The following is a 141290-nucleotide window of genomic DNA, read 5'->3' as shown; positions in this document are numbered from 1 at the left end:
ACGGTAGCTTCGTTGCAATAAGGGCTAGTTGATAAAAATTAGATGGAATGGTTTTCTGTTGGAAAAAGCAGTCAAAAAGTTTTATGGGAACATGTTGATTTTGATGAAATGTTCAATGGAAAAGCGTTAAAATGAATTGTTTTGACTTTTGTTTCATGCTGATAACATTGAAATGTTTCATTTGGACTTTACTGTTTTGTTTCATTTTGTATTAACTTTAATGGTAGAATGATTTGAACTATATATTACAGTTCAGATTTTACAGACACATATTTAAGATAAAAATATCATATTTTAACATTATCTGCACAAAACAATCGGATATTACCGGAAGATAACAGTTCAATGTTTCACATTTAAAATTTTTCAGAATTTCTACACTGAGAAAAATGTCAAAATTCCAACTTTCTGTTCTGATTCAGAGTGACGACAAATTTTGAAATGTCTGAATTTCCCCCAGAGGGGAAATTCCATTCTCCGACCAGTTCAAGTTGTGTTACATTTTTTTCATGTTTACAGCAGGCATGACCAACACACATGGCCGAAATCTTAAGCCTGCACATGTGAGTTTGTTAGGGACAAAAACCCAGGAGACGGAGCTTGTTTGCTCAGGAGATGTATGGAACACCATGTGAGTCTAGTGGCTGGCGTATGTAGAATGTTTATGAGTTTTCTACTGCTCCAAACAAATGTATTAATTCCATTAGTTTAATCAGCACAGGCTCATGTTTTAATATCTGGTGTTCAATCCTTACACATGACATTCCAGCAGCATCACTACTGTTGCAGGGGAAATTAAAACATCCCGCAAACTTATAGAGAACAGTTTTACAGCAGCTTTGCAGAGTGGATGGGGAAAGAGAGAGGAGGTGAGATCACCAGGGTCAACGCCAGTGGGCCATGAACATGCACAGAGATGGAGCTGCATCCAGATGTGAATCTGAATTCTGTAGCAGACTGGACCTTAATAGCCCCCTTCTCCCCCCACCAAAACTTTAGAGAGGTTGAAAATATGGATCATGTTGCAAAGCTAAACTTTGAAGCGAAAGCCTGTCGCTAGCCTGGACTGCAGCTAATGAAGATAGTGTCTAGAAAGATTTCCTTTTTTCTAAACATCCATATTCGCATTTTGAAACCAAAAATTCAAAGAATCAGCATGACCAAAGGAAGTGCAATTTGTAAAAAGCATTACCCTAAATTTCAGTAGAAAAGACAATCATGCTACAAGAAAGGTAGCCAGGTTAATCTTAGAATCGGGCATTTGCAAATGGGAGCTCAGGCAAGAAATTCTTGCATTCCTGTCTCTGCTATTCCATGAGTGAGGTCTAGCTCTGCCTCCCCTCCGTCCCTACAGGTACGAAGATGAAATCAACAGGCGCACAGCTGCGGAGAATGAGTTTGTGATGCTCAAGAAGGTGAGCTGTGCCGAGATCGATTACAATTTTCATAGTGTTTGCATTATCGAAGGCTGAGATTTTCAAAGGCGCCTGAGAGATCTTGGTGTCTATATCCATTGAAATGCCTCCTTGCCCCTACATGGTACAGTTGTCCCACTAGGTCTTCCAAGAGGGCTGGAGGTAGCATCTTGCCCCCTACTCCCACCCCCCGACACTGCACTACAGCTGGCCTGGACCTGGCAGAATGCCAGCATTTCGGAAGGGTAAGGGAGGGATTGTGAACAGACCCCAAAATATTACCTCCATGTGAGCTCAGCTGGGTAAAAATGCCCCAGGGCTTTACGCTCTCCCTATCTTTGGCCCAGAATGCTTCAGAGTCCTTCCCCTATAAGCTTTCTGCACCCCCTAGCTGAGCTTTGTCCTTTAAAAGTCAGCAGTGCAATGAAGTGTCAACTTCCCCAGCCCACATAGAGCCGGAAAGGCCGCTTGATCTTCACCCCTAGGTAACCCTTGGCTTCTTTTCTGTCCCAGCCAAGGCCACTAGGCGGCAATTGTGATTGTGCTTGCTGTTTTTCAGGACGTGGATGCTGCCTATATGAATAAGATAGACCTAGAGGCCAAGGTGGATGCGTTGATGGATGAGATCAACTTCCTCAGAACCCTCTATGATGCGGTATTGCTTCGTCTTGGGGCGTCTTCGCTAGGAAATCAATCATGGCCTATGTTCATGAGCAGGCTTAACATGGGAGGGAATCAAGACCACCACAGAAGGTGGTTTTGTCCATCGGATAGGGCATTGGACTGGCAGTTGGTAGACGTGGGTTCTGTTCCGAGCTTTGTGACTTAGCTGCTCTGTGATCTTAGAGTCACATCATTTCATTGCTGTTTTGTCTACTTTTATAATAAGGTCTTCGGAGCCAGGTCTATCTCATTCTGTGTTGATACGGTGCCTGACTCAATGGGGTCCTAACCTGGGCTGAACCCTTTACATGCGACTGCAATATTAATAAAAACACAAATGGACTTTCTCCTGATTTGCACCTGTGTACATGGAAGGAGAATCAGGTCCAGTATTTTTAAAGGCAGATGGTGGCAATCAGGACATTTCCACACTAGAGGTGACTCAGACGTCCATGTCCTTCTGCAGGAACTGGCCCAGCTGAATGCCCATGTGTCCGACACCTCCGTCATCCTGTCAATGGACAACAACCGAGACCTGGACCTTAGCAGCATCGTGAACGAAGTCAAAGCTCAGTACGAGGACATTGCTAACAGGAGCCGAGCTGAGGCTGAATCATGGTATCAGAACAAGGTGAGTGGATCTATAAACGGAGGAACCCAGATTCCTCTCTGGGTGTTCAATTCTTTTAAAACAGTGCACAGAGCTATGCAGTTATTGCCGCCCCAATGAGTGGCTGCTTAGCTAAAGTGCATGGCTGGGCATTTTTTGCTCTTGTTTCTGAATATTAGTTTGAGGAGCTGCGAGCCACTGCTGGGAAACATGGTGATGACCTGCGGAACACAAAGGGAGAAATCTCAGAGCTCAACCGGCTGATCCAGAGGTTACGGGCCGAGATTGAGAATGCAAGGAACCAGGTAGGAACAGATCTCACTAGAGATGGGAGAAGACAAAATTGCCGACTCCTGTCACCCAGTTTCCTGCCCCACTCTGTGAGGATGTATACCCACGCTGGCTGCAGTCAGTAAAGGGCGACATATCACATGTAAGTAGTTTCATTCCACCCAGCAGAGGGCAGTGGTGTGCACGCGTGCTCACACACATACATATTAGCCTTCTCTCCATGGCAGTAAATCATTCTTACTGAGGCCCCGTCTAGACTACGCGCCGTATTGGCGCGTTAAAATCGATTGCTCGGGGATCGATATATCCCCTCTGATCTGGATGGGATATATCGATCCCAGAGTGCGCTTAGATCGATTCCGGAACTCCACTAAAACAAACGGAGTTCTGGAATCGACATGGCGAGCCGCGCACATCGATCCCGCGCGGTGAAGACGGGTGAGTAAATCGATTTTAGATATTCGATTTCAGCTATGCTATTCTCGTAGCTGAAATTACGTATCTAAAATCGATTTTTGCGCGTAGTGTAGACGTGGCATAAGCCAGAGACTCAGCCCTCACAATAGTTTGTATGCTGCAGAGATGGCCATAGCTCAAAACGCTCCAGCACAAGACTTAGCAGCAGTAAATATACATCAGTCACCACCCTCTGACTGGATATTGTGCCTCAGTAGCATAGACCAGATTAGTGGTGATGATGATGCAGAAAAAAGCTACCAAGACTAAATCCCTACAGAAATGTAGAGGCCAGCCACCCCCTGGGTGCTAATAACAGCAAGGACAGATAGGAGCCAGCTCTCTGCCTGTGAATTCTGCACTGTTAAAGGAAAGACGGAAAACACAATGGGAAATGGCTGGTAATTAAAAGGAAGCCAACTCCCTTCCCCTGCAGTGCGCCAGTCTGCAGACAGCGATCGCGGACTCCGAGGAGCGTGGCGAGCTGGCTCTCAAAGATGCCAGGATGAAGGTGGCTGATCTGGAGGATGCTCTCCAGAAGGCCAAGCAGGATATGGCCCGCCAGCTGCGGGAGTACCAGGAGCTGATGAATGTCAAGCTGGCGCTGGATATCGAGATCGCCACCTACAGGAAGCTGCTGGAGGGAGAGGAGAGCAGGTGGGTGCAAGATAATGAGCGTGATCATAATGCTTCTGACTCATTGAGATCCAGCACTCTTCATCACAGCTCTCAAAGCACTTTTCAATGGGGGCATGGGAGTATCTTTGTCCCTATTCTACAGACAGGGAAACTGAGGCACTGAGAGTAAATTGAGGTGCACACAGTGGTGAGTCTAATATAAATTCCTAGATAGAGAGATAGTAATGTATGCACAAAGAGAGAGAGAGAGAAAGTTCTATATGCAGATTGATATAGCAATTCAGGATAACATAGATAGATCGAGTGTATATGGAGGATGGGATGGTTAGATACATGCGTATGTATGCGGGTAGCTAGATACTTCCTTTCCCAAGGTTACCTAGCAAGCCAATGGTAGAGATAGAATAGAGCCCAAATCACTTTATTATTTGTATTGAAGTCACATCTAGAGGCTTCAACCCGCAATCGAGAGCCCATTGGGCTAGGTGTTCGACAGACCCTGTCCCAAAGAGCTTACGAAGTCCTTGCCCAGGACAGGAGACAAAAGGCGGACACGACAAACATATGGAGGAGGGACCACAGGAAGCAGCATCTCCTGACTCTCAGCCCAGCACGCTGGGTGGCTAACCTTTTGCAAAATTACCATGGCTCTGTTAGGGGCTGGGTTCCCTATTCAAGAAGGATGGATGGTACAATGGTTAGTCTAGCCTGCAGATTAGGAGAATCTGGTCTGGTTCCCTGCTTTTACTGCACCCTTCTCCTGTGATGTTGAGCAGTTCACTTAGGACAAGATTTTTAAAGGTATTTAGGCTCCACGGGCAGAAACAGACTAGCCTCCTAGGAAAACATGGAAACAGATGGTCTCGATGGACTGGATGAATATGATGGTCCCTTCTGGCCTTTTAGTCAATGACTCTTTGAAGATCTTAGCACTGCAAGGTCTCAAATGTGCCAGAAAAATCAACTGTGATAAACTTCCACTCATCTTTACAGGGAGAGGGACAGCTCAGTGGTTCAAGCATTGGCCTGCTAAATCCAGGGTTGCCAGTTCAATCCTTGAAGGGGCCATTTAGGGATCTGGGGCAAAAATCTGTCTGGGGATTGGTCCTACTTTGAGCAGGGGGCTGGACTAGATGACCTTCTGAGGTCCCTTCTAATGCTGATATTCTATGAATAATATGATATGTCAATCTTAAAAGCCAGATGCCTGAATTTGACTTTTACCTTCCTTTGGTCTGCCTTCCCCCACAGGCTGTATGGAGAGGGCGTCATTCCCATCAGCTACTGTGAGTATCTCTCTCCTGTCGGGAGCAGCGTCTGGGCTTATGTAACCCGTGCTAGGCGGGTGTGGGTATTTCCTCCCTCTATGGCTGGCCCACATAAGCTATTACAGGGTCTATCCCCAGTTCATTTAGACACCTACGGCCTATTGATTTCAATGGGGCTTGGGTGCCTAACTATCTTTGAGGCTCTGTGGCCTAGTCTTTTATCTCCAGTGGTGGCAGAGGCCCACACTTTTAGTGCCAGAGGGCCCAGGTTCAATACCCAATTGTGGGCCCAGCAGGTAGGGTCGCCAACTTTGGTTGGACGAATTCCTGGAGGATTCATCACATGAGGTAACCTTTAATTAAAGATTCATCTTTAATTCCTGGAGACTCCAGGACAATGCTAGAGGGTCAGCAACCCTACCAGTAGGGCCAGTTAAAAGTCCATGTTTCACTGGAACCGAACACCTGATTCAACCAGGCATCTGACCAGGCCGTGGTTTTCTTGCAGCGGTGGTCAGCTCTAGTGCTGGAATTGGTGGCGGAGCTGGTTTAGGAGGAGGATTTGGCGGCTTTAGCTCAGCAGGAGGCGGAGGAGGATTCGGCTATGGAGGTGGAAGCGGTCTCAGTCTCGGAGGCGGAGGGTTCGGCTCTGGAAGCGGAGGCAGCTTCGGAGGAGGCTTTGGCTACGGAGGTGGCAGCGGGCTGAGTGCCGGAGGAGGAAATTTCAGCGCCGGAAGCGGGAAAGGCACTGGGGTGGGAACCAGCGCGGGCGTGAAAATTGTCTCCAAAACCTCTTCCAGCAAAAAGACCATTAAAAGTTAAGCTTGAGGAATTCCCCACAGCTCAAGTAATAGATATACCACCACCACCCCCGCCCACCCATGTATTGCCGCCTCTTGATACTAGCCCCTGTGACAACAATCCATCACTTTGCCAAGAAATCCCCTGTAGCATCTTGAATTCCTTCAGCCACCCCTTTTATAATTCTAGTGTGAATGACATCGATGTGCCTGTTTCTTTGGCTCCTGGCATGGTAGTTCTTAAGCACGTGGGTCTTAATTCAGGACAGCTGTTAAGCATGGGCTCAAGTTAAGCGTGTGCTTAAGCATTTTCTAAAAGGGACTTAAACCCATGTTTAAAAGTTAAGACTCTGCTTAAGTGAACAGGAGCCTTTGTTGCATTCCGTGTGACCTGAGAGGTTGTCAACATTTTCAAATCTGGCACCCAAGCCTAAGAACCTAAGGGAGAAATTTTCAAAACAGCCAAATCGATTTAGGAACAAGTGTCCCATTGAAAGTCCTTAGGACTCGTGCTCCTAAATCTCTTTAGTGCTTTAGAAGATCTCTCCCAAAATCTATATGTAGTCTCCTAAAATAAGTGGCCTAAGAATCACAGATGCTGAGCAGCTGCAATTGTTGAAGTCAATGAAGCTTTGGGCACTTGGCGCTTCTGAAAATAAGGCCATATATTCAGAAGCTGACTATTGATTAAGGAAGGGAATTAAAGTTGTGAAACTGACTTTAGATAACTGTGTTTGCAAATGTTAGCTACAGCCACGCTGATTAGATTTACAAATGGCATATCCAATACTAATCCTTGTGTTCTTTTATTGAAAGGGAAGTTTACCCTTCCCTTACATTTTCAAAACTAAACCAAAGTCAAACATGAGATTTGCCATGCAGTTTACATGTAGTCTTGTGGTCAGGTGTTATCAAAGGCTAGAAGTACAAGTGATCAGATCTGTTTATTTAAGAGCTCTGGTTTTGATTTACTGAGTTTAAAACAAAATTAACCAGGGCAGGGATTGGTTTCCGAGAGAGCAGTTGTTATGATTTAATATTTACACTGCCAAAAGGCTCCTGCTAGACTCAGTCCAGCCTTGTGCTAGGTACCACGGTTAACATTTTCAAAAGTGTCAGAGTGATTTAGGAGCTTACATCCTCTTGGCTTTCCATGAGAATTAGGCTTCTAAGTGATTTAGGTACTTTTGACAAATTTAACCTGTATATACACATAAGACAAGGAATGGGATTTTCAAAAGCCCCTAACTCAAATTTTCAAAAGTGCCATTTTTAAAAGTGACAGCCATTTGGGATCTAGGTCCTCAAAGGTATTTAGGTGACTAACTCCCATGGAAATCAGTGGGAGTTAGATGCCCAAATAATATCTTTGGGGATCTAGGCCTAGAAGCCAAAGTCTCATTGAAAGTCAATGGCATATACACACCTAAATTTCGAAGTCACTTTTCAAAATGGACCCAAGCATCAGATTTAAGGGATTTAGGCACCTAAAGATGCTAATAGTTGCCTGGTGGGATTTTCAAAAACATTGAAGTGCCTAACTGCCTATGGACTTAGGCACTTTTGAAAATCTCGCTAGATGCCTAAAAACCTTTAAAAATCTGGCCCGAATTCCTAATTCCCATAAGTGCGTTTGAAAATTCCACCTGAGCTCACTGCATTAGAGTTTCTACGATGTTGAAAGAGAAATACAAAGAGAAAGAGAGAAAGTGGATTTGTGTTAAAAAAAAATACCTTTAAGAACAGTTAACTTTTCCAACAGGGCAATTTTAAGTCTCATTAATTGGATATTAAGAATGAATTAAGAAAATTATAGTACAATTCTTAAAACACTTAGGTGGAAAATTCAAGCAACATATACAACAGATGGGAAGAATATCTTTGTCTGAGGGGGTTAGACTCTGATGTAAATTACACTGATGTAAATCAGGAAATATGGTCTCAATAGAGTTACTCCGTATTTGCAATTGACATTTGAATCTGGCCCAGCAGTACTAGATAATTTTATTTTATATTGCACTTCTTGTGAGTATATCAGTAGCAATGGTACCGCAAAAATCTCCAGCACTGTGTGTTTTAGCAAAAATTTATCTGAACAAACCACCTTCATGTGTACTATCCAGTTTGCCATGAAATTCCTTCATGTTTTTTGTGAGTGCACCACTTAAAAAGGCTACAGATTTCTATACTAATTATACTCCCTTTTGACTTTTTGGTATGTGTCAATAAAACTGGATTGTCATTTACGACGTGTTACTGCCTATATTTACCCAAGAGGTGAATTTATAGTACAAAATATTTCTGCACTGTCTTTCCCAGTAGAGGGATATATTAATAAGAAGGAAAATGGGATTTTTTTTTCCCATGGCAAATGTTTGTTTGTCAAAAATATGAAAATTGAAAAACCGAAGATTGAGCTGACTTTTTTTGTTATTGTTTTTACCCAAATGTTTTCAGGTTTCGGCAACGGAAAGCCAAAACATTTCAGCTGAAAATGGAAAAACATTTGGCTGAAAACTGAAAAAACTTGGATTTTGGGTTTCTGATCAAAAATTGTCAAGGAAAGCGAGTATTTTCTGGAAATATTTTTATTTCCCTGAAAATGCAAATTCCATCAAAACAACATTTTGAACAGCTCTACTAACTAGTAGAAATAATTTTGTTGAAAGATTTCGAGGAAGGTCTATTATGGCCCGATCACAGTGGTCTCCTCTGGCCTTAGAAATTACAGATCTATGTTTCTATTTCTGCATTTCTTAAGGCACAAGATCAGAAAGATACATTCACTGAGTTTTTTGGTGGCTTTGGGGGAAATAAGCTGAATTCAGGTTGTGCAGCTGCGGGATTCTTTTGCTGGAACAAAGCATAGAACACCTAGATGCATCGGTAGACATGGAGGGCGGAATATTCTAGAGCAGTGATTCTCAACCAGGGGTACACATATCCCTGGAGGTACGCAGAGGTCCTCCAGGGGGTTCATCAACTCATCTAGATGTTTGCCTAGTTTTACAACAGGCATAGCTTGAAGATGATGTGGGTTAAAGATCTACTCAGTTTCAGTCTAACTTAAATCTGGTCATTACTGTGATGGGGCAAGGCCAGATGGCTACAGTAAAGTACTGAGAAACAGGTATGTTAGCCCCAGGCTAAACAAATCCCTAGTACCCTGGTAACCAAATGGCAGTTGCTCCAGGTTAATCAAGGCACCTGGAGCCAATTAAGATCTTTCTACAAGGCAGTAGAGATAGCTACTTTAATTAGAACACCTGCAGCCAATCAGGGCAGGCTAATCAGGGCACCTGGGTTTAAAAAGGAGCTCACTCCAGTCAGGCAGGGAGGAGCCAGAGGAGAAGGAGCGTGTGTGAGGAGCTGGGAGCAAGAAGGCAAGGAGCTGAGAGTGAGAGAGTGTACTGCTGGAGGATTGAGGAGGACAAGCGTTATCAGACACCAGGAGGAAGGTCCTGTGGGGAGGATAAAGAAGGTATTTGGAGGAGGCCATGGGGAAGTAGCCCAGGGAGTTGTAGCTGTCATGCAGCTGTTACAGGAGGCACTATAGACAGCTGCGATCCACAGGGCCCTGGGCTGGAACCCGGAGTAGAGGGCGGGCCTGGGTTCCCCCCAAACCTCCCAACTCCTGATCAGACACAGGAGGAGCTGACCCAGACTGTGGGTTCCACAAGAGGGGAAGATCACTGAGGTGAACAAATCTGCCAATAAGCGCAGGACCCACCAAGGTAGAGGAGGAACTTTGTCACATTACCAAAATCACTGGTGCCAGATGCTAATGTCAGTTACACCCATGAATGTAAAATGTAACCCCATTATGATTTCATTAGTTGTTGTTGTTCTTACAATATGATGCAGAGGTCCCAGCTGAGGTCCACTGTAACAGACCACACTCTACAAACACTTAATAACAAGAAAGAAAGTAAACATAGGCACAAAGACAGAACACGAATGCCCAGGGTCACACAGCAGGTGAGCGGCAGAGTGAAGAATGAAACTCGTCTCTTTGGAATCCCAGTTATTAGACCACAATACCTCTTAACGATCTGGTCCCATGTCTCCCTGTCAATTGAGAAATGCCTTACAGAGAGACATTGGGCCAGTTTCATCCCTGATTCATACCGGTGCAAATCCAGATTAACTCATCTGAAGTCAGTGCAACTGCTCCAGATTTAATTGATGACAGAATCTGTCCAGTTTTCCGGTGAATACATAATGTTGCTAGAACACATAAATGTCCAGAAGCAGAAGATGACTAATTAAGTCTGTGCACAGCCTCTTTGCAAACTAGGCTTCTTTGGGAATAAATCATCTTGACATATAACAACAGAGAAAGAAACCTGTATCCCAGCAGCACAAACAACCCCGCAGGGCTGGGAGATGCTGGAATTCACTGTCTTTCCAGGAGAGCTTTCTTCTGAACATGAGAGTAAGATCTGGGAGGAAAGTCTACTGAAGTAGAAACCTGATCTGGAAAACTCCATTTGGATGTTAAAATGTTACAGAGAAAAAAACCCAGTCATTTTGCTCAGCCCAGAAATCTGAAAGCTCAGCATAGATGAAGTGTGATATATGTGCATGTAGAGGGGGTGCAGCATCAGAGAAACAGGAAGGTGAAAGTTGCTGGGAGAAAAGAATGCCAGGATTCCAGTCTCAGCTACCACTTCTGGGTCATCTAAGACAGGGTAGGGCACCACTTTGATGTACCTCAGTTTCCCTCACATGTACAATGAAGATAACGATCTTGTCCTTTGCAGAGGCGTTGCAAGGATTTCATTGCAGTAGTTAACGTGCCCCACCCTGGGAGGGGCAGAGCATTTTTATCTCCCTGTAAAGCTAACGGGAGCTGAGAACACACTGCCCCTTGCAGATTTGGGAGTAGATTCACCAGCCGGTGGCAATTGTCATGACCAGTTGAGGAGCTGCCCCTGGGACTTGACATTTGCAAAGTGCTTTTGAGAGTTTAAAGTGCTACACGAATGCCAAGGGAATTCAATTTTCTTGCAGACTGAAATATAAAAGCAGGGGTAAATTTTTATACCAAGGTCCTAAAGTCAGTCCCCTAAAGCCAGTTTTAGGGACCTAAATAAAAACCTGATTTTCAGAGGTCTGACTTCAAGCTCCCATTGAAATTAGGGATTGGTGTCATGCAGAGTGAGCTATAACAATCCATCCCTCTTGCATTTTAAAAGGCCTGCCTAAGAAAACCTTCCTTAGACTGTCAGTATTTTTGGACCGGAAGCATCTTTTTGTTCTATATTTGTACAGAGCCTAGCACACTGGAGTGCTGAGTCATGGGTGTGCTTTGGAACACACGGTATTATTTTATCATTAACACCCGAATGCCATCGAACGATGAATAAAGCAAATATACAAAAGGCATAAAACCAAGACAAGAGATTTTCAAGTCTTTTTTTTTTTTTCCCCCGTCATGAGCCTAAAAATATTAGGACTGATTCTTCTCTCACTTAAAAAGGTGTAAGTGACTTCATTGAAGTCAAAGGAGTTACACAGGTGTCAAAAGAGAACTGGACCTAATTCCCCTTGGTAGGATGCACCACACTTCATGTCTGCTGCAAAAACCACACCACAGACATAGATGGAAGTAGAAGCAACCAGCTGGCCTTCTGGATGACCTCACTTCCTGCCCCGTGCCTCGGTTTTCCTAAATGTAAAAAGAGGATAATGATACTGCTCTCCTTTGTGCTTTGTGATCTATACGCTTGGAAGGATAAGGGCTTTTTAAGTCGACTTCACTGTACATATGCCAACCAACAAAACAATATTTTGATTGATAATCATCAGAATTCATAGATCGGCAAAGGAAGAAAAATGCTAGTTCAGAACTTATTAGAGTTTGATTTAAGGTTCTTTACTTTGCACATTTAACCATGATAAAGCTTTCACTTTTTGAAGCTCAAGGTCATTAAAAAATGGTTGTCCCCCGCCACACTCTCTGACCTCCACACAACTTCCTGCAATTCCTGAAATGTAAACAAATAAAAAATATGCTTAAACGCCACAATTTTGCGCAACTGAAAATTTAAACGGTTTAAAAATGCCAAAAAGTAAACATTGATATTGGTCAAATTTATTTTAAAAATAGAAATCAGAGTTTGCCAAGCCCAGCTATAGAAAAGCCAGGTATTATTAGCATTATTATGAGGCAAACCGACATTTTTGATCTTTTAGGACCATGCCCCACTAGCCTGATTTATGCAGTCATCCTCGCTTGTGATAGTGCAGATGACAAAAGGTGAGTAAAGGTTGACCCTCTTCAGAATGATCGGGTAATTTATGTCTCGACAGATCACATGGGAGCTGATGTCATTATCTTTGTTGCAGATAATGTTACATTTTTAAATGTAACCTCCAGATATGCAAGCAACCAAATGCTTTCTAAATTCTACAATCCCGTGATTAGAGCACCCCCTTGCTACAACTCAGCCTTATCCCTGCCACTGGAGGTTTAATGAAATGATTATTTTCCTGCTTTCTTACCTGAATGAGCTTCAGGTACTAATGACTCATATAATTGGCAATAAGCAGCAACAAGAATGCTGGGGGAACACACATTGTGCAAACATCAGGTTTTCTGACTGCAATAAAAAAAATCAGTTTTAATTCAGATTCTTTCAAGTTCTCAGGCAAAGGAAACTAGTTTTGGAAAGTTATCACAGAAAACAAGCTATGATATGATGATGATGATGATGATGCCCCTAAGCTTCTAATTTTGGATTCATTATCTCTGCTGGCTGCTCATGCAACCAACTCAGCAAAAATCCAGCTCAAGACAGGGTCTGAGCTGCCTGCTTTCCTTATACAGGGCAGTATCTTACTTTGCTAGAAAACCCATTGAGGTCAATGGAACTAACTGCATACCGAAGGTACCATTCCAGACGGACACGGTTGGCAGAATCTGGTTTATAAGTAAGCCCACTGGCCAAGATTTTCAAAAGTTTCTAGTGATTCTCGGGGGCTTGCACGATTTGTGACACCTTCCAGAGGACTGACTTTCAGAAACTGCTCGCTGAGAACTGGAGCCCCCTTAAACTGACTCAAGTCGTGCACCCAAAAGACAAAGTGACCAAAATCAAACAGCAACTTTTGAAAATCTTGGCCAGTGCGGTGAGCGCAAACAGCTCATTTACCTGACTGAGGATTGCAGCAATGGACCGAAAACCAGAATGCTGTGAATTCCACCAGCAAATGTCACTACTGGGCACTGATGACTGGAAACCCCCTGTTGAACATCATAATTTTGCAGATCAGCAGGTGAAAAACAAGCACAATAAAAACACAGCCTCACTCCCTTACTTTTAGAATTGGCCCTGGCTGAGAAGTCTAGTAGGATTGAATAGGAAATGTTACCCTTTCTATAGGTTTAAAAAACCCCCATTCCTATAGAATTTAATAGATAATTCCATCCTTTCTGTATTATTCCATATAATTCAAACAGACTGTAGACATCTCATTATGTACCAAATTTCATAGACCATATCATCAGCTGGTGTAGCTCCAGTAACTTCAAGGCTGAAGAGTCTTTCTGACCCTATAGAATTTGAGTAATTTCTATAGATCCCTATTGATTTCATTCCAGTTCAAATCTATAATGCTTTTCCTTAGGGGACAGAAAAAGATCTTGATAATGTTCCCTAATGTAGTATAGATTTTTTTTGAATGAACATGATCTGCAGCCTAATTACACAGTTTTGCAACGGAGTCTCTCTTGAAATGTGGGGCGTCATTGATTTGTTGTTTGGTGCAAGGATTAGTTGGCTTCATCTTTGAAAGCCATTTCAACAGCCATTTGCAGCTCTGTTTGCCATAGCCAAATTAAAGCTCAAAAAACTTAAGGCTAAGATTTTCCATGTTGCCTGAAGGATTTGCACACCCAACTCCCACTAAAATGATCAAGAGTTGGTCATCTAAATTCCCAAGGAGCCTTTGAAAATCTCTCTCTCACACACACACACATACTCACACAGCAATGCTGTAATAGCTGAAACTGGCATTATTGATGTCTTTAGGTATGCAGATTTCTAAGCAGATTGTGTATCATGTCCTCTGCAATAAGAACTTGCAGCCCCTTTGGAATGCAAGAACCATCCCCCCAGCCCTGCAAAGACTTGAGCATGGAAGTAACTTTACTGGTTAAAGACAATTGCATTGTTCACGTTAATAGAGCAGCTGGTTGGTCTTTTACAGATGCTAGCTCTGTGATAGTGGATGATCCAGCGACTAGTCCTGACACACATGAGTAGCATCTTCATGCCAAATCTTATGAGTCAGTGTTTCAGAATCAGGCCTACAATCTTGTTTAATTAAAAAAACAACAACCCTCCTCTGCAAGGACAAGTAAGTGCACTCCGTTACTTTCTTGCCCACAAACAATGCATTTTTCAAAGCCAGGCTGCTACCTAGGTGTGTTTGACAAGACAAGTTGCTGCAAGGTACGTCAAGCCCATGAATGCAGCGGATTGTCTCTGCGTCCCTGCCAAGTGCTCCAAGCAGATAAAAGAAGCGGCTCCCCTCTCTCACACCAGAGGGGTTCCATCTCCTTCGCTCTCTGCTCTTCTCCTGCAGCACAGCTTCTATTCCCACACTTTGCTCTCCACTCTTAGTTTTCATTTGAACGAGCCGCCATGAGTCGAATCTCCATGAGAAAATCAACAAGTGGGGGTGGAAGCAAGACCTTCAGCTCAGGTTCTGCTGGCTTAGGCGGAGGTTTTGGTGGTGGTGGCAGAAGCAGCTTCAGCTCGGTCTCTGTCTCTCGAGTTGGAGGAGGAAGAGCTGGTGGCTTTGGAGCTGGTGGCGGTGGCGGTGGCGGTTTTGGCAGCAGAAGCTTATATAGCCTAGGTGGAAATAAAAGAATTTCCTACAGTACCATCGGCGGAGGTCTCCGGAGTGGATTTGGTGGTGGTGGAGGATACGGTTTCGGTGGAGGAGCAGGCTTTGGTTACGGTGGTGGAGCAGGCAGTGGTTTTGGTCTCGGTGGAGGTGGCGGGTATGGGTTAGGTGGTGCTGGCGGTGGCTATGTGTTGGGTGGCCCTGGGTTCAGTGTAAGGGGTGGCCCTGGGTTTCCCGTTTGTCCACCTGGTGGCATCCACGAAGTGACCGTCAACCAAAGCCTCTTGGCGCCTCTCCACCTGGATATCGACCCGGAGGTCCAGAAAGTGAAATTGCAGGAGAGAGAACAGATCAAGACCCTCAACAACAAATTTGCCTCCTTCATCGACAAGGTGAGAACCTGCCCTGAACCCACAGGATGCAAAGTATCTTCTCTGGATAGTTCAGTGTCTTCAAGAAAAAAAATTGAATGCTATCCTTTTCCATGAGCACGTGTTGTCTGGGTAATTTCTGTATTCACCATGGTTTAGCCACAGGCAGCTGACTATTAGTATTAGGAGAAATTGCTGATTTAAAACCAGGAATTTTTCTTAAATCTCCTTGTCACAGAGACTTGCTGGGGGTGGTGGTGAAGGGGGGACACAATAAATTGTTTTGTTTAATCCTTCTCAGCTACTGTAATTCGGTGGAACACCATTGGACTCAATGGGGTTACACTGATTTTAAGTAGTCGTGACTCTGGAGCCAGACTTTCAAAGATATTTAGGCACCTAAATGTAGGTACCTAATGGGCTTTACAAAGGTACCCAAGTAGGTAGGTGCCTAACCTGCTTAAGTTCTTTTGAAAATCCTAACTGCATCTTTAGTTACCTAAATGCCATTGAAAATCTGGCACCTGGTCCCAAAATTCCTATATGAAAAGTATCTTTCACATTCTCCCTACCCCCATCTCTCTCTCTCCGCCCTGAACTGAACAATCAACCTTTTTCTTGTCAGTGATTTTTGTGGGTTGTTTCAATAGGTTTAAGCACCTGCCTGTGGGTTCTGTTTTTTCCCCAGGTCCGATTCTTGGAGCAACAGAATAAAGTATTGGAGACCAAATGGACTCTACTGCAGGAACAGGGTCAGACGACTGTCAAACGGAATCTGGATCCTCTTTTTGAGGCCTACATTAACAACCTCAGGAGGCAGCTAGACAACCTCTTGGGGGAGAAAGGAAGGCTGGATTCAGAACTGAGGAACATGCAAGACATGGTGGAGGATTTTAAGAATAAGTAAGAAAGTCTGCATTAAAATCTAGGCTATTGGCATGCATGAAAAACCAAGCCAGGCATTTCATTCTGTATTGAGCATCAAAATGCCTTACACTGGCATCATGTGGCATTTGCTACTCTCAAAGCAGATGCATACACTGAGACAGATTCTGATCTCGGAGCATCTGGCTCTAACTCCATTACTGAAGTCAGTGGAGTTACTCTAGCATAACTGAGATCAGAATTTGACCCACTGATTTGATAAAAATAAAACAACAGAGGATTTTAAAATTCACATTCACAAGTATAGTGCATGTGCAAAAATTTCAAAGGCACCAAAGTGACTTAGGAGCTTAAGTTCCATTTTCGAAAAGTGACCTAGCACTTAGAACTAAGATCCATTGACTTTTGATTTTCTAAAGTGACAGTTATTTAAGTGCCTAAATCCTAGTGGCTTTCCATGGGACTTGGGTGCTTTTTAACATTTTACCCATATCTAAAATGCCTTCTCTCCATCCCTCATATTTACAAGACACTCTTAATCCTTGCAGCCTATAAAGCATTAGGTAGCAAGACTGACAAAGTGCAGTTTTGAGAAAATTAGAATTGAAGATCAGAAAAGTTTAGATAGATGGATGGGATAGATGGGGATAGACAGATAGATAGAAAGATAGATAGATGTGATTTTAGGAATTTGCACATAATATTGACATGGTGGCATGGCATGAATTGGCTTCTAATATTCATTTGTGTTTCTTGTATATTTCATTGGCTTTTTTAATGGTTCAAAATAATACAGAGTCTGTTTTACTCATTATACTATGGTTTCTGGAGGATGGAAATACTGCATGGGAAACAGACTGTGTCTTATTTCAAATCCCTCTTCATTGCCTCTTTCATCTGAATTCCTATGCCAAAATCAGGCAAAGAGTTGACAAAAGCCATCTGGAGACATCCAGATCACATTTACCGCAGCGCGGTCAAGATAACGCTTCCTTTCTCTGATCTTGCCAAGACCCACCCTGCCTCTTTGATTTAGCCCTAAGCCATGAAGCTTCACAGAAGCATATTTTTAGCATAATGAAGTGCTTTTGCAAAACTCCAGCTAAAAGATCTTGGAATAAATAGTACAGTTAGTTAGACAGGCTGATTTATGATGTATTTACAGGCATTTCCATGGCAGTTGCATCTAAAGCAATTAGTGACACTTGATAATGGGCCCCGATCCTGCAAAGATTTTGTCCATATGCTTAACTTGATGCCTAGTGGGTAGCGCCATTGGTTTCACCTGGGACTACTAAGAATGCAGAAACTTAACCATGTGGGTGATTCTGTGCAGGTTTCGGGTGAGTAACCAACCAGTAGCTACCCTTACATCTGGGGCTAGATTTTAAGCGAGTGTGTCAGTTCTGGACTCTGTATTATTTTTCAAATGTAGACCCCTTCTTTCAGCAAGCCACAGCTAAAGAAAATCAATGGTATTTATATGGCCCAAGTTGCGCAGCATCTGAGCAGCTCGCAGTTGCAAACGTATTTATCTTAACACCCCCTCGAAGGGGGGCAGTGCTAGTTCCCCTTGTTAAAGATGGGGAATAGAGGCATGGAGGGAAACATTTTCCAGAGCTCCCAAGGGATTTAGGCGCTTTGGTCACTTTAAAATATCTGACTCCATCAAAGTTCTACAGGAAGTTTGTAGCTGAGCAAGGATTTGAACTGAGGATTCTGACCTCACGTGCTTGCATGCAACACACTGGACCATTTCCCTCTGAGGCAGTTGTAGGCAAAATGCTACAGTTAGTCACTTCACGATGTGGATTCTGCTACCACAAGACCTGGTACCACTAGCTAAGCTTGAAGAGATTTTCATAAGCACAGGTTGGATCTAGGCACCTAACTCCCATTGATTTTCAGTGGGAGTTGGTTCCTAACTGCTCTGGATTTAAAATCTTTACCCCCCCACCACGACCCCTATCATTTAGAATAGGAGTGACTTGCAGTACAGAAATGTAGAACTGGAAGGGACCTTGAGAGATCGTCTAGTCCAGTCCCCTGCACTCAAGACAGGGTCAGTGCCTTCTCCGCTAGTGACTTAAGAGGATGGGTCTTGATCTAGCACACTCTCTCCTCTCTCCCATCAGATATGAAGATGAAATTAACCGGCGCACAGCTGCAGAGAATGACTTTGTGGTGCTCAAGAAGGTGAGTAGCCCAGAGTCACTCACGGGCCTGAGTCCAAGAGTGTTGTACCTGTAGAGTCCAACCAACGCCAGTGGGAGCTGTGGAACCCCCTCCCCACCTCCCACCCCCAGCCCCTGCGCGATCGGGAGAATTACAGCTCAAACTGGCAGTAAACCGGTCTGGCATCATTCACCTTGGAAATGAACCCCCCCAGGTCAGGCCCGAGAGGAAGAAGGCCTCTTCCCTGCTGGTTGCATGCTTGTTACATGGAAAACAATGGCCAGTGGCTATGCCTAGTGGTAAATCTAGTAGCCCCATCCTTACCCTCTTGCACCCTAAACCTTTGCCACCCCCAAATCCAGGGCTGCCACAAGGCACTTGGCACTGGCTGCCTAGGAACTGCTGTAGGAACTGCAGTCAGAACTACCAGGATGCCCCTTCCCAGCCAGAGAGCTGGCTACTCTGTCCCAGTAACTCTCCTTGCTCACCCTCCCATCCCTCTGCCCCCTGCCGCATCCCAATCATCCCTGCTCTGATTGGAACGACATGGCCCCTCCTGCCCCAAGGGGCACTACCTCAGTTCTGCTCACCTAGGCCCACCCATGGCCACAGAAGAAGGGACCGGCCTTGCCTTTGAATGACACATTTTAAAAGACCTTCTACATTGCGATGCAGTGACCACTTAGACAATAACATTCTGCAAAGGCCGATGACAGCGGATGGGTGGTTTTTTTTGCTGTGTTCAGCCCTTTGGCTGACTCTGTAGCGCATCAGGATGTCTGTGACTTTTCTCTTCTTTCCTTTAGGATGTGGACGGCTCCTACATGAACAAGGTCGAGTTGCAGGCCAAAGCAGATGCGCTGATGGATGAAATTAATTTCCTGAGAGCTCTGTATGAAGCGGTAAGCATCGGTCCTGCACTCTTTTAGAAACTTAGAGAGTTCCCCACCCTACTGCACCAGGCACTGATGATGGGGATTTGTCAATCTATGGTATTTGTATGGTCTCCTTTAACATGGTACCTGAGCACCTCATAATTGTCAGTGTATTTATCCTCCCAACACCCCTGTAAAGTAGGGAAGTACTATTATCCTCATTTGACAGATGGAAAACTCAGGTACAGAGATGCTAAAGCATTTGCCCAACGTCGCACAGAGGAGAGAATTAAACCCAGGTGTCCTAGGGTAGTGCTTTAACCATTGTACCATACTTCCTCTGATAAACAAGCACTAGTATGCACCACTGTAACAAACCCCTCATCATCCATCAGCTGCAGGGTTTGAATTCTGAACCTGCCGCACAAATTGCTACTAGTCAAATGACAGGACTGGTTTCTCTATTGATCTCAGTGGTTGATCGCTCAGCAGCAGACAGATCATGGAGAGTCATGGAGAAAAATCAAATAAGAGAAGGGACAGTCTATCCAATACATTTGGAGCTGGTGAGAATTTTTCAACCCCCGCCAAAAAATTTGAGTTTTCACCAAAATTGAGATTTTTTTTCTTCCTGTGGGAAAATGTCGTTTTTGACAAAAATTTTCAGTGGTAAAATTCCCAAACATTTTTGTTGGTTTCATTTTGCTTTTCGGGTGGGGTTTTTGAGAAGTCCCCAAAACGAATGTTTTTATTCAAATTAAATCAAAATGAAAAAAACCCAAACCCTTGGCTTTATTACATGCTGACATTTTCCACACCAAAAAAAAATCAAAACATTTTAAAGAAAAAATTGTTGCTCAACACTTTTCTTGGAGGAAGAAAGCCAGGTTTATGTCCAGGTCTGTTATTACTTATTAGCTGTATTATGGTAGGACCATGACCCCACTGTGCTAGGGGCTGTACAAATACAGAACAAAAAAGTCCCTGCCCCAAAGAGCTTGCAATCTAAGTATAAGACAAGAGGGGAAAGGCAGATACTGACAGACAGACATGGAAGCCCAAGGAAACAGAGAGACACAAGTGGTCAGCAGGATGGACAAGGATCTCAGGACACCAGCTGCCTCACAGATGTCAGCTCTACATACAATGCAAATGATCCAGGCTTCGTGTCTCTTGTAGGAACTGAGCCAGATGCAGCAGCAGGTCTCCGACACCTCCGTCGTCCTGTCTATGGACAACAACCGAAGCCTGGACCTGGACAGTATCATCCGGGAGGTCAAAGCGCAGTACGAGGAGATTGCCAACAGGAGCAGAGCTGAGGCGGAGTCTTGGTACCAGACCAAGGTGAGAACTGAAGGCCAATAATGTTCTTGGCTTTTTTAATTCCTCTTATCTACTGCTTGCATTCAGTTCCTCACTCTGCACCACAGAAGCCAATGGGAGCTTTATCCTTGACTTAGACGGGTACAGGATCACATTTTAGACTGATCAGGTTCTCCAGAAGCTGGGAGTAGATGACAGGGGATGGATCACTTGATGATTGCCTGTTCTTCTAATTCCCTCTCAAGTACCTGCCATTGGCCACTGTCGGAAGACAGTACACTGGGCTAGATGGACCTTTGGTCTGACCCACTATGGCCGTTCTTAAGTTACACCAGGAATGAATTTGGCTCATTGCACCCAGTAATAACAATAGTAAACTACTCTGCAGAGATTTTCATCATTAGTTTGCAAAACACTTAACAGTGACGGATAAGTATCGTTTTAAATATAGGGAAACTGAGGCAGGGACTGTTTAAGTGACTTGACACTCATTGCCCAAAGAGTCAGTGGCAGAGCCAGCATTAGAAGCCAGATCTCATGGGATGCGAGGCCGTGCATGCTTTCTTTATTGTAGTAATTACAAGTGTGTCTTTGCTCTATACGCAACATTAAGAATAAGTGGAAAGACATTTGGATTCCAAGTACTGGGATTACTAATGCTAGACAGACAGACAAAGCCCGGCTGCATGCATAAACCTTTGTCCTGCTAGTGTCCAGTGGCTTCTGCAGTACAAGACATAGGGGCTTCCAAACTATTTAAATGGATGCTATCCAATTCCTCAATGCTGCAGTAAGTAATGGGTCATGTTCTCCCTCCCCCACAACCCTTATGTCTGAATATTTAGTTTGAGGAGCTGCAGATCTCCGTCGGGCGGCACGGTGATGACCTGCGCAACACAAAGGTCGAAATTTCCGAGATCAACCGGATGATCCACAGGCTGCGGAATGAAATCGACAGCGTGAAGAAGCAGGTAGGGTGGAGCCTCTTATTACCTGGGGCAGGCTAGTGGTTGGGTGTGAGGCACAGGCTGGGGCTCGTGTGCTGAATAACGGTTCGGCTGATGGGTTCGGAGCAGGGAGGTGGTTGAGAGTTTTCTCGCTTTGTAAGAAACGGTGAGGCCAGCCTGACGGAAGCGTGCACGAGACACTGTGCATTGCACACCGAGCACTCATACTTGCAAGGCCTCCATTACCATGATATCTCAAATCGCTAGCCACTGGCCCCTCCTTTTACTCAACCCTTCTAACACTCAGTGGCAACTTTCTGGTGGTCCACAGAGCAGTTCTAGGCTAGTTCTCTAACAACTGGGCCATCCTTCCTCTCTCTTCCTCTATTAAAAACAGTGAAGCAGTTCAGGTTTACACTAGCTGAAGATCTGGCCATATTATTGCCAGAGGGACTCTACCCAAGACACAATACACACCACCGATAAGCTTGAGAACCACTGATTTATTTGGAGGTTGGTCTTGCTTTGAGCAGGTGGTTGGACTAGATGACCTCCTGAGGTCCCTTCCAACCCTGATCTTCTACGATTCTATGATATTGAGAAAATATCTGTTTGCCCCTTACTTACGCTAATGTGATTCACATCAATGGAGGGGCTGATGATTTACACCACTGTAACTGAAAGTAGCTTCATGCCCATTCCATTCAGCAAAATTATGCCTGGTTTACAATACTGTAAGCAAAAGAGGAATGACACCCATTGGCTTCAGTGGAGTTACTCCCAATTTACCCTGGAGTACGCAAAAGAGAATCATGCCAATAGCATGACTCCTGAGTTGCATCTGTGTAAGAGAAAGAGAATCATACCCATTTGCTTCAATAGCCTGACTCCTGAGTTGCATCTGTGCAGGAGAAAGAGAATCATATCCATTGACTTCAGTGCAGTGAGGCCTGACTTACCTTGGTGCACGCAAAAGAGAATAGTGTCAATTGACTTCAATGGAGTGACTCCTGATTTGCACAAAGGAGGCTCATGCTAATTACTCCAGGTTTACATGGGTTTACATGCTCAGAGTGAGCTTTCACTCTCGCATTTGGTTACCCCATTAAATAATAATGACACTTCAATGTTCCCGGTTTGCAGTGCGCCACCCTGCAAGCGGCCATTGCTGAGGCCGAGGAGCGCGGCGAAATGGCCCTCAAGGATGCCCGAGCGAAACTGGCTGAGCTGGAGGATGCCCTGCAGAAGGCCAAGGCAGACTTGGCCCGCCAGCTGCGGGAGTACCAGGAGCTGATGAACGTCAAGCTCGCCCTGGATATCGAGATCGCCACCTACAGGAAGCTGCTGGAAGGAGAGGAGAGCAGGTGGGTGCACGATGCAATGATACTGCAGCCCTGAGGCAAGCGAGCAGCCCCATTACTCCCCTGAGGGCAAGATGTGAGATTGGAACCCTAAGTGGTATAATTCAGGGTATGTCTACCCAGCAACGCCGAGGTGTGACTGCAGAACCTGCGTGAGCTCTGACTGAGCTCTCTTGCTAAAAATAAGCCGCAACACCTGGGCAGTGACTGGGTTCCACATTTGAGTACACACCCAGGCTTGGGCTCAAGCAGTTAGTTTGTACTGCTGTGGCTTCACTGCTATTTTTAATAAGCTGGGTTGATCAAAGCTGTCTTGGGTATGTCTATCTACACATGCGGCAATGACACCTCCCAATTGCAGTGTAGACATACACGTGATGACGTCCAGAACAAAGGCTACATTGTAGTGTGAGCAAGTAAGGTGCCTTCCTTCACGTTTGCACAGTTCCTAGCACATTGCGAGTGACAGCAGAAATATGTCCCAGTAACGAGGAGAAGAAGATAAAAAAGAAGGTAAAATGCTGCTGTAATTGAAGCAGGGATGGAATAAGGAGCTGCAAATGCAATCCCATGACCATGAGCTAGATTAGATGGAGACTGATGTGTGATGTTTGACTGAACATAAGTTCAGAGTTTAAAGATGGGAATCAGTTGCAGTGGGGGAGGTCTAGGTTGGATATTAGGAAAAACTTTTTCACGAGGAGGGTGGTGAAGCACTGGAATGGGTTACCTAGGGAGGTGGTGGAATCTCCTTCCTTAGAGGTTTTTAAGGTCAGGCTTGCCAAAGCCCTGGCTGGGATGATTTAGTTGGGGATTGGTTCTGCTTTGAGCAGGGGGTTGGCCTAGATGACCTCCTGAGGTCCCTTCCAACCCGATCTTCTATGATTCTATGAATCCTAATGCTGGAAGCATTCATAAGGCTGAAAATCTAGCTGACAAAACGATATGCATGAGGTGGGCTGGAGATTATTCCCTCCTTTTCCATTGTTTTCATCAGCATTCTACATTTTTTACCTAAACATTTCATCTGGGCTTTCAGCAAATGTCAACTGGCTCCATAGCTGGCTGGAAAATGGGAGGGAGAAAATGCACCAACATTCAGAAAACTTCCAATCTCCTCCTTCCCATTTTTCCATGGCCTTAAAAAAGTTTTTCCCTGAAATTTCCAATCCTAAAAAATACCAGTCGGCTCTAACAAGCAATGGAGCTTGAATTTTCAAAGGGAGTAGGTAAGACCCTTTTGAAAATTCCAGCCTATGATCCTAAATCAACTCAGACTCAAAATAAGATGCCCGTTACCTAGGGTCAGGGTAGATTCTCCACCACTGTAGGTCTTTAAGTCAAGACTGGGGACCTTTCTAAAAGATATGTGCTGGCTCAGCCATGAGTTATGGATGCAGGAATCCCTAGAGGAGGTTCTCAGGCATGGGGTTATCAGAATAGATAAGCACAATTGTCCCTTCTGACCTTAATGTCTGCAAATCTATCTGTATTGGTCATGGGTTGTCTATGAACTGAGTGCGTCACTTACATCCTTTCCTTCCTGTCTCTCTCTTCTCTAACAGGCTGGCAGGAGAGGGAGTTGGACCCGTGAGCATCTGTAAGTGACTCGACCTCTGACCTATCACTGGTTTTTCCAAATGAAGCTGATGTGTGGGTTTGGTTTCCCTCTGGAAACCACAGAGATCTCACTTCCTGTGCTTGTTGTTTTGCAGCGGTGGTCAGTTCCTCTACTGGATACAGTGGCGGAGGCAGCCTGGGAGGAGGATATGGAGGTGGGATTTCCCTGGGAGGTGGCGGAGGAGGTGGCGGCGGCTACAGTCTCGGCATTGGAGGCGGGAGTGGATTCGGCCTTGGCGCCGGCAGCAGTACCGGATATAGCTACGGAAGCGGGCTAAGCGTTGGAGGTGGCGGCGGTTTCAGCTCTGGAAGTGGAAGAGCCCTGAGTGGAAGTCTGAGCTCTGGAGGGAGGAGCAGCTCCAGCATGAAAATCGTATCCAAGACCACGACCAGCAAAAAATCCATCAGATAAAGACAAGGCCCCCAGCGATCCCCGCATGAATGAAAGCACGTTTCCTACCTACTGAAAGCAAGTGCAGCCCGTAGAAATCCATTGTGTAAATAGCTGAGCTAACCCCCACACTCAAGTCCTTTCACCTTTTCCCCGTGGATTTGGTACAGCCAGGATCTTACCATGGAAATCAGGAATGTTGTAGGCCAAAGCATTGCTTGCAATCTGTTTCACATGTGGGGTTCTGACCAGCACAGAGGCCAGACCATATTCCTGATTCGGCACGTGCTTTAACGTTCATTCCCATTGGAATTGTGAACTTAAAGATAAGCTGAAGCACTTTGCTGAATCGGGACCCATTTGATCACCACGGCCAGTTAAATCCATCACTTACAGCTGCTGGAAAAGGGGATTTCCATTTACATGCTGTGTGAACGTGCCTAGATATATGTTACCTGGAATCTCTTTCCTGTTTGGGCATGTTCATTTAATTCACAGTAAAAAAGAAAAACATAGCGTCAGCCTCACGAAATTACAAATCCATCTGTTCTAGCCAAAGAAAATAGTTACACGACACTATAATCAGGTAAAATCTGTGCCCCAACATGTGTTCTAAGCTGCGGGTGTCGTCCTGGCAACTAAAAAAATATCTTCGGCGCAGTCTTTTTTGTGAGTGATCCGGTGGAAAAGGTGTTTGCTTTTTTTGATGTATAAACTCCAGCACTGATTTCTAATTCTTTGTCCTCATGGCTACAGCCCCTTGACTTTCGGGCGTCTGGTACTGTATGTCCAATAAATAGCATCTGTCATTTTTAAACTGTTGTTATACTGTTTTTTCCTCCCCAAAATATTATGAGGTGTATTATTGTAGCACCAAGTGGACCCCAATTGAGAGCAGCTCTCCATTGCACTAGGGCAGGGGTGGCCAACCTGGGGATCCAGAGCCACATACGGCTCTTCAGAAGTTAATATGCGGCTCCTTGTATAGGCACCAACTCCAGGGCTGGAGCAACAGGCGCCAACTTTCCAGTGTGCCGGGGGAGGGGTGGGTGCTCATTACTCAACCCCTGGCTCTGCCACAGACCCTGCCCCCACTGCACCCCTTTCCCACCCCTCCCCTGAGCCTGCCGTGCCCTCACTCCTCCTCCCTTCCCCCCAGAGCCTCCTGTACCTCAGGAACCAGCTGATTGGTAGGTGCAGGGAGGGAGGAGGAGGTGCTGATTGATGGGGTTGCTGGTGGGTGGGAGGCGCTGGGAGCAGGGTGGTGGAGCTGATGGGGGCTGCTGATGTATTACTGTGGCTCTTTGGCAAGGTACATTGGTAAATTCTGGCTCCTTCTCAGGCTCGAGTTGGCCACCCCAGCACTAGGTGCTCTATAAACACCTAGCAAGAGACAGTCCCTGCCTTGGAGAGCTTACAGAATATGTCTACACTGCAGCTGGGAGGTGTAATTCCCCGCTCAGCTGGAACTTTGGACAAGCTAGCTCCCTACAAATAGCAACATGGCCGCAGCACCAGGGACAACCATGCAGGATAGCCGCACAGGTACAACCCTGGCTGAGATCCTCGATCTATGCCTGGGTGGCTAACCCCAGCCGTTGCCCGTGCTGCTGTGTCTATGCAGAAATTTTTAGTGCACCAGCATGCAACATCTACCCAAGCTGGGAATTACGCTTCTTAGATGTAGCCACCGTGTCCAGAGATGAAATGTCGGAGAAAGGAAGAATTATTACACTCATTTTACAGATGAGGGCCTGAAGCACAAAGAGATTATGTGAGCTGCCCAAGGTGTCTCGCAAAACTGGTGGGAGAACTAAGTATGGAACAAATTGGAGATAGTCCGGCGCAGGGCAACAAAAATGATCAGGGGACTGGGGCACATAACTTATGAGGAGAGGCTGAGGGAACTGGGGTTATTTAGTTTGCAGAAGAGAAGAGTGAGGGGGGATTTGATAGCAGTCTTCAACTACCTGAAAATGGATTCCAAAGAGGATGGAGCTCAGCTGTTCTCAGTGGTGGCAGATGACAGAACAAGGAGCAGTGGTCTTAAGTTGCAGTGGGGCAGGTCTAGGTTGGATATTAGGAAACACTATTTCACCAGGAGGGTGGTGACGCACTGGAATGGTTTCCCTAGGGCGGTGGTGGAATCTCCATCCTTAGAAATTTTTAAGGCCCGGCTTGACAAAGCCTTGGATGGGATGATTTAGTTAGAGATTGGTCCTGCTTTGAGCATGGGATTTGACTAGATACCTCCTGAGGTCTCTTCCAACCCTGATATTCTATGTTTCTATTAACTCAGGCCTGCTGAGTTTCAGGCCAGAACATTAACCAAAAAAAAAAAAAAATCCTTCTTTTCCCCTGAAGCTGCACCCATTTGAAGAAGTGGACAAAGAAGAGTGGGGTGGGTAGCACGCTCCAAATGTTTCACAAGGGTTCATGCCTCAATGTTTATTGGCAGGATCTAAAGCAGAGTTCGGCAACCTTTCAGAAGTGATGGGCCTAGTCTTCATTTAGTCACTCTGATTTAAGGTTCCTCGTGCCAGTAATACATTTTAACATTTTTAGAAGGTCTCTTTCTGTAAGTCTATAATATATAACTATTGTTGTACATAAAGTAAATAAGGTTTTTAAAATGTTTAAGAAGCTTCATTTAAAATTAAATTAAAATACAGAGCCCCCCAGACTGATGGCCAGGACCCAGGCAGTGTGAGTGCCACTGAAAATCAGCTCACGTGCTGCCTTTGGCACATATACCATAGGTTGCCTACCCCTGGTCTAAACCATTATAACACCCTCCCCACAAAAAACATCCTTAGTTAACAGTGGAAATGCTGACCTAACCTGAACTACATCAATGAAACTCAGTAGCTTCAGAATAAGAATTTGTGGAATACAGTCGGAACTGGTGACATCCCCAAACTGGCCCTACCATAGCAGACACACGCAATGGATACTGTGGCTGGTCCTTCAGAATGGATACGACCCACCCTTTACCTTTCTGGAGTTTAACTTTATTTTTAATAAAGGCTGAGATTTTCAATAGGTCTTAGAAAAACTGGATGCCTGATTCTTATCCAGATCCCTTCGGTGACCAGATATCTCAGCTTAAAAAGCTAAAACATGGCTTTACAAATGTCTCTTTGTCCTCAAGCTCCCTCTAGTGGTGGCTGCTCAAGATTTTGCTCGGCTCTTCCCTCTAGCTCTCGTCTGCCCCAGAAACACGCTTCCTTTTAATGGAGCTAATGAGACTCACCCAGGCTGAGTACCAGGCTGGGTCAGCACAACAGCTCTGCAATCTGACTCCTAGTGACAACCAGAAAAGTAACAGAATTAGAAATGTTTGTTAGGAAGGAAACACTGTCCATATTTCATGAACATAACTGTATAAATGATCTATGGAGGGTAATTCAACCCTCTTGTCTGTGATCAGATACCGGCTGTGGAACAAAGCCAAGGGAGAATTCCAAATCCATTAGGAATAGTTTACATTACAATGTCACGGTGCTTTCCAGCAGCATGGTTTCCAGGGCTTTGTTTTATTAAGCAGAAGAAGAGAATTACCCTCCATCCAGGAGGAACAAAGAGATGATAGACTATTGATTAAATAAGTGTTGCAAGAGCACACGCTCTGCCTTAAGTTTGAACCTGATCTCTTAGTCCTGTCAGCACCCCTGATCAGTTAAGATGGGGAATTTCTAAAGGGGCCTCCAATGGAAGTTGGATGCTTAATAGCCTTTAGGTTCCTTTGGAAATCTCAGTTTACACATATAACGATTCCCATGTAGCTTCTTGCTTCTCCGACCCACCACTAAATAGCAGGGATAGCAAAACTGAGGTGGTGGTGGGGAGGCCAAAGGGTGCTAGTGCCCCTTATTGGAAATACTATGGAGGTTCCTTCTCCATGTAAACACACACATGTTTGGGGGGAGGAGGAGGTGACAATGGGACCCAGAGAGTCTTGAGCAGATGCCATGGAGCCCAAAGGCGTTGGGATGGGTCCAGGAGTAGGTAGGAACCCCCAGGATCCGTCTGGAGCTGGCTGCCTCCCTCCTGCCTACTGAACCTCAGTACTTATCTTCACCATCCTCTCAAACCCCTGCCCCATTCACAGGGAGATTCCGCCTCCCTGTTCTAAATTGTCCTGCTCATAGAAAAAAGCCTACGGTACTCCATGATGTATTTAGATTGCTGCCTCTAGACCCTTCAGTCCCATGCAGAGCTGGCTTAAGATAGATAAGTGAACTAGATAGTGAAGACATTGGGTTTTGATGGCCCCTAATAGCCACAGAACGTGGTTCTGGAGATGAATTAACAGTTCCCTAAACTCTACAGAGATGTTCTAGAAGAGCATTAACAAAAGCTCCCACACGAATTACCCCTTAATGCCCACTGGATCCGTGATGGCCTGTACCCAGTCCATGGGCTCAGCTGTAATTGACACATTTGATATCTTAAGGAAATATAGCCCCTTTTAAAAGTGGACCCAAGACATGCAGATCAAACTCAGCCAAGAACCCCCTAGGGGCGAGTTCTAGATGCTTAGGGTCTGACCTTCTCTGTTCTGCCCCCTTATGCAGTGATTTACGGCAATGTGAAGTGAGTGCGATAACTGCGGTGAAACCCAGATTGCACACTTCCCTGTAGAGCCCCCTAGCCTGCAAGCAAGACCAGGAAACCCCAGAGGATTTAAAGAGATACAGTTTTCTCACTGTTTCAATACAGTTTTCACTACTCCATGTAAATGACTAGAGAAAGTCCTCAGCTGCAGGGAATCAAGCCCATAGAGTCGAATACATTGTACACAGAATAGGAGAACAGGTGCACTCAGCTAATCTCTATGGCGGTTTCTAGATGCAGAGATTCCAAGGGCAGAAGGGACCACTGTGATCATCCAGCCTGACCTCCGGCATAACCCAGGCCAGAGAAATCCCCGTAAATAATTCCTAGAGCAGATCAATGAAGGTGGTTCAAAGGAGCCTCTGAAATGCTACAATCTGTGTAGGAGGCGCTGAGACTGCAGATCTCTAGTAGGGCAGCCACGAACAAAAACTGGGGTTGTTGAGTGGGGCAAAGAGACAGAGGCGGAGTTACCTCACAGGACGCGAAGCGCCAGCTAAGTCTGTTGCCTCAGGAGAAGACATCCTGGAGTGAGCAAGTCACACCTACACTTCAAAGCAATCTAAGAGTGTGAGTGGCCTCAAGGTACCGCCATGATTGTCCTTGCCCTGCTCCCTACTATTTTTAAAGGGCCCAGTAAAAGAGAGCACCCCAGGCTGTATTCCCTTCCCTCCATAATTTCTACAGGGAAAGTAGGAGAGGGAAATGCGTGTCTCGCTGCCCAAACCAGTCCACCCACTTTTCCATCTCCCTTCCAATCTGTGCAACCCTGACCCAATGGAGAAGCCCCCCTCAAGGCATGAGTCAGAGAGAGGTTGTACTGTGAAATGGTCTGACCTCCCTTTCCCTGAAGGAGGGGTGAGATCCACGCTTGGATGAACTGATTCTTATCTGGATTTTGGAGGCATGATCTGTCCTGGAGCAAGGGTGGAGTCTCACTGACAGGCTTGATCTCTGAGCTGCTGTGATGCAAAGAAACAGAAGGAAAGACTGACACACACGCTCATATGGCAACTGTGAGTAGTTTAGCCATTGACCCATCTCTGCTGTCACTATGAAATTCCTGGGAGAGGCTTGGTGTGGTCTCTGATGGAGACCTACCTTATATCAATCATCTTTGCTTTGATCTTCTCTTGCGTGTCTAATACACTTTGCTTCATTTAAGATACTTGTTAAAGACGCTGGTTGGGAAATGACATTTTTCATCAGCATTTTTCAAGAGGAAACAAAATAATAATTTCCCATCCAAATCTGAAAAGAAAAAGCTTAAACGAAGCAAAGCTTATTAGAAATGTTTTGTCATTTTCTTTGAAAACCCCCAACCAGCAAATTGTTCGGCTTTTGATGAAAACTGGAAATTTTTCTAGGAAAACTGAACTTCAAAAAGGAACTCAGTAAGTTCATGGAGGATAGCTCTATCAATGGCTATTAGCCAGGATGGACAGGGATGGTGTCCCTTGCCTCTGTTTCCCAGAAGCTGGGAATGGGTGACAGGATGGATCACTTGATGATAACCTGCTCTGTTCACTCCCTCTGGGGCACCAGGCATTGGCCACTGCCAGAAGACAAGATACGGGGCTAGATGGACCATTGGTCTGATCCAGTATGGCCATTCTTATGTTCTCATGAGCTTGGTTTGGTGGAAACTTCCATTACATCGAAAAGACATTTTCTATCCAAAAAATATTTAAATGAAAAATTTTCAACCAGTTCTAATTTTTTCATCTTAGCCTTTGAGACAAGAGCAGGGTAACTGTCCCTGGAGCAGACTAAGCCAACAAATTTCTTCTCTGTGGCAAAAAGGGGGAAAGGACTCGAATAGTCCTTGATGCTAGGTAGTTGGTCCAAAATATTGCCCATCCACAAAAGGTGCATGCTTCAGCCAATGAGAAGCCATGAAAGACTAGTTGACTATTAGTGATGGGAATAGGGGAGCCCAAAGTTACCAGCCAAAGTGGTCAGGGATTTTTCGACAAAACATGTTTTGTAAAAAAATGTGGCTCTGGTGGAGCTGAACCTTTTCACAGAAAAGCATTGGTTTCAAATCATTAAAGATAGAATTAAAGATAGAATAATTAAAGATAGAATATGATACATTAATGGATGGAATTCATGACAGGGTTTTCTACGATAGCAAGGGGCTGGGCTCTGTGATAGCAAGTTCCAGTTTTCTGATTAAAACCGACTTTTGCTTTCACTAGAATGCACACATTTTTAAGCGGTTAAAATCTAAACAAAGCATGTCAAAATTATCAAAATGCAGTGCTTCGACTGACTTGAACCAAAACAATTATTTTTTTCAGATTTTTGATTCATGTCATTTTTTCATGGTTTTGATTTTTCATCCTGATGCGGGAGGGGAACACTTTTGGAAATCTCAAGTTTTTGTGAACTACACATTCCCCTGTGTGAAAAAGGAGACAGTAAATGCATTTATGGTCATGACTAAAAAAAAAAATCAGCCCTCCCTTTGCTTCCTCTCCTACGTGACGGGTTTCAGGAGTAATTTATGGTGATTTTGACTCCAGCATATATTATGCTAGAAGCCTCCCGAGCAATAAATTAGTGATTTAGTGTGGAAACATAAGGCCATACTCAGTCAGATCAAAGGTCCATTTAGCCCAGTATCCTGCCTTCTGACAGTGGCCAATGCCAGGTCCTTCAGAGGGAATGGACAGAGCAGGTAATCATCAGTGATCCATCCCCTGTCGCCCATTCCCAGCTTCTGGTAAACAGAGGCTACGGACACCATCCCTGTCCATCCTGGCTAATAGCCATTGATGGACTGATCCTCCATGAACTTATCTAACTTTTTTTTAACCCTGTTATAAGAACATAAGAACTCTCTCCCTATCCATCTCTCTCTCTTTCACCTAAGAAGACAAAAGAAACAGCCTTTGGGCTTTGGGAGCAGATCTTGGCCTGAAAAATTGGGCAGCAATGTTACTGGAAATGTGGTAAGGGATTTCACCTTGAGCCAAGTCTATTTTCTTAAACTTTAAGAAGTGTTTTATCTTTATTTCTCTTGTAACTATTTCTGACTTTAATGCCTTATATTTGTGCTCCCGTAAAACCTCGTGGCCATGAAATACACGAGTTTTATTCTTTAATCAGACTAATGCAGTGTCGTGGATTGTGTGGGTAACTTCATTTAAAGTAGCAAACTGTTGGATGTTGATCTCCTCAAAGGGGCAGCAGATCTCGAATATCTGAACTGTCCAGGAAAAGGCTAGGCAGTGCAGAACTCCGTTTTGGGGGAACGTTCGGGACTGGGAGTGTGTTGGGGGGTCACCCTACAGTGGTAACCAAGATGGGTGGAAACCAGAGTGTGCTGGGCGACTGCAATACGCAGACATTCAGAGTGTGACCTGCCTGCTGTTTGGTTGTGTGGTTGCAGGGCAAGGGAGACAGAGCCCCTCACTGGTCTGGATCGCACGCCAGAATGTCATCGCTTCTGGGACAAAACCACCGAAAGCCATTGGCTATACAAAGTATGATCTGACAGATAATGGGGTAGGTCTTCCACCTGCCCACAGCTGCATGGGCAGAGGTAGTTCTATTTCTAAATGCCATTTACATTCTCCTTCTAAGTAAGCTGACTGCACAGTTTGGAAACAAAGAGCAGGAAGGGCCCTCCTTAACTTGCTGTTGGACAAACTGTCCAAATATCTGACACATTCAAGAGGCTTTTCAACAAGCAGAAACCAGGGTGACATATTTGTAACATAAATAGCTGCCATGGCTAGTTGCTTACTAGTAGCCCCTAACAGTAGTCAACAGTGTGATGCTGTTGCAAAAAAAACAAAACGTGGGCTGCATTAACCGGTGTGTTGTGAGCAAGACACGAGAAGTCATTCTTCCGCTCTACTCTGCGCTGGTCAGGCCTCAGCTGGAGTATTGCGTCCAGTTTCTGGCCACCGCATTCAAAGAAAGATGTGGAGAAATTGGGAGGGTCCAGAGAAGAGCAACAAGAATGATTAAAGGTCTTGAGAACATGACCTATGAAGGAAGGCTGAAAGAATTGGGTTTCTTTAGTTGGAAAAGAGAGACTGAGAGGGGACATGATAGCAGTTTTCAGGTACTAAAATGGTGTTCATAAGGAGAAGGGGGAAAACTTGTTCATCTTGGCTCTAAGGATGAACAAGAAGCAATGGGCTTAAACTGCAGCAAGGGAGATATAGTGACATAGGAAAAAGTTCCTAACTGTCAGGGTGGTTAAACATTGGAATAAATTGCCTAGGGAGATTGTGGAATCTCCATCTCTGGAGATATTTAAGAGTAGGTTAGATAAATGTCTATCAGAGTTGGTCTAGACAGTATTTGGTCCTGCCATGAGGGCAGGGTACTGGACTTGATGACCTCTCGAGGCCCCTTCCAGTCCTAGAGTCTATGAATCTATGAATCTTCACTTGTGTATGCATTTCACAATTTTTTAACTTAAATCTGATCATTTCCAATCCTGAGAGGCCTAGTGAAGCCAAAGAATTGTGAGTATATTCTAGCCAAGGAAATGTACATGAAACCAAACCCCTACTGATCTGTTCCTCTTTTGTAGGCTTCGCAAACGTTGTGGATGCCTATTGTGAATGCAAAGCCAGAAATTGATATTACAGCATTGCACTTTGGGTAGAACAGATTTCATGCTAGTCTCATATCTGAGAAGACCTGCTGGAGAGATTGTCTGAGGGATCCCAAATCTTTCTAAGAAATTTATTTTGGATCAATTCCAATCCAGGGATTTAAATGATTTAGGAATCCAAGTCAAATTTAAAGTTACCAAGACTTGGCTTCTAAATCCTTTAGGTACTTTAGAAAACTTTTACTCTTAAGTCCTATTGTAATTCATTGTGAATTGGGCCTTTAACTCCTTTAATGAGCTTTGGACAATCCTGGCTGACCAGCGAAGGTCTGCTCCCTTGGCCATGGGTGGGCATCTACCTACATCTTTTCTTCCACCCTCCAGCATTCTAAGGTAGACACTGGGGGCAGCCTAATCTTTATTAAGAAAGAAACTACTAAGCTCATTCATGGAACTTCAGGAATGCGAATGCTTCTCTGCTCTCACAATTTGGGCCAAACCACTCCTCCCACGTAGCCTGGTTTTAAACAAGTGTTCGGCTTATTCAGTGTTCATTTCGCTAGTGTAAATCTGAAGTAATTCCATTATAGGCAGTGAAGTAACTCTGGATTGGTGCCAGTGTAAATGAGAGCAGAATCTGGCCCCATTAACTTCAGTGTCATTCCTCCAGGGTTTCACCAGTTGGTAAGAATGAGGCCTGTTATACTCGGGTGTTTTAGGCAGCAGGCTGGAAGCATGACATTGTTGTCTTGTTTCACAGGAGCCCACTCTTGTGCCTTTGACAGCCTGCTAGGGCCTGGGATAAAGAAGCCCTCCAAGAGATAGCTGAAAAGCTGGGGCTCGGCACAGATCCTGTGGCTCTTTGACACATACACAAGATTATCTCCTCTGGTATAGCTATGCCCCATTCTTTTTCTTACCCCCATGCATTCACGACTATGAGAGCCGGCACAAAGGGGCTTCAGACTTCCCATTCCATGCAGAGGAGGACCACCCCCAGTTCTGACGCTCGTGCTGAGGCCACCGATCTCACGCTCACAGCTGCACAAGCTCATGCTCGTGCAAGCGCACAACAACCCTGCACGGCCCCGCCGCGCACCGTGCCATGACTTCCGGGATCGGCGTTGAGCTCTGGTTTCACCCCCCCTGTTGGGGCTGAGAGGCAGAAGTAATGGAGAAAACAGCATAGCCGGTGCTGCTTCAATGTACCATGTGAGAGGAATTCTCAGCTGGTGGGATCAGGCCAGTCTCTGCTCCTGCTGCATGGATGGATTGGAACTAAGGTTATGTCTACACTTGGAGCTAGGCGTGAGATTCCCAGCTCCCAAAGACATATTTGCTCTAACTCTGATTGAGTTTGCATGTTAAAAAAGTTTGCTAGATGCCCTGAGTACATACCCAAGAGGTCCAGGTGGGTTTGCACTCAGGGCAGCTAGCCCATGCGGCCGTTCCTTGTTACTGCAACTACATTACTGTCTTCGGCACACTACCATGAGTATGTGTATGCAAGTGGGGAACCACACCCCTCCCTCCAAGTGTGGAGGTAGCCACAGAGGTTGGAGTGGTCCTGGGGAGGGAGAGGAGGCCCTCACCTTCAAGCCAGATGAGCTCAGTGACAAAACAGACATCTGCCTCTGAAAGGTGGATTCGTTCACATGGTGAGCCTAATAAATTCCTCCAATCAGCTACTAAGAAACACAATGTTTCGACAGCAGTCTAGGGTGGGGGCTGTATTGTCATGATCAGTCACCCCAAACCTGTAGCTGCAGCTCCTTGCACTTTACTTCTGCCTTTTATCTGTGGCTTCTCCTTGGAATTCCTTTCTGATGAGTGACAGTCCCCACCCTTTGGTAAATGCTGAATGGAAAGTTTCATTTATTTCCTTTTAAGCTGGTTAGAAGAGTTTTCTTTTTGCAATGGTCTCCACCCCAGCTAGTATGTTCTTTGGCTAGAAAGACATGTTGCAAAAGTAAAAGGGGTAACCAGTGAGTTTTGCAATGCGGCTTGGTGTCAAGGGCTGGGATTTTCAAAGAAGTCTATGGGATTTCAGTAGGTGATTGCCATATGCATAGGTACAGGGGGACTGGATGCAGTCATAAACTACTTCTGGCTCCTTATTTTTCACCCATCAGGGGAGGAAACCGTTTAAATCTGAGGCCTTGATTCTCCACTGCTCTGCTGCTTGTGTGGTCATTCGTGGTTGTGCAAAGGGAATACAAGTGAATGGCTGCTGTCTTTGCTGACGCACTGCAGCCCTGCAGAGCTAAAAGGATGAGCTGCTACAACTTGAGCTAAAGCCCACAAGCTGCTGTGATGATAGACTCGTATCCTGTGTGGATCAAGCAAAGAGGGGGATCTGCAACAGGCTCACCAGTGGGTTTTTCTGCACAGGTGCAGCAGATGACCCAAAGTGCAAGTCAGATGAAAATCAGGCCCAGAATATTGTCTGCAAATCAAATATCCTTTGGGCTTTATCCTGCATTCTCTTACTTATGGGACTATCCTTTACTCGTGGTTTCTGGGACTATGAATAAGTCTACTCAGATGAGTAAAAGTTTGCAGGACTGGGCCTCAAGACCTGAAATGCCTGATTGAACCACCTGCATTGCTAGTCTAACATACTTGTGTGAATATTAGTGCAAAGGCGAGTCTATGAGATAACTAACCAATATGAGGGCTTGTCTACATGGAGACTCAGTGCACAGTGAGTTGGGGTGTCAATCTGCGACTCACTAACTGGGCACGTGGACCCTGCTACAGAGGACAAAAGGGTCTATTGTGTGCTTTGACCTAGGACTGTTTTCGGGATCTGGGCTAAGGGAATAATATCTCTAGGACCATGTTCTGCAATCGTCCTGGAACCAGGAGTGGCTCTAGCTTTTCTGCCACCCCAAGCATGGCAGTCAGGCAGCCTTTGGCAGCACACCTGCGGAGGTCTGCTGGCAATGCGGATTCAGCGGCTTGCCTGTGGCAGGTCCGCTGGTCCCGCGGCTTCAGCGTACCCGCTGCCGAATTGCTGCCAAATCCATGGGGCCAGGGGCCCTTCCGCAGGCAAGCTGCCAAAGGCTGTCTGACTGCCGCCCTTGCAGGGACTGGCAGGGTGCCCCCCACGGCTTGCCACTCCAGGCACGGGCTTGGTGCGCTGGTGCCGGGAGCCGCCACTGCCTGGAACTCAAAGAGCCGCCTTCTCCTCTCACACCAGTTTTACATGGCTGTAACTCCACTGACTGCAACTGACTGGTACAAAGAGGCTGGAACAGGCCAGGGGAATGAGAGGGGAGACCCTATCTTAAAACCAGATTCACCCAATGTCGAAGCAGGCATCTGCCTCTGAAAGGTGCTCTTGTTCACATACCTGGAAGCACAGGGTGTGTAATTGGGAAGAGAATCAGGCCCTGGTGGGGTGCTCACATGAGTGAAGGTTGCAGAATCTGTCCCTAGCTTAACTCAAAAGTCCACACTTACAGTATAATAGCTGCAAAAAACGTACCTCATTCAGTGCATCAAACGCCCCAACAACAATGTGGGTGGAAAGAGACAATCACTTCACTCTCGAATGAACTCGCACAGAAAAATGATAAAAGACAAAAACACCCTGTCACTGGTGGTTGATGACTTTTCACAAAGCGGTCACTCCATATCTGATCTCTCAGTCTTCATCCTCAAAGGAAGCCCACCCAGCATCTTCAGAAGACAAGCCTAGAGCTGAAATTCAGGGTTCAAAAAAGAACTAGATAAGTTCATGGAGGACAGGTCCATCAGTGGCTATTAGCCAGGATGGGCAGGGATGATGTCCCTAACCTCTGTTTGCCAGAGGCTGGGAATTGGGTGGCAGAGGATAGGTCACTTGATGATTCCCTGTTCTGTTCATTCCCTCTGGGGCACCTGGCATGGGCCACTGTTGGAAGACAGGATACTGAGCTAGATGGACATTTGGTTTACCCCAGTATGACCGTTCTTAAGTTCATAATTCTGGTAAACACCAAAAATCACGCACTCAGTAGAGACATTGGTTTTACGTCTCATTACAACAACCTGTTCCACCTTGTATTTAGCTGTGACACTCTGATTACCTTTCCCAAACCTTAAGAAGAGCTCTGTATAGCTCAAAACTTTCTCTCTTCCACCAACAGAAACTGGTCCAATAAAAGATATTACCTCACCCGCCTTGTCTCTCATAAACTTTTTTGACATTTAGCATTTCTTATTATTTTAAAAATAATAGTTCACTCAATAGGTTTTAAAGAAAGATGAACACACATCAGTACAGAACACAAAATCTTTCTGGGACTACAGATGTGTCCCCATTGCAAGTTAGGGGGAGATCAGGGTGTTCACTGCCATTCAGGACTCATCCCTAATCGTTTCACCATCTCATTGTTACAGTCTGCTGACACTTAGACATGTTAACAATAGGACTGGAGGTTTCCCAGGGGTATGTGTTTGTGAGATCACTCTGCCTGTGTGAACAGATTTGGCATGAATCATATACTTTTTGAATTAGCTGGAATGCACGTACTGTCTAAAAACATCCCCCCACATTGATGTCAGCTTGAAACTGGACAAAACCCAGGTTACCTGTTTTTCGGTTTGCCAGCTGAATCCATTGTGAATCCAAAAGCAAAGCAGGGGGCTTGCAGGAAGGGAAGCCTGGAGCAAAAAGCAGAGAAAGATATTTGCCATTGCTAAACCTCCTTGCCATGTGCAGTGAAAATCCAGATTAAAAGAGCCAAAGAGAATTGGTAACAATTGACTACACATAAGTACAAAAAATCAGCAGGTTGCATTCTAGAAGCTGGTATAAATAGTGTTGCAAACCAGTTAAAGGTCTAAGCAGGACCAGCTCCAGGCCCCAGTGTGCCAAGCGCGTGTTTGGGGCTGCATGCCACTCGGGGCACTCTGCCGGTCGCCCAGAGGGCGGCAGGCGGCTCCGGTGGACCTCCCGCAGACGTGCCTGTGGAGGGTCCGCTGGTCCCACGGCTCTGGAGGAGCTTCCGCAGGCACGCCTGCGGGAGGTCCACTGGAGCCGTGGCACCAGCGGACCCTCCACAGGGATGCCTGTGGGAGGTCCACCAGTGCCACTGGACTGGCAAGTGGCAGAGCACCCCCTGCGGCATGCCGTCATGCTTGGGGCAGCGAAATGGCTAGAGACGGCCCTGGTTCTAACCCCTTGTCTTCACAAAGCATTCACCTCCTTCCAAAAATGAGCCCCTTTTCCCCTTTCTGCTGCACGGTGTCTCCCCACCTACATCCCAGAAAATGTGAATTAAAAGTCTTCCTTTGTTTTTTGAGATTAAAAATATTCTATTGAGGCAAGGTTACAGCAAAATGGACTGCAGTTTGAATGGCAAAATTAGGAAAGGCGTTTGTCCTAATGAAGGACTAGTGTCTTTGATTGATTGGGCAGCGGGGTAACGGTTTTAATTTAACAGGGATATGACTATTTGAAAATGGCCTATTAAACATACTCAACGGATGATTTCCTTAATTTTACAGGTGTGGCAACTACACCCCTTCCCGCCCCCTTCCTTCGGCCTGCCCTGCCCTCGCTTCTCCCCTTTCCCCCAGAGCCTCCTGCACACCAGGAAACAGCTGATCGGGAGGTGTGGGAAGGGAGCAGGAGGCGCTGATTGGCAGGGCTACCGGTGTGCGGGAGGTGCTGGGAGCCGGAAGGGAGCTGATGAGGGGTTACTGATGTATTACTTCCAATCTCCTTCTTTGTTCCCTCTAAATAAATGAAGACTGAGCTATTTCAAAGCAAGCTAGGGGACGTGTGCACCCGGTTTCCATTGATTTTAATGGCAGCTGTGGAAAATCTCATCCTAAACACATATAAAATATCGTGAATGGCGTAAACAAGCTGCAAGATCAGACACTCAAAACGCAGTGTAGTTGTAACCGTGTGGGTCCCAGGATATCAGAGAGGCAAGGTGGGTGTGGTAATATATTAACTCACCTGCCTTGTCACTCAAAACTCAGGGCATTCAAGGCTGTTTCAGCAACGTTATCTCAACCGTTCTCTACATACGTGCCCAGATGGGCAGCTAGTGCAAATCACCGTAGGTTCATTGACTTCAGAGAAGCTCTGACAATTTACCCCAGCTGACGCTGTGGCCCAATGATTTTAGTGGTGCCAGACTGATTTACACCAGTTGTGAGGTGCAGCCCATTGAAGCCAGTGGTGCAACACCAGTTTACATCAGCTGGGGTTCTGGCATGTGTAATATTTTCTATTCCTTTTTTTTTTTTTTTTTTGCACATCAGAGAAATAACATAATGCAGCATCTCACAACCTGGGACACTGGGGGATGTCATGACTCCCAGGGAGATGGCAAACATTTGTGTCAAGAGTTAGAATCATAGAATATCAGGGTTGGAAGAGACCTCAGGAGGTATCTAGTCCAGCCCCCTTCTCAACGCAGGATCAACCCCAACTAAATCATCCTAGCCAGGGCTTTGTCAAGCTGGGCCTTAAAAATCTCTAAGGAAGGAGATTCCACCACCTCCCTAGGTTGTAACCATCCTACTATTCTCATACACCTAAAAGGGAGAGAACGCCTCGTTCAAGCTTTGCTATATGGGAGGAAATTCTTTTGATGTGACCCTATGGAAAAGATTGAGACGTAGATCCTCTTAATGTATCAGTATTTGTTTTGAACACATACTATAAAATATACTGTACTGCTGCGTTACCGTTGTTGGAGTGGCATTACCTTCTGGAATTCCCTGATTTGTTTTCAGTTGCTTGATTTAGCACCCCGAACATTGCACCCATGATATTCACCTACCACTCGGGCAAGTTTTTCAATCCCGTATGATTTTTCTAGATTTTGAAACATTTTCTCTTTCCAAATCAAAACAAAAAAGTCAAAGTCCCAACAATTTCTGTGAACCCAGAAAGTGGGGAAAAAAAAAACGTCCATGCAGGTCCATTGAAACATTTCATTTGAAAATGCTGAACCTTTTTGTTTTGATTTTTGACATTTTGTTCTCCTTTTCTTTAGGAGAATTTAAGTGAAATTTTGAAAGAAAACCCTCAACCCGCCAAAAAACAAAAGGGCCATTTCAACAATTCGAAACTTTTTTTAAAAAGCCATTATCATAGCTTTGACGAGTCAGCAAATTTTGGTCACACACCCTTTCAGTGACAAATTCTCCACCAGCGCTACCTGCCATGGCTACCCTTCCACCAGATCCCTCTGTTTTATGGGTTTTTATATATAGATACATTTTCAAAAGAGCTCAGCATTAGAAATCTGGCTTTTATTTTGGCCAGGGGGTGGGCAAACCCTTTGGCCCGAGGGCCACATCTGGGTATCGAAATTGTATGGTAGGCCATGAATGCTCATGAAACTGGGTTGGGGTGCACGAGGGAGTGAGGGCTCTGGCTGGGGGTGCGGGCTGGGGTGGGGCCAGAAATGAGGAGTTAAGGGTGCTGGGGCAGGGGTGTTGGGTGCAGGAGAGGGATCAGGGTTGGGGCAGGGGGTTGGGGCACAGGAGGTGTCAGAGGTGCAGGCACCGGATGGTGCTTACCTCAAGCAGCGCCTGGAAGCAGTGGCATGTTCCTTCTCCAGCTCTGTGCGCTGCCCTGTCCGCAGGTGTCACCCCTGCAGCTCCCATTTGCCGCAGCTCCCAACCAATGGGAGCTGCGAGGGTGGCACTTGGGGCGGGGGCAGCGTGCAGAGCCCCCTCGCTGCCTCTAAATGTAGGAGCCAGAGGGGAGACATGCCGCTGCTTCAGGGAGCCTCAGCAAGTGCACACGGAGCGACCTCCGACCCTGCTCCCCGTTTGAAGCGCGGGAGCAGGGCACGCCCCAGACCCAGCAGGAACTTGAGGGCCAGATGCAACCAGCTGGAGGGCCGGATGTGGCCCGCAGGCTGTAGTTTGCCCACCTCTGATTTAGTCCCTCTCTGGGAACTGAGCTCTTTTGAAAATCTAGTTCCACGGCGAGTCTCATGTAAAACGAAAGGGTTTAAAAAAATCTAGAACAGAATGTTTTATTCTCTCTCTCTGCTGCAGTGAGTGGAGGAAACCCATTTTGCATATTGAACATATTATTTATCTTATAAAAAAATTAAATCTTATAAATGTATCTTATAAAATGCTAGCTTTGTGCCTTGAATAATACAGGTGAAAACACCTTGCTTTTAAGGTCGAGATGGGCGTGCTGGGACTAGGCTTAGAAATGGCAAAGTGTAAGAGCTGAACAAGCAGTGTAATAGCGAGACATGTCAGCAGTTTGTTCTCTGGGCCCCAAATGACTAGCACACGCCGTGAACTCTTTGACACTGCCTTTCTTGTTGCCTACGTAGAGGCCAAAAGGCAACAGTTATTTCCAAACTACAGGAGTGTTGCTCCGAAATGCAACTATTTCATTAGACAGGGGTGTGTAGGTAGAGTGACCTCACTGTTCAGAATGCTGCAGGGCATACCAAGCCCAATTAATCAGGAAGATAATTCTCATCATGAAGCCAATCCCAGTTCCTCAAGCAAATAAAAGAGGTAGCCTCAGCCCTTAAAGAACAGAGGTTCACCCTTGTCTTCTTTGTTCTGTTCTCTTCTCCAGAAAGCTCACTCCTTCCTTCCTTCCACTTCTACCATTTTACCCAGACCAGCTACAATGTCTCGCCAATCCACTGTAAGGTTCCAGAGGGGAAAACAGGGCTTCAGTGCCTCTTCTGCCATCATCCCAAACAGCTGCCGCACCAGCTACAGCTCATGTTCTGTATCCCGGGCTGGAGGTTGCGGTGCTGGTGCTGGTGCTGGAAGGGTTGTTGGCGGTGGCAGTTGCTTTGGTAGCAGAAGCCTCTACAATCTAGGCGGATCTAAAAGAATCTCCATGGCTGGAAGCAGCGGTGGCTTCCTGTGTGGTGCTCCAGGCCCAGCTGGCGTTGGCTACGGATTCGGTTTCGGTGGCGGAGCAGGCGGCGGCTATGGGTTAGCTGGCGCTGGGTTTGGTGGGGGAAGAGTTGGCCTTGGGTTCCCTGTTTGTCCACCTGGCGGGATCCAAGAAGTAACCGTCAACAAGAGCCTTCTAACACCTCTCAACTTGGAAATCGACCCCACCATCCAGAGGGTGCGTAAAGAGGAGAAGGAGCAAATCAAGACCCTCAACAACCAATTTGCCTCCTTCATCGACAAGGTGAGATATAAGATTTCATCAATATCTTGTCCTGATTGTTCAGTGGGGAGGAAAAACAATTGCATTTCCTTATCAGCATTGTCTGCTCATCCACAAACAGAGCTGGGGGGTCAAATCTGGCATAACCCCACTCATTTGAGGCAGGTCTATCATCCCACTGCAGTTGACATCAGCATCTGGCCTGTAAAGGCAGTTACTGACTATTATCTTGTGTTCTTAATAAAGGACCTGTCAAATGGCCAGTCAGTGGAGCCCTGCCCATTTAAGCTATCTGGAAACCACACATCCAGACTTGAATTTTCTTGTTAAGTTGGAAAGGTAACATTGAAACAATGCAATTAGAGTTAGGTGGTTCTTTTAAAGTCCAGGTATTTTGAGGACTTATCTACCTGACAGCATCCTAGTCACCTCTTTGTTGATTGCATCAGATTTGCCAGAAAAAGCAGAAACAGGAGCGTAACAAAAACCTTGATGTTCTTGTTGACCAATGCGCATGCATTAGTGGTCAAAGCAAATGTTAAACTGTCTTGTGGACTTTTTTGTGCTCAGCCCAGTAATAAATATTTTAGATTTATTTTCCACTTAAGGGATTATTTTTCTCCTGCCTTGTCCCCCTTGTCATCATTTGCACCTATGCAAAATGTGTGCAAAACACAACCAATCTATCCTGGCATCATTTTAAAACCCACTTTGCACAGGTGTAAATGGCGAGGATATAAGATTTCATCACTATCTTGTCCTGATAGTTCAGTGGGGAGAAATATGGTACAAGGAACAGGAGAATCGGCTTCTAATTAGATTGAAATGTGGGCAAGATCCTTGAAGTCAAATTCGCTACACCCATTTACACCAGCTGAAGATCTGGCCCTGACTATCTTCCTTGTGACTGCCAGTCTTGCTCACTAGTTTGTAGGAGCTCAGTGAGAGCGGAGGGCACTCAGCATTTCTCAGGAAGTGCTCAGTACCTTGCAGGATTGGACCCTAAACATGCATGGGAGTTAACCTGGATGACTCATATTATTTTAATACTTTTATGGAACCATTTTAGCATCTTCTGGATCCTTGTGCTTTTCAGGTCCGATTCCTCGAGCAGCAAAATAGGGTGCTGGAAACCAAATGGAGCCTGCTGCAGGAACAGGGACAAAAAACCGTGAAAAACAACATTGAGCCCCTCTTTGAAAATTACATCGGTAATCTCAGGAGGCAGCTGAACAACCTGATGAATGAGAGAGGAAGACTTGAAGGGGAGCTGAACAACATGCAAAACGTGGTGGAGGATTTCAGGAACAGGTAAGTCCATCTCCCTAGCTGCTCCTCATCACCATAGCATCAGGGGTGTTTAAATAAAAAAAAAAAAGTACGTCCACACTGTAACATCAGTCTGATAAGGAAGGGACAAGACTAACAAATTACCAGTTGCAAGTTCACTAGAGAGATACATCTTATAATGTGACAGTTTTCAGAGGTTTCAGAGTAGCAGCCATGTTAGTCTATATTCCTAAAAGGAACAGGAGTACTTGTGGCACCTTAAAGACTAACAAATTTATTTGAGCATAAGCTTTCATGGGGTACAGCCCACTTCATCGGATGCATAGAATGGAACATATAGGAAGATATATATATATATACAGAGAAGATGCCATACCAGCTCTAAGAGGCTAATTAATTAAGATGAGCTGTTATCAGCAGGAAAAAACTTTTGTGGTGATAACCAAGATGGTCAATTACAGACAGTTGACAAGAGGTGTAAGGATAGTTATCATAAGGAAACAGACTCAAGTAGCGTAATGACTCAACCATTCCCAGTTTCTATTCAAGCCAGAGTTAATGGTATCTAATTTGCAAATCAAGTCAAGCTCAGCAGTTTCTCGTTGGAGTCAGTTTTTGAAGTCTTTCTGTTGCAAAATTGCCACCTTCAGGTCTGTTACTGAGTGGCCAGAGAGGTTTTCAGAGGAACAGCTGTGTTAGTCTGTATCAGCAAAAACAAGGAGGAGGCCTTGTGGCACCTTAGAGACTAACAAAGGTATTTGGGCCAGGGGCGGCTCTAGGTATTTTGCCGCCCCAAGCATGGTAGACAGGCTGCCTTCATCAGCTTGCCTGTGGGAGGATCCTGGTCCTGCGGATTCGGCAGCACGCCTGCAGGAGGTCTGCTGAAGCTGCGGGACCAGCGGACCCTCCTCAGGCATGCCGCCGAAGGCAGCCTGCCTGCCTCCCTCGTGGTGACCAGCAGAGCACCCCCCGTGGCTTGCTGCCCCAAGCACATGCTTGGCGTGCTGGTGCCTGGAGCCGCCCCTGACTTGGGCATAAGCTTTTTCACACCATGCATCTGATGAAGTGGGTTTTAGCCCACGAAAGCTTATGCCCAAATAAATTTGTTAGTATCTAAGGTGCCACAAAGATCCCTCGTTGTTTTATCTTATAATATGTGGATTATATCACTTTCCCATGGCTAATTGGAAAAGTTAAAAATCTCACTATAGAATGAAGGGACAAGAAGTCCAGGTATAATACTATTTTGTAGATGACACGTTAGGTGCAGAATCTACAAAGAGTTACGAACAAATTTATTGGTCTGAGTAAAATAACTCACGGGCATTAGACTTTGGGAGACTGCATCCTTAACCTGTAAGGGAAGAAGCAGTGAGAATGACTGACTGCCAGGAAGAGAGAAAAAGAACAGACGGTTTTATCTAGAGCGATAGTTCTCAACCAGGGATACATGTACTCCAGGGGGTATTCATCTAGATCTGTGCCTAGTTTTACCCCAGACTACATAAAAAACACTAGTGAAGTCAGTACAAACTAAAATTTCATACAGACAATGACTTGTTTATATTGCTCTATATAACTATACACTGAAATGTAAATACAATATTTATACTCCAATTGATTTATCTTATAATTATATGGGGAAAATGAAGAAGTCATCAATTTTTCAGTACTGGGACACTTTTGTATTTTAATATCTGGTTTTGTAAGCAAGTGGTTTCTAAGTGAGGTGCAACTTGGGGATACGCAGAACAAATCAGACTTCTAAAGGGGTACAGCCATCTGGAAAGGTTGAGAGCCACTGATCTGGAGTACTTTTCTATAGACATCAGTTTGCATGTTTTAACTGGTTTAGCATTGACACATGGATCATTGCCTGAGTTATCCTGAAAACTAAAATTCCAATCCTGGTGACAGCTGAGATTAGCACACACACAAAATGCTCTCAGGGAAATTTATTCTAACAGGCTGCAGTGATCTTGGTCAGTTACTTGCCTACACAAACGTTCCCTCTGCCCCGTTCCATTAGGTACGAAGATGAAATCAACAAGCGCACAACTGCCGAGAATGACTTTGTGACACTCAAGAAGGTGAGTGTTGTTTGTGTAATGCAAGCCTTATTGTTGTTTGTCTTTCAGCAACACCTAGAGATCCAGGCATCATTGTGCAAGGTGCTGTACAGACACACAGAGAGAGGCAGGCCTTGCCCCAAAGAGCTTCAGTAGAGAAGACAGACAAAGGGTGGGAGAAAGGGAGGATTATTAGCCCAATGGAAGTGCAGCACAGGCAGATCTAAGGGGCTTGTCCAACATTACATAGGGAATCTGTGGCACACCTGGGAACTGAGCCTAGCTCTTCAGAGCATCAGTCCAATGTTTTAACCACCAGACCTCTCAGATCAGCCCTTCAGCTACAACACTATTAACAGCCATTAGAAAATCCTTTACATTTATTCTCCTCTAGAAAATGAGTTTGGAGCTAATCACATTGCTGGCCTGGTAATGAAAGTGCTTCACTCATTTCAGTCCATTACTGTCTTTCAGGATGTGGATGGTGCCTACATGAACAAGGTGGAGCTGGCTGCCAAGGTGGACTCCCTGACTGATGAGATCAATTTCTTGAGAGCCGTGTACGAAGAGGTAAGTGCTAGCAGCACGAGGTCTCTTTCAGCGGGTTTCAAATTAGGTTTCCCAGTGACATCCAAAATTCTGAAGCTTTTTTTGCAATGACATGAGCTGTCTTTACTGTTCCTGATAGTTGTTTGAGTGGCAGCCCCTTACCTTAGGCTATAGCCTCTGCGTATGGTACACAGTGAAACGTTCAGTTGTCTACCAATGAGGAAAAGTCTCTTTGACTCACAATTCACCTGAATATTGGCATGAATTGCAGGAACTGGCTCAGATGCAGATACAAATCTCCAACACCTCTGTTGTTCTGTCTATGGACAACAACCGAGACCTGGACCTGGACAGCATCATTGCTGAAGTCAAAGCGCAGTACGAGGAGATCGCTAACAGGAGCCGAGCTGAGGCTGAATCTTGGTACCAAACTAAGGTGAGTCACCATACACCAACAGAGAGTTGAGTTCCAACTAGCTGCATGTTCGCTTGTATATCACTATTATTGTGCTTCCTGATTTGTGTCACTGAGCATTCAGAGGTACCAATCAGGGATTAGATGGTGACCAATTGTGCTAGTCACCGCACACACGTAACACCTGCCCCAAAGAGGATGGACTTTAATGTGATTTGTGTGTCCCTTTGTGTACTGCAGTATGAAGAGCTGCAGGTTACCGCTGGCAGACACGGGGATGACCTCCGCAACACCAAGCATGAGATCTCAGAGCTGAACCGAATCGTCCAGAGACTACGGAATGAAATTGAAAATGTGAAAAGACAGGTAGGGCGCTGCGGAAAACACGGGAGAGTATTTTGTGGGCGGGTGCTTCATTATCACAGTTCCAAGCCTTAGGCCAAGAGGGATGCAAATGGAACTCTGTTGATTTCTGCTGCACCAGAACTGAATTTGGCCCCTTTGGTCTCAAAGTAAAAATGCCACTAGGATTTGACCAGATTTTAATGCTTATAAATAAAATGAATAAATAATATAGGGCCAGAACCTCAGTGTCAATGAAGCCAATGCACTTTAGGCCAGCTGGCAATCTGGACTTCAAAGGGTTAAGCTGCATGATACTATCCCTAAAGTTTCCCCCACTGCAGCCCCTGGAAATGATTGCAAACCTGTTAGACTGAAACATGGAGAGCCGAATTTTCAGTGCTGTCAATCAGCCACGTTCTGCTAAAGTTAATGGAGCTAGGAAGATTTACACCAGTTGATGATCTATTCCAAAATGTAGAAAAGTTGATGGGAAGAGATGAGATGCTCATAGATTATTCCTGCTTGATCTGCACCCAGGCAATTGTGTACTGGGAAGGCAGAATGGTTTGATGTTTCCTATGGAAGTTTAGATCGATGTTCTTCTCTGCCATAGTGCGCCAACCTGCAAGCAGCCATTGCTGAGGCTGAGGAACGCGGTGAACTGGCCCTCAAGGATGCCCAGGGCAAACTGGCTGAGCTGGAGGATGCCCTGCAGAAGGCCAAGGGAGATTTGGCGCGTCAGCTGCGGGAGTACCAGGAGCTGATGAATGTCAAGCTGGCACTGGATATCGAAATCGCTACCTACAGGAAGTTGCTAGAAGGAGAGGAGAGCAGGTGGGTGAAATGCAGCACATTCATGCCCGGATTTTAATGAGGTCAATGGAAACTGCAGGTGCTCAGCATTTCTGAAAACTCTCCCCCAAAGCAACTTCTCTTTATGCTAGAATCAATTGAAATGTTAATGAAAAACTTGGTCAAAAAGTTTTGAAATTTGAATAAAATAAATTAGCAATTCAAAAAAAAATTTTATGAAATTATTTTTTCTGTTTGTCAGCCAGTGTGTAGAGAGGTTTTGCTTTTTTGAAATGTCAAAAAAAAAAAATCCAAACCCCTGAAGGCTGTTCAAAAGGCTTCTGTCAAAACTATTTTTTTGGTTGGAAAATGGGGGGTTTTGGCTAACTGAAAATTTTCCTGGAAACTGTCTGTTTTCCACACAAAAATTCAACTACTTGATGAAAAATGTCATGGACATTTTTCTGCTTTTTTCAACCAGCAATGTCAATGGACATCACTTGAATTCTTACTTTCCTTTCTTCTCTTCCCTAACAGGTTGTGTGGAGATGGTGTAGGTGCAGTGAATATTTGTAAGTCACTTGAATGCATATATTGTACAAACTGCCTTGCTTTAGTCTCCATTTGCCACTCAGTGGCCACCATCCAGTGAGATCTAAACACACGGTGCTTTCTTTTTGCAGCTGTGGTCACCTCAAATGTTGGAGGTGGCTATGGAAGCAGAAGCGGTCTCGGCATTGGAGGTGGAAGCGGTGTCTGCATTGGAGGTGGAAGCGGCCTCAGCGTGGGAGGTGGAAGCAGTGTCTGCATTGGAGGTGAAAGCAGTCTTGGCCTGGGAGGTGGGCTCAGCGTTGGAGGAAGCAGCTTCAGCTCTGGAAGCGGAAGAGGCATCGGCGGGTTGAGCCTCGGAGGCGGAAGTGGCTCTAGCGTGAAATTCGTCTCAACTACCTCTTCCACCAAAAGAAGCTACAGAAGCTAAAGCTCAGAATTCAAAGTCCTCGCACCCTGATTGAAATATTTCCATGGTTTCCTGATGCTGACACATTACTGACCTATGAATGGGACCACCATATAGAATAAAAGCAACGTTTTCTAATCTTCTCCTTAGAAAACCAGCTTAAAAAATGTTGGCCTATATCTGAATTTTCCAAACACTGCCTTGAATTGGTTCTTTTTTCAATCTTGCTATCTATTATTTCTCACATAGAAACCTATAACCTCTGTCCAACAAGAAGAGAAAGTACATATTTCTCCAGACAGCGGAATGTGTGTGTGCTTTCTCACAAACTTTGAATTTTTCATTGGAAAACGGAAAACTGAAAAGATGAATGTTTTTGACAAACCCAAACATTTCTGTTAATTTTCACCCAAAAGTTTTCAGCCAAACATGCCAAAATCTTCCCCCAAAATGTGGAAAATTTGGGTTTCCTTCAAAAACGTTCAATTTAGGGGCTCCATTTCTTCCAGTGAAATATTGAATTTTTCCAGATAAAAAGATTTCCCCATTTTCTGAATCACCTCTGATGATAACATAGCCTCAACAAGACCTAGTGCAACTAATAAAACTGCCGTCCCTTTCCCAGGTATTTTCGTTTCTTGCATACTAAGGAACAGCTCATGGATTTGGATATTTTTTATGCCAAAACTCAGTTGTTTAAGTTTTAGAATGGCAAGAGAGCCATTATGTTAAGCACTGTCTGAATAATGGTAGAACCAGGCACCTGATCATTATTTCTTGTTCAGATCTAGTGTATATTTCAAAATCTGAGTCCATTACAGGACACAATGTACATGGCTCTCTCTCTCCATAGTTTGGGCACCTATTTATGTCATTCAGGTTATTTCATTATTCAGTTGAACAAATGGTTCCTTGTCTAGAAATTTACAACACACTGTGCTTTAGCTCACCCAAATTGTATTGAGTTCTGTGTGCAAATGGGTGATCCCACCTTGTTCTGCATTTGCCACATCTGTATCTCACATTCCACATAATTTCCACTGTTTTATTTCCAACGGACTTTGAATTGAAAGTTATCCGGCCTTATGTTGTATATAAAACGTGTCGCACTATTGTTTGTTCTTTGGGCTCAGGAGCTCATGTTGTTGGAAGCTTCTCATCACTTTCCAGTGTTTGTCTAATAAAATGCATATGTAATTTATTCTGCTGTCCAGATCTTTAATTAATATTTAAGGCAGGGGTGGCCAACCTGAGCCTCAGAAGGAGCCAGAATTTACCAGCGTACATTGCCAAAGAGCCACAGGAATATGTCAGCAGCCCCCTATCAGCTTCCCTAGCTCCCAGCGCCTCCCACCCACCGGCAGCTCCACCGATCAGCACCTCCTGCTCCCTCCCCGCACCTCCAATCAGCTGATTCGTGGCATGCAGAAGGCTCTGGGGGGGAAGGAGAGGAGTGAAGGCACGGCAGGCTCAGGGGAGGCTGCGGAAAGGGGTAAAGTGGGGGCAGAGCCAGTGGCAGAGCCAGAGGTGAGCAGTGAACGCCCCCTGGCACATTGGAAAGTTGGCACCTTTAGCTCCAGCCCTGGAGTTGGTGCCTATACAAGGAGCAGCATATTAACGTCTGAAGAGCCGTATGTGGCTCCAGAGCCACAGATTGGCCACCCCTGGTGTAAGGGAAATCGACACACATTTCTACACTCTGTGAAATTCCATTGATGCTAATTGTAGTGTGTAGCAACAAAGCAGTCTCCTTTTAATTACTTGGGGAGCCCTCTGAGCGCTCACTATAGTTTTGAAGCCACCAGAAGCAGGTTAACAAAGGAGACACCCCCGTAGTGGAGCAGCGTGAATGTAACAGGGTGATTTCCTTCAAACCATTGGGTGTGGAGGAACACTAAGAATTTGACAGGAAAAAGAACTTTGAGCTCCTTTGGTGTGAAAGTGAGTTCCCAGCCCTGGAGGGCTTTGCTTGGTTTAGCTAAGATACAAATCTCTTTCCGTGCTGGCGCTACATTGAGTGATCTCCAAATCCATCCAGATGTTGGGTAAAATCTTGACCTCACTGAAGTTAAGGGAATTTTGCTACTGACTTTAGTTTGTTCAGGATTCCTCTCACTGGGTATTAACTAGTTTAAAGCTGAAAGGCTTGATTTGCCAAGGAAGGGCAAGGTGTCTGGGGGGTAAAGATATTTAATCTTTGCCTTCATTTCACCTTCTGTCGATGCAGCTTCGCGCCTCCCTCCCCTACCCCCAGTTGGTTCTCACAGGTCTGCAAAAACTTAAGGCCAGATTTTCAAAAGAGCTTTTAAAATCTCTCCATCAGAGTCATAATAGACCATCTGGGTGCTCAGTTCTTTTGCAAATCTGACCCCGGTTGTTGGTGCTGAGTCCTTGAGATTTTAGCCCTGAGCTCTTTCAAAGATCTTGCCCTCGGTGTGCACAATGTCATGCAGTCTGAGAAAACGCCCCGTGACAGAGGCAACTTGGCGTACCACAGCACAATCGGAAACTAATTGCAGGGGAATGAAAATAACCGACTATTTTCCTGTTGAATTTCAACTCAGCATGTCCATGCTCCAGCCCAGTTTCACATTTTGGGTATTTTTTTTTATTGAATCAGATTAAAAAACGTTTATTCTCTAGCATTTTGTAATTTTGGGTGAAGAATCAGAGAGGCATGTGCCCACTGCGCTATCTGATTGACATTCACCCATATGCAAAGGCCCAGCGAAAGGCCCATGTGCGATTTAAATCCCCTTCATAATAGGTCTTGTGCTCTTTCTCTGTCAATGAGAATGGTCAGACAAAGAGAATTACCATCCTGCAGGAAATTCTGGCATTTCCACATGTGTTTTCATGCCTCAATAGTCCAAATGTAGGATTGTTTCATGGAACTAAAAGTTCTGAAAGCATCTCAATTCAAAACCATTTCCGTTCGACATTTTTCAATCAAAACATTTAGTTTCCAGTAGGGTCAACATTAAGCTCTATGTCCACTAGAGCCACCGTGGTGCCTCATGGGATATGTGGTTCCAAACCACTCATGCCCCCTTTCTCCTCTATGGGCCCTGCTTACTGGCCAGACTATATCTCCCATGAGGCACTGCAATCTTTCCCTGACGCTGAGCCATTTTGAAATTTTTTTCACCAACCCTAATTCTACCCTCTGTGAGCCTGAATTGCTCCCCTTTGTTTGAGGAGAAGAATAAGAAGAAGAGTCTCCAACAGGCGTTTCCCTCTCCCATGGGTTTTTCCACAGGGAGAGACATGATCTAGTCCTGAGACAGAAATACGTGTCAGCCAACACATGTTGGAAGAGCAGCTAGGGATGAATGGGAGGAACTGGCAGTGGGAAACTTACTTTATAATTTGGAGAGGGCGCAAAATGAAATGAGACACCTGCTCAGTGAGAAAATTGACTGGCATACGCAGTAAAGAGAAAGGAGGCCTATGTGCTGTTAATTGCCAAATTCCAAAAGCTTGACTCCCTTGGAATAATTAACTCTGCTTTTATTAATAATTTTTAAAGAATGGGAAAAGGGACCTTGTGTCAAAAATAATTATCTCAGTAAGATAATAACAACACCTAGTCCTTATGCAGTTCTCTTTCATCAGTTGGCCTCAAAGCACATAAAAGGCGGTCAGGATCACTATCCTTGTTTTTCAGATGGGGAAACTGAGGCACAGGAAGACAAAGATAGTTGCCAAAAGTCACACAGTGTGCCAGAAATAGAACAAAGGACCGCTGAGTCCCTGTCCAGGGTGCTATCTGCCAGGCCACATTGCAAAGACAAGCTAGTATGCTGCTGGAGTTAAATTTATATCTCAGAGTTTAAAGAACATTTTGGCCAGAAAACGTTATCTGTATATGGAGATGACCTAGCCAAATGTAGAAATAACTCAGCTCAGGCTCTTACCGATTTTTTCAACCACTGCATTTGTGAACACTTTGCAAATAGAGAAATAGGAATCCTTTTGGCAAATCAAGTAACACAAACAGCTCTGTTGACTAATCACATTCCCACAGGAAGGCAGCCCATTTAGGCAATGGAATTTTCATTCCAAAGCATCGAATGTCGATAACCAATATTCAGGATTAATGTCAATGAGCCACGTAAACTTATGTCATTGACATAAAAATTCTGGTGGATATTTTACAAGGGGATTTGCCGGGGTTCAGTTCCCATTTAAACTAGTGGGAACCAGTCACCAAAATCCCTTAGATGCTTGGAATAGAAGAGGTTGACATTTTCAATCAGCTGGAGAAAATATTTGTCTAGAGTTTTACGCTGTGGCCAGGGCCGGCTCTAGCCATTTCGCCGCCCCAAGCACGGCGGCATGCCGCGGGGGGCGCTCTGCGGCTCGCCGGTCCCACGGCTCCGATGGACCTCCCTCAGGCATGCCTGCGGATGCTCCACCGGAGCAGCGGGACCAGTGGACCCTCCGCAAGAAGGCCTGTGGGAGGCCCTCCGGAGTCGCCTGCCACCCTAACAGCAACGGGCAGAGCACCCCCTGTGGCATGCCACCCCAAGCACGCTCTTGACGCACTGTGGCCTGGAGCCGGCCCTGGCTGTGGCTTTGCAGAGTCTGTCAACATCTCAACAGTACACCACCCTTCATTGCTTCAGTTTGCAAAACCTTATCATCTTTACTAATTTTCTGCAATGAGTAACATGGGGATATAAATCTAGTTGCCTCGTGCAGATTTTATGGTTCACCCTTTCATGTAGATACAATAGCTGGAGGGGTTAGTAAAATTGTAATTCACCAAACTCATAGTAATTAGAAATGGAAAAGACCTATTAAAAGACCAAGTTCAGCCTCTTGCAAAGGAAGAAGAGAGTCCCCTGATGAAGACTCTGTGAGATATTCATAGAATTCAAGATTTTAAAACTCAAAGGGAGCATTCTGGTCACCTAGGCATAATGCAGGCCAAAGAGTTTCACCCAGAAATTTGTACATCAAGCCCATATTAAAAACTGATCTTACATCAGGCACACCCTAGCAGATTATGCTGGTTATGGGGACTCTCCTGGTTAAGGCCCTGATTCATTCAAACACTTAAATATGCACTTAAGTCCCTCAATAGGGCTTAAGCATATGCTTAAAGCTAAGCATGTTTTTAACTGTTTTGCAGAATTGGGGCCAAAGGGTATGTCTATACTACCCGCCAGATCAGCAGGCAGCGATCAATCCAGTGAGGGCTGATTTATCGCATCTAGTCTAGACGCAATAAATCGACCTCCGAGCGCCCTCCCGTTGACTCCTGTTCTCCACCGGCGAGAGACGAGGGAGCAGCAGCAGTCGACTCACTGCAGTGAAGATACTGCGGTGAGTAGATCTAAGTACATCGACTTCCACTAGTGTAGACTAGGCCTAAGAGAAGACACCATTTAAAGAGGTATATTTAATCCCCCACATTAAAAGGCAATAACATGCTGGCCTGAATTAAAGGGCAAGAACTGAAATAATACTTCTTGTTTCTGAGTCATATTTCTTCTCTGTTTGGCAATGGAGGGCCAAATTCGGTTGCGCCTTAAAGTCAAAGCACAGACTCCAAGATTCGGCCCTTAACGAAAACCCAGGAACCCAGAATTTCCCACTGATTTAAAACCTAGTTAAATACCGGTTATTGGCTGGCCGTGGGGCTCAGTGAATTACACATGCTGCTTGGAGTCAGGTGCTCTAGATTTTGTTCCCCAGCTCTGGCTGTGAAATCTTGAACAAGTTGCAAACTCTCTGTCCTTCATCTGGCCCCTCTGAAAAATAAGCATAATATCAGTGCCTCTTATCATCCCCCTTTTAAATATATTGATGCAAAAATGCCACATAAGTGCGACCAATTATTATTAACACTATCCGATGGCTTGCCATTAAGCAGAATGTATGACAATTCCCTCCTGGCATATCCACGGTCATTAATATTTAGGATTATGAAGCTTTATAGAGACCTAAACAAGCTAAATTGGTTCCTTGGGAGATTTCCCTGAAATATAGACATTCCAATTAAGTGCACCGTAATTAAGAGGAGTAGCTATTCCTACTAAGGAGAATTGAACTGTGTGTGGGAAGTCAGGGTCCTTGCTTCTTTAAAGGCTTAAGGTGCCCTTTCACTTCAATGCACTTGGATATTGACTGGCATATTTGTCTTCATTGTACAAAGCTGTGACATCTGTGCTCTGACAGTAGCTGGGGAGCGGTTGTGCAATATCATACCAAGAGATCTTATGAACAAAACTGTTGAGTGAAGTTCTACGGCCTGCGTTATGCAGGATGTCAGCCTAGATTATCATAGAATCATAGAATCGTAGAACTGAAAGGGACCTCGAGAGGTCATGTAGTCCAGTCCCCTGCACTCAAGACAGGACTAAGTATTATCTAGATCATCTCTGGCAAGCGTTTGTCCAACCTGATCTTAAAAATCCCCAATGATGGAGATCCCACGACCTCCCTTGGTAATTTATTCCAGTGCTTAACCACCTTGATAGTTAGGAAGTTTTTCCTAATGTCCAACCTAAACCGCTCTTGCTGCAATTTAAGCCCAGTGCTTCTTGTTCTATCCTCAGAGGTTAAGAAGAACAATTTTTCTCCCTCCTCTTTGTAACAACCTTTTATGTACTTGAAAACTGTGACCATGTCCCCTCTCAGTCTTCTCTTCTCCAGACTAAACAAACCCAATTTTTTCAATCTTCCCTCATAGATCATTTTTGTTGCTCTTCTCTGGACTGTCTCCAATTTGTCCACCTCTTTTACTGAAAAGTGGCACGCAGAACTGGACACAACATTCCAGTTGAGGCCTAATCAGCGCAGAGTAAAGCAGGAGAATTACTTTTCGTGTCTTGCTTACAACACTCCTGCTAATACATCCCAGAAGGAGGTTTTCTTTTTTTGCAATGGTGTTACACTGTTGATTCATGTTTAGCTTGTGATCCACTATCGCAGTTGTCCCTTTGGCACTTAAAAATCTCCAAAGCTACAAGCTCTTGAATTCATTGGAGTTGCTTCAGATTTACTCCCAGGTGTAAACAGGGTCAGAATCTGAGCATTATTAACAACTCCTCTTTCAAACTTAAGAACACCATTCATCTGACCCTACTCAGGCATGACACACTTTGATCATGGTGGCAGTTGTGCCTAAGAACTGGACAAGGACAGTCATCCCTGGAAGCAGAAGGGTGGCCAAGGAGGTCTGTTCCAAAGCAAAAAAATACCAATGGTGCTGCCTCAGCAGCTATAATGTTCCTACTTAATTCCCCTCAGCTTGGAAAATGAAAGGCTGTTTGTGCAGAGTTAAAAGCAAACCCCGAGGGAGCCCTTGGAATTTTTTTTTTTTTTTTAAATAATCTCTGCTCTGAAAAATACAGGTTGGAAAATTCTGGTTAGCTTTATGAGTTTATAGGTTGCCAGGATATTATGTTCCAGGTCAGCCCAGTGATTAGCGGGTTGGGAAAGATGGGCCACTGCCAGGCATACCAAACCGATTAATTCAGCCAAATGATCTGAGACCTTCTGTGACCAAGCCCAGCTCTTCAAACAGATAAAAAGGGGAACACTCCAGACCCAAGTGCAGAAGGATCTCTCTCCTCCTTTGCATCTCATCCCAACCGCTCCTCACACCTTACGATCAGAAGCCATGGCTCAGAAAACCATCAGCATTAAGTCAGGTGGAGCCACTAGGAATTTCAGTGCCTCCTCCGCCGTTATCCCAGGTAGCCGAACCAGCTTCAGCTCCATCTCTGTTTCCCGGGGAGGTGGCGGAGGTCTGGGAAGGGTCAGTGGCGGTGGTTTTGGCAGCAGGAGCTTCCATGGGTTAGGTGGAAACAAAAGAATTTCAGTTAGCGGAGGCTATCGAGCTATTAGATCTGGATATGGTTATGGGTTAGGTTACGGTGGGGCTGGGTATAGGATTGGCGGAGCTGGATATGAGTTCGGTGGTGGATTTGCACCCAGCACTGGTGGCATCCATGAAGTCACTGTCAACCAGAACCTCCTGGCACCCCTCAACCTGGAGATTGACCCCACCATCCAGAAGGTGCGGAAAGAGGAGAAGGAGCAGATCAAGACCCTCAACAATAAATTTGCTTCCTTCATCGACAAGGTAAGGCTTGATCAGCTTTATCCGTGAAGCCTACCCTGGCATGCACGCCATTGGCTAGTCAAGATATGTTAAATGTTCCGTGATTCATATTGTTCTCAGTTAGGAGTGACAAAATCTTCAGTCAGTTCTTATCTGGGTTTTTGCTCTGCACCCTGTTCAGATCCAGGGCATTAGTTCCACCTGCTACAAGGTTCTGGCCAGCCATGAAATATGGATTTCGATCCTTCATCATCCCATCTCTGAGTTCTGTAGCATTTGCATAGGAAGTGCAAGATTCTTGAAATTTTCTACTCACACTTAGCTGAGAAAAATAATTTTGTTCTTTAAAACAGACAAGTTAAAATAGTATTACCATCTTGGAGAAAGCAGGCAAGCAGATTTTGTGCCAGGGCTGATCCATTTCCATTATACATCTGCACGGCTGCGCATCTCTCTGAGCCTGTTTTCTTACAAAAAAAAGAAAATACATTGTCTAACAATTTGCATAAGACTATTGATTAAAGCTGAAGTTTAAAACAAATTGTAGTGCCTCTCTTTTAAGTCCCACTTAAAATAGCATCGATTTATTATTTATTAAGCACCCAAAAATATGAATAAGGTGTGAAGGAAGATAAGGACACAGTCCCAAGAGCTTAAAATGTAAAATCTTTACTGATGCTACAGTGTTGTTGTAGCTGTGTCAGTCCCAGGATATTAGAGAGACAAGATGGGTGAGGTAATATCTTTTATTGACCTAACTTCTGTTGATGAGAGAGACAAGCATTTGAGCTTACACAGAGTTCCTCTTCCTCATCCACCTTGCCTGTCTACTGGCACGACAATATACACACATTTATTTAGACAGATAGAAACAATTGACTATTAGCCCACGTTTTGTGGTTGTGTATTAGATGTACATGCCCACTGAAAGCCATAATGCATGTAAGACAAAATCCAGGACCAGAAGACCTTCAAGTCTAGTTCCTACGAAGTGTGGCTGAGGTTTTGTCTTTTTTTTTTTTTTTTTTTTTTTTTTTTTTTTTTTTACTTTTTTTTTTTTTTTTTTTTTTTTTGGTAAGCTGATGAGGTTACTTCAAATGCTTCAGTATTTTGTCTGATGGGATTCAGGTCCGGTTCCTGGAGCAGCAGAATAAGGTGCTGGAGACCAAATGGTGCCTGTTGCAGGAGCAAAAAACCGCAAAAAGTAATATTGAACCTATGTTTGAGGCTTACATCAGTAACCTGAGAAGGCAGCTAGAATCTCTTGGAAGTGAAAGACTTCGGCTGGATGGAGAGCTGAAGAAAATGCAGGACACCGTAGAAGATTTCAGGATCAGGTAAGCAAAGCTGGAAGGAATTCTATTCTGCTATGCAATGTTCTGTCATTGTACTCAAATTCTTATGCCACACCCATTGGTGTTGTACAGAAAAACAAAGGCCACGTCTGCACTACAAACTTATATTGGCATCATTACATCACTCAGAGGTGTGAAAATCCATCCCTGAGCAATGTAGTTATACCAATCTAATTCCCAGCGTAGACAGCGCTATGTCGACGGGAGAGCTTCTTCCGTCAACACAACTACCACCTCTCGCACAGGTGGATTAACCATGCCAACGGGAGAAGCCCGTTACAGTAACAGCTGCACTGGTGTAGCACTGTACGTGAAGACAAGCCCAAAGGAACTAAAATGACACAGCGTAGAAAATTGTGCCATTTGAAGAAAAATGTATTCCTGCACCCAGACTTTTGTACCTACAGCAGGTCAATGGCAAAACTCTCACTGATTTCAATGGGGCAGGATTTCTTCCCTGACTTTCAGAAGTCCCCAAAATTCCAGTTTAGGGACCCAATACAGAGAAGCTCCTAACACATGGTTGAAGTTAAGCTCTCTTCCCCAATTTGCAGGGAGGCATAGCTCAGTGGTTTGAGCACTGGCCTGTTAAACTCAGGGTTGTAAGTTCAATCCTCAAAGGGGCCATTTAGGGATTGGGGGCAAAATCAGTACTTGGTTTGTTTGTGAAGGCAGGGAGCTGGACTTAATGACTTTCTGGGGTCACTTCTAGCTCTATGAGGTAGGTCTATCTCCAGATATATAAATAGTGATGCTTTTCTGAATTGGGGCCTGAGGGTTTGTCATTATAAAGTCTGCTGGGGTCAATGCAGGAATTAGTGTGTGAAGTTCTATGGTTTGTGTGACTCAGAAAGTTGAACTTAACCATCACAATGATCCCTTCAGGCCTCAAAAACTCTGAATTTTGGGATCTGTTTCCAGGCATGGACCTCACAAGCCCCAAGGGTTCACGCTGGTCCCAATTTAGGAAGTACTGAGCATACTCACATGGACTGAGCATGTTCAGTAACACAGCTAAAGCCAGCTGCCCTCATTCCCCCACTATCAGCAGGCACAGGTCATCTCTGAGGAAAGCACGTGCATAAGTGCTCTGCTGAATAGGGATGAATTTGGAGCTCCTATCCTGAAATTATCCCCCAGAATCTCTGGCTAACGAGAAAAGGCTGTGACTTGTTTCATGGGCGTACATGGCGGTGGGTAGTTGAAAGGAGCATGGGAGATGATTGCTAACCTTGTCAATTTTTATTTTAGTGGGTTTTGGGGGGCATTGTTCAGCTGATTTTTTTTAACAAATTTGTCCCACAACAAGAAATACAAACTTACTTTGGCTTTTACAAAAAAATAGGCACGTGCTGAACGAATTTTCCTTGTGTAGCAGCTAAGATACATAGAAACCTATGCAGGCTACAACTTTGTTCAGTCATAACACCACCTAATGGGTGTTGTATTCCCGAGACGGGGGCATCTGAAATCTTTCCTTCCGTGAAGAGTCAGGCCTGCCTGACTTGTTTTATTAGCTGCACGAAATCTCTCTTTAAATTGTAGCTCTTAATCTCCCCCCATTGAATTAATTTATGACGGGCTGGGCAGCCATCCATGTTTAGTGTTAACCTTTATACTCCTGCAAGTGCTCAGTGGTACCGCTATGTCCTACCAAACAGGAGAGTCAAATCCTGGATTCAGATTCTGGATTCTTCATGTACCAAAAACATGCATTGGGCCAGAGTCTGCCCTCAGACTCCCCACATTCAGCGGCTCCACTGAAGTCAACAGGACGACAGGCATCAGTGCAGAATTTGGCCCCAGTTGACTAACACAGGTGTGGCACAGATGAGCTCAACCAGGGCTCCTCCCACCCCTTCCAGCCTGAGAAAAGTTACAGGGATTACAAACCTCTTTCATGCAGGATGAAAAATTAGAGGAGGCTAAAACATGCCTTTAATTGAAGGGCTTGCAGGTTCTCTGATGACATCCTTCCATTGTCTGGCCTCAGGGTACCGTATTTGCAACTAGGCTGGTCATATACGCCTGCCACAATACAGGGAGAAGGTACACAACATCATCCTGCTGCTCCTTCTGATGTCCAAGGAGGCCTGTTCCCAGCTGGTAAATGGTCTATCAGAACAGGCTCTGTCAATTTCATGGATAGCCACTGTAAATATCTTGGCCATTAGTAACAAACAGTCCAGGATATGCAAGGGAAAACATGTGGCAATGGCTCACAGAGGACAGGCAGTGGAAACTAAATGGTTATACTTACACCAGCTGTAACAAGGCTACTGTCTCACCTTCTTCCCGCCCAGGTACGAAGATGAGGTCAACAAGCACACGGCTGCAGAGAATGAGTTTGTGGTGCTCAAGAAGGTAAGTGATCTTGATAAAAAAGGAACAGGGGACTTATTTTTAAAAGGGAATCTTTGATAGCAGCCTTCAACGACCTGAAGCGGGGTTCCAAAGAGGATGGAGCTCAGCTGTTCTCGGTGGTGGCAGATGACAGAACAAGGACCAATGGTCTCAAATTGCAGTGGGGGAGGTCTAGGTTGGATATTAGGAAACATTATTTCACTAGGAGGGTGGTGAAGCACTGGACTAGGATCCCTAGGGAAGTGGTGGAATCTCCTTCCTGAGAGGTTTTTAAGACCCGACTTGACAAAGCCCTGGGCAGGGATGATTTAGTTGGTGTTGGTCCTGCTTTGAGCAGGGTGTGGGACTAGATGACCCCCTGAGGTCTCTTCCAACCCTAATATTCTATGATTCTATCAATCATTTGTATTTGTTTTACCCTTTCAACCCCGAGAGATCAAAGGGCGCAGCGCTCCCCCCAGCCATTCTAGCTGGAACCCTCCTTTGAGGCAAAGCTGGCGGACTGGTCTGCCTGTCCTTCTGTCATCCAGCCTGGATAATGATGTGCCTCTGGATCAGCCAGCAGCACCAGAACTTCCTCTCCTAGGTCCTGACCCAAAGCCCAGGGGACTAACTCCCAGGGGACACCGAATCAGCCCCAGCTGTTAACCCCTACCCTGGCTGTTCTGCCACTTCTCAGATAGACACTACCTCCATCTCTCCATGCATATTTAGACCATTTACCACCTCCCATCCAGCCAGCCATGTGCTCCCCATCAGACACAGCCCCTGTCCAGCAATGGCTAGAGGTGGCCTAGGATCTGGGAGACCCAGCTTCAATTCCCTGCTCTGCATCTTGGGGAAGTCACCCAGGCCTGAATGTGCAGAAGGAGTTAGGTACCTAAGGACCAGTTTAGAGCTGACTCCCACCGAGCCCCGTAGGTGCCAAAACTCACTTGGCACCAAAACGTTTGTGGTGAAACCGAACCGATGTTTCTGCTGTTGAGCGAGTGCACAGCTCACTCCCGCTGGCCGCCCCAGAGCCTATCTCCTACCTAAGACCTACAGCGATTCACACAGACCAGGGGACAAGAGGCGTTCAGTAGCCCTAAGTCACGGACGGGGCCCGATGACGTAGGCCTCCTCTAGTTCACACAAAACAGATGGGCAGGGCTACCTAGCTTTTAGCCCACTGGTTAAGGGAGGTGGGAGAGCCCCAATTCAGGTCCTCCCTCATCTGACGAGGGAGAAGTTATTTGAAGAGGGAACTGCTGCCTCTCAGGTGAGTACCCTAACCACTGAGTTACAGGATATTCTGACCTAGGACTCCCTTACTTGCTCCTGGGAGCAGGGGAACTAGCTCCTGGGGTGCCCACCTTCCAGATGAGTCCTCTACTGACCAGGCTAGAGTCATCCTCCTGCTTGTGCATGAGCTCACTCTCTCTTTCTCTCTCTCTCACGCCTTCTTAGGCTACATCGACACCAGGGGTCAGCAACCTCTCAGAAGTGGTGTGCTGAGTCTTCATTTATTCACTCTAATATAAGGTTTCACGTGCCAGTGATACATTTTAACATTTTTAGAAGGTCTCTTGCCATAGGTCTATAATATATAACTAAACTATTGCTGTATGTAAAGTAAATAAGGTTTATAAAATGTTTAAGAAGCTTCGTTTAAAATTAGATTAAAAGGCAGAGCCCCCCGGACCAGTGGCCAGGACCTGGGAAGTGTGAATGCCACTGAAAATCAGCTCACGTGCCCAGGGAGGCACTGCTTGGGCAGCTAGAGCACATGTGTAGGGGACATACCTGTGCACAAGCCTACAGGGCTCAGGTGTGTCTTTACTCACCTAAGCAGTACCTCACCGTCTACCCTGCAATTTATACCTGTGCTGGGGGAGTGCAGGGGGAGAGAGGATGTGGAGTGTACGTACTGTAAGTGCCACCAAAAGCAGGATGCAGTGTGGACGCACCTTCAAAGAGTCAGCCGGGGCAGAGCCATCTGCGCATTGCAATGGCTAACTCCTTTTGTGCCTTCAGGCCTTAGTGGTTCTGTGCCTCAATTTTCCAGCTGTGAAATCGGGATAGCGCTTCCCCATCTCATAGGGACGCTGTGAGGATAACTACATTAAAAGACTGCGAGGTGGTCCATAACCTTGGTAACGGCAGCCATGTAAGTCCCTTAGGTCCTGAACAATCCAGGGGGCAATAGCCAAAGGTGCATAAGGGAGTTCAGTGCCCAGCGCCAATGGGATTCGGCTGGCTTTGGAAATTCCATTCAATACCTACAGGGAAGTTCTTTTATGGCGGCTGGGGCTGTGAGGAAAGAAACTGTTTAGAGCCACTCAACATGTTGTCCACCAAAAGCTTTTTCATCGAAAAGCCACAGAGATCAGATAGCCCATACAGCTGGGTTGTTCTCCTACAGCTTGTGTTAAAGCCCTGCTGGCCCTCATCAGGGAGTACAGCTGTGCAGGGTTTGGCTAGCCCATCTCTGTTCTTATGTTTTCAGGATGTGGACACTGCCTACATGAACAAGGTGGAGCTGGAGGCTAAAGTGGATGCCCTGACTGACGAGATCAACTTCCTGAGAGCTCTCTATGAAGCAGTAAGGACCGTTCTAATTTTCCCAAGTCTCCTGGGGCAAACATAATGCTGTTTTTCACACACACACACACACACACACACACCAACTTCACATCAGAGAGAATCAAACCACTCAGAAATTTAAATTATAATAATTGGAGATATACCAATCTTCTAAAACTGGAAGTGACCTTGAAAGGTCATTGAGTCCAGCCCCCTGCCTTCACTAGCAGGACCAATTTTTGCCCCAGATCCCTAAGTGGCCCCCTCAAGGATTAAACTCACAAACCTGGGTTTAGTGGACCAATGTGCAAACCACTGAGCTATCCCTCCCCCGATAGCCATGTATGGAGTTTATAGGCCCATGGTTCCCTTTATATTGGTGTTTTACCATGCAACGTTTCTGTGAAGAAGACTCAAAACAGGAGAGGAGGAGAGATCCGGACCCTAAATGTCATTTTTCTTTAATTTCCAGGAATTAGCTCATTTGCAGTCGCAAATTTCTGACACTTCTGTCGTCCTTTCAATGGACAACAGCCGAAATCTGGACCTGGACGGCATCATCGCAGAGGTCAAAGCGCAGTACGAGGATATTGCTAACAGGAGCCGAGCTGAGGCGGAGTCTTGGTACCAAACCAAGGTAGTGGCACTGGACTTCTGAGAGTTTGGACTATGATATTCATCCTTAGGTTTGGTGGAGAGATGTTCGTCAAACCAGTTTTCTGTGGAAAATTGTAGTTTCAACCACAGTGAAAATTTCTGCAGAATTGTTATCGATCCAGACAACTTTTTAAAAAAAGAATCAGAGGGAAAAGTTTCAATATTTCCAGAACATGTTTTGATTTGAAATAACTTCTTGTTTCAAATTTATGTTATAATTTAAAAGGAGGTCAGAATGGAAACGAAACATTGAATTGACCCAAAACTCAATGGTGGGGGGATTTGGCGGTGACAATTTTTGAAATTTTGACTTTTTGCCCCAATTCAGGACAATTTTGTAGTGGTTGTTTTTAAGGTCAAAAGTTTTTGCAGGATGGAAAAAGATGCCCCAAGAACATGCCCAGGGTTTCACATGGCATTGTACACATGGAGGCTATCCCATCCTGCCTTTCACACCTTCACCCTTATACTGATATTTTTAGTATACTAACTTGATCAGAGCTAGAGTGGGTATGTCTACCTGAGCTGGGAACTACACCCTCAGTGTAGATACACCCTTAGAAACCCATTTCACCTCCTTGCCGCATGGACCTTGAATTTTTTACTAGGGCAGGGGAATGGTGAAATACGTTACACTTTCTAAGCGAGAGCTGAATTTTAGGATATATTTACATTTGGGCCTGGGTTGTGATTCCCAGCTCATGTAGACAGACTAACCCACCTGGAACCTGTGGGTGCATACTCAGGGCAGCTAGCCCTAGCCACCATTGCCACAGTCCATGTGACCCCATCTACACTCCTATTTTTAGCACACCAGCTCAATAGGAGCTAGTGCAAGTAAGTCTCTGCAAGCTAGGAATCACACCCCTAGCTCCAAGCGTCAATGTAGCTACACACAAAGGAAGAGGTGGAAGAAATCGGTTCCCTTCAATAGTTTCCAGTGGCTCACTGTGATACCCTATGATGCCGATTTCACCCTCCTCTCCATGTCTGACTCTGCCACCTCTAACCCCCCCCCCCCCCCGTCTATCACAGTATGAGGAGCTGCAGCTGACCGCTGGCAGACATGGGGATGACCTGCAGAACACCAAGATCGAGATCTCCGAGATGAACCGCATGATTCAGAGGCTCCACTCTGAAATTGACAATGTGAAGAAGCAGGCACGTCCGCGTGATGGTTACATTCTGGGATGTGGGTGGAAGGGAAGGGGGGATCTCAGAATTTCAGGACTGCCTTAGCAGCATCTCCATGCCACCAGGGGTGTAAGAGGCAATGGCTGGCACACGGTGTACTCCAGCAATAATGGGCACTGTGAGCCACTGCCCTGGGACTCAAGAGAGATGGGTTCAAATCCTGACTCTGCCACCACCCTGTGGGTGGCCTTGGGCAAGTCAATATAAGAGGTAGGGATTACTATGATGATGGCCCTGAGGGATGTGTTACAAAACAGAATAAGTTACACAGTCCAGAGGTTGTTCTAGGGGGCAGGCGCTAGAGGGGGTGTCAAGCCTAGAGATCTAGGGAATGCAGAGGTGGCTTAAAGGCACCAAATGGAGATCTGGGCCAATCTCTATAATACTGAGTCAAGAGATACATACACTCAGTTCAATGATACAGGCCACAAGCTTGCAAGCATCCTTGCCATCCCCGATCAGGCTGGTAGATTGCAAATTCACACGTGCTCCCAATAGGATTACATTCACTGAACACATTTCCTACCTTCACAGTGTGCCAGTCTGCAGACAGCCATTGCTGATGCTGAGCACCGTGGTGAACTAGCCCTTAAAGATGCCCAGGCAAAACTAGCTGAGCTGGAGGAAGCCCTGCAGAAGGCCAAGGCAGACATGGCGCGTCAGCTGCGGGAGTACCAGGAGCTGATGAATGTCAAGCTGGCCCTGGATATTGAGATTGCCACCTACAGGAAGCTGCTGGAAGGAGAGGAGAGCAGGTGGGTGGTAAATACATTAGAGCTGGATGAAAAAAATGCCTTAAAACATTTTTGGAGAGAAAATGACTTCTCCATTTCAATTTTTGCAAAAATAAATAAATACATAAAAAATTTAAAAAACAGTTTTTAAAAAAAAAAAAAATCAACATCCAAAAATTTCAATTGCTGAAAAGGAAATATTTTCACATTCCCACTGAAAACTCCAAAAAAATTCAGCAGCGGGGTGGGGGGAAGGGAAGGAAGATTGGTCTGGGGATGAGGTTAGCAAAACCCTGAAGAGTTTCAAAGACATTTTTTGATAAAATGGGAAAAGGGTTCGTTTGTGTTGAGTTTTTTTGCAGGGAAAAAGAAACCATTTCTCAACAACCAGCTCTAAAAGGCAGCCCTCCAGTCTGCAACAGGAAGAGGAGTTAATTAAGGCCTGTGAATATGGGACACAATTCGCTGCTCAGAGAATGAATTTGAATCCAGATCAGATGGCCAAAAATATTGCATGTGCACCACTTAAGCCACTCAGAGTATGTCTACACAGCAACTAGACACCCGTGGCTGGCCCATGCCAGTTGACTCAGCTTCGTGGGGCTTGGGCTGTGGAGCTGTTTTGTTGCTATGTAGACATCTGGGTTCGGGCTGGAGCCTGGGCTCTAGAACCGAGAGGCAATGAAATAGCCCTGCAGCCCAAGCTCCGTGAACCCAAGTCAGCAGGCATGGACTGACCACAAGTTTTTCTTTGCTGTGTAGACATATCCTTAAGTGTTACATAGGTCTTTTGCACTGGCCCTCTCCCCAGTGATGAATTTCACCACTTAGGGACAGATCTTCCACTGATGTAAACATTAGTGTACATCAGCTGAGGTTCTGGTCCTAAAACTGTGTTTCAAATTTCAAACATAGACTGTATCGATACTCCTACAAGCTAATGGGTATCGTTTGTGTCTGAACTTCACCAAGGAAGACAGGTCTTATTGTAGTGCTAAATGTCTTCGCCTTCTAAATGACTCAGTTCCACAATCCTGGGGGGCAAATTGCTTATAATAATCATAATAACACCTTTCTTTCCCCCCCATCCCCAACAGGCTAGCTGGAGAAGGTGTTGGTGCAGTGAACATCTGTAAGTATTCTGGCTCCCAAATGCTAGACTCTCAATGAGATGACAACTCAAAGAGTCGTTATTCCTAGGGAGAGCTAGGGTTTGCTGATAGTGCAGAGCAACTGATATACAAAGGGATGGCGGTCAATTGTTCTCCATGGCCACTGAAAGTAGGACAAGATGTAACGGGCTTAATTTGCAGCAAGAGAGATTGAGGTTAGACATTAGGAAAAACTTTCTGATTATAAGGGTGGTTAAGCTCTGGAATAGGTTTCCAAGGGAGGATGTGGAATCCCCGTCATTGGATGTTCTGAAGAACAAGTTGGACAAACCCCTGTCAGGGATGGTCTAGGATTTCCTCTCCCAGGGGGAGGGATAGCTCAGTGGTTCAAGCATTGGCCCCTTAAACCCAGGGTTGTGAGTTCAACCCTTGAGGGGGCCATTTAGGGATCTGGGGCAAAAATCTGTCTGGAGATTACTCTTTCTTTAAGCAGGGGGTTGGACTAGATGACCTTCTGAGGTTCCTTCCAATGCTGATACTCTATGATTCTTTGGTCCTGCCTCAACACAGGGGGTTGGACTTGATGACCTCTCAAGGTCCCTTCTCACTCTACACTTTTATGATTCTATATGAGGCTGCAATGGTAGCAGATATCAGAGGGGTAACTGTGTTAGTCTGTATCCACAAAAACAACAATTGTTTTTGTGAATTCATTGTTTTTGTGGATACAGACTAACACAGCTACCCTTCTGATACTTGGTACTATGCAAAGTAGCAGATATGTAATGCATTCAGGGTTTTGCAGCTCTGTATGGCACTGTTGAGACAGCAGCACCCTGAATATTTCTCTTAGGCCAGATCTTGAACCTGAGAACGTCTCATCATGTATTTGGGGTGCAAATCACTCTTATGCAAAGGGGCAAGTGCAAGGCATGTGAACCTCCTAAATCCCACAAAAGTGGCACAGAGTCTCTCTGTCAGAGTGTGAACAATAGTAATTTCCACCCTTGGGCTTACAGAAGGCAGTGAGAAAACTCGTGTGAGAAAGGGCTACTATCAGTGGAATGGAATGCAAGGGTCTTGCCCCGAGACATTGTGACTAGAAAGACATCAACAAACCAACAAGAATCCACAATTAGACACAAGGTCTGGAGGGTAAAGGCTGAAAGACCTAAATGGGTCCTATTCTGCTCTCAGTGACAGCGAGAGTAAAGCCATCGAGGTTAGCAACGTCATAAAATCAGTATAAATGGGAAGAATTGGGGCCGTACAACATTGTTTGGCCCAACAACTGGTAAGGCAAAAAAACCAGGGGAAGCAGATGGGTCCCTCTCAGAGAGACAGGTACTTGTAGACCAGGAAAGAAGGGTTAAATTAAATGAGCAAAGGGGAAACTTTAAGGGAAGGCAAAATTAGAAGGCCTGATTTCAACGGGATTTAGTAACCCACACCCAGCAGGGGGAGAACAGAGACTCTGTGTGAGTATTAGGCAACTGCATAGTGGTGAAATATACTAGACAGCAGGAGGATCTCCAAGGGAACTGCTGGTAACCCCCCAGCTTCAGATGTTTGAAACAAACATTTTTGCCTTTTCTTCTGTGACTGGCAGGCTGCTGCTCTATGCCATCTATACCTCTGCTTTCCTTTGCTTCACAGCTGTGGTCACCTCTGCTGGTGGAAGTAGCTACGGCACTGGGGGTGGGCTGGGTGTGGGGGTCGGGCTGGGTAATGCGGCTGGACTTGGCTACGGCATTGGAGGAAGCAGCTTCAGCGCCAGCAGCGGGAGAGGTCTGGTGGGAGGATTCAGCGCTGGAGGGGGAAGCAGCTCCAGCATGAAGATCGTCTCGAAAACCACCTCAACCAAAAAGAGCATCCGCAGCTAAAGTGCTAGCCAAGCCCCCAATTCACCCCAGCCTGAAGAGAAGAAATATGACACTGCCTCCTCACAGCAGCACAGCCCAAACCATCTCCAACGCACAGGCTTGCAGGGGAGGAAAAGATCCCATTAAATACCATTTAAGAGCTGCATGAGTCACATTCCTCTTAGGTGAGGCATTATTGACTTTAGGAGGACGAGCCTTTTCTCCATTCCGCTTAACTCACAGGCGTAGCACATCAAAACCCAGCCTTAACGGCTTCATGCAAATTCTGAATGAATAATCAGTCCTACTGGTTAACGAGTTCCAGGGAGGCAGAACTTGGCTCATTGAAATTAACATATTTTGATCCTATTCCTGCTCTTCTTTGGATCAGTGTAAATCCGGAATAACACCAAATCTAGATTTACACTAGTGTACCTGAGAGCTGAAAGTGGCCCTATGCCTGGCTACGTGTAAATGTTTTTTCACTAAATAAACCTCAGGCTTGCCTAGTGAGTCATATTTCCATCTTTGTGCTCCATATTAGTCAACCAACAGAGGCCTCTCTCTCCCCCTAGTGTTTGGGAAGTGCAATATCTCTCACCAGTGGGTTTGGCGAACAGGCATGTTGTTACATCCAATCAGAGGCAGTCTTAATATTTCTGAGTTCATCTTGCTCCTCCATATATCCTTTCTCTCTCTGGTATCTCCCTCACACTCCCTGCATCATATAATATAGTCTTCGTTTTCACTGGTTCGTCTTCTATACAAGACCATCGCTTGCTTAACAGTCAGTGGATTCGCTACTCAGTCCTCGTAACCCACGCCTACATCCAATGAGGCATTAGCATCAAGCCAGCCGCAGGTTTCTAGATCCTGTGCAAACCTCACAATTGAGTCAAGCTGCTCTCTGTCAGCCAGGAGAGCATGAACATGAAGTAGAGATGACACAAGGTCTATGGTTTATACGTGCACAGTAACAAATACGCAGACACTAAAAGGTGAACATTATGCTTTGGTGACCCTTATGAGCTGTATCACATGTAAACAATGCTTGTATCTCATTGCCTGTGTTCTTCATGTGGCGGGGAGGCAGAAGGGGGAGGAAGGTTCCAAGCTTTTATGTATCATGATCCCCATTACCACTGTTCCTATTACTTTATGCTTGTGTTGAAGTATTCTGATTTCATGAAACTTCTGCAATAAACTGCAATCAACCTATCTGTCTTCAATGTGGCTTTATGCTCTATTATGCAATGTACTCAAAAGCCTAACTTTATAACAAGTTTTATAAGACTGGCCCTCCTCACAGATGGAATAATTCATGACTTTCCATATTTACCTCCTAGCTATTGTAGTCTGAGAGACAGAGTTAAGTCTAAGGTAGCACTTAAATATTTGGTGGGAATTTTCTCTCTCTGCTTATCCTGCCTTTTACAGTTCTCAATTCAAGGCCACTGCAGCTGTTTGCTTTTTTCTTTTCTTTTTTTTTAAACTGTGCCAGTAAATTCCTGTCAAGCACTTTTAGCGATGCTCATGTTCACTCCCTGGCTGTGTTCAGCTTCATGAATGTTCTGATCTGCATAAGAGTTAATTACCCAGAAGGACGCCTTCAAAAGATTGCCTTCTAACAGAAGAGCGAGGGGTCCTGCAGGAGTCCCTAAAATCCCAGCTGCAAAGATAGAGGACTTGATTCTGATCTCACACCAGTTTTACACCAGTCTAACACCACTGACTTCAATAAAGTTATTCCTGAGTCAAACTGGTGTCAAGTAGCAGTGTCACTCCATTGACTTTCATGGAGTCACTCTTGATTTACACACGTGTAAATGGGCTACAACTTCATTGGAGTTACTCCTGACTGACATTAGTGTAAGTGAGTTCAGTAGCAGGACTTGCTGCTTGTACACAAATGCAAAATGTAGGTTGCGCAGTTAACACACAGAGCAAAGCCAAACGAGATTACAGTGCGGTCTGGGGATTACGGTGTGACAGCATGATCTCTGCCTTGATAGAAATGTCTGTGTAGATGGTCCCTATTTAGGTTCACTCATTTGTGAAAGAGAGGAAATGAGAGCACACAAGAAAAATTGAAGAAAGCAGGAACAATGGTGGGAAATAACAAGTAAGAAAGAACTAGGGAGGAAGTGAGAGAAATCTGCACCTGTAAACAGATGCGGAAGCCACAGCCCCCCTCCCCACAGCCCCTGACTGTGGGAAAAGGGGGGCCTGAAAAGATTGAGGACCCATTTTAAACACTGTATAAATGAGACAAAAGACGCCTGACCTCTTGTTCCTATGTCCTACATGGACTGATCTGAAAATAATTGGAGCTGAGCAGAGGATGGAAATTTCATTTCAGGGAGAATTTTGAGATTTCAAAATTTGTCTTTGTTCCAATTAGGAATGAAACCTGAACATTTCTAAATTCGCCACTAAAGCAAAATTGTGGGAAAAAACCACCCTGGATTGATCAAAAGGTTTCCACATTTTAATTTTATATCATACCACAGAGTGCAAAAAGTTTTGAATTTCAAAATGAGAAAGTCATTTAAAAACTAAAAAATCAAAACATTTCCCTTTGTAAATGTCAAAATGGGACATTTCAACATTGTCTCCAGAGCCCAGGATCTGGAATATTCTATCACTTTGGAGAGGTTCAATCTAGTTTCCAAACTTCACCACTGAATAGAGAAAGTCTGAAAACCTCCCAAGTTTGGGAAAACATGACTCCTGATCTGATCCCTAAATCCCAGCTCTCTAGTTTGTGTTGAGAGCTAAAGTCCATATAACATTTTCCTCTTAAAGGCTCAAATCCGGAGATCTGTACTCTGCGTCAGCCTGTGCTTTGTCGTGGAACGGGTACACCGTGTGGAACAAGGTGGCTTCCAGACCACTCCTTGCACAGCTGCCAGGCATAGCTGCTGCACCTGAGCACAGGGGCTGTTCTCTGCTACCACCCCCATAAGGGGTGGACAAGGAGAGAAGGGAGGTGGGACCAAATTTCTGTCCCTACTCCTCATTAGCCAGTGGAGCATCAGGCCACAATGGGCAGGCCCATGCTGACAGGTGACATCCTAATGCACCATCATGATGCCAAGTCTGCTAAGAATGGAGCTCAAGTTTGTGTTGGTTCAGCAGACTTGAACAGGGCTGGTTCAGACAAGCTGATTATCCTGAGCTCTTTCCATGTCTACAGTTATAAACGTGAGAGAGAGAGAGAGAGAAAGAAAGCTAATTTCATGTCTTTAGCTTTACAGCAGTTGTCAACTGACTAACACGTGTCTCAGATGTTTCTCAGTATCTTAGGTCCAATCCTGAGAGACGCTGAGCTCCCACAATTCCTGTTGGGCTAAATCACAAGAGGTGTTAATCACATGCAGCTCCTGTTCACCCTCAGCCAGCAAAGGTGCTGAGTAGGAAGGTGTGGAACAGTTCCAGGAGTTAAAACTGTCACCCTGCCTGCCAATAATTGACACCTCATGTGGATGTCAGAAGAATCAGGCCAGGGTTGAGCCAGCTGCTGCACAAACATCAAAGCCTGAAACTTTCATGGCCAAATCCTCAGCTGGGTGTGAATCACTGAAGTCAGTGGAGCTATAGAGATTTTCACCTGCTGATAATCTGGCCCAGTTGATACTGAAACAAAGACCCAACACAAAAAGATTTGTCCGTTTTACCTGTGAAGACTTGACCAAACTTTCTTGTTCCCTCATGCTCCTAAATTTAGATCCCAGTGCAGACAAGCCATCCCATGCACAAGGATGATTCAAACTTTAATTTTACAAAGGTTTGTTTAAAGAAATCCACGAGAAAGCAAATTATGGACCCAATTCTTCCCTCACTCACCCCAGCTTTACCCTGGTGTATTTCCTCTGGGCCTGAATTTGTTCTCTCTTATACTCATGTAAATGGAGAGCAGCTCCACAGATTCCAAGGGAATAACAGGGGTATAAAATCATTGCAAAGAAGAGGACAATCGGGCCCAGCGGTGGAGTTACATCAGATTTACTCTGGTCTAATTGAGATCAGAATCGGATCGTATGACCAAATCACCAGATTGTTCCCAGGCCTGTGCAGGCAACTTAATAAACAAGATGCATTTTTTCCCACAAGACAATTACTCCCTTTCTAATTCGCGGTATGCTAAGCCCATCAAAAGATAGTTTTTGCTTCTCTTTAATCCCTACTATAAAAAAGGGAGTTTTGCAAGCACAGTTTTTATAGAGCTGGGATTCCCTGCAATGAAACTAGACCGTCTCCTATAACTTATGATAGGTATGTTTAAGTATAGTTCAAGTTGTTGCTCACCAAAATGTGCAGCGGGGCTAACACCCCAAGCTCATAAACCTCAGCATTATCCAGGCAAGGCCCGTTCTCCTAAGAGATAAAAAGGTGAAAGCATCGGTTCTGATTTCAGAGGGATCCACGCTTGACTGCTTTTCACTCTGCTGCCCTGCTCAAGCATTTCTTAGCTTTGCCATCTGCCTTCATTCCTCCTCTAATCAGACATAATGTCTTGCCGATCCTATCGCATTAGCTCTGGAGGTGGTGGTGTCCAGAGTTTCAGTTCTTGCTCAGCTGTCATACCAAGAAGCATAAAGCAATACAGCTTCAGTACAGTCTCATCTCGGGGAGGTGGTGGCGTGGGCTATAGAGGACTAGGATACTTTGGTAGCAGAAGTCTCAGTGGTGTAGCCTCCGGCAAACCCAGAATGGCTGTTGGTAGCTGTCGTTCTGCAAGATATGGGTATGGGAATGCTGGTCTTGCATATGACTATGGCGGTGCTGGCTTTGGCTACAGAGTGGGTGGGATCTGTGGGCCTTGTCCACCCACTATCACACCCGTCCAAGTCAACCCGCTCCTGCTCCAACCTCTCAACCTGGAGATCGACCCCAACGTTCAGTCGGTGAAATATCAGGAGAAGGAGCAGATCAAGTGCCTCAACAACAAATTCGCTTCTTTCATTGACAAGGTGAGATGGGAGATCACACTCTTCACTGGCAGTTTGCCATAGGAATGTCAGACACAACTCGAGCAGACATTTCGGAGATGAAACCTGAGATTTTGTACAGTTTTTAGCTGTCCAAAATGTCTAAGGGATTTGGAGCTTCCAAATCTCACCCTAAAATTACAGTAAGCGTCTGATTCTCATTCACATTGTGGCCATTTTATGTCACTCCAGCAGTGCAAATGGGCCTTAATGGGGGAAATAAATACACTATCAGAGTGGGATAAAGTGGTTTTACTTAACTGAGAATCAGGTTCCAAGTTTCTAATGTTATATTCAGACAGCCCCTTATTTTTCTCCCACACCAGTCTAAGTGTTGATTTCAGTGGACTTATTTCTGATTTACACTGGTGTGAGAGACGGTCTAGGATCTGCGCTGTTTCAACCATAAATAGTACAAACCAGAGGTACGCTTCACTTTCTCTGTAACTGCTCCATCCATTTCTCATGTTTAACAGAGTGCTGCTGAATAACCTCATTATGAAGAGAGGAACTCCAAAGTTTACATATCTGTTATCTCCGTTCTTCTGAAAACATGTACATGACTCATGTCTTTTGTTTCACATGTTGCTGATGCCGGGGAACCCATTCTGGCAGTAAGATTTCATCGATTATAAAGCCAGAAGGGTCCACTGTGATCTTCTAGCCTGACCTCTGTACAATCCAAGCCCTAGAAGTTCCCTGAATTAATTCCTTGTTTGAACTGTTGGCACCTTTTTGTTACCAGTCTAACGCATTGATATGTTTTGAAAGCTTCAAAAGTGAACGTTCTTCCTCTTGGAATTCAGGTCCGATTCCTGGAGCAGCAGAACAAGGTGTTGGAGACCAAATGGAGCTTTTTGCGGGAGCAAAAACACTACCAGAATAACATGGAGCCCATGTTTGAAGCTTATATCGGTAACTTGAAGAGGAAGCTGGAGAACCTGGGATGTGACCGAGCTACTCTGGAGACAGAACTGAACAACATGAAGGACATTTTGGAGGATTACAAGAGAAAGTAAGTGTGAAAGATGCAGTTTAATAATAGATTGTTAAACTAAATGTCTCCAAACTTGTACATAGATGCATGCATTGTTGACTCACCACTGTTTGAGAGGGTGGAGAAGCTTCTGACTATAGGTAGGCAGTTTCAGATACATCTTGACTAACTAAGTAACTGCTTTTCAAAGCTGCTGAGTGCTCAAAAATCATAAGAACATAAGAACAGCCATACTGGGTCAGACCAATGGTCCATCTAGCCCAGTATCCTGTCTTCCAACAGTGGCTGGTACCAGATGCTTCAGAGGAAAATAACAGACCAGTGTAATTATTGAGTGATCCATTTGCTGTCATTCAGTCTCAGCTTCTGGCATTCAAAGGTTTACGGACACTCAGAGCATGGCGTTGTGTCCCTGACCATCTTGGCTAATAGTCGTTGATGGACCTATCCTCTGTCAACTTAGCTAATTCTTTTTTGAACTCTGTTATACTTTTGGCCTTCACAGCATCCCCTGGCAATGAGTTCCACAAGTTGACTGTGTGAGGAAGTACTTCTTATTGTTTATTTTTGTTTGCCTATTAATTTCACTGGGTGACCGTAGGTTCTTGTGTTATGGGAAGGAGCAAATACCTCTTCCTTATTCACTTTTTCCACACCATTCATGATTTTATACACTTCTATCATATCCCCACTTAGTAAGCTGAAAAGTCCTAGTCTGTTTAGTCTCTCCTCATATGGAAGCTCTTCCATACCCCGAATCATTTTTGTTACCCTTCTCCATACTTTTTCCAATTTTAACATATCTTTTTTGAGGCGAGATGACCAGAACCGCACACAATATTCAAGGTGTGGGAATACCATGGATTTATATAGAGGCATTTTGATATTCTCTGTTTTATTATCTATCCCTCATCACTACTGAAAATCTTGGCCTTCGGTGCTACCTCTAGGCACCCAAGTTTGTAAATGTGTTATTTATTCAACAAGTATATTATAGCTACAGCACAGGGTTGCCAATTTTGGTTGGATGTATTCCTGGAAGTTTCATCACATGACATAATCTTCAATTTCTGGAGACTCCAGGACAATCCTGGAGGGCTGGTAACCCTACTACAGCACCTGGCAAAATGTAATCTTTCTCTATGGGCTTCCTAGGTGCTACTGGGATACAAGTAATAAATAATAATATACTAGGACATTATCACTTAGGGAGAACTACACATTACACCAATTACGGGTTTACACTATTCATTAAACAATCTGCTTGAAGAGAACTTTACAACATTTCAGTTAAGTAGCAATCTTGGCAGATACTGCAAATGTGAGTACATACAACAAGCCTACACACACACATGCACACGCAAAAATATTCCCATGTCGGCAAAGTAAGAGAAATGTTGCTTCAGACCTCTTAGAGGTTGATTTAATGATATTTACTTTGTACATTTTGACATGCAATGGTGACAATTTGTTTTTAGTGATGCTAAATCTTTTCAGTTTTTGAACCTTAACAGCTACTGTCATTAAATAATTTCTGTCTGATCCCCCAATCTGAGTTCCCTATAATTTCCTGCAACTGTGAAATTTTAAATAGATAACAATAAAAAAATGCTTAAAGCCTATAATTTTTCACCATTGTGAATATTTAAATCAATATAAATTTTAAAATAAATGTCAACATTATTTGTTGAAATGACAAAAAATATCAAATTCTGCATACATGCACCATAAGGCACGTACAACATATGGTACATCAACTGACTGAGTGCACAGAGTCATCTGCAGTTGTTCTGGAATTCCAAAATCCATCAAGATATTTTTTTTTCTTAGCTAAACAAAAAATAATCCTCTTTCCCCCTCAGGTATGAAGAGGAATGCAATCGTCGAACCTGTGCTGAGAACGAGTTTGTAGTACTGAAGAAGGTGAGTAATGCGCAGAAAAGCTACAACCTTATCAAACACCTGCTGCCCAGATTTTAATAGAACACTAATGGCATATAGTGATTTTTAACTCATCTGAAGGAAAAACAATGCAAAGTTCATACTTACAAAAAATAGAGCAGGTTGAAATTTTTTTGAAATTCCAACCATTTTTTCCTGAAAAAGTAACAAAAAAAATCACTTTATTTTGCTATTTTTAACTCCCTGAAATAATAATTTGTGAAATGATGGTTAGAGGTGAAAAAATTCAAAAACGCATATGTGAGACTTATCAGAGGGATGGCCGTGTTAGTCTGGATCTGTAAAAGCAGCAGAGAATCCTGTGGCACCATATAGACTAACAGACGTTTTGGAGCATGAGCTTTCGTGGGTGAATATCCACTCGTCATGCTCCAAAATATGTCAGCATCGACGAAGTGGATATTCACCGACGAAAGCTCATGCTCCAAAACGTCTGTTAGTCTATAAGGTGCCACAGGATTTCTGCTGCTTTTATGTGACACGGAACTAATATTTAAAGATACTTAGGCCACTTAACTCCATGGGTGTTGCTCCCATCAATCAGTTAGATTCTTGTGAAATCCGCTAGGCATCGTCTGCATCTCCAGGTATCTAATAAGTTTGTAAATCGCCTTAGCCACTGAAAGTCAGTAGGATTTAGATCCTAGTCTGAGTTACTTTGAAATGAGCATATGCTTCTAAATCACTCTAAGTGTTTGAAAATATTATCCATAGGGTCTTGCCCATTAGAGTTTGAGATGCATGTTTCCTTATCAGAGACATTTAGGGTCAGATTTCAAAGTGCTCATGTATAAATGATAGCTAAGGGTTAATGTTTCTTTTACCTGTAAAGGGTTAACAAGGGAACCAAACACCTGACCAAGACCAATCAGAAAACTGGATTTTTTAAAAGTCGGGAGGGAATTTGGGATCTGAGTCTTTTGTCTGTCTCTCAGCTATGAGAAGTATTCTTCTTCAATCTTCTGTGCCAACTTGTAATAAGTAGAAAAAACATATAAGCTTTATGTTGTTTGGGTGTATTTAATGTGTGTACTAGTGGAATGTTTCAAATTGGATATCTTTTTGAATCAGACTGTTTATTCATATTTCTTATAAGCAATAGCCCTGTATTTGTCATCTTGATGCAGAGAATAATTGATGTCTTTGGTCTTTCTTTTTTATAAAGCTTTCTTTTTAAAAACCTGTTGGAGTTTTCCCTGTTAAGGAGAAAGGAAAGACAGGGGGGAGGGGAAACACTATGCTCTGTGTTTAACTGTCCTAGTGTCCCAGGGCGGGAAGAAGCTACGGGGGAAGAGAGAGAGAATCTTTTCTGTTTCCTTGTATTTGGGTTTGTCTCTTTGTGGAAGAAAGGAGACATGATTCTTGGTATTGTGTTGTAAAGAGATTGCATCAATACTCTCAGGTTAGCCCAGAAAGGAAAGTCTGGGTGGGAGAGGGAGGGGGAAGGGAAGTGGTTTATTTCCCTTTGTTGGAGACTCAAAGAATCTGAGTCTTGGGGGTTCCCCAGGGAAGGTTTTGGGGGGCTCACGTGTACCAGGCACGGATTCCTGGTTGGTGGCAGCGAGATAAGATCCAAGCTGGTAATTAAGCTTGGAGGTTCATACTAAGCACCCAAATTTTGGACGCTAAGGTCCAGATTTGAGAAAGATGCTTATGATATGGTGGCAGGGGTGAGCTGTATGATGCCCTTTGAGCCTTTTAAAACCTAGCTTTATCCTGGTTTGGTCATTCTGGCTGTCGATACAACAGACCATTAGGCTGGTCTATAGAGATGACCTGTTTATCTTCTCCTGTATATTGATTATTTTGCATTTAAAAATATAAAGCTGGAAAGAATGAAATCATATGGAAACATGAAACTGCTTAGAAGTGACAATCCAGGTGATGGAATTATTAACCCAATTTTGTTCTAGCATTAACAGAAATGTCTTATAATCAATTAGAAGTTCTCTCACCGTATTTCCGATTCTCTGCAGGATGTGGACTGTGCTTACATGAACAAGGCAGAACTAGAAGTCAAAGTGGAATCCCTCATAGACGAGATCACCTTCCTGAGACGCATGTATGAAGAGGTAATGACATTTCCTACCCCAGTCAGGCTTTTATGAGGAGAAGAAAACAACGAATGCTGGTATTTTCCAAAGGGCTTTATGGGCGTTAACCCCCGCAACTCCTGCTGGCGAAATTCATGGGGAGTTTGGTGCCAGACTCCCTTAGTCTAAGAATCAGAGCGTTTACAGCCAGAAGGGACCACCAGGTCATCTAGTCCGGCTTCCTGTGCAACACAGGCCTCTCAACTCTACTAGGGTGACCAGATGCTCCGATTTTATAGGGACAATCCCAATTTTGGGGTCTTTTTCTTATAGGCTCCTATTACCCCTCCCCGCACCCCCGTCCCAATTTTTCACACTTGCTGTCTGGTCACTTTAAACTCTACCCGGCTTCCCCTGTATTGAGCCCAATAACCTGGATAAGGTTAAAGTATTACAGCCCCGAGGAGACTAAATTACTATCTATCACAACCAGGGGACAGGAGGGACCAAGATGCACGAGTGCCTGACACCCCTGCAATGCAGGGAATTGAAATTTGGAAATCCCTTTGAAAACCCCACCTGAAGGGAATAATAACGCCTGGAGGCAGGTGATCTGGTAGAGGAAGGAAAAGGATGAAGGGTCCGGTTGGTGTGAATGGGCACATTTGAATGTGACCATTTACCTCAGCTGAGGATCTGGCCCTGTCAGTCAGCTGAATCTATATCTAAAGGACTAGTTCCATGGTGTGATCCTTGGTAAGACCCACAGGCCCAGATCCTCAAAGGTATTTTGGTGCCTAACTCTCTTTGAAATCAGTGGGATTTAGGTGCCTGGCTACCTTTGAAGATCAGGGCCTTAGGGCCTGATTTTCATTTACACTCTGGGCTTTCTTACAATGCTCTGGTAGTGTAAAGGAGCCCGACAGTCATTTACAGTGGGGCGGCATCAGGGCCGGCTTTAGGAGGCCAGATTTGAATACCCGGTGGCGGTCCAGGCCTTTGGCGGCACTTCGGAGGCGGGGGGTCCTTCCCTCGCTCTGGGTCTTCCGCAGACCTCCCGCTGCCGAAATGCCGCCAAAGACCTGGAGCAAGTGAAGGCCCCCCCCCACCGCCAAAGTGCTGCCAAAGACCCGGATCCCCACCAAGTGAGTAAAAAAAATTAAAAATTAAAAAGGCGCCTAAGGGGCCCTCTTAGGTGTGGGGCCCGATTCTAGGGAATCGGCCTAAAGCTGGCCCAGGGCAGCATTTGCACTTGTTTTAAAGCCTCTTTCCACTGCTGAGCTCTTAGGGCCAGTTTCTTCTTTGACTTGCTCTATGCTGACACCAGCTTAGCTCCACTGATTTCAGAGGCGTCCTTCCTTGTTTGTGCAAGTGAAAGAAGAAGGCATCTACTTCAGGCCTGGTCTACGCTTAAAATTTTGGTTGACATAGCTACAGCATTCAGGGATGTGAAAATCCACACCCCTGCGACCACAGCCTGGTGTAGATGCAAAGGTCGATGGAAAAAAACTTTCACCAACCTAGCTTCCATCGCACCGGGCGGAGGAGTTCCTACAGTGACAGACAGACACCTTCTGTTGGGCTTACATTATTGGGACATAGCTTCAATGCTGTAGCGCCCACAATGTAGCCATGGCCTCAGCCAGCCTTGCTGGAAAAAGAGGTTAATGGACACATTTCACTGAAAACCAGGTGCATTCAAATCCAAAAATCCCTCTCCTCCATTTTGGATTAAACCTGAAACTGCAAAATATGTAGAAAGTATCTTGTTATCTGTGAACAGAGGAACAAAGCCAGGAAAGTACCTTAGAAGCAAACTATAGTAGAAAGAGAGCCTAAAATATAAGCCCTGGTCTGGTACAAGGCATGAGCTGAAGCAATGGGCAAGCTTTGCTGATATAAAGCAAAGTTAGCAACCGTCAGGCTGTGAGCAAAGGTCTGGCTCTGCCAGCGTGCAAGTACGCAGAATCTGGCAAGAACAGGGCTGATATTGCAGAAATACACATTCCTAAGTAGTGCTGATCACCAAGCACTCATGCAAACATATCCCGATATCAAGTGGTACCAGATCACCCCAATATCAAGGATGGTACGAAAACGTTCCCCGAGGATAACAGGAACACACTGACCCCTCCCAAAAGATAAGGTCAGGATGACAGTACATAATAGAGATGTTTTGATTGAAACAATGTGTACAAGGAGATGAGTGATAACTAGCCACCTCAGGGGGCAGTAACTAATTATGTGAGGGAGCAGTCCCTAACTTGTTTGTAACAGGGTATAAAGATGTATCTCAGAGGGAGTATTTTTGTCTGGCCCAGGGAGAAACAGAAAATCCTGCCGTTCACTGAGCTGGTCCATTGTTATGGCATCTATGTATTATGGTCCAGTAGAGTCCGCGGGATGCTAATACCATGCTTCGTCGACAATAGACCTGGTTGTGTGCCTTCGTCCCTTAACGGATAGTGTTGTCATTGTGCGGTTCGCTCGAGGTCTGCTGTGCCAGCTGTCTGTGCAGGGCTGGGGTGGCACAGAGAGGGAAGACACACACGCAGCCAAACATCTATCAACATCTTACCACACCAACAATTAATGAATTTAATGTCCTGCAGGAAATTGCTTACCTCCAAGCATCCATTTTGGACACCTCCGTTATTGTGCAAATGGACAACAGTCGAGGCCTGAACATGGATGACATCATTGCTGATGTCAAAGCTCAGTACGAGGATATCGCCAACAGGAGCCGAGCTGAGGCAGAGTCCTGGTACCAGTGCAAGGTGGGTCACCATAGAGAGAAAGGGATTATGGATGGCTCTGACACTGATCTCATCAAAGAAATAGTTCAAGTCACATGAACGAGAGTGCATACAGACAAGAAACTGGCTTTTCGTAATTCAAGAGATGCATGAAATGACAGACAGGCTATGTCTACACTACCGCCGTAACTCAACCTATGCTACGCAACTCCAGCTATGTGAATAACGTAGCTGGAGTCAATGTACCTTAGGTCGAGTTACTGAGGGGTCTACACCGCAGGAGTTTCTCCCGTCAACTTACCTTACTCTTCTCGTCAGAGGTAGAGTACAGGGGTCGACTGGAGAGCGACCTCCTGTCAATTTGGTGGGTCTTTACTAGACCGCTAAATCGACTGCCTGTGGATTGATCTCAAAGCATCGATTCCGGCTGTAGTGTAAACCTGCCCAGTTTATATCTGCAGAGGATCTGGTTTTATGGAAATATTATAACTTCTCATTCAGATTTAAGGCACTTTTTAAAACTTGGGTTCCATCTCTTAATAATAAAATAATAATTAATTAGTAATAAATTACAATAATCATAATAATACCAATTTCTTCTAATGCCTATCATTTTCTTTGATATATCTCAAAGTGTTTTACAAAGGGGGTCAATAGCATTACCCCATTTGACTGATGGGAAAATAAAGGCACACAGAAGGAAGGGACTTGCCCGAGGTCATCCAGCAAAGCAGGGGCAGAGCCAAAAATTGAAGCCTGTTTTCCTGAGGCCCAGCCCAGTGCCTCCCCCATAGGCCAGTCTTAGCCAGACAAGAATGCTATGAAACATGTTTTCGCAATCTGTGTTGCACCTTCAGCCTTTACCCACATAGAGGACAATAGTCTACTATAGCCGACCTCTACAGGAGCTCCTCTTTCAGCTCTAGTAGTAGAAGTCTGTGCTTTAGTGCTCAAGATATAGCATTCAAACCCTGCCAGAGACCCATGAGTAGCTCATCACAGTTACACTGCAGCTTTTGGTGCTTTGTAATGGGTCTGTTTATTATAATTGCATCTTCTCTCTCACCCAAGTACGAGGAGCTGAAGGTAACCGCCAGCAAACACTGCGACAACCTGCACAGCACAAGGAATGAGATTATGGAGCTGAACCGGGTGATTCAGAGACTGCACGGAGAACTTGAAAATGTTAAAGCCCAGGTGAATGTGATGCACTGGCATAGTGTGTATAATGTATCAATAACTACTCACAAATGCTATGTAAAGGATCCCATGCTACGTGATAACCAAAACTGGCCCCATTATAACAGCTCATCAGTAAAAACAAAAAAATCTTAATTACAAATTAGGTTGCACCACTTGACGGTTCTGAAGAACTGCTGGTGCCTGGACTAGTGACTAAGCCATGAAAGGATAATAGTTTACTACTGCTACCAGCTAACAGGGTTACTCCTTAACTCAACTGGTAGAGGCGTGTATTGTGAAGCTGACACACTCAGCAGAAGTCTAAAGTGAAGCAAAAAGAGGTCACCTCCAGTTAACTGTTTTGGACGTATAACCAACTTCAAATAAATGAATGAATAAATAAATAAATGACACTAGCAGAATCAATGGCTGGGTTTTTCAAAGGCCATTCAAATTAATGGAAGTTGTGCGCCTAAATCTTCTAGTCAGCTTTGAAACTCTCAACCAATGGCCCTATCTCTGGTGCGCCGTTTATAAAGCAAAACAATATAACTAGAATAGCGGGTCTGCCACCAGAGGCCCATGTCATGGCAGCTAGCCTGTAAGATCTAAATCTAGAGACTCAGTGCCCCAGGCTGCGTGCTAGGTATCTCAAGGGAAACGCTGACGAGAGAGAAATCCTCCATCCCTCAGCTGCCAAAGTGGTTGTGAATTTACTCCAAGGAGCAGTTTTACTCCAGTTTTTATGATACCTTACAAGGCACTGTTGAGCTAAATATGCTGACAACAGTGTGTTAAGTGTGTCAGGCCTGATGAGAGTTACAATCAGGGCCTGCTCCAGGCACCAGCCGAGCAAGCTCGTGGCTGGGGCGGCAGATTCTACAGGGCAGCATTTCACCCAATCCTAGGGTGGCAGGGCCGCTTTTTTGGTTTTTTTTGTTTTGTTCGCCGATCCGGCCGCCCTGTAGGGGGCAGCAGTGTGGAGGAGGGGAGCACCCTGCTGGTAGCTGGCTGTGCGCTCCGTTTGCCCCAGCCGGTGCCAGGTCTGTAGCACGCTCGGCAGGGCAGCCCGCGTCCTTCCCTCCCCACCAACCAGAGTGGCGCGGAGCCCTCCCGGCAGGCGGCGCGGCGGTCGGAGCCGCATGGTGAGCGCCCCACTGAAGCCATGGCCACTCCCTTTCTCTCTCTCCCCCCTCTTCCACCGCTAACCGGGGGACATCTGCAGTGCAGGGAGTCCCCCTGGCTCCGGCCGCCCCACTTTTTTTTTTTTTTTGCTTGGGGCGGCAAAAAAGCCAGAGCCGGCCCTGGTTACAGTATAGTGGCCCTCTGCCACTTGGTGTTGAGGGGATCCTAGGATCACCTGGTGAGGAGGACAGTGTAAAATCCTGTCTAGAACAGGATTCTTTCCCTGTGAGCATGGTTTCTGAGAGAGTAGAAGTCAAGCGGCATCGTGTTTCCTCTGCCATAGTGCCTACCAGTCTTGCTTGTCAAGCATTGCTAGACCAGCCATGAGCCAAGCCTTCCACATCTCTGCTAAACTCGTTTCATCCTCTGCTGCCTTTGTCTGTTTTGTCTGCTTGAGGCATCCCTGTCTGACACCTGGATAGTGAGCTCTCCAGGGCCCAGGCTGTCTTCTTTGTGGTGTGTCTGTCCAGCGCTTAGGCTGTATTGTAATAACGGTGAACGCTATTAAGAGGAAGTCAGTAGACATTTTTGAGAAGGTGTCTCAGCTCCTCATAGTCTACCGGAAGGGCAGACAGATTCATGCAGACTTGCCAGAAGAAGTTCGCAGTCTAGTTCAAAAGCATAGACATGGTTATTGCTTTATTAAAGCATCCCTCAGCCTGATCAGTTTTTCAGCCCGAATCCAAAATTTGAGCCTTCAATTTGTTACAAATGAGAGGCCATCAAAAAGAGTCTCTTCAAATGAGTCACACGGAATGCATTTATCTCCCGCCTCTGCAGCGATGCAAACTGGAAGGAGCCATAGCAGAAGCTGAGGAACAGGGAGAGATGGCTCTCAAAGACGCCAAGTGTAAACTGGCCGACCTGGAGGCTGCGCTGACGAAAGCCAAGCAGGACCTGACTTGCCAACTGCGGGAGTACCAAGAGCTGATGAATGTCAAGCTGGCCCTGGATATCGAGATCGCCACCTACAGGAAGCTGCTGGAAGGAGAGGAGAGCAGGTGGGTTCATAGCACAATCCTGCGAATCACTGATCAGGGAACAATAACAACTCATTTAAAATGCTTGTCAAAACAAAGGGTCCAATACTGCAACCCTTTCTTCAAGTTATAGTCCATGTACTTGCAAATCATCTCATTGCAAACAGTGGGGGGAATTCAGCTGAAACTTTTTTCCAGTGAAAAAAACGCAGATTCAAATCCATTGAAGCATTTTATGAATTCACCTAATTATTACATTTAAAAAACTCCAAGAGACCAAAAGTAAAAAGTTTCATTTTGACACCTTTTAAAAGAAATGGTTTGATTTTTTTTCCCATCTGAAATGACCTTTCACTATTTTTGTTTCTTCAGTTTGGTCATTGTCTCAGGAAATCAGCTATTTGCACAGCTCTACTTACAATGTTAGATTCATTTTGAAGTCAATAGCACATAGGGTGACCAGATGTCCCAATTTTATAGGCACACTCCCAATATTTGTGGGTTTTTCTTATATAGGTGCCTATTACCCCTGAGCCCTTGCCCTGAATTTTCACACTTGCTCTCTGGTCACCTTAATAGCGCTTCAGATCCTAATGCACTTATGCACTTTTGCTAAATTTACCCAATAGGTCTAGTGGCATGAGTAAGTGCTGCCCATGTGCAGGATCAGGGCCTATCAGGAAAAAAAATACAATATTGTGTGTACTGAACAGTCAAATCAAATATTTCCAAACCACAGTCCGAGTCTGCTGCAAACATCATCTGATCTCAAGGCCTGCAGCTAATTAATGATATAGGTAATGATAATAAGCGGGTACCTAAAACATAAGAACATAAGAATGGCCATACTGAGTCAGACCAAAGGTCCATCTAGCCAAGTATCCTGTCTGCCGACAGTGACCAGTGCCACGTGCTGCAGAGGGAATGAACAGAACAGGGAACCATCAAGTGATCCATCCCCCATCGCCCAATTCCCAGCTTCTGGCAAACCCTGTTTCTTACATTTTAAACGTTTCTTCATTTTCCCTTTCTAATAGGTTGTGTGGAGAAGGTGTTTGCCCCATCAATATTTGTAAGTACCAGGAGTATTCTCCTTCTTAGAAGTCCTATGTGATTCATCTTCTGCAGCAAAAGTCATAAACTGAGCTACAAGCTCTTCCTTTTTTATTTGCAGCTGTGTGCAGGTCCCAAGGAGGGGTTGTGTGTGATGGCAGCCCCTGCTTTGGAGGCAGCTATTCATCTAGCAGCAGAACACTACTCAAAACAGGAGGTGTTCTTAGCAGTGGAGGTATGTGTGATGCTAGGATTGGAAGAAGCATCGTCGCAAATTTGGGAGATGTATGTGCACCGTGTGTTCCTACCGGCGGATACAGCACTAGCAGCGGAAGGAGCTCCAAGGTCAAATGTGTGTCAACTACCAGCTCCTACAGAACAAAATATTAAAAGAGAGCTCTAGAAAGTCCTCGCTTCACTGCCTAGTGGCAGCAATACCTGCTACCAGCACTAACGTCATTAGGGGATTTTAAAGATTACAGCTCATGCTCCATTGCTTGCTGCATGAAGCATTTTTAATTTCTGGGAGAGCTGCTGTTATGAGGCAGCAGCCAGAGCTTTAGTTTTACAAAACTGCTCTCCTGAAATTTTTCTTTTCCTCCTGAGTTACTGGGGTCTAGCTTATCTGTCATTGTAAGACAATTTGATTGGGGTATATTGTTAGGATGCTGTATGTAGTAAGGGATCAAATCATTTGTGAAGATATGTGGCTCCAAAGAAGGTCTCAGTGACACTGGGAAATTCTCAGAGTCTCGCTGTTCAGTGCCTTTCCTCAAATGAGTATGAACCAACTCTGAATATAAGGATCTATCATTTTTCAGCTCCTACAGTGTATTCTGTATTATTAGCTAACTGCACCAGTTCACCACTACATGACTGCTTGCAAAGAGCAAACCACTGATGTGCAGATTGTATCTTGCTCATAATTTCCTGCCACCATGCCTGTTTTGTTCCATTTTCCTTGGTTTTATTCCGTTTTTCCAATAAACTGACATAGCAGATCAACGCTTGCAGTCGAGTGATTTCCAGTTTTGAAGTCTTAATTAGGCAACTAGGTACATCTTCTTATTGAGACACTTACAAAATAATTTGGTTCTAATGAGAACCACAGAACCCACTGGCCTTTGGAAAATGTAAGGGTAATCTAATAGCAGTAAGAAAAGATGGGAAACCCATCAGGTGCTGAGAAGCACATTAATAGCACCCTGAGAAGTACCTGATAAATACAGAGAAATTCCTAGCTAGCAAGCTAACTAGCTAGATGGGGTGTCTGGGGATGGATAGATAGATAGATAGTTGTAATAAGCCATAAATCCAATGTCTGTATTAAGATCGTGATTTTTGGGGTCTAGCAAAGTTATGAATTTAAGCTCCCAAGTTCGTCTTTTGAGGATGTTGTGCAGGTTTCCTTTGAGGACAAGGACTGAAAGGTTAGCTATGGAGTGATCAGTCTGTGAAAGTGTTTGCCCATAAGTGACAGGGTGTTCCTGGCTTTCAATATTTCCCTGTGTGAGTTCATTCAAGAGCCTGGTGATGGTCTGTTTCATGTCTGACCTCTAGTGGTTATAATGAATGGCTACAGGGCATACTGAAATGAACATGGGGAATGTAGGGTAGCAGGACTGAAGACAGGATTGGCAGCTTCCTTAGTAAAAGCTAATTAAATTAAATAGTTTTACATTATTTCCAGCTGATACGTATATTATCTGAGGTGTTGGAGCCTGAACGTAGCTACCAAGCTTTGAGATGCTCTTCCAGGGACATTTGTTGCCCTGGGTGGTGTTGCACATGACTGAAAAGGTGGGGTGGGGGGTCGAGGAGGGTTGGGTGTGCCTGAGGAATATCGGGTGTCCTGGGGTAGGGCAGGGTGTGGGCTGTGCCTGCGGGGAGCTCTGAGTCCCCCAGGGACAGTGAGGTACACCTGAGGGGGTATTGATTCCTTGAGAGAGTAGTGGCTGGCTGTGTTCAAGGGGGTGTTGGGTCTCCTGGGTGTTGGTTGGGAGGTTTCTGGGGGAGAGTTGAGGGGGTGGAGTCCTCTGGGGGGTGTTGTCTGTGTCTGATAGGATATTATGTCCCTGGGGCAGGTATAGGGTGTGCCAGGGGTATGAGATGTCTACTGGGGTGTTGTGTCCCTGAGGAGAGCAGGTTGTGTCCTCGGGGGCAGGAGGGTACCTGAAGGGGTGTTTTGTGCCCTGGGGAAGGGAGGGTATCTGAGGGAGTGTAGTGTACCCTGGGACGGAGGGTACCTGAGAGGGTGTTGTGTCCCCTAGGAAGGGAGGGTATATGACGGCGTGCTGATTTCCCTAGGTAGGGCGGTAGGCCATGTCCCCTCGGGAATGTTCAAGGCCCCTTCACGAGGTTGTATGAGCAGGAGTCTGGGCAGTCCCAGGAGGGGATGGGGCTGCTGGGCATATGAGGTGGATTCTGAGAAGCCTGTGGAAATCTAGGGAAGGAAGAGTCACCCTCTCCTCACCTACTTCCCTGTAGCTCTGTTGATCCTTCAAGCCACCAAAGGGAGCAGCAAGAGGGGAAGGTGAGAGGCCTGGTCTCCGTGTTGCTTGTAATTCCAATGCCATTCATATTTGCACAACAGGTGCCCTGAATGAGGCCTATTCCTCACATAACCACACTCGAGTTCCCAGCTGCTGTTCTGGTCTAGGTTATACCTGGCAACTAAGTGGCTAGTCGGGGGGGTGTGTGTGTGTGTGTGTGTCTGTATATGAGAATCTCAGCTTTTCTTAAACAAAAACAAAACAAAAACCAAGTTTCTAGCCCACATGGTTGCTTGGATAGCTTGACAATGTGACCTGAGTGCACCCTACAGTTGCAAACAACCTGGCAGGCAAGCAAAAAGATCCCCACTTTTTTTATTGTTTTTAAACTCATGATTTTTAAGCCATTCAAATGGTTTTGGGGGAGCCAGACACCTTGATCATGTTGGGTTGGCAACACTGCATAATACAAATAATAAGCTTGCACCTGACGAGAAGTAACAAAAGGAAGTATTCACACAATGCACAGTCAACCTGTGGAACTCCTTGCCAGAGGATGTTATGAAGGCCAAGACTATAACAGAGTTCAAAAAAGTACTAGATAAGTTTGTGGAGGATCGGTCCATCAATGGTTATTAGCCAGGATGAGCAGGGATGGTGTCCCGAGCCTCTGTTTGCCAGAAACTGGGAAAGGGCGACAGGATGGATCACTTGATGATCACCTGTTCTGTTCATTCCCTCTGGGACATCTGGCATTGTTCACTGTCAGAAGACAGGATACTAGGCTAGATGGGGCTTTGATCTGACCTAGTCTGGCCTTTCTTATGTTCTTAAGTAGAGCGCAGGGAAATTTTTCAACCAAAACTTTTTTCCAGTGAAAAATGCAGTCTCAGCCACACCAGCAACGTTTTGCAAATTGGCCATTGGTTTGCCTGTAATACCCTTTTTTTTCCAACCAGGAACAGAATGGATGTTTTCTGCAATAACGGCACTTCATAAATTCAAATAGCAGCCACCGCTAGACAATGGTTCATCTATTCTTAACCCTTCTATTGAATTCTCAGCCTCATTTAACTGTGCATTTTTCATGCTTTGTTGGTAGGGGTACAAACAAAGCAGGCCGAGTGCCACAGCGCTATGATAACATCACTATGCCAAGCAGATTAAATACACCCCACAGTACCCAGCAATTATGAGGCAACAGAACAGTAAGGCTACACACAGTCTTGGGGCCATACTGACTGGTAGACGAGTCCCTGGATTATTCCCATATGGCAGCTGCAGAAACAGGACTCTGGGAAAGTCATGTCTAAAGCTAGGCCAGTGTGCACAGGCTGACGTTCATCCTACATCTCTCTCTGAACCATAATCAACCACCTGAGAACAGGTCCTTGCCAGTGTCAGTAATGTATCAGCCTTGCCCTGCTCCCACTGATTGCAAAAGGAGCAGGTTCTCATTTTCTGGGCAAGATTGGATCTCTTATGCCATACCCCTGCCTAGGGTCACACTGCCCCAGAAGAAACATTGGGTGGTGGAGTGTTTTTCAGGCAGGCAATGTCTCTCCTGGAACTGCCTCCCCTCATGGGGAGTGAACATTCTTTAAGGATAAGTAGATTCCTCTTCATGGTTGTCCAGCTGTGTGGGATGGGCCTGGTACCACCTCCTTTTTGGCCCCTTTCCAGCATCTTGCTTGCCATTGGAGGAAGCAGGAATGCACAGTGCACCCAGACACAGGAAGTTGTGAACAATGAACTTTTTTTTCCAATCTCTTGCAAAAAGTTTCGAGAAAAGCAATTTTTTTGTCCGTTTTTGCCAAAAGTTTTCTACAGAACTTCTTTCAGGATTTTCTCAAAAAAACGAAAAACACCCAATACTCAATTTTTGTTTTGGTTTCTGGTGGGTTGATTGGTGTGTTTTCAGCAACTGAACCCCTCCAAATTTCAGCCAGGCAAGCTAAAACGAAAACTCATCATCTCTCTGGATCAAGCCCATCCTGAGAAGTTAATTTGCACACGGGAAGGCCGCTCTCTACTAGAGCTGGGGGAATAAAAGATTTTTTCAATTCAGTGGCAATTCTGAAAAACCTGGGGTGAGGGAAGAAGTATTTTGGATTGACTGAATAACAATTTTTTCCGAAACGTTTGGTGAATCAAAAAAGTCCTGAAAAAACCTGTGTGGGGTAGGTTTCAGTCAGCTGGAATCAAAATGTTTCATTTAGATTTCAAGCTTTTTAAAAAAATATCATTAGCATCCTTTAGATCACTCTCAGGGCTATAGTTTAGTTTGAGAATAACAGTACCTAGTTCTTATATAGCCGCTTTTATCCCTAGATCTCAGAGTGCTTTACAAAAGAGTTGCATATCAAGATCCATATTTTACAGATGAAGAGACTTTCCAGCCAATAATAGCACGTGTCTCCTGAGTCCCGGTCCAGTGCTCTATCCACTATACCACACTGCCTCCCCTAGTCAGTGACCAGGGACAAGGGCACTATAAAGGGAGCACAAATAAATAATAAGACATGACATTTTTACAAGCTCCCAGGCTTTCCTGCCCCCACGTTCAGTGAGCAGAATTCCACAGGCAAGAAAAAAAACCCATCGGTGATTGCAAATGAAAACAATGGGTTTTATTAAAGGCATGATGCACGCACCCATACCACAAACTCAGGAAACTTCAACTGCAGGTCCATTGCAGAGAAGGTACAGTTGATAATGCAACACAACATTCTTGTGTTCAGAGATGTTTGGTTTTTTTTTTTGTCTCTAATACAGTCACAACAAAAAAATGTGAATAGGGGTAATTAGCTATTTCCACGAGCCATTTAAACCTAAAGACCTGTCTTGACAGGCATAACCAGTTATTGTAATGAAATAAGAACACACCTAACCTAGTATCCTGTCTGCAACAGTGATCAGTACCAGAGCTTCAGGGGGAGTGTACAGAACAAATGTGGATAGATCCACCTCTTTCTTCTTCCCCTCCCAGCTGCTGGCAGTCGGAGGTTTAGGATTGCCCCGAGCATGGAATTACATCCCTGACCATCTTGGCTAAAAGCCATTGATGGACCTAGCCTCCATTAACTTCTTTAGCTCTTTGTTGAACCCACTTACACTTTTGGCCATCTCCTGGCAACATGTTCCACAGGTTAATTGTGAGTTGCGTGAAAAAGTATTTGTTTGCGTTAAACCTTCTGCCTATTAATTTCCCTGGGTGACTGAGTTTTTGTATTAGGGGAAAGGGCAAATAACATCCCTGTATTCACTTTTCCCACACCATTCATGGTTTTATAGTCTATCATATCCCCCCTTAAATAGGGACAGAGCATGATCTTCTATAGCTCTGGCAGAGACCTCAGAATCAAGGAAACAATTCTCGCTCCTCGGGGTTGATTTTTTAATACTTTCTAACGCTTTGGTGGAGGCGTTGTTAAGATCGATACCAGTCCTATTACTGTCTTAAGAATCTGAACCCAAAGATAGAATAAGTATAGCACTCACAGTAACCTAAAGATATCCGAGCAATTTCTAGCCGCACTCCAGCTTCTTTTATGGCAACCAGCTACCAGGGAGAGTCAAGCACAGGTCTCTGTTCTCCATTGCAATTCCCAGCCAATATTTTATTCATTCTTTCTTACACTACAGCTATGAAGCCCTCTGGGCCAAATGACATCACTCATGTTGTAGCAAAACCACAAAAGAACCTGGAAGACAAGGCATTCGTTGTACAAACTACAAAGCTGCATCAGGAACAAACGAGGAAGAGCGTGGGAAAAATCTGCATTGGAGAGCGACAGCAGCTAGACTTTTAGTGGCAGCTCCTTAGCTGGAGCAAGTAGCACAGCTCCTCTGAAGTGAATCAAGTGACATCCATTTACACCAGCTGATGAGTTGGGTGCTTGGATGAAAATGAATTCAGTTAGACTTAGGGAAATCGAGCGTCCCTCTGCTGAAGTCAACAGACCAGCACTTTGTGTGTGAGAGGAATTTGAGGCCCTCCTTGGGCCAGAATGTCAGCTGGTATAAATGTATCATCATTTACACTTAAGCAAAGGAATTGCAGAGTGTCAAACTTCACCGGTCTGATTTGACAGCACTTTGCACACATATAATGACAATACAAGATTCAAGAGTCCCTAAATATTTCTACCATAGACAAGCTCTTTGGGCTTGGTTCTCCTCTCACTTGCCTCATGTTTATTATCTATACAATTCCAGTGGTTTTAATAGAGTTACTCCTGATTTGCACCGGTGTAAGTGAGAAAAGAATGTAGTAACCATATTGCTTATATTTTGTGGTGAAACTAATTAATTGCCACCCTCTGCATGCTTTTAAACAAAGATTGTCAATGCAGTTTGTACTTATGGGCCATAGCACCATGTATTCTCTCGGAATGGTGGAAAGAAATGGAAGTTATTTATTTTTGATCCAGCGTACCAGACTGAAAAAAGAGTGGCCTGAAGAGAGGCCCAAGGCTGGGGAATGTATTGCAAAATTTAAAGTAATTTTTGGGACATTTAATTTTGGGCAATTTTATGCCCTTCAAACTCCACTGTGTGTGCGTGAATTTCTGTATTTTAAAGAGCCAAATTTAAATCTGTCTGCACTTTTTTTCTGTAGAAAGAAAGAAAGAAAGAAAATCCTTGAAATTTTAGCCAATTTCTTTTTTTAACAAAAATAGGACCATTTATGGATTCTTAACTAAGAGCTGGGGTTTTCAAAACAGCCTAGGGGGGTTAGGTTCCCAAATCCTATTCAGTGGAAGTTTAGCACCTTATTCGCTTGGGCTCATTTGAAAAATCCCAGCAGAAATTTAGAAAAACTTGATGTTCAAATGGTTTTGCCTTTGGGTGGGTGAAATTCACCTTCATGCAGAGAACCAGCCCGAGGGCTATAGCAAGACTTAAGTCACATATAGGCATTATCCTGTCCTCTGCACAGGGATGAATTTCACCCTGGACCCTGCTCTTGGTGGCGAAGCTCAATGGGGCAGAGTCAAGCCCTGGGCTATCTGTGGTGGGGTCATGCACCGTGATGTATCTTACTGGCATTTCATTCATCACTGCAGCATTTTGCAACCACTTTGGCTGTCAGGAGACAATAAAACCTTTTTCTTTCTATGCCATTTATTTATTTTCTACTCAAATTCTGGCAGTGATGGGCTTGGTTTTCAGAGCTTAGTTCCTGTCACTTCTTCTGCTGGAAGAGGTTGTTCTCAGAGAGTATGCTTTCACACCACCAGGGCTCCCGCCGGAGGAGAAGGAGAGTCCCCCGCTGCCCATTCCACTTCCCAGGCCGATTCCTCCTCCAAAGCCATACCCACCCGCGCTGCTGTATCCACCTCCGGCGCTAGAATTGACCACAGCTATGGAGCAAAAACAAAACCATCGTAAATGCCCGGGTTTGCAGAGCCACTCCGGTCAGGAAATCACAATGCAATTGCAGTTGTGCCCAGCTGGTGCAGAGAGGGTCTGATTCTCCATCGCCCTGCACCCTGTGTTGTGATTCACACCAGTTCAAAGAGACTGCCAAGTGTACAAAGGAGCCATTTTTGTGTGTGCTTTGCACTCATTTGGCACTTGTGTAAATCCCAACACAGGGTGCAGAATAATGGAGAATCAGGCCCAGAGGGTGCCATGGGAACAGGAGCATGACCTGGCCACAAGGCTCCAGTGCTGCATTAAGAGGCACTTCTGCCCATCCCCGTGTTCATGCAGATTCCCATTCACAATGGGACTCCCACAAGGAAGCAGGAGTCTGCACTAGTGTATCTCATCGCAGGATCAGGGCCCAAGGTTGGCCAGCGCATGGCAAATGGTGCATTTTGGGGGCTAACTAGAGCTGTGTGGCAACTGGATTTTTCCTTTCCACAGGAAATTCCATGCGTCCAAAAAAAATTCCATTCCAGACTAGAATGAAAACAAACACATTTGAAATTTTTGTTGAAATAATTTTTTAAAAACAACTGTTTCGGATTGATTGAAATGTTTCTTTTCCGTTTTGGCTTTTGAAAAAAATAATTAAATTGCATATTATCAAATAAAAGAAATTAAACGAAAAGCCTGGAGCACCCAAGGAATCGGCGCCTATGGGGCTGTGATTCCCAGCTCCTGGAGTCATACTCCTGCTCAGGACCTGTGAAAGGATGTTTCGTGCCCTAGGCAAAACTTCCACCTTGCCCCCCCCCCGCGCCCCCACACTGAGGCGCTCCCAGCCCCCCGCGGCAACTCCCTCCCTCTGCCCTGAGGTTCCCGCCTTGCGGCAGCTCACCCCGCCCTGCCTCCTCTCCGAGCACACCGTAGCTGCTTCACTTCTCTCTCCTCCCAGGCTTGTGGCGCCAATCAGCTTAGGCTCCTCAAGCCTAGGAGGTGGGAGAAGTTGAAGCAACCACGGTGTGCTCGGAGAGGAGGCGAGGCGGGGTGAGCTGGGACAGGGAGTTCCCTGTGTGCCGTCCCCCACCCTTACTTGCTGCAGGCGGCCCTTCCCGCGCTCCGCTGCCCCAGCTCCCTCCACCTAAATGCTAGCAGCAACCAGGGCAGACAAAGATCCGGCCGCTGTGGTCGCTGCCGAAGAAAATGGCGCCCCCTCAAATCCCAGTGCCCTAGGCGACCGCCTAGGTTGCCTAAATGGTTGCACCGGCCCTGTCCCTGCTAGTTCTCATCTGAGCTGGCACGCTACACACAGGAGTGGAGCCGCAGCAGCTCAGGTGGTGGGGTCAGGAAGGTTTCTACGTGGGGCAGCTCACCTGTGCAACTGCTGCTGTTGCCCGTGCTCCCATGGCCAGGGCCACCCAGAGGATTCAGGGGGCTGGGGCAAATCAGGGGAGCTGCGGCACTTGTACTCACCCGGCGGTGGTCCGGGTCTTTGGCGGCATTTCGGCAGCAGGAGGCCCTTCGGTTGCCCTGTGTCTTCAGCAGCACTGAAGGGCCCCCCACTGCCAAAATGCTGTCGAAGACCCGGACTAGCCAGGCCAGGGCTCACAGGGCATTTCGGAGGAGGGAGGGCCTTCAGTCATTCCACATCTTCGGCAGCACTGAAGGGCCCCCCACCGCCAAAGACACGAACCACCACTGGGCCAGGACTTGCGGGGCCCCTGCGGGGCCCGGGGGCTGGGGCAAATTGCCCCACATGCCCACCCCCTCCCCGGGCAGCCCTGCCCATGGCTGCGTTACTAATTCTGGAGAACTAACTCAGATGAGAGCTGGCCTGAGTACAGCTACTGAAGCTGGGAATCACACCCCTAGCTCATAGCGGCATCAGTAAGAATCAGGCGCTGTATGTTTGGAGGGTGTGTGAAAGGTCCATAGCGGGGTGAGGATCCTACAGCTCGCAGGCCACATCCAGCCCGTTGCTTCATTTCGTACCACCCGTGGCAAGTCTTTGCACTGTGGGCCGGAAGCCCCGGGCCTCAGCGCTGCCCAGCCCGTGGGGCTGGAGCTGTGAGTGCCAGCTCGTCAGAAGTCCGGTCGGTTCCATGCAGTGACCAGCATGTCCCTGTGGCCCCTAGGAGCACGGGCGATCAGGGAAGCTCCATGCGCTGACCCCACCCTCTGCGCCGGCTGCGCAGCTCCCAGTGGGCGGGAACCGCAGCCAATGGGAATTGCAGGAGCAGCGCCTGTGGGCATGGGCAGCACGCACAGCACAGAGGCTCCTGGCCCCTCTGCCTAGGGGCCGGACATGGCAGCTGCTTCTGGGAGCAGCGTAGAGCCAGGGCAGGCAGGGAGCCTGCCTTAGCCCCGCTGCGCTGCTGCCTGGGAGCTGCCTGAGGTAAGTGCCACCTGGCCAGAGCCTACACCCCCAACTCCCTGTCCCAGGCTGGCACCCCCTCTCACACTCTGAACCCCTACTTTCTGGCCCCTCTCTGGACCTAGGGTAAGCCCCAAGCCTCCCCCCTCCCCGGGTCTATAGGATACTATTGGGGTCATCCTCAGTCATTTTCTCTAGGGACACAATACAATAAAATAAATGGCCTGTGAACTTTGAATTGCATTTTCTCAAACCTCTCTAGAGAAGGAATTAATTGTAAAGCCAACTCACAGACGCTGACATTCCCAGCGTGGTCTCCAGCCAACCTGTTGATGGTGGAAAACAAAGGCAAGAAAGAAGAATATTGGTTAGACTTCTCATCAGAGATGGTACCCAGAGGCTTTTGGCTTTGAAGATCAGCACAATGGGAATGTATCATGATTGCAATTATAAATAATGAATATGAGACAGCTGTTTCATCAGGTACTTTGTCCATTGCTAACAACAAACATGCTCCAGCCCTTCAGGACATGTGTTGTTAATGGCACATTAGTGGCATATTCTACTCCAACAGGAGCTGATGGGAGTAGATCTAGTTGAAAATTTTCCATCAATATGTGTTATTTTTAATAGAAAACTGTTTTGTTGGGGTTTTATTTTTTGACAAAATGGACGTTTCCATGGAAAACGTCACTTTGGTCAAAACAATTTTTCAATTTTGGTTAAAAAAATGAAAAATTTCCCCATGATCAATAATCTGTTTACAATTAATTTTTTTTTTAACCAGCAAGAGAAAACAGAACATTCTTTGAGCAGGGGGTTGGAGTAGATGGCCTCCTGAGATCCTTTCCAACCCTGATATTCTATGATTCTACGATTCTAAGTTTCATTTTTAAAAATGAAACGTTTTGAAGAAAAATGCTGTCAAAACTAAAAAAAAAAAAAAAAATTCATTTTCATTGAAATTTTTCACAGGGGAAAAAAAACAGCTCTAAATGGGATTTTTGCTATGGACATCAATGGAAACGCAGCAGGGTATTTAAATCTGTTCTGGGCTTACGTGGGACTGATGTGGTGCATTCGCTTTTCCCTGCCCCTGGGGTTAACTTTTCTCCCACCTCCATGAATATTCCCATTTGACAGATGTACCTTTGCAGTAATGCCCCAGTCCAGAGAGGAGCTGAGAACTTGCCTCTCCCACTGATGATGACAGTCATTGAATGTACATCTCTCAGGATCAGGCCTGTAAGTCTTTTACCTTTATGTAGTAGTTTTAAAGCCCTGAATCCTGCTCCATTTAAGATAGAGGTAAAACTCTCGTTGACTAGAATAGAGCCCTAGCAAATAATGTCTCATGGGAAACTGAACAACATTGGACCTGATTCCTCACTGCCTGGCTCTTGTCACCATTCACCCTCACGTGCAAAGCAGGTGTGACAAGCCACCATTCTGATGTGGGAGCATCACGCATCTTCTTTGCACAGGTGTAAATAACAGTTCAAAGTGGAGGACAATGGAGAAATGGGTCCTTCTTTCTAGAAACGATTTTGCATGCTGTACACACCATGGGTCAGACCCTCTAGGGTAAATTGGCCCAGTTCTGACGAACTATTGCAATGATTTTAGGCCTGCATATTGCACCCACCTGCTCTCTTCTCCCTCCAGCAGCTTTCTGTAGGTGGCGATCTCGATATCCAGCGCCAGCTTGACGTTCATCAGCTCCTGGTACTCCCGCAGCTGACGTGCCATGTCCTGCTTGGCTTTATTCAGGGCAGCCTCCAGCTCCTCCTGTTTAGCCATGGCATCTTTGATGGCCCTCTCGCCACGTTCCTCAGCCTCAGCAATGGCTGCCTCCAGCTTGGCGCGCTACAAGTGCACAACAAGGGACTTTGTGTAGGTTTCAGCCCTTTGGTGTGATATTTCTGTTCTACTATCTATCTATGCCATCTACAGTATCCATCCATCCCTCTATGCCATCTATGGTATCCACCCTTGCATGACATAAATGGTATCCATCCATCCATGACATCCATGGTATCCATCCATCCCCCTATGCCATCTATGGTATTCATCCATGCATGACATACATGGTATCCATCCCTCCATCCATCTATGCCATCTATGGTATTCAGCCATCCATCTTTGTACTGGATGGACAGACACACAAATAGATAGACCTATCCATCTATCTATCCATCCATCTATCTGTCCATGACATCTTTGTATCAGAGACAGATATATGCAGAGAGAGATGGACTAGCTATCTATTTATCTATGTATCTAATCTAGGCATTCCAAACGCACCATGAGTTAGTTGACTTCTTCTTAGAAGCCACTCCAGCTGGAGCTGCCATTCTAGATCTGACCTTGGGTCCATTTATAGTAGTTGGGCAATGAGCAATACCTGACATTTCAGAGGACAACAAAAAACTCCCAATGCAACCTGCCTATCTACGGATGGATTGTATTTCTAGTGCCCCCTTTATTATAGGATCAACATTACATACATCTGTAGAATAGTACAAATGTTAGGTTGGAAAGACTTGCTCTTAAGCTCTCATTCATTATTCAAAAGCAGCTTTACTGGATCACACTATTTGCTTGTGAATGCGTGTTCCAGCCACCCTGCCCTGAAACCAAATAAACACGCACTGAGTGATTCACTATAGCTTCTCTCCCCGCTGTGTGTGCACTCTGGTTATTCACTGCAAATATCCACGCCTTGCAGGCAATGAACAATCAGCTTTGCAGGCATTTTCAGCATCCCTTTGATGAACTGATTAAAGTGGCAGGATGAAGTGAAGAAAAACCCCAGCCCGGCTGAATGTCTGGATCCTGTGCACACCTGGCTCTTCCCTGATACAGAAAGGGAGTGGAGAACTTAGGTGGATGGATCATAGAAGTCAGAGATAGCAAAGAATTGGAGTGTCATATCCCTCTCGGTAACTCATGCAGGATTTCTCCCTACTGCACTGAAATTAAATATCCAGGCTGGCCCGTGACAGCTCACTTGGGCTCGTGGGTCTCAGGCTGTGGGGCTATAAAACTGCATTGTAGGCCTTGGGGTAGAGTGATCATATGTCCCGTTTTGGCTGGCAAAGATGAGCATTTATCAAAAAAGCGGGGTATGGAGGACCATGCGGGGGGCGAGTGAGGCCGGGGGCAGACAGGGCTTAAGCAAACAGCTCTGCCAGCCCCAGCCTCGCGTGGGGGGCAGGCAGACCTCAGGAGAACAGCAATGCCAGCGCTGCGTGGGGGGGCTCGGGCAAGAGGCTCAGGACAGCCCTGTGCGGGGGCAGGGGTGGCTTGGCCCAGCAGCTTGGGCCAACCCCATGCATTGGGAGAGGGGGAAAGGTCTCAGGTTACCCCCACATGGTATCCCATTTGGATTGGAGCCTGGGCTCTGGGATCCTCTCCCATCGCGGGATCCACCTTGAATGGTCCCTTAGAGCATGTACTAACTACCTATGCTAAACAATGTGTTCCACCTTGAATTTAATTGCGACGCTTGAAGTCCTTTTCCCAGACCCAAAGAAGGGTTCTGTGTAGTTTCTCTCACTAACAGAAGTTGGTCCAGTATCTCTCTATTAAGTGTCTCCCAGCGTCCCCCATGGTCTCCCTATTAACCTGGGTGTCAACCGCAGCTGCTGCAGTGCTTCATGGGAATTGTAGTCCCATGTTTCTCATGGCCTTATTCTTTTTTATGGGCCTGGCTCTCCAGTCAGACTCCATCCTTCATGATGCACTGCAGTGCCTTGCTGTGGCTGAGCCATCATGACACAGAGCCAGGAATAGAAACCACATCTCCAGACTCTAACAATAGTGCTTTATGCACTCGTCCATGACTGCAATGGAAGTACTCCCAGAGTGAAGCACTGGCCAGTAGAAGTCATGGTGGCAGTACTGGGACCACTATATCAAGGGACACCAATTTCTGGAGATTGCTGTTGCCTTCCCTAGCAAGAGCTTCATCTTCTGACATTATAACTGCAGCTTTCCCCAAGTGCTTTTAATAGGCACTGACCTTAAGGCCTCGAACCGTATTTATGAACCTTATTTCTATTAAACTCATGACTCAACACTCTCTGGAAGAAGCAGCAGGAAAACCAGGCCCAACTCCTCACCTGGCTTTTCACGTTGTCAATTTCAGCCTGCAGTCTATGGATCATGCGGTTAATCTCCGTGATCTCAGTCTTGGTGTTGCGCAGTTCATCGCCGTGTTTCCCCGCGGTGGCCTGCAGCGTCTCGAACTGCAACACACAACAATAGCTCCATAAAGTTCAGTTATCACGATAGCTCTCAATGGCCCTTCATAGACTAGCCTCTCCAGACACATATTAAATAGCAGAAACTCCTAGTTCCCCTATTTCCATCTTCGCTCACCTTGGTTTGGTACCAGGACTCAGCTTCCATTCGGCTCTTCTTGGCCATTTCCTCGTACTGTGCTTTGACCTCAGCGATGATGCTGTCCATGTCCAGGTTTCGGTTGTTGTCCATGGTGAGGACCACAGAGGTGTCAGAGACCTGTGCCTGCAGCTCACGAAGTTCCTGCAAATTACATTAAAAAAATTATAATCTCCATTGGCTAATTTTCTAGCTCAGCTGAGTTTAGAGGTTGCCAACTTTCTATCTGCAGAAAATGGAACACCCTTGCCCCGCCCCTACCCTGCCCCTTTCCCCAGGCCACGCCCCTGTTCATGCCATCTCCCTCCCTCCCTTGCGTGCTATCCCCCCCCACACACTCTTTTTCATCGGGTTAGGGTACGGGGTTAGGATGCAGGAAGGAGTGGTGGTGAGGGCTACGGGTATAGGCTCTGGGGTGGGGCTGGAGATGAGAGGTTTGGGGTGCAGGAGAGGGCTCTAAGATGAGGCAGGGGGTTGGGGGATGGGATGGGATATGAGATCTAGGCTGGGGGTGCAGGCTTTGGGGTGGGGCCATAAATGAGGAGTTCAGGGTGCAGGAGAGAGATCTGGGCTGGGATGGGGGCTGGGGTGTGTGTTCAGGGGTGAGAGTTCCAGCTGGGGGTTCAGGCTCTGGGGTGGGGCTGGGGTTTGAGGTGCAAGAGGGGGCTCTGGGCTGGGGTAGAGGGGTGGGGTGCAGGAGGGGGTGCAGGCTGTGAGTGGAGCTTACCTCAGGCGGCTCCTGGGAAGCTGCCGGCATCTCTCTCCGGCTCCTAAGCAGAGGCACAACCATATGGCTCTCCGCAGTGCCCGCACCTGCAGGCACCATCCCCCTCAGCTCTCATTGTCCATGATTCCTGTCCAATGGAAGCAGCGGAGCTCGTGCTGGGAGCAGGGGGAGCGCATAGAGCATCCGTGGCCGTCCCTCTGCCTAGGAGCCAGAGGGAGATACCGGCAGCTTCCCGGAAGTTGCATGGAGCTGGGTAGGGAGCCTGCCTGTGGCACCGACCGGACTTTTAATGGCATGGTCAGCGGTGCTGACCGGAGCCACCAGGGTCCCTGGGTTCCAAAACCAGGCACCTGACAACCCTAGCTGAGCTGCCTGATCTCTCCCTCCTGTTCTAAGGTATTACTTTTAGAAACAGTTAAGACCAGAAAAGGGAAGGACAAGAAGGGAGATAAGAGGAAAGTTGTCAAATAAATCATTAACCAGGAAGAAATCCAACTAAGTGTCACAACACAGTAGCTGCCAAAACAGATGCTGCAAAGTAGAAAAAAAAAAAGCAGAGATGGAGCTGACACCTGTATCCAAACTCTATGGGGGTCTCTGTAGAGAAAGGATCCCAGCTGTGATGTGAAGGGCCAGATCCCAATGTATTCAAAGTTTGGATCAGGCCCAACTTTACCACAAAGTTAAGGCTAGAGTCTACCATAGAAGGTGGGAAGGGATTTCTGGAGATCATCTAGTCCAAGCCCCTGTTCAAAGGAGGACTAGTTGCTGCACAGATTTTTTCCCCCAGATTCCTAAGAGGCTCCCTTAAGGATTGAGCTCACAAGCCTGGGTTTAGCAGGCCAATGCTCAAACCACTGAGCTCTCCTTCCTCCCAAATTAGCCCACCCTGTAAAGTGACTATCTCTACTGGGTGCCATCTGAGCAAGCCAAGTTTAAAGAGGGCAGGGAGGGATACATTAGACAGGGCTCCCCCTACTCTCCCTAGTAAAGGCAGGCACAGCTCCTGCAAGGGGGTGATCACCTCACACAGGATTGAAAGGGGTTAAGGTGGCCAGGCAGGACAATTAACTCCAGAGGCTGCATCTAGAGGAAGAGCCAGGAGCAGGTAACTAATTGGAAGCAGGTTCAGCTGTGCAGGAACAGGTGGGGCCTGTATAAAGTCAGGTAACTGATAACAGTTGGGGGCTGCTGGGAAAGGCTGCAGGAAGGCAGGCAGCAGTTGCTCCCTGGGAAATGGGAGAAGGTTTAGATCTGGTACACTCAGAGGGGGAAGGGGAACTAGGTGTGGTAGGAAGGAGCAGTGTGGACTGAGAGAGGAAAGCCCAGAACTGCTGAGCTGAGGGTCCCTGGATTGGGACCTGGAGTTGAGGGCAGGCCTGGGTTCCCCTGCCAGCCAGTGAGGGAGTGAATGGGAAGACTGCCTGCAACTGCTGGAGATGAAAGACTGGAAGCGGGGAAATGCTGAGTGATCCAGCCAGAAGGAAGAGGATGCTGCGGTTCCTGGAGTGAGAGTGTGGCTGCAGTCCAGAGGGAGAAGCGGAGCAATGGCATGGAAACCACAGGAGGAGTCAATCTCAAGAGCTAATCCCCAGAGTGACCAGGAGGAGGCACCAGACCACAGGGGAGTGGTGCAGACTGTGGCAATTTGGTGGCGAACGCAGGCACATGGTTGCTTCTGATACAAGGGGAGGTTGAGAGACTGTGGTGGACGATGAAAGACTGTACAAGGTGGTTATCCTGATGCAAGGTGAGCAGGACAGACTAGTGTAGAGACAGCTGAGGCAAACGGCAACGGAGCCGCAGTGTGCGGAAGCTTTGTTTGCAGAGGGCATTTAGATCCTCCCAGGCTGGACTCCAGAATCCCTGCCCCTGCAAAAGTGGGGGGGGGGGGTGACAAACAGCAGGGATGGATCCAGGCCCTGCTGCAGCAGGTACTGGAGAAGCAGCAGAGACAGTGGGAGACACGTTGGTATATGCAGAATTATCTGGTGCGGTTATAAGCTCCTGCAGGAAGAAATTAGTAGAGGCTGCAGGGAACGAGATAGGAAGGAAGGTATCGGGCCAGCAGGCCAGAGGCCTGGGCACAGGAGTGTTACGCCTGTGAGCGAGGAGGACACCAGAAAAGGGGGTGCCCCTAGTAGGGTGGGAGAGAGAAGAGAGCACCAAAGAATGTGTCCTGTGGGGAGAACAGGAAAAGGAGGGGCATGTTTTGCCTGTGGTCAGCAGGGGCACCTCTGGAGGAGATGCCCATATATGAGCTGTGAGGTGAAGGCTAGCCCAAGGGAGGGGGCTGGGCGATAGAAGGCCAAAAGGAAGCCATGCTGACAAGGCAAAGCAAACCCTTTGCTTTGGGTGCCATGAGGTTGGCCATATGAAAATGCATTGCCCATTTAAGATAGGGTGTGGTAGCAAAGGGGAAGGTATGGGTCCCAGCGAGGCAGGAAGAAAGGGGTTACAAGAGAGAACAATTGGGACAGACAGGGCACAGGTGAACATAAGAACGACCACAGAAGGGCAGCAGACTACGGTGGGGCCTCAGACCCTGACGGAAAGGGTATTGGAGGCTTTCCAATGGGAACTGGAGGGAGGCCCAAGGTGGAGACTTTGGGCATCATGACCAGTACTCAGTTAATTCTTTAGCCACAAGAAAGTCAATATTAATTTTTTTTTTAGCTTGCCCCACTTGCATCTTCTGCAGTAAACTGCCCATGTGTATAGGACCTGATTCTCCTCCTTACAACAGTATAACTCTATCTTCCAGGAAGCTATTCCTGATTCTCACTTAGAATCATAGAACTTGAAGAGACCTCAAGACGTCATCTAGTCCAGTCCCCTGCACTCAAGGCAGGACAAAGTGTTATCTAGACCATCCCTGACAGGTGTTTGTCCAACCTGCTCTTAAAAATCCCCAATGATGGAGATTCCACAACCTCCCTAGGCAATTTACTCCAGTGCTTAACCACCCTAACAGGAAGCTTTTCCTAATGTCCAACCTAAATCGCCCTTGCTGCAATTTAAGCCCTTTGCTTTTTGTCCTATCATCAGAGGTTAAGAAGAAGAATTTTTCTTACTCCTCCTTGTAACAGCCTTTTATATACTTAACTGAGAGAAAAGTCAGGATCTATCCATCCATAATATTTATATACCATAGGATTAATCACCAAGCATCATCTTGGAAAAAGCAGTCACTGATGGAATTACACAGCATCAGTCTGTCTATTTATGATTAGGGTGACCAGATGTCCCAATTTTATAGGGACAGTCACAATTTTGGGGTCTTATTCATATATAGGCTCCTATTACCCCCTCATTCCTTGTCCCGATTTTTCATACTTGCTGTCTGGTCACCCTAATTTATGATAGAGGGAAAAGTCACTTACTGCTTCGTAGAGAGTCCTCAGGAAGTTGATCTCATCAGTCAAGGCATCTACCTTGGCTTCCAGTTCCACCTTGTTCATGTAGGAGGCATCGACATCCTGAAGAATAGTCATAGATACAGTGAGACCAAGTTTGGCTTCAGTGGGAGTCAGGGGTGCTCATTGTCTGTGAAAATCAGGACGTTTATTCAGGTTCCCAGATAAGAATTCGGGTGTTGCCTACATCTGGGGCTAGTCTACACTAGAAATTGCTTTGCCCTGGTGAAAATCAGCTTCTGCAATTTCATTCAAGGATCATGCCACTCACCTTTTTCAGAATGACAAACTCATTCTCTGCTGCCGTGCGCTTGTTGATTTCATCTTCATACCTGTTGGGAGGAAAGGAAGTGACGCTGGTTAGAGCTAAAGCTGGTCAGGAATTTTTAGACAAAACGTCTTCTCGTCATAAAACGCCCATTTGCGGAAACTGAAAGTGTTGGGTTGGATAAAACTCCCGATTTGAGAAATGGTTTTTCTTTTTTAATTTTGAAATTGTAGAAACGGGCCTGTTTAACGTTTTAGAAATAAAGCCTCAGTGTTCTGTTCCAAATGACGTTTTTGTTTTCAAATTTTGCTTCATTTTATGTACCTTAAAAATAGCCTTAAAAATGTTAAAACATTGAAATTGAAGCACAACATTTCAGTTGGGCCCAATCTGATTTTTTTTCCGGATGATCATTATACATGCATGTCAGGGATTTTGACTTTTTGTTCTGATGTGGGATGAGGAAAAAAGTCAAATCTCAAACTCTCATGGAAAGGGAAAACAATTTGCCACACACCTTTAGTTAGTGCCCAGCCAAAAATTCACAGTGAATAACTTAGTTGATCAGTTTAGCCTCTTACTCCATTTGAGTATCAGCTCCAACCAGTGTATGATTTCCCACCATGTTTGTCATTTGAAAGTGTTTGCTGCAGGGTCTGCGGAGCGCCTTTTAAAGTGTGTGGGGGTGGGGGGGGGTGCGCGGCACATAAATTTGTCCTCTCCCTCATCTGACCTTCCTCTTCCCTTCTTAGGGCTCCCCCCCAGCCATAAGTAACCCCTACACCAGAAGTGGGCAAACTACAGCCCGTGGGCTACATCCAGCCTGTGGGACCATCCTGCCCGGCCCCTGAGCTCCTGTCCCGGGAGGCTACCCTCGGTCCCTCCCCTCCTGTTCCTCCACACTCGCTCCACTGCCGGTCCAATGCTCTGGGCTGTGAGCTCCTGGGGCAGCACAGCTGCAGAGCCTGGCCTGACCTGGTGCTCTGTGCTGCGCGGTGGTGGTGGCGTGGCCCAGCGCCAGCGGGGCAGTGTGGCTGTAGCACCGCCAGCCACTGGTGCAGCATGGTAAAGGAGCAGGGAGCTGGGGGGGTTGGATAGAGGGCAGGGGAGTTCAGGGTGGTGGTCAGGGGGCAGGGGTGTGGATAGGGATCAGGGTGGTCCGGGGGGGAACAGGGGGTTGAATGGGGGCAGGGAAGGCAGTCACGAAGGAGGGGCGGTTGGATGGAGTGGCGGGGGGCAGTCAGGGGCAGGAGTTAAGAGGGAAGTCAGGGGACAGGGAGAAGGGGTGGTTGGATGGGGCAGGGGTCTCGGGGGGGCTGTCAGGAATGAGAGGAGGGGTTGGATGGGGTGGCAGGAGTCCAGAGAGACTGTCAGGAAACGGGGTGGGAGGGGTTAGTTGGGGAGTGGGTTGGATGGGGCAGGGCCCCTGAGAGGCTGTCAGGAAACGGGGGAGGGTTGGATGGGGCAGGAGTCCGGTGGGGGGCAGATAGGAGGTAGGGCCTGGGCCATGACCCCCCTCCCCTAACCTACCTGCCATACAATTTATGAAACCCGATGTGGCCCTCAGGCCAAAAAGTTTGCCCGTCCCTGTCCTACACTCACACCCTCCAAATTTAAGCAAATAATCCTTAGCCCTAGATCCTCAGCTGGTGTAAACCAGTGATGGTACTACTCCTATTTACACCAGCTGAGGGTCTGACCCTTGGTCTGCCCAAAGAGCTCATTCCAAGTGTCTAATATTTGAAATTCATGCTGTGTTATTTGTCTTTGATCGGACACCCAAGTCACATGCTATTGTTTCGGTTGCCTGTTTGGATGAGCGGTAGCTCTTGAAATCACTGTTCTGGTGCAAATAGTCACAAGTGCCTCCCCAGGAAAGCTGCCAAAAGCAAATACTGGTGCAAAAGGGGTGTGAACCATTACAGCAAATTCATCCAAACGTGGCTGGCAGTATTTTCTCCTCCTCGTTATGTACATCTTTATACCAGGATTACAAAGCATTTTCCCGGCATTGATTAAGCCTCAATATCCCAGTAGAAGGTCGGCAAGTGTAATTAGTCCCCTTTCGCAAATGGGGAAACTGAGTCACAGAGAGGCTACAGCTCAAATTTTTCCAGTGCTTTCTAATTTAAGCTACATCCATTTCTGGTTATCCGGTTTTCTGACTAGTTGATTGTACTACAGAAGGATCTAGGAGCCCTGATGACAGCCCAGGACCCCATTATGCAAGGCACTGTACAATCACAGAGCAAAAAGACCCATCTTTAGATGCAATGGGCTGGATCCCCTGCATAGCGCCACAGTCTTAACTGGAGCCATGCTAATTTACACCCCTCACAAAGCCTGATTTTTTAAGAATGCTGAACATTCATAATTCCAGCTGAAATTAACAGGCACTACTGGAGCCCAGCTGCACCTCTGAAATGCCCAAGTGAATCCACAGCAGAGTGGAAAATGCAACCTGGAATACCTGAAACCCAGCACAACAGCCCCTGAAATCCCCAGCAGAGCTACTCCGTAGTTTTTATTCTAGCTGAGCAGAGCCAAGGAGCTGTCTGTGAGATACTATTGTTGGGATCATAATAGCGGCTCTGTTTGCTAACACTGCTGCTACGTAACCTGTTGCTTTCCAAAGTGCTTTGAGGAACCTTAAGTTTAACAGGCACCCTGGAAGCTGCAGTTCTGGTCTCTGTTGCCTGCAGCAGAACGCTGCATTGCAAATACAGAGCCAGGTCTTCAGCTCGTAAAACTCAACGTGATTCCTTTGAAATCAATGGAGCTGCACCAATTGATATGAGCTCAGAATCCGGCACTCTTGAGTGTATTGCATAACCTGACATTTTCACTGGCATGCTGTGCACACGGAACCTGTAGTATGGCGAGAAGGGGGATGAAATAAGTGAACAGATGTCAAAGGAGTTACCTGCCTCATCCCAACTAAGGGTATGTCTTCGGGTCACATAGGTTTGAGCCCAGGCCCCTTCCGTCCACATACAAATCATTCTGACTTGGGTCAGCAAGCATCCCAGTCCCATAACCCTGCTTGGCCAGTGGGTCAGAGGCTCAGCAGATGGGTCCAAGCCCTGTCATTTTGCAGTGTGGACGCAGCTCAAGCCACAGACCCGAGTCAGAAGGACTGCGTCGGACGCTATGAGCACAGCTGGGAGACCTGGGTCTAGCATTGTAAGCCCAGGTTTACAAGGCAGTGTGGCTGGTGAAGCACAGGCGTGGAAACACGACGTCCACAAGCCCGGGTCCCACTGTTCTCAGTGGTACCAGATGACAGAACAAGGAGCAATGGTCTCAAGTTGCAGTGGGGGAGGTCTAGGTTAGATATTAGGAAAAAGTTTTCACTAGGAGGACGGTGAAGCACTGGAATGGGTTCCCTAGGGAGATGGTGGAATCTCCATCCTTAGAGGTTTTTAAGGCCCAGCTTGACAAAGCCCTGGCTGGGATGATTTAGTTGGTGTTGGTCCTGCTTTGAGCAGGGGGTTGGACTAAGACCTCCTGAGGTCCCTTCCATTCTATTCTATGACCTGGGTTTACACTGCAGCGTAGGCATGCTCATTATCGGTATCAATCAGGTACCGAATCCAGTATGACTGGAGCCTGATTGGACGTATAGTGGTGTAAATCAAGAGCAACTCCACTGATGTTACTGGTGTAAACCTGGTGTGAGTGAGAGAAGAATCACAACCACCTTGATTAGTGTCATGCTTCAAAATTATTAGGGCCTGATTCTTATTTACACTGCTCTGCCTTTGTAAAGGGGCCTTGCAGTGCGTGTTAATTACAGACACATTCAATGTAAGGCCCCTTCATGCTGCCAGAGAAGTGAAGGCCCCTGTGCTTGATTCTCCACTGCCTCTGCACTTGGGCAGGCAGGGGCGCTGGCAGCCTATTTGGCGCTCTAGGCGGCGGAAGGTCCCGCCCCCAAAATGGCACCCCCAACAGAAGCGGTGGAAGGTCCCACACCCAAAATACTGACGACGACCACGGTGGCCGAACATCCAGCTGCCACGGTCGCTGCCCCCCCAAATGTCAGCGCCCTAGACAACTGCGTAGGTCACCTAATGAGTTGTGCCGGCCCTGTGGGCAGGGATTTGAAGCTACATTTATGCCAGCTGAGGATCTGGGCTGACAAAAGGAAAGCTCTTTGAATCCTCTTTGCACAGGTGGAAAGCACTGCTCCACAGGTGATGAGTATCAGCGGGGTAGCCGCGTTAGTGGATCTGTAAAAAGCGACAGCGTCCCGTGGCACCTTATAGACTAACAGACATATTGGAGCATAAGCATGCGTCTGACGAAGTGGGTCTTCACCCACAAAAGCTCATGCTCCAATACATCTGTTAGTCTAAAAGGTGCCAGAGGGGTCTTTGTTGCTCCATAGGAGAGACATTAATAAATCCAGCCATGGGGAACATCCCATAGCCAGGAGATAATGCATCCCCCTATAGTCTTTGTTTTGTTTCATCTACATGCCTTTCAGCGGCACCTGTGCAGGGATTATCAGTTATTGACTTTTCTCCTGACACTCCCTGGGGTTTAGCTGCACTGTTTACAGTTCCTGCTGGCTCCAGTTTGTCAACTTTTCTTTTCTTTTTTTTTTTTTAACATCCCCTCCTCAGATGGGCGCGGCCTGTGGTGAAAGGAGCGAGGAGCGGTTTGAGTTGGACTTTCCCAAGGGATTTGGTTAAGATCAAGACGCCCCTTGTTAGATCGCAAGTCATTTCCCCCCATCGTTTTCCTGGGATTATGTCAACGACGGGTATGTAATGTTATGAATCAGAGGGACCTACACTAGAGGTAGTGTTGCGTCCTGGATAGTGCTCTGAACTGGGATTTGGGGTATGTCTACACTACCCACATTACAGCGCGGCCGCAGCAGCGTTGTGATGTGGGCAGTGTAGACACGTTTTATCGCTGGGGGAGAGCTCTCCCAGCGATTAAAAAAACCCACCCAGAACGAGTGGTAGTAGCTTTATCTATATTCTTTATACTGGCACTTTTCAGCACTAAAACTTTTGTTGCTCAGGGGTGGGGGTTTCACACCCCTGAACGACAAAAGTTTTAGCACTGAAAGTGGCAGTGTAGGCACAGTCTTGGGAGACCTGTCTCTGCCACTGGCCTGCTGGGTGACCTTAAGCAAGTCATTTCACTGCCCCATGCCTCAGTTTCCCCATCTGTAAAAGGGGAGTAATGGTACTGACCTCCTTTGTAAAGTATATTCAGATCTACTGATGAAAAGTGCTTTATAAGAGCTAGGTATTATTATCTTTAATGGCTGTGATATATGTAATTTAGCCTTTTATATGATGATGTTGTGACATTACCAAAACAGAACATTGTGATGTTTCCAGGAAGAACTAGTGCCACTCCACACAAAAAAAATTAAAAATTCCACTTGTTTGTTACAATTCGGAACAAAAACACATTCTGAAATGTCTGCATTTCCCTCCGGGAGTGGAAATTCTGTTTCCTGACCAGCTTTAGTACAAAGTCTGTTTGCAAACAAAGCTTTCTCCCTGGCTACAATCAATCTGTCTTTCCTTCTGGAGAGAGATTCCAGTCCCTCTTCCAATACTGCAACTGGAACTCAGCCAAAGGTCAGCCACTGGCTACAGGGCTGGAAATCTCTTCTGAATGAGCCATCAAAACTGCCTTGGCACATGCAAATCATGTCCCTTCGAAGATTAGATAGATTCCACAAAACTCTGTTGTTGGAAGCACATGTGTACAAATGTGACACCGACAGACCCTGGTCGTTGGTGGGCGGGATCGAACCTGGGACCTCACTGCATGAGCCAAAAGCCATCTGGCCCTTAGCTAAGGCTGTAGCATGTGCGTGTACATACATACACACACACACACACACTCTCTCTGTCTGTCTGTCTCTCTCTCTACCTCAGTGCCACTAGATGGGACAGAACTCTACACCAGAGGTGTGAGGAATACACAAGCAACAGAAAGCAATTACTGTGCCAGCATGTAAGCTATTTTCTGCAATGGGTCATAGTCCCCTCCCTCAGAAAGGATCCCCCCATTGAAAAGCCTGAGCCACCTTTGCAAGGATGCCTGACAGCTCTCCCGGGCTACGCATACCGTTAGCCAACTAGATGATACATTACTTGTTCCTGAAATCCTCCACAAGATCCTGCATGTTCTTCAGCTCGCCCTCCAGGCGGCCTTTGTCATTCAGCCACCCGTCTAGCTGCTTACGCAGGTTGTTGATGTAGGCCTCGAACATGGGAGCGATGTTGCTGCGGGTGGTCTTCTGGTCCTGCAGAAGGCTCCATTTGGTCTCCAGCACTTTGTTTTGCTGCTCCAGGAAGCGGACCTGCAAGCCGGGGGGGGGGATCCAGACCTTGTTAGCAAGTCAGCTATAACGGCACAAAGCTGGGAGAACAGCCTGTGGCTTCAAGGACTTACGTGGTGTGTGAGGTGTGCGGGAGGGGAAAGGGATTGGAGCTATGCAGGGAGAGGTTTTGAGATTCTGAAACGAGATAACACCCCAGTTTTCCTACGACTGGTTCACTATGCAAATGCAGCTTTTTATCGTTAGAGAGGGGCAGATTTTGCTTTCCCTGGAAATCTGCCTAATGACTTCGAGGGCAACTGGATCGTAGAGCTTAACACCCGTCACTCTTTGAGGGGATTTAAAAAAAACCCAGCCTGGCTTCCGATCCAAATTTTGCAAATGGGTCAGTTGCCCAAACAGCAGAGCTAAATGGGTGTCAATTAACTTCAATAGAGCCACAGCGATTTACCGCAAGCCTTGAGAACAGGTCAGCTCAAAGCCCCAGATCCAAGCACCACCTTGAGTTTGGTGGTGTTGGATAAGCACCCAGATCTGACCTTGTGGGGCTTCTGAAATCCCTGGGATCTTTGCAGCATAGCCTAGGTTCCCTGAATGGCACCAGCTTAAAAAACAGGGAGCAAGCGCCAAGGCCTTAACTGAAGCAAAAATTGTTGTGGAAGTCAACATGAGTAAGAATTTAATAAAAGCTACAGGATAATTTACTGTCCATCTTTAGAACTGTGGCGCCTGATCCAAATTCCACTGAAGTCCAGGGAAAGTCTCCTGCTGGTTTCACTGGGGTTTGGATCATCTCATGAGTTGCCACCTGTTCCTCTATCTCACCTTGTCGATGAAGGAGGCGAACTTGTTGTTGAGGGTCTTGATCTGCTCCTTCTCCTCTTTACGGACCGTCTGGAGGGTGGGGTCGATCTGCACGTTGAGGGGCACCAGGAGGTTCGGGTTGATGGTCACCTCTTGGATGCCGGCAGGTGCGAACCCACCACCAGCTCCTGCGCCGTACCCAGAGCCGAGGCCATATCCAGAGTGGACGCTGTAGGAGCTGCCTCCACCACCCAGCGAAATCCTCTTGTTGGCAGAGCCTAGGTTATAGAGACTGGAGCTGCCAAAGCCACCTGCCCTTCCCAAGCCGGGACCCCCGCCCAAGCCACGGGTTGAGGAGACAGTGCTGACTCGGGCCTGTCTAAAGCCCCCTGTAGGGGCAGTAGAGTAGGAGCTGAAACGTACAGACCTCGACATGGTTACTGGGCTGGGTTCTGTCCTTCCCTTCCCAAGAAAGCTCAGGCAGGCTACAGTGGAGATCAGGAGAGAGCAAATGCGTCCCTCTGAGCCTTCCTCTCCTTTTATCTGTTAGGAGAGCGGGGCTTGGTTAGAGGGCAGAGAAAGGATCGTTTTACGGTGGGCTGGGTGTGTCTGGCAGCTGGCCTGGCTCATTCAACCTGCTGAAGGCGGAGCATTGGGGGAATGCTCCCATGAAATAGTATCACTCTTCTCACAGATGTTAGCAGAGGGTTCTTTTACTCCCGAACCTTCCTTTGTTTCCTTGCCGCCTAGAGAGAACTTTTATAGCCTCAAGACATTGGGATTCATTTATATATTTCCTCTAGGTTCACACAAGCAGAAATAAAAGGCAGCCATCTCTTAGCAGTAATTTCAAACACAGGGGGGGCCTGATTTTCATTTACACTAAGCCCCTTTTCATTGCTCTGGCTCTGCACAGGAGCCTTAAAAAGGAACAAAGGCACGTGACGTTGCCAGGGCAGCTCCCCATTACACAGCCAGACTGGGGGGGAAAGGGGCCTTTGGCGAATCAGGCCCAGACAAACTGATGTAAATCAAGAAATCTACAGCAACTGCCTTACCCACCCGCCCCACAAACAAAACCTCAGGGTTATGAACACCTTGATAATGGAGATTGTTCAGAACTCTGAAATCTTCAGAACTCTGAGTAAAACTTTTGGGTTGTTCTTTCAAAAGTTTACAACTGAACATTGGCTGAATGCAGCATTGAGACTTTACTCTACAGAAGAAAAACGCCGTGTTCCCTTGATTTTTACTAGCTTACATTGAACACGGCACTGCCCTGTATTTGGGCTTGTTTTTGTTTGCTTTTCTCTGCTGCTGCCTGACTGCGTACATCTGGTTCCCAGCGGTGGACTGATCCGTTCATAACTCTGAGGTTCTGCTGTATAGGGCGGATCCCAGTTCAGCTTCACAGTGCAAGAGGAATAAGGAAAGGCACTCAGACAGTGCTCCTTTGAGAGCAGCTGCAGCCTATGTTATAGAGGAGAGACGCAGTGCTGTGGCCTGGCATCTTTCCGTTTCTTCTGCCTTGTTTCCCTTCTTGATCTAAAATAAAAGCCAATTGAGACCGAAGGTGCATGTTTTGCACTATGGGCAAGGAAATGTGCCGCTGTATTGCTCCAGGGTCAAAACGAGCAGGGTCAGCTCCTGGGGTGATGCATCTGACTCCCTCAGGCACAAAGGACAAATATTTTTGAAAGCCTCTCTCACTTCTGAATGTCTGCAACGAGAAGGGGTATGTCCCTGCTAGGCTCTTTAAGCCCTACCCTGGTATTTGAAAATCATGCGTGGATATTTAACCCCGTGTGCTCTTCTGCAGGGCAGAACGGGGTCGGGGCAGGGAATGATGGTACAATGTTCTGGCTAAATCACTTTCAAAATATTTGCCCACACCTATGTGGGCAAAGTGGGAGGCAGCTGGAGTGGATCGCAGCTGTTCCAAGCAGGATCCTCTTGTTAACCATGTAGGAGAAATTGCCATGAGCTTTAGTGACTGACAGACACACACACTGGGTCTGCTGCTTCCTTTCCTAGGACCAGTGCTTAGGTTGGATTCAGTTAATGCATGCTAGCAAAGGCCAGCCCCAGCACAACCTTTTTGCCAAGGGTAGAACCGAATTAACACCTGGCCCCTTGGTTTTTAGCTGATTGAGCTTGAGCGTTGGCTCCATTGTATTGTCATTTATACCAGTGCAAAATGGGGAGAAAATGCAGCCAAGTATATCTGGGTGTGTTTCACGTTCAGTTTGCACAGAGGGAAAAGGACAACGTAAGGTGCAAGGTGGGAGGGAATCAGACCCGTTGAACGGTAACCCTTGATCTCAGTTAAATTGGTATAAATCCAGACTTACTCTCATGAAGCCAATGGCCTGGCCTGATTGAGATGTTACTTATACCAGTTCTAACATAGGATAACTCTATTGCACTGGACTTAGTCCTGATTTACATCAGCAAGCGAGAAGAATCAGGTCCATTAAAAAACAGTTTCTACTCTCATTTACACTCAAGTAACTTCACTGATGTCAACCGAGTTAACTCCGGATTTACACCAGGGAAAGTGAAAGCAGGGTTTGCTCCGCATGGTTCTCTGGCAGTCCCGACAGATTGGAAGCAAAGTTTCTTTTTGTTGTTTTGGACGCCAAAGTAACTCTGCATAGTTTTGCATCTGGCTGGTCTATGGAATGCTTACAAATCCATGTGAATGATCCTTAGTGACTGCAACAAGACACGGTATGAACCTGTTAAACATCTTTCCTTCGGGGAGAAAAAGCATTGGAGTTCTGGCTACAGCTGGGGCCACAAGTCAAAACGTGTCATTTCACCTTTTTTCAAAACAAAAAGTGTTGACTTTTTTGAGTCAAACTGAATTTTTGTTTTGACTTTGATTGAAATTTTGTTTTTAAAACATTTGAAAAGGTAGGTAGTGTGTTGTGTGTCTGTGTGTGTGTGTGTCTGTGTGTGTGTGGGTGTAAACCCCTTCCAAATGAAACAATGTTTCATTTGACCCAAAACAAAGAACAACTTTTTTGCTGAAAATTTTTTTAAATGTTTGTTTTGGGTCGACCCAAAACTATTTTTCCTGATTTTATGGTTCAGCCACTGAATCAAAAAATCAGTTATTTGAACAGCCCCGGTTCAGGTTACTTGCTTCCAAGTGTAATTTTTCACTTCATGGAGTCACATCCCCCATCCGATGCACACCTGGGAACAGTCCCTTTTCTGTGTGCACACAGAGGAAGAAAATGGAATGAGTCATAACAGAGAAAATACAAAGTCCTTATATAAACGCATGGGCATGCACAAGGCCTCATTTCTGCAGGTCCTTGCCAAGCAAGAGCTAGTTGTTACACACTGGTGTCTAAATACAGCCCTCTGCATTAAGCAACAGTGTGTCTAGCCCCGTGTGAACCTGAGCTGTTAATGTCAAGCGTGATGGGTAGGAAAGAGAGGCCGTGTTGGCAGGAAATGGACGTGAAGCTAAGGATGTTTCTCAGAATGAAAACAAGATGCTTATATACCACAGATTCATAGATTTTCATGGAATCATAGAACTGGAAAAGAACTCGACAGGTCATCTAGTCCTGTCCCCTGCACTCATGGCAGGACTAAGTATTCATAGAATCATAGAATATCAGGGTTGGAAGGGACCTCAGTAGGTATCTAGTCCAACCCCCTGCTCAAAGCAGGACCAATCCCCAACTAAATCACCCCAGCCAGGGCTTTGTCAAGCCTGACCTTAAAAACCTCTAAGGAAGGAGATTCCACCACCTCCCTACCCATTCAGTGCTTCACCACCTTCCTAGTGAAATAGTGTTCCTAATATCCAACCTTAGACCTTTCCGTCCACTTGCAACTTGAGAACATTATCTCTATGTTCTGTCATCTGCCACCACTGAGAAATAGTCCTAGATCTATCCTCTTTGGAACCCCCTTTCAGGTAGTTGAAAGCATCTATCACATTCCCCCCTCATTCTTCTCTTCTGCCAGGGACTAAACAATTCTCCAGTTCCCTCAAGCCTCTCTTCCATTTAAGTCTGTGCTTCATGGCCCCCTAATCATTTTTTTTGCCCTCCGCTGGAACTCTTTCAATTTTCCACATCCTTCTTGTAGTGTGGTGCCGGAATGGAGCACTAGCCCAAACTGGACACAGTACTCCAGATGCAGCCTCACCAATGTCAAATAGAGGGGAATGATCATGTCCTTCGATCTGCTGGCAATGCCCCTACTTATACAGCCCAAAATGCCATTAGTCTTCTAGGCAACAAGGGCACACTGTTGACTCATATCCAGCTTCTCATCCACTGTAACCCTTTGGTCCTTTTCTGCAGAACTGCTGCCTAGCCGCTCAGTCCTTATCTAGACTATCCCTGACAGGTGTTTGTCCAACCTGGTCTTAAAAATTCACAATGATGGAGGTGCCACCACCTCCCTAGGCAATTTATTCCAGTGCTTCGCCACTCTGACAGTTAGGAAGTTTTTCCTAATGTCCAACCTAAACCGCCCTTGCTGCAGTGTAAGCCCATTTGACAGCCAGACGGGATCATTAGGTCATCTAGACTGGCCTCTTGTATAGCATAGGCCATAGCAGTTTAGCCAGCTACCCCTCCATCAAGCTCAGTAATTTACGTTTAGGCTTGGCTGAAATAAATTTCTACTTTTTCATCATTTCAGTGGATAATATTGATTCTTATTTTTAAGCATTTTTCACAGTTGCACAGAATTTTGGGGTTTAAGCATTTTTTTAATGGATTTAAATTTTCACCATTTGGGGAAATGACGGGCTGCTCGGACAGTAGGAGGGGTCAGTCGATAATTATTTCATGATCGTCGACACTGAGATTCAAAAAGTGAAAGCTTTATCGCTATTGAAACACCGAGTGCTGAGGTTACGTGTCAAAATATGCAAAGTAAATAGCCTTCAATCATACTTTAATATGTTCTCAAGCAGAATTCTCTTATTTTGCCTGTCTGTGAGTTTTGATGATTTCCAGTGGAAATGTCTTTTGATTGGTTTTGGTGTGTTGCGGTGAAATCAACATTTACCTGCAGCCCCTTGCAGTATAGACTTACTCAGAATGGCCCAGGTAGGATGATGATCCCTTCCCCAAATGGTGCATCTGATCTGCATCCAGCAAGTGATTAAACACAGGCATGGGTCAGGGTTTGCCCGCCTATGGAGGTTCCCCAGTGTCCCCGTTAATAGGCTGTGTTGGTGAATACGGAACTGAGGAGGAGCAGTCCTAAGTATGTCTGATGAGGGAGCCAGGAGCAAAGAGAAGATCTGCACTGCAGATCTGATTGTAAAACAGCAAGTTCTGCAGTAACTTGACCCCTGCCAACATTCGCATGACTGAGAATCTCCTGCAGAAGCGCTGGTTGTGCGGGTTAAGCCTGCCTGGGGTGGAGGCTGGAGGCTGTTTTGATCAACAAATTCTCCCCGATTGTCAATAACTGAGAAACTTGTTTGGGTCAGTTCTATCTTCTCTTCATTAACCTTTAAATAGGCACCTCTCCCTCCCCTGCCTCTTGCATCTAACAGCTTTGCAGTTGTGTACATCAAGACAGCATAATTTAAAGGAGAGAACAACATTGCATAACCACCTTGCCATTTACGGCCTGATCCAGCCAAAGGACTGAGTCCCTCTGAATTCAGTGGGAGTTGGATCAGATCAGAACACACGGGGTTGAACCAGGGACCACCAGAGATTTGAAAAAAAAATAACTTGCTACAGTTTGAGCAAATCCAGACTCTGCAGTGTGGACTCATGTAACAACCTCATTGCACCGTGACTTCAGCTACCACAAACACAAAGAGAGCGCACCATTGGGTTCTTCTGGCTCCATTCATTCAAAGAACACTTCAAAGGCAGCTTTCTTCTCTTGTGTTTGATTGGTAGATTGCCTCTGGGTTTGCAGCTGCATTCAGTTCTGATGCAGACTGGTACACAAGACACACACACATCATGCTCTCTCCTGGAAATGTTTGTTCTTTCTCATTTGCCATCTTTTAGATCCCATCCATATGGCCAGGATTCTTATGTTTTGAGCAAACCTTACACTTTCAATACAGATGGCTTCTATTCTACAGCAAGAAAAATAATAAAGAAGAGATTAAACTAAAGTCTGTGGGAGAGAGCATAGTGTGTTTGCCTCTGCAACAGGCTGCAGTGGAGCTGTGCACAAAATGGCACCTGTCTCCAGCAGACTCTTAGGGCTTGTCTACATGGGGACGCTCAGGAAAGTTAATCCAAATTAACTAAAGGTGTGAATTTAAAGTGGAATATGTAGAGCACATTAAACTCCTTTGTGGATAGTCTTACTCCAGATTAAAATGGCTTTAATTCAGGATAGCTGAATTCATTTCTTAAGCAAGGATTTGGCCGCATGGGTCTGATTATCCATCACTCTGCACTTGGTGATGCTATTTACAGCTGTGTAAAGGGAGGGGTGATGTGCCACCCGATCGCAGGTGCCAACAACACCACCTTACAATGGAAAATCAGGTGGTGTGCGTGGGATGATATGAGGGGCAGTGATAACACATAAGGAGTTTTAATATACCAACACCCAGGCCCTAAAGGCTTCTGGGTTCCTTAACGAAAGACAAAACACATAATTAATCACACCCTTTCCAAAGGCGTCTGAGAATAGGTGACATGGCTAACACAAGCAACTCCCCTCCCGGCAGTACCCACAACCCCTGTGTACAGTAAACAACCTAACAGCAAACGGCTCAGGGTATGTCTGCACTGCAGTGCAAACCCAGGATTTGAACTCAAGCCTAATCCCCCCTACCATCTGCACACAAATCATGCTAACCCAGGGCTCAGATCTGGGGTGCAGAGTCTGAGCCTGAGTCAAGCCAGGACACAGGCTTCAAGTCCTATAGCTCTGCAGTGTAGACACAGCCCCACTGGCCTCATGCTTTGGGAGTCCACCATGAATATCCCATGAGCCGACTTCCTTTGTCCTCTGGATGCTTGAGTTTTCTCACACTGCACCACGAACAAAAGGCTAAAGTGGCCACATTTTGAGAGTGTGACAGGAAGGCTGGGATTGGGGTGGCTGGATTTAGGCCCACGTAATGCAATGTAGATGCTGCAGCCCTAGGCTGGGACTCAAGAGTGCAACAATTCCTTAGAGGTTTTTAAGGCCCGGCTTGACAAAGCCCTGGCTGGGATGATTTAGTTGGGGTTGGTCCTGCTTTGAGCAGGAGGTTGGACTAGATGACCTCCTGAGGTCCCTTCTAACCCTGATATCCTATGATTCTATGAATTCCTAACCTCGGGTTTACACATGAATGTAGATGCTCAAACCCTAGGGTAACAAGCCCAGGGCCTGCTAACCTGAGTTCTACTAACCCAAGGCTTGCACTGAAGTGTAGACATACCTTCAGGGGCCGATGGCCTTCTCACCTTAGGAGGATGCTACAGATGGGTTCTGGGGAACAGTTGAGGATGTTCCATGTCTGCAACTGGTTGCACTACAGTTTGAACAGGCGCATGCAGTGATGAGGACAGATCCAAGCAAGTGGGTGCAGACTCTCTGAGAGGTGTATGCCCATAAAATGCTGGACATAGATTTGAAGGCCAGAAGTGACCACTGGATCATTTAGTCCAGTGGTCTCCAACCTTTTTACGCCCAAGATCACCTTTTGAATTTAAGGGCAACCCAGGATCTACCCTGCCCCTTCCCCGAGCTCCCCATTTCCCCAAAGTCCTGCCCCACTCACTCCATCCCCCCTTTCTCCATCACTTGCTCTTCCCAACCCTCACTCACTTTCACCGGGCTGGGGTAGGGCATTGGGGTTTAGGAGGAGGTGCAAGCTCTGGGTTGGGGCCAAGGAGTTCGCAGTGTGGGAGGGAGCTCTGGGCTGAGCCTGGGGCAGGGGGTTGGGGTGCAGGAGGGGGCTCTGGGCTGGGGCAGAGTGTTGGGGTAAAGGAGGGGATACAGGTGCTGGCTCTGGGAGGGGGGTCAGGGCTGGGGCAGGGGTTGGGGTGCAGGAGGGAGTACAGGGTGCTGGTTTGGGAGGGTGCACAGGGCTAGGGCTTGGAGTGCAGGGGGGAGGTTTGGGGTGCAGGTGAGGGGATGGGGTGCTGGCTTCAGGAGGGGGTTCAGGGCTGGGGGTTGGGATGCGGCCTCCCACCAGGCAGCACTTACCTCTGGTGGCTCTCAGTCAGTGGTGCAGCATGGCTGCCACTAAGGCAGGATCCCTGTCTACCCTGGCCCCATGCCACTCCCGGAAGGGGCCAACGTGCCCCTGCAGCCTCTGGGGGAAGCAGGGGCTATGTGGCTCTGCGCACTGCCCCTCTCTGCAAGCACCGCCTCTGCAACTCCCATTGTCCACAGCGCCCCATTCCTGGCCAATGGGAGCTGCGGGGGCGGTGCTTGCAGGCAGCAGCAGTGCATGGAAGAAAACCCCTGACCCCCGCCCCAGGGCCACTTCCGGGAGTGGCTTGGGGCAGGGGCAGGCAGGCAGCCTGCCTTAGCAGCAGCCCCACTGCACCACTGGAGATCGCAATCAACCGGGAGATCCCCTATGATCGAACAGTCAATCGTGATCGACCGATTGGTGACCACTGATTTAGTCCGACCTCTTGCGAATCACAGGTCACTAAATTTCACCCCTGTGTTAAGCCCAGTAACTTGTGTTTGGCTAAAGCATCTCTTCCAGAAAGGCCTCCAGCCTGAATCTGAAGTACTGTGCAACTGTGCAAGTCCAGATACGTCCTGTAGAATACACCTGCACAGGTGGGTGGATGCCAGGGTGCGTAGAGCATAAAATGTTTATATAAACAGCGTAGTATGATTGCATGTATACAGTGGCGCACGAGTGAGGCAGGAGAATCATCTAATTAGGGCACACGACTAGCCAGCAGATCTCAATACTGTGTGACCTCAGGCAAGCACCTCCATGCCTCAATATTCCTATTCTGTAGAATGGGCATCATGAAACTGGGACACTGAGGAGGCTTCATTCATTAATGTTTCTGGGGTGCCTGGATATTACACTGAACAATGCCACAGCAAAGCCTCTAAATAAACAAGGAGATTCTCACAGACTCAACGCCAGTGGGAGTTAGGCACCTAAATGATCCTTGTGCCTTTGAAACGTTCACCCTAAATTGCTACCCGTGAATATAGTCTCTGGGCCAGATCCTCACCTGGTGTGATTCAGCACAGCTCCATTGACTCCCCATGGAAGCTCTAGCCCCCGTATCGCACAGGCGGAGTTTATACCTTGTGTTGTGGCTGCTGCCTTGGTAACTCTGTTTGTTTGTCCAGTAAATGGTGCAGATGAATGGTGCTCACTGAAGTGACTCATTAGGGAGTCCACCTCGGGATACAGCAAGGTGCTGCATGTCGCCAGATGGTTAAACATCTCTGTTTGTAACTGATATATTTATTTTCAAGCTGTGGCCAATCTTTCCTGGGTTTTCTTTCCTCTTTGTGCAGTGACTTCCTTGGGTGTAACTCAGTATATAGTTTCTTCTGTGTCCTTAGGGTGACCAGATGTCACAATTTTATAAGGACAGTCCTTATTTTGGGGTCTTTTTCTTATATAGGCTCCTATTACCACCACCCCCGTCCCGATTTTTCACATTTGCTGACTGGTCACCATGTGTCCTACACCTTTAAATCTCTGTGACCAGTGCAGAGACAGGCAGCCATTTTGAGTTCATTTCAGTGCAGACAGTCTCCTGGAAGACTTTGCCATATGTTTCCCTAGCGATTGGAGGTTCCTCTGTTTTTGGATGCCCAACACGAGCCGCCTTCCTTTTTTGGAGGACAGGGGCCACTGGCGCTGCCAACCCCAAGCATTCAAAAATCACGAGACCAGTCCCCAGAAAACATGAGACGGGCTTAAAAATCATGAGGTTTTCTTTTTCAAATGAAAGCTGAGATTTTTCACATGCTATCAAGATTCCAGCAGCTGAGGCTTTAAGAAAAAGCGCTTGAAAGCTCAAGACTTGTCATACGGTCTTGAAAGTTGGGCACATTTGGTTCGGAGCTTTCTGAAAATCAGGCATCTCGAGTTGAGAGCTGTACAGTCGAGGCACCGCAAAATTACTAGTCTTTCTGAAAATAGATCCACTGACGTCAATAATTAAAGATCTTTATGGCAAATTACACCAGCTGGGGATCTCACCCACTGACTTCAGTGGATCCATGTTGATTTATACTGGCTGAGGGTCTGGCCCAATGCATATATGTTTTAATTAATTAATCAGATTGCATAATGTGCCAGATCGAAAGCTGGTCTAAATTGGCATGGGGTCCACTGAAGTCAAGAAAGCAACATTGCTTTACGCAAGCTGAGGCTAATTGCATTTCTATGGTACTTTAATGTCATGATACACTGTGTTACTCTAGTGTTACTCCAGGCTCAGTTGAAATGAATGGAGCTACACCAAGATAAAAATGAAGCTGACATGATAGGTAACCAGAACCAATCTGCCTTATCTTCATCTGGTGTAAACAGATGTAGCTCCACTGAACTCAGTGGCACTGTGCCAGTTTACACAAATTGATCCAGCACGTTTAAAGCAAATAACTCCACGGGCCGCGTGTTTGAGACCCCTGATCTAGTCTGACTTCCTGTGCATTGCAGGCCTCAGACCCTCACCCATCTACTCCTGGAATAGACCCCTCACCTCTGGCTGACTTACTCAAGTCCTCAAATCATGATTTAAAGACTTCAAGTTACAGAGAATCCACCATTTACACCAGCGTTTGACTGTGTTTGTACAGTGCCTAGCACATCGGCGTCCTGGTCCAGGATTTGGCCCCTTAGGAAGCCCTACAGCAATAGGAATAATAACCCTAATAATTCTGCTGCCTAAATGGGAGCTGAGCTCTCCTGAAAATCTCAGCCCAACTGTGAGTGCTGAGATCTTTTGCAGCTCAAAACTGCCAAAGCAAAGTTGTTGCTTAAAAGTCTGAAGGGATGTTCATGGGCAAGTCGCAGGGGGAAGGGAGAGACCATTCGTTGTGTTTGCCTTGGTAATTCGGCACTGAGGATGCCTCAGCTAGAGGCCTGAGTCCAATTCTGGGCACTGCTCTTTAGGAACGATGCCACAAAAAGGATGAAAGCCTGACCTGTGAGGAAAGTTTAAAGAAACGGGGCAAGTTTAGTCTTGAGAAGAGAACTCTGAGAGGGACCTGATAACAGCCTTCAAATATTTCAAGGGTTGTTAAACATAGGACAGTGATCAATTGGTCCATAGGCGCCGATTCCTTGGGTGCCCCAGGGCAGAAGCATCCATGGAGGGGAAAAAAATAGCCCATTAGCTGTTTGACGGTGGGCTGGAGGTGCTTGGTGGAGGAGGCGGAGCTGGGGTGGGAAGAGGTGGAGCAAGGGTGAGGCCTTGGGGGAAGGGTGGACTGGGGGCGGGGCCTCAGAGCAGGGGCGGAGCTACTACTACAATAAAGAAGTAATAGGTTTAATCTGCAGCAAGGGAAAGTAAGTTAGGTATTAGGGAAAACTTCCTAACTAAACCAGTAGTTAAGTGCTAGAATAGGTTATGGAATCCCAGTCTTTGGAGATTTTTAAGAACAGGCTGGACAAACCCCTGTCAGGGGTGATCAAGGTAGACTTGGTCCTGCCTCAGTGCAGGGGACTGGACTAGATGACCTCTCGAGGGCCCTTCCAGCCCTGCATTTCTATGATTCTAGGATATTATCTAAGAAAGGAGTCTATTTCAAAACAGGAAGAAAAGAGGCAAATTCCCTCACACTGCTCCATTGCCAGCCTGCACGCTTGCAGCAAATGTAATTGCTGATGCTGGTAGCAGCATAGGGTGGATTTGATCTCTGACAGGGTTAATAATGACAATCTTTCTCTTACACTAGTGTAATGAGGAATTCAGTTACTCCAACCATGTCTATGGGAGTCACGTGAGTGTGAAAACAGTGTAAGATCACAATCAGGGCCTTAAGGCTGCGGGCCCAATTGTCCACTGCACCTGGTGTTAGTCACTCAGACCTGGGAAAGTGCTCGTGCTGCTCACAGGGATAAGCGATGGCACGAGATCCTATGTGTGCATGGAGGTGTTAACACCATCTAAACCACACTGGAAGAACCAGATTCACTGGCGCTGCCTAGGGTGTGAAACATCAGCACGGAATTTGATCCCAGGAATTAAAATGAGGATGTATCCGATTATGTATCACACTCGAAGTGGATTAAATACTCTCCTGAGAGCTTTTGTTTGGAATTTTCTCTCTTTCTCTCTCTCTCACACACACAAACTAGGCAAGCAAGAAGATAATTCCTCGCTCTCGCTCAAGGGGCAGTGCACTGACTCAGAGCAAAAGCTCCTGCAAGGGGTAAGCTTGTTGTGCAATGCGCTACAGGGCATGCGATTTGCTGCCAGTTTCCCATACAGACAAGCTAGGACGGCAGGTGGCACTGTTCCAAAACGGGGGATGCTAGGAGTTAGTTGCCCAAACAGCATTAGCACCACTGACAAGTACCCATTAAACACTGACCAACAGGTAGTGCACGAATTGCATAACCCGACCTGCTAGGCAGCTGGCTGGGATGCATCATTTACAAGGTGGTTCACAGTGCAGAGCCATACAGCCCTGAGGGGGAGCTTTGGGAAGCAATGGGTAGCATATAAGCCCTGCTTTGCACTCAATATGAGTAGGGTGACCAGATAGCAACTGTGAAAAAAACGGTACAGGGGGTGGGGGATAATAGTTGCCTATATAAGAAAAAGTCCCCCAAAAGGGATTGTCCCTTTAAAAACAGGACAGCTGGTCATCCTGATTATGAGCAGCTGCTAACAATGGAACACCATGGCAGAGAATCAGGTCCAATGAAAGTATCTCAGCGTAAGTGGCAGGAAATCAGACCCTTTGCCTTATAAAATAGCTTCTTAAAAATCAAATTTTTAAATGTTTGAAATTTCAGATATTTGAAAATTTTGTATTTTCTCATTTGTGACTTTTGTAATGTTCAAAAATTTCAGTTTTTATCCCCCCCGCCCACACACACCCCTTTTTCTCTTCCTTTTTGCCACTGAATGCGAGGAAATGAATAATTTCTGGGGTCCTTTTTCCTCATGCACTTTTCTTCTTTTCCCACTCCGTACCTTTTGTAAACTTCACCAATTTGGAAAACGTTACCGAGTGGAGAGTGACAGAATTTCATTTTTCCTCATGCATGGAAAAAGGAAAAGGTGCGGGGAGGGAAACGAAACAAAATGGGGCGTCATTCGTGTGGTTACCTTCTGAGGCAAAAAAGGAGAGAAAATTTCAATTTGAAGCAAAACTAAACTGAACATTCGGTTTCAAAACATCCCACTGAAAAATTTAATTGGAAACCTTTTCTGGTGAGAAATTTCACACTCAACAAACCTTTATTTTTCGTCATTTTCAGGTAATGGCTCTAGCTAGCCAGTCTGTCTGGTGTCTTCCTCCCTCCTCCTGACTCCTTCACCTTCCTCTGATGGCTCATAAGGCTCCCTTCTTAGCCCCGCTCGGGTTCAGCATATGACCACAATTGTGTCCCGGTACCAGTCTGGAACAGAACTGCACCTTACCAGCAAATGAGGAGGTGGTTGTTTTGGCTTTTTTCAAACAAAGGTTGCAGTGTATTCTAACCTCACGATCCATCTCTTGCAAGCAGGTACACAATCTTGTAAATACCCACGTTGCCTCATAAACCGCAAGCTTTGAAATGTTTGCAGCGCCCACTGTAACAGAATACACCATGACAGATGCCATAAACAATGAGTTAATGAGACATGATATAAAACCACAGGGCATCATTAAAGAAGATGATGCAATAAAGCAAGACAGATCCTAATCTCATTCACAGAGGTGTAATGTGGTGTACTGTAAATGCACTGAATTGCCTTATTGTGGATTGGATTATGTTTAGCAGCAAATGTCGGAGCACTTTGCAAAGGCAGGTATGTATCACTTATGTCCAATGGGGAAACTGAGGCACTGAACAGCTATGTTATTTGGTCAAAGTAACACAACAGGGAATAAGAATAATACCTAGCTCTTATATAGCACTTTGCATCAGGATATCTCAAACTGCTCAACTATCTTTAATATTTTTAGCCTCACAACACCCCTACCAGGGAGAGAAGTATTATCCAAAATGTACAGCTAGGGAACTGAGGAGCTGCATACAACCCACAGGGCTGAAAACAAAACCAAGATTTTGGGGGTCCCACGGTAGCATGTTAATTACAGAATCACATGGCCTCCCTGAGCATAAGGGTAACTGAAAGATCACAATAGGCAGCAGATTTAAAACAAACAAAAGGAAGTATTTGTTCACAAAATGCACAGTCAACTTATGGAACTCTTTGCTGGAGGATATTGTGAAGGCCAAGATTGTAACAGGGTTCAGAAAAGAACTGGATACATTCATGGAGGATAGGTCCATCAATGGCTATTAGTCAGGATGAGCAGGAATGGTGTCCCTAGCATCTTGTTTACCAGAAGCTGGGAATGGGTACCAGGGGATGGATCACTTGATGATTCCCTGTTCTGTTCATTCCCTCTGGGGCACCTGACATTGGCCATTGTTGGAAGACAGGATATTGGGCTAAATGGACCTTTGGTCTGACCCAATATGGACGTTCTTACGTTCTTACGTTATGTTCTAATTTGGCTATGTGATTTTTGTTATTGCTGTGTTCATGGCATGCAAGCAGAAGTTAGATAAGAACATGATCTATACCAGCTAGCCCAGGTTGAAAGCACCACTAAATTGGGGAGAGAGGGTTTTGTGTGTGGACGGGTGATGGGTTGGTAGGTACAAGCCTGAGGTAACTTGGCAGTGAAGACAGACCCTAAACCATTTCAGTGCTTTCTGGATACCTTTCCCACAACTCTCAGCGCGACTCTCAGAAGCAGTGCATTTTGGGAAATTTTTGCAAGACCACCAGTGCAGCAGCAAATAGGACAAGTTGACCTGTTTTCGCTTATCTGCATCCCCACTGGTACTAGACAAGTTTGGACCGAGCCAGTTTAATTTTGAACCAGTTTAACCGCTATGCTAGCTAGCCGGCTATTGGAGCATGTGTGTGTGCGTATGAATGCAAAGTGTTCCATCACATTCTGAGTCTTTTGAAAGAGACCAAGGTAGTTAGGCACTCAAATCCCATTGAAAGTCAAACGACTCCTTTGAAATTATTTTAGTGTAGACCAGAACAACAATGCAGGGAGTAGATCTGAGCGGGGAATGGTTTTTTTGTTGTTCTTGTTTTTTCCATTCTGTTTTGCATTGACACCGCTCAAAGTTCTTCATGAAAAAATAAGAAAGCGCCCCACAGCCCTGATAGTCAATGGGCCGGTAGTCAGGGTGCTCACCTTGTAGATTGGTGACCGGTTCTACACCTTGCTCTCCCTAATTCAGACCAGGCGCTTCAGTCTGTTAGAGTGATTGCAGAGGAGTGACCTAACCGCTGAGGTGTGGGGCTTTCTGGATTTGAGCAGAAATTCCATCCTGAACCTGATAAACTGCTCCTGGCTAACGTAGGCTGAAGCTGGTATGTTCCCATGAGAAGTTTTGGTTTCGATTAACTGATGAAAAATGGTTTAGTCGGAAAATTTGCAACCAAAGCCAGCAGGTCATTCCAGAGATGCTGGGGAGTGTGGGAGTTTCTCTTGGCCTTCCCCTGCAGGGCAGAAGGGAAAAAGACCTGGTGTCCGCCGAGGAAGGAGGGCAGGAGAAGAGGAAGAGACAAATGATTCTGTCACCATTTAATTGGTGTTATTGTTGCTTATTTTTTAATGCCTGAAATTCCCAGGAGCTTACGTGGGCAGTGAATGGGTTGAAATCATCCTTGAGTGTGAAATGGGAAGTATCATGCCAGCCTGTCCCATCCTGCCTTTTAAGCCTCTTTGTTAAATTCTCTTTGGGTGATGTCTTTGTTTTTATTTTTTTAATGTTGCTGTTAGCTTTGGCAGCTCACGGCCACTGCCAGAAACCGGGTGAGAGGGGGAAGGAAGGAAGGGGGCAGTGGGGTGGTAGGAGGAGTGGTGGGGTGGGGATAAATTTGGAGGAGCAGATAACAAAGAGATGAGAGAAAGGAAGGGGGAAGAACCAGGAATAAATGAGAAAAAAGAGGGAATAGAAGAATAAATATCAGAGGAGAATGGTGATGGAGGAGAGCTAGGATGGGGAAGGAGCCAGGGAAGAAAATTGGAGCAGTGGTTCCCAACTTTCCCGGACTGGGACCCTTTTTTCATACAGAGAAACACTTATTCTGATGCTCCCCAGCCCCAGCTTCTGAGGTCAGACCAGATTCCCCCTCCCATTTAACAATATGGAAAGCAACATGCAACCCATTGGTGAGCTTCCAGGTTGAGAACCCTTAGACTAGACGCAGCGGTTCTCAAACTTTAGCAACCCGAGGACCCCCGTTTTGACCCCCAAACTCCCCCCTCCCGCTCAGCCCCAGTCACCGCACCCACTTCATCCCTTCCCCAAGGCCCCACCTCTTCCCATCCATGCTCCAATCCTGCCCTCCTTTCCCCCATCTCTTTCCACCCCCTCTCCCAAGCACGCCCCATCCCCGTCCCTCACTCTCCCTCCCAGCGCCTCCTGCACACTGCTGAACAGCTGTTCCCCAGCATGCAGGAGGCACTGGGAGGGAAGGAAAGGAGTTGACCAGTGGACCCCGGTTTGAGAAACGCTGTACTAGAGAGATAAGCTGAACAGAATGACAGAAGGGAAAGGAGAGAGAGAACTTAGACAGTCCAGCAGAGAGAAGATTCATTAGCCTGGGAGTTGGAAAACCCAGCATCCATTCCCTGCTCTGCCACAGATTTTCTATGTGACCTTGGGCTAGTCACTTAGGCCTTGATCCTGGGAGGTATTTAGCCTTCTAGCATCCAGTTAATTTCACTGGGAACTAGCAGCCTAACTATCCCTGAGGATCTGGGCCTTAGTCTCTTTTTGCCTCAGTTCCCCACCTGTAAAAGGAGGGTAATAGCACTTGTGAGCATTAAAGATTGTGAGGTGCCCAGAGACGCCAACTAAGTAACAGAGTGAAAGCATCGAAAGAGCAGGAATGGACAGAGACCCAATTAGAGGAAAGGGAAAGGAACTGGCTCCCCTGGTATTTACATGGCTGAAAATCAGGAATGAGGCCAGGGGAGTTCCTCCTGTCTTATGGGGCTGTGAGGGAGAGATGAGATGGGATTGATTGTCTGACATACTTGGAAAGGTGGTGATGAAAGAAGTAGCCCAACTAGGCTTCCCCCAGGCAGCCTGGCCCTGTGCTCCCCTCACAGGAGCGGCAATATTCTATTAATGAATATGAGTCTTTTAGCTTAGAGTACATTTCCGCTAGAATAAAAGATCCTTGACAACATGGCAGCGGCTGGCCTAAGTCAGCTGACTCAGGCTCAGGCAGTGGGGCTAAAAATTGCTGTGTAGACATTTGGGCTCAGGCTCGTGCCTGCTTCTGGGGCCTTCCCCCAGCCACCCCCTCACAGAGTTCCAGAGCCCAGGCTCCAGGCCGAGCCCAAAGGCCTACACAGCAATTAAACAGCCGCATAGCCCAAGCCCCACGAGCCAGAGTCAGCTGACACGGGCCAGCCCTGTGTAGATGGGTCCTGAGGGAGAGAATTGGCCTCCAAAGACCCCCGTTTTTGCTTGGACCTCTGTTCTTATTATGGTGGCTTCTGCCATCTCCGGAAGGGAGAGCTAAGCACTTACACAGCCCGAGTCAGGGCTTAACCCACAGAAACAATTAGAGCTTTACATGAAACTTCTGGGGCGGGAGGGAGAGCGGGGGTGGTTGTCCCACATTCCTGCTGCCACTGCATGGCATGGACCTGGGTGTCATGCCAGTGCTGTATCCACTACCCATCCTCGTCGCGTTTGCCCTCCCCCAGGTAGATCCGTGATATCTGGCCATTCCCGTGTACCTGCGTCGATTAACCTCCTGCGTTCCCACTTCATCTACGCTCATACACCTGAACTGGCTTAAATGAACCCTGTTGGCCCAGGCCATTATAAAGCCAAGACTATAACAGGGTTAAAAAAAGAACTAGATAAATTCATGGAGGACAGGTCCATCAATGGCTGTTAGCCAGGATTGGCAGGGATGGTGTCCCGAGCCTCTGTTTGCCAGAAGGTGGGAATGGGCACCAGGGGATGGATCACTTGATGATTCCCTGTTCTGTTCATTCCCTCTGGGGCACCTGGCCTTGACCACTGTCAGCAGACAGGACACTGGGCTGGATGGACCTTTGGTCTGACCCTGTGTGGCCGTTCTTATGTTCATGGCCACTCCCCTCTCTGGGTCTCCTGTTACTCTCTTGCCTCCGTGGGCCAGGGCTGGCTTGTTTATTTGGGACACGCACGCCTATAGCCCAATAAACAGCGTTGAATGAACTAAGAAATAACCCCACTAGGCAAGATAAACCCAGGCTGATAACTGGATGAGGTCAGTTTTGGGGTGTGGAGGTGAATCACGGCAGGTTGGGGCAAGGTTTCTAGGAACGCCAGGTTCATCTGAACTAGATGGATTGTCATGTCGTGCAGTGACACAACTGGGTTTTTATTTGTCAGCCTTCCCCCTGCCCCACAGCCCAGAAATCTCCAAGTGTTATAGACGGGAACTGCCAATTGCAGCCTTCAGAGACCAGCCCATTTTCAATTGCTCCAAATACCTGGCCAAGGCGGGTATTTTCAGCCACTCCAAATACCTCCAACAGGAAGGGAAGGAACACCCTGAGACGGAACTGCTGCCTCTCCCACAGGATAGGGAAGAGGCACAAACACGCAGCAGGATTCATGCTGGTGCCACTCAGGGTACCCGCCCTCCATCCCTGCAGTAAGATCACACAGAGATGCCAATTCCTGCTGCTGGATTGGTAGGTGCGGAGTGGCTGCGGGCTTCCAAACGGCAATGCCATGTCAATGCCAGGTCAGACATAGCAGTGCCGTAGCTGGATGCTCCCCATAGCAGCCTTGCAAACAGCAGCGCCAGAGAGGACACCCACAATGTGAGCTTCCTTACAGCAGTGCCTTCTCTTAAAGGGCCAGACCAGGCCCCGTCTTACACAGCCGTGTAGGGCGGAGCGAAGGGGGTAAGGAGCCTGTACCTTGCAGATCCTACGCAGAGGCTGCTCAGAACAGCCCTCCCTGCACAGACTGAAGAGAAGAGGCCATTACCAAATTGCATCTCCCCCCTGCTTGCCCCTGCTTGCCCCAGGTGAAACTGGGAGGGGGTGGGAGAATGGATAGAGCCCATAGGTGCTGCAGGAGGAAACGGCAGCAGAGAATTCTGCACTCCTTAAAGGGCTATACCTCTCTCTGCCCGGCGCAACCAGAGAGCTCTGCGAATGCGTCTACGCTGCAGCTGGGAATGAGCCTTCTGGCCTGAGCAGACACAGCCATGTTAGCGGGCTCAAGCTAGTGGGCTAAAAATAGCACGGGCATGGCAGCTCGAGGTGGAGCACGGGGTCTGAAGCCCACCTGCCCCCTTTGGCTTGAGAGCCCCAGCCGCAGTGTCCACATTCGCTGTTTTTAACACACACACTCGAGCAATCTAATGCAAGTCCGTTCACCCAGGCTGGGCAGGGTCCAAGGCCTCCATCATCACTGGGGTCACCTAGGCTGACCTCCTGTATAACACAGTGCCGCGAACGTCCCTAAAATAATTCCTTTTGAACTACAGCAGGGGTGGCTAACCTGAGCCCGAGAAGGAGTCAGAATTTACCAATGTGCATTGGCAAAGAGCCATAGGAATCGTCAGCAGCCCCCACATCACTTCCTTCCCCGCCCGGTACCTCCCTCCAGTCAGGGCCTCCCACTCCCTCCCTGCACCTCCTGATCAGCTGTTTTGCAGCATGCAGGAGGCTCTCAGGGGGAGGAGGGAGAAGCGAGGGCACGGCAGGCTCATGGGAGAGGTGGAGTGGGGGCAAGGCTGTGGCAGAGCCAGGGATTGAGCAGTGAGCACCCCCCAGCACATTGGAAAGTTGGCACCTGTAGCTCCGGCCCTGGAGTCGGTGCCTATACAAGGAGCCACATATTAACTTCTGAAGAGCTGCATGTGACTCTGGAGCCATAGGTTGGCCACCCCTAAACTAGAGCGAATCTTGTTAAACAAAAAAAAACAAAAAAAACCCTCCAGTCTTGATTTAAAAAATTGGCAGTTATGGAGAATCCAATATGACATCTTGGCAAAATGTTCCAGTAGTTAATTCCCTCCAGTGATATTGACGCTCTCCCTATAGTCAAACCACAAATGAGCCGCCTACAATGCAGGCTGGATAATCTTGCCTCATCTTTTAAGAGCCATTAGTTTCTCCATTTCCTATGTCTGGATTTTGCTTTGAACCTCAGTGTTATTTTATACTTATTTATATTATGGTATCAGCTAAAAGCCCCCGTGTGAAATTGTTGGCCCATTGTGCGAGGCGCCATAAAAACGCTCGCAATGGTTGAAAATTGTTCAACGGAACGTTTATCCCCCTTTGAAAATGTCATTTCGTCCAAAGCGAAACTGAAAATTGAAACTGGCCACAGATCTGTGGTGATTTCGATCAAAGTTTGTTTAAAAAAAAAAGTCCGACGGTCTAGGAATGGAACCTTTTGAGTTTTCCTTTCAAAAGTTATTTTATTTGGTATTGCATTATAAATTGTAATATACATTTTTTAAAAATTAGAATGAAACATTCGGCTTGACCAAAAAACGGTTGAGTCGGAAATTTGGAATGTTTTTGGTTTTGTCCCAGTTTGGAATGAAAAGAAATTTCAAAACATCAACATTTCCCGCAGAGTGGACATTGTGAGTTTCAACCAACTCTAACAACCTCAAAGCAAGGGATAATCTCTTCCCTGAGAAGTTTATCATCTAAATAGGCAAAGGGTGAGAGAAAGGCTGTATCATTTTATCCCCATTTTTCAGATGAGGAACTAAGAACCATAGATGGTAAAATGTTCAAAAATGACTAAAAGTGACTTAGGAGCCTACGTTTCATTGAAAGGCAAAGTGATTTAGGCTCTGGGAGGGCAGATTTTAAAAGATTTTTGGGCACCTAATGATGGAGGGATATGCCTAGCGGGGTTTTCAAAAGCACCTAGCTGACTAACTCCTATTCTGTGCTTAGGTGCTTTCAAAAATCCCACTAGGCACCTCTCTGCATATTCAGGTGCCTAATGCCTTTAATAATTTGGCAATAAGGGCGCACGCCACTTTTGAAAAGGGGACTGAGATTCCTAAGTCACATAGGGTACGTCTTCACTGCATCATAAGCCCACATCTGTGGGACCCAGGTTTGTGGATTCAGTATTTTCAAGCTCATGCTTGAGTATCCGCACTGCATTGTTAACCTGGACCCAGGTCTCACAGCTGGGCTACTGTGTCCACCATGTGCTACGCAGATGTTCTACTTGTCTGCGGCTAGAGCTGCCGCCACACTGCAAAATGACAGGGCTTGGACCCACATCACAGCAGGACTTCGGCTCTGACACATCCCCCTTGCAAGGTCCTAGGACCTAGATCCTGAGTGTTTGTTGATCCGAGTCACAGTGATGTGTGTGTGGATGGAAACAGGGCTTGGGCTCAAACCTGAGTGAGAGCGAGGGCATAGTGTGCAGATGTATCCTGCGGTGATTCTGAAAATTTTATTTATACCCAAGGTCACAGAGGGGCTACGATTGTCTCTGATGACTAGTGATTTTAAATGCCTTAAATTTTAGCTGCCTGACTTAAGACATGTTAAAAGGGGCTCAGTTTTAGAAAGTGCTAAGAACCTGCCTTCTGAAAACCAAACCTTTGTCGGTACCTCCCCCCGGCCATCCAAAATTGCTAGTCTCCTTGGAAAGCCTGGGGTAGAGTTAGGAATTAAACCACTATCTTGTGAATCATTGCCCAATACCTTAATAACATACCTATCCACTTTGTGTGAGGGAGGCAGATCCTTGCACCACTGGTTCGTTTCTTCACCATTTAAGGATGAGGAAGCCGGCTGCTCGGGGCACGTGGGTTCGAGTTTAATTTCCCCTGTGAGTGTCAGGGCATGTGTGCTTGTTCACCAATCAAACAAGCTCCACATGAAAGGCGGGAACATAAACAAACAAAACAAAAAAAGCCAACAGGTTGATCTGGATTACCTCAACGGTCACGCCCTTCTCATTTTATGAACATAGCAGAGCAGGTGTTTGTAATGCATTAGCTAACCCCAGCTCAGTGGAGGCAGGAATTAAACAGACCATATTCTCCGAGGTGCCACTTCTCTTTCCCGGCAGCAGCAGCAGGCAGCTTAGTTCGTACACCTTCCCCTACCTCCCCACCACCGGTCGAGCCAGGATGACCAGCCACTCAAAAGAATTCAGCAGCCTCAGCAACAGCTCTCTCTCATCTTGGCAGGCGTCATGGAATCAGAACAGCGGGAGCTCGGTGGTGACATCCTCTGAATACGACAGCTGCAGCAGCCCTGGTGGTCCAGCCAGCAGAAGCTTCAGCACCTCGAGTCTTGGTGGATACACATCTTCCTCCTGCCCATCCGTCTTCATCAACGAGAAGTTCTTGACGCCACTGAGCCTAGACATGGACCCCATGTTCCAGGAGAGGAAGAAGCAGGAGAAAGAAGAGATGAAAATCCTCAACAACCAATTTGCATCCTTAATCGGGAAGGTAAGAGGAGCGCCAGGTTCAAGTGACCACAGAGGCCAGCAGGGGATGGGCTGTGAGGTGCCTGTGGCAAGAGAGATTTGGCTCTAAATGTTGGCTAATTTCCCAGTTGCAGGGATAGTTCTTTCCTCCTGTGCTGTCTATTGTACCAAAAGGTTGCATGATTATTAGCTAATTATGGCAAGTACCCGGTCCATTGCTTCAAAGACCCTGTCCAGCCCCATCGGCTAGTAATCTCCCTGGTTGATCACTGGGAAAAGGGAAACTCAGTCACTGATGGAAGTAGCTGTGGGATAAGCAGCAAAGACAGGGGCTGTGAGGACAAAGGATGGAGCAGGAGAAGTTTCATACCTGTAGCTGGGCAAAGAACCAGCACAGCAGGTGCAATAATAGCCTATCGTTCTTGCTCATCTTGTTTTCTAATGCCAAAAACTAGAGAAAACTAACTAGCCAATAATGTGGTGGGTGATGAGGGGGTAAAGGAAGGATCACTGGATTTGCTAAGTAAGCTCTCCTGCAGAGAGTCTTTCATCTGCTAAGATCCAGGGGAAGATAGAAGATTTTCTCAAAGCAAAACAATTTGCCTACTTGAGGCAGGTTCCTGCAAAGCTTTTATAATCTGTAAACAGATGGTAATCTCCCGAAAGGGTTGCTTCACTGAAGTATATCATGTAGGCAGCTAATTCCAAGCTACTGTTGTTGTTTTTTTAAAAAACCCAGTGCTAATATGGGTATGAACTAGTACCGTAGGGGTCTGTTTTCAGAGCATCTGCCTAAACTACATCAGCACAGCCCGCGTTTCCGTGTACAGTTGAGCATCCAGGTAGGCACAGCTGCCTGCTGGAGCGTGCAAATGTGATGATCTGTGCGTTGCACTTTTTCAGGTGGCAGCCCTGAGAACGAAATCTGGTGCATATGAAATTCACCCCTGAGCAGAGAGGTCACTACAAGACCCAGGCACCGCTTAAATCCTCAAAAATGGCCTTAAGTGGTGCATACAAATCCCACCGGTGATTACAGGGCCTCCTCTGTGTCTGACCCACATGAGAGCCTGGTACAACCCTAGATAGGGTGCATCAGCTCTTTAGCTCAAGGGCTTCTAGCTCTGGAGATATCTGGTGTGTCAGCCAAGATGGCAGCCATCTCCCACTGGCCTTCTACGCAGGTGTGAACTTCAACCCATTGGCAGAGAAATGTAACATACAGTTGTGAATGTGCCACCGGACAGGGAGTGTTTCTTTTTATCAGGAATTCATATGACCTCAGACAAATACCACCTGGGCCATAAAACCCTAGGGTAGTCGCTATGGCCATAGCTGGGAGGTAGGGGGTTGACTGTTCCCAGTCAGGAGGCCACGCACCTTTGGGATCTGTCATGCAGCTGAGGATGAGTCCTGGTCAAGCTGCTACTGACTCTGGGTTTCCTCTGGATGTGGCTCACATGTGTTTGGACAGGAGGCAGATAATGGCTGCCTAGTGGGTTCTCGGTTCTGACCCCTTTCTGCAGCCTAACGAAAACAGGAACACAGGATATTGGACTGGAAGGGACTTCCTGGGTCGTTGAGACCAGTCCCTGCTATCCCAGGAAACCCTGGCATCTCATCCTGTTCATACTTAGAAAACCAGAAACAAGAGACCTCCGGGAATAAGGTGTATGGCAGGTTCTCCCACTCTGTGCTCAGTGATGATCATCTAAGCCCCATAGATCAAATCTTAGGTCCCCCTGTGAAAAGCCCCAGTAACTTTGGAAGGAGGGGAGTGGCATACTCTCTCCTCAATCCAGACTTAGGGACCAGAACACCTAGGCTGCAAGGTCTCAGCCATCCCTGCAGCCTATGAGCAAGAGTAGCAGCAACCACCTGCTATGCTCCTTTCACGCCTGTGTTTGGAGTCTCTGTATTGTGCAGGGACCCGGTAGCCACTTCCCCAGCCCACCGGCCACCTCACTGTCCATGACTCCTCCTCACTAAGCTCTGCCACAGAGCTCTTGTTCAGTGGCACTTTCCAGGTTGGCTCTCCGTGCCCTGCTGCCTTGTAAATCCGAAATGGGGCCTTTCCTAGTGTGTCCTGGAGGATCTTTCACGCAGGCACGGGGTGGACTTGACTCAGTGTTTGTGCCAGCTGTTTCCAGCAGTGCCTCTGTAGACTTCAAATTGGATAGACATTTCTCAGAACCCCCTATGCGGAGTCCAGCAGAGAGAGGCAGTGAGGTATAATGAGTAGAAAACTGGGCTGGATTCTATTTCTGTCTCTGCCTGCTGCGTGCTCTTGGGCAAGTCACTTCCCATCTGTACGTCTGCTTCCACTCCCACCTCTTCTCTGTTTAGATGTAAGCTCATCAGGGTAGATGTTGCTTCTTATTTTATTTATTATTTGTATTATGGTAGCACCTGTGGGCCTTAGATATGGAGCAGGACCCCTTTGTGCTAGGTAGTGACTCCTGTTACGCTAGGTGCTGTACCTTATTGGTTAGGAGCGGTTCCCATCGCTCTAGGCGCTCTGAAAACACAGACCAAAAAGACAGTCACTGACCTAAGCTGCTTACTATCTAAGCATATGACAAGAGACAACAGATGGATGCAGACAGGGCTAGGGAGGGGCACTAGGAAACAGCTAATATTGGTCAGCCTCAGAGGCAGTGACCTCAGCAAAGCAGTGGCCTAACCATTGCCTGGTCTTCTTTGTAGGCTGCATGGCAAAGGAGAGTTTTAACCAGGGTTTGAAAGGTGGGTAATGAAGTGGCTTTGCAGACATTCACATGGGAGTCCTTCCAAAGGATGGCAGGGGGGCAGCATGGGAGAAAGCAGGATGGTTCTCCTTGTGTGAGCACTGCTTCGCACAACAGGGCCCTGATTTCAGCTGGAGCCTCGAGACACCGCTGTAATGTAAAGAAGAAGGCAGATCAGGAAGGTCATTCCACATCTGCTGACAGCTGAACCAGGGACAAACTAAGCAGATAAAACACTTTCTGTTAGAAGATCTTGTCCCAGTGGCCAGCACATTTTTCTACCCCTGGGCAAAGGAAGTTAGATCAATCCTCAGCTGGCAGGAGCTGGCAGCTTTGCACAGATGATGCTGTTACTATCCTTCAGAGAGGACACACAGTCTCATGGGTGAGCCCTCCCCTCAGCTGACTTAACGGCCACTTCACAGCATTGGTGGCAATTGGCAGCTCTGACCTGCCGAATTAAGTACAATTGAAGCAATTTGTTTTGTGCGCGGAGTGGAGAGAGGAGAGCTGGCAAATAAATGGTTAATGGAAGCACTTTGAGGCTGAAAAGCACCGCATCATTGCTGAGCCGTATAGCCATCACCGCGAGTATGGGAGTGTGCCAAGTTAGGATGGCAGCTGGGTGACCAAAAAACATGTACTCACACACACACCGAGATGCATACCAACTGACAGGACACAGGGGCTATCATTCTTGCTGTGACTGTATGTAGCTCCGTAGCTGTGCACGGCCCTTTGCAGTGCAAACGTCGGAAGCTGATTCGCACAACATTACTCCAGTTTTGCCCCGGTATCAGCCTATTATTTATTGATTGTATGGCAGGGCCGCCTGGGGGGGGGCAAGTGGGGCAATTTGCAGGGGGCCCCACGAGAGTTTTTGGGGGCCCCTAGAGCGGGGTCATTCACTCATTCTGGGGGCCCCAGAAAACTCTCACAGGGCCCAGACCCCCAGAGCTTCTTCCGCTCGGGGTCCTCAGTGGCAATTCGGCAGCCAGGGGTCCTTCCACTCCGGGACCCACCGCCAAAGTGCCAGGCCTTCAGCGGCAATTTGGCGGCGGGGGACCCAGGCCCCCTGAATCCTCTGGGCGGCCCTGTTGTATGGCTGTAGCCCCGAGTAACTCTAGTCACAGCACAATACAGCTCTAGTTGTACAAACAGAGATCAAAAAGACAGTCCCTTCCCCAAGGGGCTAATCATCTAATCCTTCCAATTTCAGTGGAGTGACACTGGCATGCACTGCAAGGATGCAACAGCGAATCAGGCCCGTATTTATGTTTTAGGACCAACCACTATTACTGGTTCCTGCAGGGAAGCAAATATCATGCTAGGTCAGGGGTCAACAACCTTTCAGAAGTGCTGGGCCGAGTCTTCATTTATTCACTCTAATTTAAGGTGTCACACGCCAATAATACATTTTAACTTTTTTAGAAGGTTTCTTTCTAGAAGTCTATAATATATAACTAAACTGTTGTTGTATGTAAAGTAAATAAGGTTTTTAAAACGTTTAAGAAGCTTCATTTAAAATTAAATTAAAATGCAGAGCCCCCTTGGACCGGTGGCCAGGACCCAGCAGTGTGTGTGCCACTGAAAATCAGCTCGCGAGCCTTGTGCCATAGGTTGTCTATCCCTGTGCTAGGCCAACTGGGCTGAGGAGGTGTCTGATCATAGTGTTCTAATGTGTAGTATAGCAGCAAGATGGGGGCCCCTGTTGCGCTGGATGCTGCACGGACACATAGTAAGAGACAGTTCTGTCCCTAAAGAGCTTACAGTCTTAAGGGGCAGAGGCTGGGGGGAGGACATGAGCCTGATGCTCAGGAGATCCAAGTTCATTTCCCTGCTTTATCTCAGATTTCCTCTGTGACCTTGGCCAAGACACTTGTCACTGTGCCTCATTCCTCTGACTGTAAAATAGGTATAATAGCAGCGCCCTACCTCACAGGGCTGTCATGAGGAAAAATGCATCAAAGATCGTGGAGTGCTCAGATACTACAGTACTGGTGACCAAATAAGTACTTTAAATAGAGGGGAAACTGAGGCACAGAGGGGGGGTCACTGGCAGAGTTCAGGTCTTCTGCAGCCCAGTGTGGTGTGCTACTCGCTGGACCATGTTCCCTCATCAAACCAATACACAGCTGCATGAAGCATGATGGACATAGTCCATACAGAAATCAAAGCACTACCGGCATACGTAACAGAGATGCTGCCAAACAGACTGCAGCTGAAATGAGGGGGGCAGATGGATGCCCTAGCAGATGAAAAGGCAAGTTGTTACTTGTAAAGAAAGATTGCAAAGATGGACAGAGAACAGAAAGATCAGGCAGCCAAACAGAGATGGCACCTATACATGGATAGATGGATAGATTCAATGCATGGGCTGATGAAGAGTTTATCTCTGTTGGCTCACAAGAATGTTATCCAGACTTCAGATTCACAGAGGAAATAGTGGCTTGTATTGTTTATGCCCCAGGTGACATATAATGGTGTGGGAAAGATTCCGATAGAGATTAGTATTATTCTATCCATGAGACCTTGCCTTGGGATTCTTCTACCAGCCTCTTCTCTCCACTCCTTCCCATTTCCGGGAGTTGGTTTTGCTATTTGAACCCTGATCTGCCACGTTCTCTAGATGGTGCTCTCAGCAGCCATTCACAGCTGTTCCCCTCTATCCTGGGCCTCTCTTTGCATGTCCTTGATGTTGTTCAGTCCCATAAGTTTTCCCTCTTTAACGTTCGATGGAGGTGTTCTATTGTTTGGCTCTTTTTGTGCATTCCTTCAGCTGCCCAGTGGCGTGGTAAAAGCTCTGTCTTCATTCTTTATGCATGTCCTCGATATTTCCCACTTCTTTTGTATAAAGCTTAGGCACTCAGGGGTCGTCAGACTCTCTGACAAATCTCAGCATTCATTATAAAGTCATTCCATTTAATACCTAGTATTTTTCTATGGCTTTTGTTCTTGACGGTATTGAGATGATTATCTGACCCCTTGGTAGATCTGCAGCTTCTCACATCCGTATGCGAAGA

At 46.3% G+C, this 141290-nt stretch overlaps 7 protein-coding genes across 9 annotated transcripts in view; 6 read left to right on the top strand and 1 right to left on the bottom strand.

Annotated features, from left to right (window-relative positions):
• Positions 1-6164, top strand: part of LOC142045758 (keratin, type II cytoskeletal cochleal-like) — an 8197-nt gene extending 2033 nt beyond the window's left edge. Inside the window, exons 4-11 of one of the 2 annotated variants that reach the window (XM_075061279.1) lie at positions 1355-1415; positions 1975-2070; positions 2545-2709; positions 2868-2993; positions 3872-4092; positions 5326-5360; positions 5851-6043; positions 6107-6164. In XM_075061279.1, coding sequence (XP_074917380.1) covers positions 1355-1415; positions 1975-2070; positions 2545-2709; positions 2868-2993; positions 3872-4092; positions 5326-5360; positions 5851-6043; positions 6107-6164 — 955 coding nt within the window. Of the gene's footprint in view, positions 1-1354; positions 1416-1974; positions 2071-2544; positions 2710-2867; positions 2994-3871; positions 4093-5325; positions 5361-5850 lie in introns of both variants that reach the window. The other variant, XM_075061278.1, reaches the window with a different exon arrangement.
• An 8550-nt stretch (positions 6165-14714) lies between these two features.
• LOC116828552 (keratin, type II cytoskeletal 5-like) lies at positions 14715-25711 on the top strand. The gene is made up of 9 exons (XM_032786881.2): positions 14715-15390; positions 16058-16272; positions 18390-18450; positions 19236-19331; positions 20484-20648; positions 21473-21598; positions 22718-22938; positions 24501-24535; positions 24651-25711. Exons 1-9 carry the CDS (start codon positions 14794-14796, stop codon positions 24965-24967), a joined length of 1833 nt encoding a protein of 610 aa, XP_032642772.2. The 5' UTR covers positions 14715-14793; the 3' UTR covers positions 24968-25711.
• Positions 25712-42762: 17051 nt separating this feature from the next.
• Positions 42763-49702, top strand: LOC116828512 (keratin, type II cytoskeletal 5-like). Of its 2 annotated transcripts, XM_075061280.1 has the most exons (10): positions 42763-43284; positions 44360-44574; positions 46583-46643; positions 47097-47192; positions 47443-47607; positions 47827-47952; positions 48545-48765; positions 49261-49295; positions 49407-49466; positions 49563-49702. In XM_075061280.1, exons 1-10 carry the CDS (start codon positions 42763-42765, stop codon positions 49700-49702), a joined length of 1641 nt encoding a protein of 546 aa, XP_074917381.1. The 2 variants fall into 2 exon arrangements, with proteins under 2 accessions (XP_074917381.1, XP_032642705.1); XM_032786814.1 differs by having other exon boundaries at positions 49407-49702.
• Positions 49703-57265: 7563 nt separating this feature from the next.
• LOC116828510 (keratin, type II cytoskeletal cochleal-like) lies at positions 57266-70663 on the top strand. The gene is made up of 9 exons (XM_032786813.2): positions 57266-57779; positions 58887-59095; positions 61417-61477; positions 63966-64061; positions 64515-64679; positions 65735-65860; positions 66428-66648; positions 67725-67759; positions 69396-70663. Exons 1-9 carry the CDS (start codon positions 57315-57317, stop codon positions 69620-69622), a joined length of 1605 nt encoding a protein of 534 aa, XP_032642704.1. The 5' UTR covers positions 57266-57314; the 3' UTR covers positions 69623-70663.
• Positions 70664-74112: 3449 nt separating this feature from the next.
• LOC116828513 (keratin, type II cytoskeletal cochleal-like) lies at positions 74113-87130 on the top strand. Its single transcript, XM_032786815.1, has 9 exons — positions 74113-74574; positions 75399-75607; positions 77452-77512; positions 79528-79623; positions 82197-82361; positions 83412-83537; positions 85488-85708; positions 86725-86759; positions 86862-87130. The coding sequence occupies exons 1-9, from the start codon at positions 74113-74115 to the stop codon at positions 87128-87130; spliced, it is 1644 nt and encodes a 547-aa protein (XP_032642706.1).
• A 6138-nt stretch (positions 87131-93268) lies between these two features.
• Positions 93269-113450, bottom strand: LOC116828516 (keratin, type II cytoskeletal cochleal-like). The gene is made up of 9 exons (XM_032786819.2): positions 112936-113450; positions 111923-112131; positions 105798-105858; positions 105494-105589; positions 101363-101527; positions 101104-101229; positions 98625-98845; positions 97271-97305; positions 93269-94598 (listed from the first exon to the last, which is right to left on the bottom strand). Exons 1-9 carry the CDS (start codon positions 113347-113349, stop codon positions 94411-94413), a joined length of 1515 nt encoding a protein of 504 aa, XP_032642710.1. The 5' UTR covers positions 113350-113450; the 3' UTR covers positions 93269-94410.
• Positions 113451-135108: 21658 nt separating this feature from the next.
• The window catches only part of KRT80 (keratin 80), a 27168-nt gene continuing 20986 nt past the window's right edge, over positions 135109-141290 (top strand). Inside the window, exon 1 of the mRNA XM_032786820.2 lies at positions 135109-135542. Within this exon, the coding sequence (XP_032642711.1) occupies positions 135216-135542 (327 nt within the window). The 5' untranslated portion in view covers positions 135109-135215. The remainder of the gene's footprint in view (positions 135543-141290) is intronic.

This window comes from Chelonoidis abingdonii, chromosome 26 (genome assembly GCF_003597395.2).
Source record: "Chelonoidis abingdonii isolate Lonesome George chromosome 26, CheloAbing_2.0, whole genome shotgun sequence".
Lineage (NCBI taxonomy): Eukaryota > Metazoa > Chordata > Testudines > Testudinidae > Chelonoidis > Chelonoidis abingdonii.
The sequence above is the reverse complement of the archived record's forward strand: the minus strand, read 5'-3'. Positions and strand labels throughout refer to the sequence as shown.

Bases quoted from the DNA above. Each gene is read 5' to 3' on its own strand.
- LOC116828516 (XM_032786819.2), bottom strand. From the start codon at position 113,349: ATGTCGAGGTCTGTACGTTTCAGCTCCTACTCTACTGCCCCTACAGGG. The intron at 101,528-105,493 runs GTAAGTGACTTT...TGTAATTTGCAG, and splicing joins TGAGGACTCTCTACGAAGCA to GAACTTCGTGAGCTGCAGGC. The intron at 101,230-101,362 runs GTGAGCGAAGAT...TGTGTGTTGCAG, and splicing joins AGTCCTGGTACCAAACCAAG to TTCGAGACGCTGCAGGCCAC.
- LOC116828552 (XM_032786881.2), top strand. From the start codon at position 14,794: ATGAGTCGAATCTCCATGAGAAAATCAACAAGTGGGGGTGGAAGCAAG. The intron at 15,391-16,057 runs GTGAGAACCTGC...TTTTTTCCCCAG, and splicing joins TTGCCTCCTTCATCGACAAG to GTCCGATTCTTGGAGCAACA. The intron at 21,599-22,717 runs GTAGGGTGGAGC...CCCGGTTTGCAG, and splicing joins TCGACAGCGTGAAGAAGCAG to TGCGCCACCCTGCAAGCGGC.
- LOC116828510 (XM_032786813.2), top strand. From the start codon at position 57,315: ATGGCTCAGAAAACCATCAGCATTAAGTCAGGTGGAGCCACTAGGAAT. The intron at 59,096-61,416 runs GTAAGCAAAGCT...CTTCCCGCCCAG, and splicing joins GTAGAAGATTTCAGGATCAG to GTACGAAGATGAGGTCAACA. The intron at 67,760-69,395 runs GTAAGTATTCTG...TTTGCTTCACAG, and splicing joins TGTTGGTGCAGTGAACATCT to CTGTGGTCACCTCTGCTGGT.
- LOC116828513 (XM_032786815.1), top strand. From the start codon at position 74,113: ATGTCTTGCCGATCCTATCGCATTAGCTCTGGAGGTGGTGGTGTCCAG. The intron at 77,513-79,527 runs GTGAGTAATGCG...GATTCTCTGCAG, and splicing joins AGTTTGTAGTACTGAAGAAG to GATGTGGACTGTGCTTACAT. The intron at 85,709-86,724 runs GTGGGTTCATAG...CCTTTCTAATAG, and splicing joins CTGGAAGGAGAGGAGAGCAG to GTTGTGTGGAGAAGGTGTTT.
- LOC116828512 (XM_032786814.1), top strand. From the start codon at position 42,763: ATGTCTCGCCAATCCACTGTAAGGTTCCAGAGGGGAAAACAGGGCTTC. The intron at 47,193-47,442 runs GTAAGTGCTAGC...CATGAATTGCAG, and splicing joins TGAGAGCCGTGTACGAAGAG to GAACTGGCTCAGATGCAGAT. The intron at 47,608-47,826 runs GTGAGTCACCAT...TGTGTACTGCAG, and splicing joins AATCTTGGTACCAAACTAAG to TATGAAGAGCTGCAGGTTAC.